Here is a 120,170-nt window from a genome sequence, read left to right on the forward strand (position 1 = left end):
AAAGAGCCTTATTCCCTTCTCGGTCGCGACTCCGTGATAAGACGCTTCATATTCTTAACGCCTACGGCGCAAGTCTACTGTTCGTAACAACCTTTTTGTCAAACCTAGCCGATAGTCTGTGTGAGTGAGCAGTTCTGACTGTGGTTGTACGAACTGGTAGCGAGTGCCCGTCAATATTCTTCTGTGGCTAGCTGCAAGTCAAGTTGTACGTTGTGTGTCCACAGGCAACCGATAGGAAAGACAAACGGCAAAACGCTTCAAGACAAACTGCAACAGATAAGCATTGTAAAACCCATTCGCTGAGGAGTCCGCAGTGAACGCATGCTCGTAAACGTTCCGATGGGAAACGCACCACACCACCGTTACGCACGTAGCACTGTAGAAAATGTATCACGCCCAGTTCTGGCTGCAGACTAGTCTCAGCAATAGCCTGCGAGTTTGTGATGGATTTACGGAGGATTCCGGTCCCCGCTGCGATTCCCCCTGGGAGGGCACAGCGTCACATATAGCGTTCGGAAGTCTTTTTTGTAGAAAGAAAGTGGTCCTGGATATGCATTCACGTTAGTGATATTCCCTGCTGCTTATGTTTTAAACGCACTTTATGGACCGCAATAGTCACTCGTCTTAGCGTTGAGAGAAGGCGACTACTAGGTGTCAATGAAATCATTGCCATCGCACTGAGAGTGGTGATCTTTGAGGCACGACACTCGCTGGCTAGATAAAAAGGGACATCTATTGGTGCGGACTTCCAGACGCGTTTTGAACCTCCCCACGGCAAGCCCTTCCTCTGTCGGAGGGAGTGGTCTTAGTCTTGAAGCTGTTTGTTTCCGGGGCCCAAGTTCGACTGTTAGCAGAGCATAGATAATGGGTTAGTTATTGCAGAAATAGCTCCAATTGACCACCGCGTGCCCTTCCCTCCTCTTTCATGGTAATCTGACGTCCTTGCTTACTCTGATGAAAGAGAAGGGATGCCAATAGTGTCTGCATCACTTCTTAGTCTGCTCTAAGCAATAATATGACTGCACCACTACTTAGTCTGCTTTAAGCAAGGGGACCCCCGATGGTGCCCGCGACGTTTCCCAGATGAATCACACGGTGACACCTCCATAACAGTGTCTGCTCTATATTGTGGATACGTGCGAGTCATGTTTGTCGGTTGCTCACCAGGACAGAGACGGGGAGGTCCTTTTTAAAGGAAAGTGTGCGATGTACGGCCACGAGAAGCACGGTACAAGTTTTAAGGTTCATCTAGCCAAGGAACCTACCCTATCCTCAGACACTTGCTTCGGTGCGACCACCATTCAGAGACCTCCCTCACCCCAGCTCGGTTGTAAGGTGCCAACTCAAAAACCAGGAAAATGAACCTCATTTCCGTACTGAACCACGCCATTTGTCCATTAACTCTGTTGCCAGTGCTTCTTCGCACATGCAGTACGCGTTGCATGCGAGGACGGCTTCGTCGCTTTCTTTCTTGTTTACTGCTGTCGAAAAGCGAACCGAAATCCTAAGGTGCAAAACCCTTTCAATTGACTTTTTCCGTTAGACGCAAGCCCCCTGCACTCTCTTTTTGCCAGCGGCAAGTCCCATTTCGTCGCACCTTGTGTGTTTCCGAGGCGACTCTCTCAACCAGCTGTCCTCATCGCGTCGATCGAGGTATACAAGCGAAGCATCTTGACGAGACACAGTCGCAGAATTCAGAGCCAAGAAGATTGCTCTGCTGTCCGACACACTTCTGGTGTGTACGAATCCTCTCGAGTCGGGGTGGACGTACACCTCAGCCAAGTGGTCCACATGAGGAGTCGAACCGCGTCTCTGCTTAAAAGAGTTGTTCTCCACGCCGCAAGTCCAGTTCACGGTTGTAGATCGCTCCCATTTTCTCGCGTCGCTTTTCCAGTAGAGTCTCCACCGAAATCACGGTTCTGGGCTTCTCTTTCTTTGTATGCGTAAGCAAGCAAACCCCGGCACTTTTTGTGACGGTATGATGGCATGGAGGTCGGCCCCTCCGTGCAGTCGCCGAGAACGCGGTGTTTCTCCGGTGTTGCCGAGCAACTCGACGCCGCCATGCCTGCACCCGTACAGGACGGCCAAGTGGATTCGATGTCCACCTCAGACTTCTCCTGTTCCTCGTCTTTGCTTGTTGAAGGCGCAGGTGCCAACAGGTCCGTTGACTGCCTCCGCGGTCAGCTGGACTCTCGAGGAAAGGCCGAGACACAAAACTTCTCGGAACAGTTAGAGGGCAATTCTCAGTACCTGACAACTGCAATTGGACTTATAGGGAAACAAGCAGACTCTTTCCATGGCCCTGCTTCACTTGCACATCCCGCGGACCGTTGTGAACACGCGGAAGGCGGAGTAAATTTCTCTGCAGAGCGACGTCCACGTGGTTTTATGGGGCTGGAGAGGGATCGCAAAGAGGCTGATGAACGGGAGGGAGAGAGAGCGAGGAAACGCTGGAGGGGCGCCGAACGAACACGACAGCAGGTGCATGTGGAAAGGAAAAGCTTCGCCGAGCTTCCGCAAGAAGTTCTCGAACTGATCTTCTCGCGCCTTGGCCTCGCCGACCTCTCCAGATGCCTCTGCGTTGCAAAGTAAGGCGGGAGAAAGAAAAGGAAGAAACACAAGACACGCGGACCAACGAAGTGCCGCATTTAGCCAGGGAAACGCGCAGTGGCTGCATGCAGAATGAAAAAACTTGAGAAGACCAAACGACGGACAGGCGAATCGAGCTTGGAGAGTACCGAGTTTCATGCAGACCCCGAGTGAGTCGACGCGACGACAGCGACCTTGATCCAGACGCTTTCGCGTCCGGCAAGGAGAAATGAAGCCCATGAAGGGGAGAGAAGCACACGCCGCCTTCGAAGCTGTTCTGTTCACTCCTTCTCCAGCGTTGCCGCTTTTCCGGTCGGGTTTCCTGGCGTTTTCTGCAGGTCCTGGCATCCCCCGCTGAATGCTGTCTTCGCCAAAACAATCGTTTCTCTCGGCACCTCCCGTAAGTGTCTGTTGTCGGCTCGGGTTCTGACGTTTTCGCATCCACGAACGTCGTCGCGTTTGCCCGCTTGCGAGGTCCGCACACCTTGGCTCGCTTCTTTTGGGCGTTCTCTGCCGAAGTCCGCCAGTGCTCTTCTTCCTCGTTACGCCCTCTCCACTCGGTATTCCGCATTGTTCACCTCCCGTCCTGAAGTGATTTTTGGGGCAGCTGCTGCTTATCTGGAGGAACGCGTTTGAGATCTACGACGTTGGAAGAAATCTCTTCCCGTCCCTAGTGTACCCGCTATCGCTGCGACTGTGTATTTTGTCCGGTGGTCTTTGGGGAGAGGATATTGACAGCTGGACAACTTGTTTGCCTCTTGAAAGTCTTGATTTACCGGATTCAAGTTTGCGTTTGGTGGCGCGAAGCAACCGGACTTCTCGTCCAACTCCGGGAACGAAGATGTTGCGAGAACGAATGTCACTCTCGACTCGACTTTGTCGCGTGTGTGAGCTTCCAGGTCGTCTGCTTCTCACCGATGCACAGCTGGAAGCGCTTTTGAAACGATGGTACGCTTCGCAAGAAGAAATGGCTCTCTGCCTTAACGGCCAGTGCAGGAAGCGACTTGCTTGCATCCATCAGTTATGGCTTCACCTGCATGCAGGCGGCTGAAAGAACAGCCGCGGCACTGCTCGTACACGTCGACGTCCACACTCATTGTTCTTTGGAGACACGCCCTTACGCTTAAGTACCTGCTTAGGAGTATTTTGCAGTGTCATTAATTCTCTTCATTAGTTGAACAGTGCGTCGAGATGTTCCTGTGTGTCATCACTTCCACGGAGTATTTGTTCCATTGCCTCCTGTGGTTCCTGCTGACGAAGGGGATGCTATCTACACACTGAAAAGTATCTGCAGGAGGGTGCCACATAAACGTCCCGTTCTGCTGCAATTGCGTGTGTGTATGCAACTGGCCCTTGCCGCTTTGTTCCCCAGCGCTTGCGCCTTGCTCAGGTTTTCAGACCTGATTTCTGTTTTGCGTTTTTCCTTCGCAGTCCCGCTGTCCATACAGTCGAGTTGGACTGCTTTCTGCTCACGCCCAGAGGCGCCGCTCTCCTCGGCAACGCCCCGAGTCTGGTGTCTCTTTCGCTGACTTCCGTTGACCACCAGACGGATGAATTCTTTTACGGTCCGTCTTCCCTCAACAGTTGAGACCGGATGGGGTCGTTCCCTCTTTCGAGGTTGGCATCACTCCGATCTTTCACTACATACATGGGTGGCCCTGTCTCTCGGTGTGCGTCTCTGTATCTATGTCTTTCTGTGTGTATCTGTCTGCGCACATGCATATTCGTCTATCTACGCCCATGTATGTTTACCAAACATCTTTCTATGCATTTCTGTATGCATCGACCCATCTATGTACAGACATATCTGCCTACGTCTATCTCTGTGTCGCCTGCCGACATGTCCTCACGCGTCTATATCTAAATGTCTGCAAGGGATTCTTTCTCAGGTGGTCTTCTGCTTCTGTGCAACGGTCGCCTGAGTTGTTCCACGCATCTCTCGTTTCCCCCATCTGTTTCCGTTTTCGCTCCTTGATCTTTCTCCATTTGCGTCTACACGCGGATGCAAGTCTCGTTCACGGATTCGACTTGTGCGTCACCATTGGATTCGATGAAAACGTAAAATCACTTGTGTCTCTGGAACGCTTGTTCGTTTTCTCCCGGGTTTTGGTTCGTCTTCGCACATATCTGTCTCGGCTTCGCAGAAAGCGAGGGAGATGCGTTTGTCCTTATTTCGTTCTCATCTACCGCTCTTTGCTTTGATGTTCACATTTCTGCGGCTGTAGATCTCGTAGTGTATGCGGCATCCTAAACTCCCAAAAAAAAGACGGAAAAACACGAAGCTCAAATCGAAGTTGCATTGCGAGTCACTTGGTTCTTTCGTAGCACTGTCGTATCCATCCGACGGAAGTCACCGTCGAAGTTTAGGCTGAAGAGACCGTTTCGCTGTGTTTTCTCTCTCTGCAGCCTTGGCGGACGTGATCTCTGGAATTGAGAGTTTCTCCGTCGCCATCTTTGACAGGAGCAAACACATCACAAATGCGTAGGTCTGAGACGACGACGGTCGTTGCTAAACGAGGAATGGCGACCACCCCATTAAAGGCTAGAGAATTTGCACGCCTCATTTCGTTTCATTCTCTCTCCACACGTTCGTCTCCTTTCCTTTTGAGAGGTGCCCTACGGCACTCCGCCTTGCTTCGTTTGCGTGGCTCGCCTGTACAAGCGTTTCTGCCTTTCCTGCCGAGCGACAGGCGCGGCGCGACCACATCGGGTGTATGTACACCCCGCGGTCTTTGTACCTCTGTTGAGCCGACTTGACATTTGGGTTTTGAGGCGTTTCTGTTTCTTCAGAGCCTTGGAGCACCTGGCGGGACGGCTGCAGAAACTCCAGGCGTTTTCTGTCGAGATTTCCTTTCGGGAAAATCTGGACTTCTTCGTCCTCGCCTTGACTCGAGCGTCTGCTGGAACTCTGCGCCAGTACGTCTCGGAAGGCGAGTGCTCGCTTCTGGTGTGGCGTCTCAGATAGACTGAGAAGAGTGTCAATCGGTCCGTACCACACTGTGCGTTAGACCGGACTTTGACTCGGCTGGTGAATAACGTCTTTCCGCCTTGTCACTGAAGGTCAGATACCGAATGTTTAGGGACTTGAAGCTCCAGAAATGCAACAGCAACGCGATTTATCCTTGCCCGTTCTTTGTTGAAATAAGGACTGTTCCGAAAGAAACAAGGGTCACGGAACTCGGCTTCGACCGAAGAGAAAGACGCCTTCTGCAGAAGCTGATGAGACGCGCAGATTCAAAGGACAGACTCAGCTGTCTGCATGCTCACGACTCGGCGTTTCCTATCTTCGTCTTCTTTTCCTCCACTTTCTGCGCCACTAGAGAGACTTTCTTTGTCTTTTCAAAAACGGAAAACAACGTTCTCTGCGGCACCACCAGCCCCGTGCGCTACAGAGAAGCTTCAGGGTGCAGGAATATCTTTCAAGCGGAGAAACTCGGCAAACATGAGGTGTCAGGCATTGGTCGCGGGACCCAGGCGAAATCGTGCTTCGCGTGCATGCATTTGAGGACATTTTTCTATCTCTGTAAATGTAGACATGCGCACCCATTTGCATTTGCATCTAACGTAAACAGAAGAAATGGAGAGGAGACAAGAAAACGGATGCTCTTCTATGCTAGTGTAGCGAGCGCACGCGCCTCATTATCAGCACGCATATATATATATATATATATATGTAATTAGATGTATGTGCGTATGTGTGTAAGTATGTATGTATGTATGTATGTCTATATACGTAGATGCATATACATTAATATACGTTTATATATACATATATTTATCTATGTACGTTTATAAATATAAGTATAAATATATATGCGTATGCATATACATGCATATATAATTGTGTACACGTATGCATAGCTATATACATGTATATATATATATATATGTATGTATATGTATATGTACATGCATGCAACTGTATATACACGTGCACATATAGATCGGTGATGCCTGCTTGAACTGTAGGGACGCATGCATGTGGAGGCCTGCGTCTGCATGCGCGTCGAAAGAGAGACAGGTGAATGACCGGAGACGCATCAAGGACAATGAAAACATCAGCTCATATACGGAAGTCCTAAGCCAGCCACTAAAAATGAATCGTTTTTTTTCTGTTGTCCTCTCCTCAGTGTCACTCTCTACGACGTGAGTGAAGAGTGCCTGGTGCAGCTGACCGCGGCCATAGGGAAGAATCTTCTTTCCTTCTCCTACACAAAGTGAGACTGGACTCTTTTTTTCTGTTTTCGTACACACTCTCTTGCCTTTGCGTATGAGCCGAAAGGCGTTCTGGTCGCGCCTTCTGCGGCCTTCCCTCGAGTGCGGCGGGTCGAGAGTTCGTTAGCCGCGCGTCCTCTTGTTTCGTCTTCTGAGCCGCGATGAGGGTGCCCTCCAGGTCGCTTCTTCTCGGAGACCCAGCACCGCATCTTCAGGCCTTTTTCGTCTCCAAACCGTTTTTTTCTTTTCAGGACTTCCTCTACGTCTCTGCCCATCTCGGACTGGCTTCTGCAGTATCTGCCGCTGCGCATGCCCCGCCTAACTTCTCTGCGCCTCGTGGACGCAGTGACGCCGGGCGTCCTCGCTCAGGTTTCTTCTCCTTTCTCGTCGCTGTTTGTTTCGGCGCGACGACGGAGAAGAAGGCGCAGAGAGACAGAACTCGACAGAGAACGAGTTAGAGAGAGAGGACGAGAGCGAGAAAGAGACCAAGAAAGAGAAAGAGAACAAGAAAGAGAGCGAGAAAGAGACCAAGAAAGAGAAAGAGAACAAGAAAGAGAGAGAGAAAGAGACCAAGAAAGAGAAAGAGAACAAGAAAGAGATCAAGATCACTCAGGCTCGGGGATAGACAGAGATGAGCCACGGGTCGCCCGCGAGAGAGGAGACAATCGAGAGAGAAACGGACGAGAAACTGAGCGTCTTTCCTCTACATCGGCAGCGCCGCTCTCGTCCGGGGGGGCGCCGCGTCGCCAGCGACAGGACAACTTGCGTGAAGCGTTGGAACAGCGAGGGAGAAGAGGCAACGGCGACCGAATCCAGGAGGAAGAAGAAGAACCTCCGGAAGAGCCTCGAGGGCATGCACGCCCTCACGGGATCTCCAGAAACTCGCAGCGCCTCTGCTTCGAGAAGGTCAGAGAGATAAAAGAAGACAATGTCTCTTGACTGCGAATCGCCCACCTGGAACTGTCCACCCTGGCTGAGCACTAGGAGAGACACTGACACATACAGATCTATACATACATGTTCTAAACATTTGTATCTCTATATGCAGTGTTCGCCATGTCTCTGTACATACATGTTTGTACGCGTGGTTCTCTCGTTATCTATATCTATATCTATATACATCTATACCGATCTATACATATATATATATATATATTTATGTAGACTGGTGCACATAAATGTATATGTGGACATATCTCTGCACACAAAGTCGTGTCTTCACTTGTGCATGCTAGTACATTTGTGGGTTTGAGCTACTTAAGACTTGGTTCAGTAAAGACGCCTCACGTTTTCGTTCGTCTTTGTAGTTTTACATTTGCAGTACCGAAGTGTCTCCAGGGACGCCTCGATGCATGCATGCCTTTGTGCGATATATTTCTTTGAAGCCGGCGGAAGTTCCGCTGTCGTAGTCTTTCTCACCCTTTTGACTTTGCGCTCTGCTTTGCTCGTTCGTGCTGTCCGGACTTTAAGGAAACGACACTGTCTCCTGCTGTTGCTTCTTTAAGTGGAGCGCCTGCCCCTCCTGGCTGCATGCGTTTGCAGATTTAGCACCTGCGATTTCTCGTCGTCTTTTGCGTCGTTTTCTGCTGCCCGTTTTCAGGTGCCTCCCCTCGTGTCGCCTGCGGGACTCAGCTGTCTGCGTCCACTCGCTGGTAATAAAAGTCGAAAAGCATGCCTCTACTCGTCCTCCTCCCTGCGTCCAACACTCGTGACTTCATTGCCCTCTCTCTATCTCAGTTTCTCTCTCTCTCTCGATCTCAGTTTCTCTCTCGATCTCAGTTTCTCTCTCTCGATCTCAGTCTCTCTCTCTCTCTCGATCTCAGTTTCTCTCTCTCTCGATCTCAGTTTCTCTCTCTCTATCTCAGTCTCTCTCTCGATCTCAGTCTCTCTCTCTCTCGATCTCAGTTTCTCTCTCTCTCGATCTCAGTTTCTCTCTCTCTCTTTGTCTCGCTCTCTGTCGGTCCTTGGTGCACTCATCCTCTCTGTTTTCTGTCGCTCTTGGCCATCTCTGGAGCGTCTCGTGTCACCCCTGCCCTGTGTTTCACTCCTCTCTCTGCGTGCTTGTCTCTTCCGTTCTCTTTCCGTATCTTGCTTTCTGGAACTTGCTCTCGAGCGTCGCTCTGCGTCTCGTCTCTGCCTCGGCGCGCCTCCACCTCGCTGCGCGTCCTTTTTTCTCAAAGCGTGAAAACCTGCATTCAGCGGCGTCGCGGTCTGTGCGCCTCTTCGTTTTTCCTCTCTTCCGTCTTCCTCTCTTCCATTTTCCTCTCTTCCGTTTTCCTCTCTTCCGTTTTCCTCTCTTCCGTTTTTCTCTTTTCCGTTTTTCTCTTTTCCGTTTTCCTCTCTTCCGTTTTCCTCTCTGTAGGGCACCTTGAAGTTCTCGCTCTCAGTCGGTCCTTCGGTCTCCCCTTCACACACGCCACCGACGTGGATTTGCTGCAGTTCTTTGCGGACTTCTCTCCTCGTCTCCGCGAGCTGGAATTAAACGGGTGAGAGATCTCGCGAAACCAGACAGAGAAACGCGGAGAGTGCTCGAGGACCCTCCGCAAACAGAGACAGCGGACGTCTCTTGGACGCCGGCGTTCGGCAGCCTCCCCTCTGCGTCCTCGATCCGCATTCCTCGCTTTCGCAGTCAACGGCCGTCAGCGCAGGCACAGACGCGGCTCATGATACGGCGACTGCGACCTGCGATCGCTCTTTTTCTCGTTTGCCGTGGACGGCAGAGACCGCCTGCTGTCGACGCCAGAGAGCGCTGGATCTCCAGACATCTTGTTTACGGATTCGGCCTTTCCCTTGCTTCGCTTTTTGGGCCTGCAGCTTCACCAAGATGTCCGACGGCTTTCTTCATGAGGTCCTCGTTGCATGCGCAGAAGCCCGCTTCTCTGCGGCTCCCTCCCACGATTCTTCCCCTTCGTCTCTCTCTTCTTGTTCCTCCACTTCTTCTCCTTGTCCTTCGCTTTCTTCTGTCTCTCGCGCTTCTCCATGCTCGCCGGCCTCGGCGGCGCCTCCGCTTCGAGGCCCAGGAGTCGCGTCGGGATTCAAACTGAAGAAACTCTCCTTGGAAGCTGCAGACATCAGCGACCTCGGACTGCATGCAATCGCCACTGCTCTCGTACGCATGCTCATACATACGCGCATTTCTCGAGAGTCGGAAATGCACAGATACCAGTTCGTACATCTGTCCCTCTATACAGGTTTTTGTGAGTCTATCTCTCTGTTGATCTCTGTATCTGTCTCTCTATTGATCTCTGTGTCTATGTCTATCCCTGCAATCATGCATCTGTGTGTAAGCTGTGTGCGTTGCATGCGTGAGAGGGATCGTCGCGTGAGGGATTTGTCGTTGGGGAGCACGGGGACAAGTTATTAGACAAGGGTGACACTGGCATTCGCTTCTGGAGGCGCTGGCTGCTCCGTTAGCATGTCGTTTTTCTTCGACTCAAGTCCAAGCCTACAGAGGAAAATGACCTTCCTGAGGCCTCTTTGGGTCTCAGAGAAACGACGAAAGAGCGGAGGTGCTCTGCTCGCAGAGCGACGCAAACAACGGTTCTCAAGAGAAAATGTCTGACAAAACTGGACGCGCACTGCGCTCTCTGTCCGACCCAGCTCGCCCATTTGTCGCATGCAGTTCCGCAAAACGGATGCATGCAGTTCCGGAGCGGCTGTCGGATTTCGCTGCGTTTGCGTTTTGTTCAGGGGAGCACGGCTGAGACGCTGTGTCTGAAGAGATGCGCGAATCTCTCAGAAGCTGGCCACTGCGCAGTCGCCGAGTACTGCCGGGTGCGGACATTTGTGGAGAAAGGAAGCAGAAAGAAAGTCGCCAGCACAAGACGCAAGGCAGGCAGGATCCGACGCGGTTAGAAAAGGAGCAGATGCGCTTTTTTGAACTGAGAAAAGAAGGACAGCTGCGCGCGAACTCGCACGAAGCAGCGCTGTAGACGAATGGCTTTTCTTCTGGGGTCGAAGGCTTTCACGGCTTTCGTTCCCCACACAGATCTCCCATCTCCAGTCTGCTGCAAAAAAGGAAGGACGCAGAAACCAAGGAGTCCGTTTGTCGGTCTTGGCAATTTTCACCGTTCCGTTTTCAATGTGCTTTTCCACTTTCGCTTTCAGTGTTATATTTCCCATTTTTTCTATTTTTTCCGTTTTTTTTACTTTTGTGGTACCCGCGTCTCCGCCTTGCCTTCTTCAGAATTTAACCTCGCTGAATCTCGGCTTCTGCTCGGGCGTCAACGACCTCAGCGTCTGCTCGCTGCTTCAGTCCTGTCCATCGCTGCGCACACTCGTTCTCAACGACGCGCGGTGGGCGCTACAGACAGTCGAGCGTTTCCGGAAGTCTCTTGTGTGAACTGGGCATGCGAGGCAATCGAAGGCTCCTCGACCTTCGTTCTTCAGGTTGCCATTTGGGGATGCATGCAGACACCCGACTCTGAGACAGTTTGGCGGAGGGAGGGCTGCGTCGCACTGAGTATCTGAAGCCTCTCGCCGTCTCTCCACAGATGATGCGCGTTTGACGAGGTCTCCCTTCCTTCGCTTTGCTTGGCTCTCTTTGTCTTCTTTGCTTTTTCGCGCTCCTCACTCTGTCGCGCCGGTTTTTCTCGCTTTCCTTTCCGACCCGTCATTCCTTTCCTGCTCTCTCTTCTTCTCTTTTCTTCTTCTCTCTTCTTCTCTTTTTTCTCTCTCTTCTACTCCGCCTCTCTCTTCGTCGCCCGTCTCCGTTCTCCTCTCTGTCTTTTCGTCTCTTCGCTCTCCACCTTCAACCTGCCGCCTTCTTGTTTCCTCAGGTCGAGAGCGTGTATCGTCTCGGCGCGTCTTTTCAGGATTTCGGATGTCGCTCTGGAGGCGATCGGCGCGTCCCTGGGCGAGAATTTGCTTGAACTCGCCTTGCACCGAAGCGACCTGATAACAGACGACGGCTTGAAAGCCTTGGCGCGAGCCTGCCCGAACCTCGTTCTTCTGTCTCTCTCTTCCTGCACACAAGTCACGGACGCCGGCGTCGTCGAGGTAGCGCATGCAGTGAAAACACGGTCTTCTCTGCCCACCTCGCCAGCCCCAAGACGCTCACCTTCTTCACCAAACCAACAAACAGCCAAAGGATATCTAAATATATATATATATATATGTATATATGTATATGTATATATATATGTATATATATATATATGTATATATATATATATATTTATGTATATATATGTATATATATATATATTTATGTATATATATGAATTCAGGTGTCTGTCTTAACATGTGTCTCGAATGCTATCTGCATATTTCCATCTCTGATGCTGGATGTCTCCCTTGCGTTCGATCCTTCTTTCTGTCTATCTTTCGATCTACTTATCACTATAAGCTTGTCTACCTGTATATCTATCTCCAACTCTCTGACTCTGTACATGAGTATATATGCATGCAAATATATGGAAATATATGCAGCTAAACAAGCAGACCTGCCGATAGATGCGTCGACAGTTCTGCAGATCGAAACAAGGGATATATGTGCATGTACATGAGGACTCATATATATATATATATATATATATATATATATATATATATATCTGTAGCTATATGTACACCCTCATACAACGGAGCTGCACTCAGCTCCCTAAATCTATCTTTGTATCTGCGTGAGCATGTGTGAGGAGCTACGAGGATGCCGGTTTTGCGTGTGAGCTCTATCAAGAACATACATAACTATATATATATATATATATATGTATATATATATATATGTATATATATGTATAACGTGTAAACAAATAGAGATGGATGTATAGCTGCAGGTCTGTATACTGTGTGTCTCGGTCTAAATAGGCATGTGCGTTTATGCTTGTCGAGTATTCTATTCGATCTGAGTCCAGACCAACTGGATGTCGTTCGGAAGAGACTCAGACATAAAAACTACAGGGGTCTCGTCTTGGAGAATCGTCTGCACCCCCATCTTTTTCAGAAGATTCGTTTTTCTTCAGATCGCACAGTCCTGTCGAAGACTCCTCAAGCTGCGTCTTGACGGCACGCGTGTGGTGAGATTTCCTTCTCGTTTCTTCGCTTCTCCACTGCATCTCTGCCACAGTGCTCAACTGTTCTTCTGCAGAGACGCTGAATCGCTCGCTCTTGTTCTCTTCAAGATTTGGAGTTGGCTTGGGTTCCTTCTGCCCTCCTGGCGATACGTTCGAGGTTCTCGGCGGTGGCTGCTGTTCTCTCATGTCCTTCTTCCGCCAGTGCTTCTCTCTCTTTGTTTGACTCGCTTTTCTGCCTCCTTTTTCGCCACTGTGTTCTGCGGCTGGTGGACAGCTGTCTGTCTGTCGTCTCCCTGTTTCTTCCCCGTGCGGCGTCTCGACGTTCTCTCCGTCTTCTCGCCTTGCGTCCTTCTCGGTCGTCTGGCCTCTGTGCCTCTGCATGTTCTCCGCCTGTGTTCTCGCTCGACTCGCCGCTATCGGCTGTCTCCCGTGTCTCCCCGAGGCGTCTGTTTCGAGGTTCGAAGCTGTTCTGTTCTCCCTGTTCTCTGTTTCTGTTCCAGACGGACGTCGCGATTCGCGCCGTGGGCAGATGTCTCCACCGTCTCCGCTATTTGCATCTTCAACGCTGTTCGCATGTGACCGGAGAAAGTCTGGCCTTTTTCTCGACTGAGACGCATCCGTGTCTCAAGTGTATCGAACTTTCGGATCCTCGAAGAAAAATCTCCAAAGAACAAATTCGAGCCTTCAGGTAACTCCACAGTTCACACGTCGCCTCTCTCCTTCGAACTGCCGTCTCTCTGTCCATCTGCCTGTCGATCACCACGGTTATTTGTCCAGCGTATCTCTTTGTCGACCTCCCAATCTCTCTGCGTCTCGCAAACTTTGTCTGTCTTTGGAGACCTTTGTACAGTGGCTTTTTCTCTGTGGATTTCGATCCATCTGCACGATCCTTGTTTCTCCACCTGTCTCTCATACACAATCTCTCTCCCTCTCTCTACATATATATGTATATATATATATATATATATATATACTGATATATATAAATATATTTGTATATCCAGCTTTGTGTACCAATCCCTAATTTCACGAGATTCACGTACACTTAAGGATGCATTTGTCTATGCGCACAGGACATGCGTACCTCTCCGAGTGTAGCTGAAATGTACATAGATATATGTATATATATATGTATATATATATATATATATATGTATATATATGTATGTATATATATATATATATATGTATATATATATATATGTATATATATATATATATATGTATATGTATATATATATATATATATATATACGTATATGTAGGATGGTAACATGCGTCTTTTTTTGTGGAAAGTGGAGAGCGAGGCGAAGCTCTGCAAAGGCAGAAAGGTGAGAAGCGAGAACGCAAAGGGGAAGACACAGAGACAAGTACCAGATGGACGGACGGGAGCTACAGCTGGATACTGGGGACTCGGTTTGGGGGAGGAAACGCGAAGGCAGAAAGACGAGTCTTCGAAGACTCCTCTTTCGCATGTGGAGACGAACCAGCGGGACTGTGTCAGAGACTCCGATCTTCAAGTGCTTTTGTTTTTGTTTCCTCGCTGTTCTTCGCCGGCCTCGCCTCTCTCTCGTCTCCGTTCGGCTGCATTGTCTTTGTTCGTTCCCTGTTTTGCCTTCCAGGGCGCGGAACCGGCCGGCGACGGCGCTGCAGCTCGGGGACGCCGCTCTGGACGACTGATAAAGATGACTCCGACGAGCGTCAGAAGCCGGAAGCAGAGGCGACGCGAGTCTCAGAAGACGAGTGAAGAAGGAACGAACACAGAGGGGAACAGGGAGGGAGCCGAAGAAGAGCGAGAACGGAAAGCAACAGGGAAGGAAGGAACGGCAGAACAGAGAAGCAGAAAAAGGGAGAGAAGAGAGCGAGAAGAACGCAGGAAGCGAGAAGGCGGAACACAGAGGGAGGAAGCCGTAGAGGTAAAAAGGAAAAGTAGCGCAGAAAGAGGTAGAAAGAGGAGCAGATGGAGAGATGCAGAGCAAGAGACATTGCGTATCTCATATCCGGAAAGAGGCGGACAGAGAAGCAGACGGAAAGAGAGATGCAGAGCAAGAGACATTGCATATCTCATATCCATGGAGAACGAAGACGCTGACTAGCTGAGGGTAAAACGGGTGAGGACCCACATCAGAAACCGAGACAAGGTTTTCTCGCCGGCTTCGGGTTTTCATTGCCTCGGATCCTCATAGCCCAGTTGCCGAAAAAGCAGGCTGATAAACGTCTCAGCGATATCATCCATTCCGTCGGATGATGTAGCTATTCGAATACATACATATATATACATATATATATATATATATATATACATACTTATATGCGTGTATGCCTCGAATTCCACCTACATGCCGACATATGTGTATGGACAAGGAGTGTAACTTGTGAAGAGTCCGAGGAGGTCGTCCAAGTGCGTACGTGGATGGGGAGGCAATGGACGAGACATCGATGAAGGGATGTTCGTTGTTAAGCCGACTTCTCGAACAGCTCGCGCCGTTCTTTCCCACATCGGGCGAGAGACCTGAACGCGGCTGCACTGCAGAGAAGTGGAGACCCTTTCCATGCATGCATGCTCCGTTGCATGCAGACAGAAATGCCCATATGTGCAGATGTCCATGCTTCTTTTGATGCGTGCTTCTATGTACAAGCATCTCTATGCATTCCTGTGTGGTGATACGCATGTTTCGCACCTTTCGATGCACAGAAAAAGATTCAAGCATTTATTTCTTCTACATATATATATATATAGATATAGATATATACAGTGCATGCGCGCGCATACCCTGTAGAAAGGAACTGCGCGCGAGTCCGACTCCACGGTGACTCGCTGACGCCCAGGTCGAGTCGAACGCGTTTTCCTTTCGGCGAGCGAACGTCACCAGGCGGCTCGCCTTGCGCTCGATTGAAACGTATGGGAGACAAGATAAAAAGCAGCAGCGAACGCGGATACACCAGTGGTTTGTCAGAAAAGAAAACGCTGCAAACAGGGACGGCGAGAGGTTGCCGAGGATCAAAGAAACCGCGGCGCTTTCGCAGGAGACAATGAACCTCGAAGACGTGCTCCACCTTTACACGCACTTACATCCTCCCAGTGCTTCTTATATCTGCCCATATATATATATATATATATATAATGACATAAATATATATATATATATACATATATATTTCATCAGCTGAGCAAATTGTATAGAGGTAGACGTACATGTATATATATATATATATATATATACATATATATATGTATATATTTTATAAACATTTGTGCACTCACACATATATATCTACATCTCTCTAGACATATGTATATCTATGTATACTGGCCGTAATTGTCTATCAACGTAAATGACTATTTACATCCGTAGACATATGCTCTATGAGGTGAGAGGTCTGTACCGAAGGGAGCGTGCTTCTGTGTAGGAGATCCCTGAGAGCCCGGGAGCGCCAGGTTTCTCTTCCGTAGACCACCGAACGACTGAGGCTTTCCATGCCAATCATGCGCAACGCGTTCACCGATGCGGACATCCATTATGTGAGAGAGCTAGACTGCACAAGCGCGAGAGACCGAGATGTGATTGCAGACGTTCTTCGTCTCTTTAGAAGGCGATCAGAGGATGTGTACAAGAGGAACAAAGGCCTTCCTGCAAAAAAGCAAACTCGAGTCTGCGGCCTGTGCACCCGCTGTGTCCTAAGCGTTTGAGGCTTTCTCGCGGAGCCTGGGACAAGAAGAGAACTGAATGTTCCTTTCGAGCAACGAAAAGGAAATGTCACTTTGTCGCCTTCGTGGAACTAACCACCGCCTTGGAGGCCTCCACCAGCTTTTCTTGTTCCTCCGGTTTGAGCGCGAGGAAGTCGGCCTCCGAGACGCGCGCTGAAACAGCAACGAGGAAAAAGGAGAGAAACGCGAAACTGCGAGTTCGACGCGAAATCGAGAACCTCACGCGACGCACAGACACACACACACACACGCGTCTGCAGCCGCCAGCGTGGGGAGTCGCCGACGCGGACAGGAGTTTCAAAACAGCGCAGGCATCGCTGAAAGACTCGTGCCGAGTCTTCGCAGACATGCGCCGACAGGCATACGCTGTCCCTCCGTGTGTGTCTGTGTGACTCCAGGACATGGAAAGGCATGCCGCGAACAGGGAACAATCATTCTCTACAGGCATTTGCGCATTTGCGTCACAGCACAAAAAAACGCTAGGAAATGTGAGAGGAGGGCGATGCACTAACGGCTCGTTGCCAGCGAGTCACGCCGCTTCATTGCCTGCGTTCGTTCGCGGGACTGAGACAGCATCCAGAGTTGTTCACCTCTCTCCTCAAAACAGTCATGTCGACGGGGAAGCCAAGCGTCGGGTGGCTTGCGCCTTTCTGAGTCTTGCGTCTTCGCATGTTTTCTCCAGAGAGCGTACTGGGTGCTTCACTTACTTTCCCCGTAGCGGTCGAGGAGATCTGGATTCGCGAAGAACGGCGGTCCGTCTTGAAGGCCGCGGTACAGCCCACAGTTGATGATTCTGAAGCAACAAGGTGAAAACAGAAATGTTCCAGAACGGACACCGCAACGATGCAGAATCCGAGAAGCGGCTGAAGCGCGGCAGAAACTCAGTACGAAGACGAAGGAGGACGCGGAGACACCCGAACCGATACACGAAGGGAAGGGAGAAGCAGCGACGTCTCTGCTGCTTCAAGAAGTCGAGAGACAAGCCTCAGAGAGACGCATGGGGACGGTGCAAAAGCTCGTGAGAACGTCGTTCCTTCTGTGCCCAGGCGAATTCATGGAAACATCGCGAGACAACGTGATCTCCAGTTGAATGCAGGTTCTCAGAAATCACGCATTGAGACGTCCTTCAGCTCCATTCCGTAGACTTCGTAGGCAGTCAAGGAGGCCTTTTTTTCAGAGAGAGTCACTCGCTCGCTGAGTCGAGAGGGAACAAACGTACGCCTTCTCACCAAACGCATACTGGTGCACTCAGTCGATGTTGAGTAACAGTGTGCAGCAACGTATAGGCCAACGACGAGCCGCGGAACTCCACCGCCGCCCAGAGAACGGCGTCTTGACTCTTGGTGTGGGTCCTCACCTGACCGGTTGCATCGGAGCTCCTGTTTTGCTTCCTGCTTCTTCCTCGATCTGCGACACCACGCGTTAAAAAGACAAGAAAGGAAAGATGAGAACCTCCGGCCAACCTGCAGAAGCCGAAGGCCTCAACCGGGAACTCAGGACCTAAGTCTCACCCTCTCTAAGCCGGAGCTCCGAAACACAGAATCTGGAACGCCCAAACTGAGGGCGGCAACCGGCGATTCAACACCCTGTACCCCAACTTCTCTCCCTCCGTAGCTGTGAAATGGGAAGACGCTCAAGCCTCGCTGTGAAGTTGTATGTTGTCTGCTGGCGGTCCGAGGACCGGCGGAGAGAGTGTGTGTCATTCTCGCTTGCCACTGTGGCCTGGACTCCTGCTTGGACCTTTGGGACTGGCAGAAGGAGCATCGAAATGCTGGGTGCTGGTCCCCTCGATGGAATCTCGCGAACGCCATCTACGCGCATCACCGTCTACTCTTGAGGTAAAGAGTCCAGTGTCCACAAACCAGGCGAAGAAGCGCGGATATCTGCCTCTCGCAGTTCCACTTCTTCTGGGCTCGGTTCGGCTCCTTCACTACCTCCAGAGAGCCGCAAGATGACCTGATTGACGCTGACGCTTCCCTGCATCTCACCTGCTTGATGACGCGCATCCCCTTGAGGACAGTCCCGATGACGACGTAGTTCCGGTTGAGCGGCGTGAGCGCATTGAACGTGATGATGAATTGAGAGTTGTTTGTGCTCGGGCCAGAATTCATGAGCGCAACATCCCCGTCCTGAATAAACTGCATGTCGAAATTCTCGTCGGGAAAGCTGCGCAGAAAGCAGACACGGCGGCAGTCCAGAAACCACAACAGGCTGCTGTCCGCCTTTTTGCCGTCACCAGAAAAGCCCTGTGCGCGCGCCCTGGTGAGGAGAAACGCCCAGAGAACACACTGGCCCACTCGTACAGAGTTCGCTTCATTTCTGCTTCTCTCTCCCATGCATCGCCAGTGCTCGTCTCCCTCTCCCTCTCTCTCTCACACATCTAGGCGTCTATGCAGGCAAAAAAAAACAAAGGGACTCTTTACGCTTCCGTCTGTCTCCGCCCATGTCGCTCTGTCTAGTGCTCCAAGCATGTGTCTCTACATATACACGAATGTGTACATATGCATATATATATATATATATGCATATGTACACATGCGTGTGTATGTATAGATGTAAGTATATATATCTATATATATATATATATATAGATATATATATGTATACGAGTAAAGCGTTTACGCAAGACCCTCTCTGTCTCACTGTCTCTCACGACTGTTGCAACGTGTATGCATTTTTTTTACATTGGTCGTGTGCTTTCTCTGCGTTTCGCTGTGGATCTGTGTTTTTATTTTTCGCTCGCTTCGCGTCTGTGCGGAGCGCCAATAGCGACTCGCAGTCCAGGACTGAGACGCGCCAGCTCAGGAGACAGCAGGCAGACGTCCCCGTCTCTCCCTCTCGCTCTCTCGGACTTTCCTCGCGCAGTTCCAAGGAACGGATCCTCTCTCCCTGCGCCTCGCCGTCGATTTGCCCTCACTCACGTAAGTCCGTAGATGGAGAGCTTCCCGACTCCGGTGCCTGAAAGGACGTCGCCAGCCGTCAAGTTGACGCCTCGCTTGACAAGGTGGACAGGAGTATTTCGGTAGCCGATGACCTTGTCTTGGACTCTGTAGCCTTCGCAGAGCTGGATGAAGTTCTCGACTGACAGCGGGACTCTGTCCGAGTAGAGGCCGATCAAGACGCGGCCAATGTATCGGCCGCCGAGCGCGAAGTCCATGAACACACGGTCGCGGATCGCCTGCTTGTGGACCGCGGAGACGGAACGGTCTCTCTGGAGGCGATACAGGAAAAAGAGAGGCGGCGCCGTGAGCGCAAACGCCAAGGCGCCCTTGACGCCCAGCGGCGACCGCCGCCACCAGTTGCGCGGTCTCTCAAGCCATTCCCAAAGCAGGCCTTCACGAGCAGAGGAGAAAGAAGACGAGGACGAGAAAGAAGATGAAGCAGGGGGAGCGTGAGAGAAAGGAGAGGAGAAGAAATGAAGACGAGACAAGAAATTCATGGCGAAAACAAGGGAACGAGCTACATGCGGGAGAAGACACAGACAGGAGAAAAAAGTCAAAGAGAAAGGACACAAAGAGACGGCACGAGAAACGATGAACGATAAGAAGAAGAAGAAGAAAGGGGAAAAGAAAAAGCAAAGGAGGAGGGAGAAGAGGAAGGAGAAGAGGAAGGAGAAGAGGAAGGAGAAGAGGAAGGAGAAGAGAAAGAGATGGCGACACAGAGAGACAGGAAGGAGAAGAGACTGAATTGCTTTGACGTAGTGCAGGTCTGCCTTTATTTCTGCAGAGAATAATTGATGAGCAGAAGAATCCAGCACTGGGTCGCGAATGCCCTAAAGAGGGCCAACACAGTGCAGGCCAGCAGCCATAGTGTGGCGAAGTCTTTGTGAAGGAGCGGAGAAGACGGAGAAGAAGAAAGACAAAGGTGAAGGACAGAGGCGAAGAAAAGAACGAGAAAGAGAAAAGAGTACAGTGGGAAAGATGGGTGACAAATTGAGCATTAAAGATAAAGGAGAGAAACGTCGCATCTGCGCATTTTACAGATGCACGAGTCTCTCTCTTGCGTCGGCGGACGCACAACAGCTGTGGCAGACGAGGAGGTCAGAAGACAAGGAAGAGGTTGGGAGGAGCGGCGCAGAAAAGAGAAAAAATGTAGAGAGAAAGAAAAACAGACAGAGAGAAGAGGAAGAGAAGAGAGAAAAGAGAGAAAAGGGCAGAAAGAAGGAGAAAAGAAGAAAGAGGATTGGAAAGACGGCCGGAGCGCAGCAGGGACAGGACGAACGATGCAGAGAGAGAAGCGTTTCCTTGACACAGAGAAGGCTCACGAAGCCGACAAAAGAACGGCGAATCAAACGAAACAGATTTCACGTACAGACGAATCCGGACCAAAATCGAAAAAGGAAAGAAGAAGCGTTATGCAACGGAAAAATACACACGGCACTCCGCATGCAAAAAAAAGAGAAAAGGAGACATGTGAACAGACCGTCTCGCGCTTGTCTTTTCCGAGTCCTCATTTTCACCTCGATTTCCCCCATCGATGCTTTCCATCGCTTCCAAAGAAAGAAAACAAAGCCTCCTCTGTCTCCTTGTCGCGCGCTACGAAGACGGCCTTCTCTCAGCTTCTTCTCTCTCAGCTTCTTCTCTCTCGGCTTCTTCTTTTCCTCTCTCTCTATGTCGGTCCTTTTCTCGCGATGTCTCCTCAGTCTCGAGCGCGAAAGGCCTTCGTGGAGGGAGGCCGTTGGTTTCTCTCTGTCGTTCCAAAGGCTCTTCGCTGACGCCAGGAGTCGCCTGTGATTTTTTATCGAATCCGTCTTGGATGCCCAAAAGAGCATGGTTTTTCTCCTGGGTCGACGCGGAGTCCTCGAGCTTATACAGGCTCGTTAATGGATGAGACACAAAATGAAACTCCATGGCCATCAAAGGATCCTCCACGCAAGAGACATCCTCGGAAGGCGAGAGAGAGAAGGAGACGCTGCAACAGCTGCGGTGAAAAGACTCCAGACAGCGAGCCTTTCGACAGATAAAAAAGGAAGATGTGAGGTTTCGCTGAGTTCTGCTGTCGCTCTTTTTGCGGCTCGGCGCGCTGCAAAGTTCTCGACTCTTTGATTTCTTTGTCCCATCCGAGAAATATGGGCGAACGTGTGGTGTCTCCTCGACATTTTGTGAAGTCCCTTCTCTGGCGTTTGCTTGGCTTTCGCGGCCCCCGCATGCAGTCAAATCGAAGAATGACAGGCGGCTCTCTACTTCTCTTGGCGCTCTTCTCTTGCAGTTTTATCTTTCCTTTTCCTGTCTCGTGCTTATCCTCTCCTGCCCTGTTTCCTCTGTCTTTGTCCCCCTCGCCTCTTTATTCTCTCTCGGGTGTCTCTTTCGAGAGTAAAGTTCGTTTTCTACATCTGCGGACTGGCACGGAGGTCTTCTCTCTTTGCCGACTTCTCCCTTCTGCCTTCTTCTCGTTCTCTTCCTCTCTTTGCCCTTTGTGTTGCTGCTTCTCTTCTGTCTCTCATATCCACGATGGTTTTCTCTCGCACAATGCACTCTCCGTTTCCGGACTCCCTGTGTCATTCTCTTTTCCTCGCGTCCAGACGTCCCCCTTTTCTCTCTGGCGATCCCCCGTCTCTTCTTCTTTCAACGCTGTAACTCCGTCTCCTTTTCTGTCCTCTACAACTCCTTTTTTGTCTTCTTCCAGACGCACTTCTCTCTCCGTGTCTTTATCTTCGCCTCTGTCTTCTTCTGTCTCGTCTTTTCTGTCTTCGTCACTATCGCCGTCTCGGTCTCCTTCTCAGCCGTCTCGGTCTCCTTCTCAGCCGTCTTCTTCGGTATCTTCTCGTCAGGCTCTCTCTGTGCTGAGAAGCCACAGCAGCCGACTGTCGCCAACGCATGCAATTGCGGGGCTTGCGTCTCCGGTACGAGTCGCGAAGAATGCTAAAAAGAAGTCGAAAAAACGTTCATCTTCAAGTCCGTCAAAACCCAGGAAGAACTCGAAACAAATAAGAAAACCGAATCCTCATCTGCCGCCTCCGCCTCCCGCAGTCCCGACCGCCCGTCGCTCATCTCCGTCTCCTCTCCGTCCTTCTTCCTCCACTCCTTCTTCTTCCTCTCCTTCTTCTTCCTCTCCTTCTTCTTCCCCTTCTTCTTCGTTTGTGTCTCGGTTGCCGCCACCATGGTTGCTGGCGGCGCTGCGGCGTTCTCCGGCTTCTGCGAAGAACCTGTTTTCAGATCTCGTTCCCTCTGCATGCGCTGCCGCGCCTCTGGGGCTGCCCATCCCCGCTGCGCTGAGCGTGCTGAAGGGGAGCGCCTTGGTGCGTCTGCCTGCGGGGCGTCTGCGGCCTTCGCTGGTCTCAGGCGTCCGCTTTCTCGGCTCGTTTGGGCTCCCGTCTTTACAGAGGAAAACGAGGGAGAAGCGCGAGAGCGCCAGGTGTGACGGCGAGGCCTGGACAGACGTAGGCGAGGCCTGGACAGGCCTAGGCGAGGTCGACGAGGAGCCCGGAAAACCGAGAAACGACGCCACCCGTTGTACCTCCAAGGGTGCAAGCAGTGGTGCATTTGGTAGCCACGGAGACACTTTGTCTCCACACGAAACGAGGCGGGAGAGAAAGGCCGCAAAACGCGCACAGGCGGAACAGTGCGAAGGGACCGAAGGCGATGACGAACGCCCCGAAGGCGTCCAAGTTGTTGACATCCTGCAGCCCTGTCTCTCGGAAGATGAAGAAGAGGAACGAGGAGAAAACGAAAACGGAGAAGGAGAAGGAGAAGGAGAAGGAGGAGAAGGAGAAGAAGGCGAAGAAGCGTCTGCGTCTACGGATTTGACTCGAGTGTCTCTGCGAGCTCGCCTTCTCCAGGAGTTGGCGCTGCCTTCGTTGGGGCTTCCCGAGGTAGCTTTCCTGGGCCGCAGCAACGTGGGCAAGTCCTCGCTGCTGAATGCGCTGTGTCTGTACACCCAGAAGAAGCATCGCGGTCGCACTCGCCTCGAGATGGCGCGCGTCTCTCGACGCCCGGGCAGCACCCGCAGCATCAACTTGTACGAGGCGTTTGGCGGTTGTGCATCGGAGGGGAGTCTCGAGAGAAAGGGAAAGCGCAGCCGAACGCGAAAGTCTACAGGGCACACAACGCGAGACAGACAGCTCCCCAGAAAGCAGCAGGGGAAGCACCCCAGTGGGGTGCCTCTGACGGCGACGGGGAACCGAGGGCTGCTGCTTTTTGCGGACTTGCCTGGCTACGGCTTCACGCAGGGCCTGTCTGGAGAAGAGTCGCAGCAGCTGAGCAAAAACGTGAGGCTGTACGTGGAGAAGAGAAACGAACTTCGCCTCTTCATGATTCTCGTCGACGGACGCCTTGGCCTTCAAGACCACGACGCTGAGATGCTCAGATGGCTCGCGACGCAGAGCGTCCCCACCCTCCTTGTCGTCACCAAAGCAGACTGCCTGGGCGCCAAAGACCTCGAGGTAAGAGGTAGAGAAAGGCGAAACAGACACTCTGTCGGAGAGTCTCTCCAGGTGCGTGCATACCTTTCGGAGGGTAGCAGCGTCGGAGTCTTCCGTCTCGCCAAGAGGGCGCGTTTCTCTCGGATGCTCGCGGCTTCTTCTTTCCCCTCTTTGTGTCCGTTTCTTGCTTCTTCCCCGGCTTCCCCCTCATTCTTCTCCTCGTCCTTCTGGCGTTCTTCTCCACCGCTGCTTTCTCGACTTCTTCCAGTCTTTGCTTCTTCCTGTGCTACTTCCAGTCTTTGCTGCTTCCTCTGTTGCTTGCTCTTTCGCCTGCGTCTTCCACCCACCTCCTTCTGTTTCTTCCAGGAGGCGAACCCCCGATGTTTGGCTTCGTTGCTGTGTGTGTCTCGCTTCCTTTTTTCAGAATCTGTTGAATCAGCTGTCCTTTTATCCGAAGCTGTTTAGTCTCCCGCCAATCCTCAAGCGGCTGCAAGGCACTCGCGGGGAACCAGAAGCTGTGCGGAGATTCAACTTTGTGTCTCCTGCTCTCCTCTCTGCGGCTCGCGTCTCCGATAAAGGAGACGCTGAGACTCCAGAGGGCGATGAGGAGCCTGGGAGCGAACGCCCGAAGGCGAAAGAAGAGAAGCCAGGGAAAGCGGGGCGCACAGCAGAGACAACGGAAGCGAACGGCACGGCCGCGGAGACAGCGTCTTTGCAGGACGAAAGGCTGAAGGAAGCGACGGGTGTGTTAGACGGCGGAGAGACGGCGGCGCCGCAGTCGATGGCAACGGAGAAACGCGTTGGCATCATGCATGGACTGGAAGGAGAAGAAGGACGAAGACTCCGAGAGCGAGAAGAAAGGGAGAAGAGGAAGGACGCGTTGCGGGCACTGCCTGCAATTGATGGATTTCGAGCGCCGGGAAAGCGCGACGTTGACTCTGAAGCCGAAGGGCCGATCCAAGTTCTCCTCACTTCGGCCGCTACAGGCCAAGGCATCGCCGAACTCTGGAGAAAAGTATGCGACGCCTGCAGCGGCGTCCGAACCTCCGATGAAGACAGCACACTCTCAGAAAGAGACGGAGAGCGAGAAGAAGAGAGAGCGCATGAGAGTGGGAAGCTTCTGGATGGCAAGGAAGGGCAGCAGAGGAAGATTCGGAAGAAAGAAACAAAGAAGGAGCCTTTCTGGGGATTCGGGATGTAGCCAGTTTTATCTCTGGCGTCAAAGGGCGAGAAGGCGCGAGACACTCTCGATTGACGTTGTTGAATTGTCGTGCGTCACGACGCCGACTTTGCGTTCTCTTCTTTTTTTCGAGTTTCGTAATTGCCAGTCCTTTTCAGCGTGGGCGCAAGTGCGGGGTGGGCGCGGCAATCGCACGTGTATTTTTTTTTTCAAGTTGTTAACGAGAAGAGACGACGAGGCTTGTCAAGCCAGGAAACGGCGCAACAGGGAAGAAATGGTGTGTGTCGAGAAGAGGAGGGTGGCTGGAAAGCAGAGAGAGCTGTTTGAGAGTTTTACAAAAACGGCGCGGCGACGAGGAAGCGGAGACGAAGAAGGGTGGAACACAGGAGGAGATAAGAAAGGGTGAGTTGATCTCCGTCGTTGTGTTGCTTTAAGGGCATTACAATTGAACAAAGGGAGTCCAGTGGACCGGGAGTGCAGAGAGACAGGCAGTGCTTTGCATCTGGTTTGAAACCAGGTCGGGACATTTTCCTCATTCTGCGAGACAACATTGTTTTTTCTGTCAAGCTTTGGTCACCAAAACACGCACCTGACTCGGTTTCAGTTTCGTCTGACCCTGCTCCCCTGCGAACTGGAACAGAAACGATGAAGCTCGCGAGTGTCTCCCTCCAAGTCGACGCTTTCTACAAGCGAGCGGAGCGCGAAAGGAAGTCCCAAGAGAAACGCACCACCGAAAGAGGGTTCGAGTGTGAGCAAGAGAGAAACTGTACGGAAGATACAAGGTGAAATAGAATGCGAGACAGAGAGAAGGACGGCAGAGAGCGAGAGTGAGTAAGGTGCCCCGTGAGAGTTACGTATGATGGGTAAGAAAGAAAACATGTGAGAAAGAGAAAGAGAAAGTGAAGTGAGAGAGAGGAAGAAGAGCGAGTGTGAGGAAGAAGAGTGAGTGCGAGGAACGCAGCGACCAAGAGAGTGGAAACAAGAGCTCGTTTCCGTTCCTGTATATCTCCCTTACATTGAGACACAACTGGCCGATTCTTGGACCAGGAAGTTCTGATCTTTTTGCACAAACCGGTGAGGAGATTCGACACGCAGGATCCTCTCGCTTTCTTACATGGAGGACCACAGCCGACTCACACGAGAGACAAAGAGCCTCCTCCGCCCTCCTTCTGCATTTCACACTTGTTAAAAGAGGGGTCACGACAGCTCATACGACGAAGTATCCCCCGACACACACGCAGGCGCATGCACCAACGCATAAACCGTCCCTTTAGGAAATCCCAGAGTGCCCATCAGCACTCAGTTGATGCATGCATGGCTCTCCCGCGTTCTTCCCCGCAGGCTGGAAAACGTCCAGATGTTTAGGTTCTCGCTCCAAGGCCGCATGCGTAGTTTCCGCTCTCCGCTGTGTCGAAGTGCGAGACACACAAGGTGCATGCCTTCTTCGCCAGCCGAAAGGCGTCTCCGCATCTTCGCGCGAGGCCGAAGGAGACACGACGTCTCCCAAGCCGCGAGACGAAACGCAGTTGTGCCCTGGAACTCCGCAACTCGCACCATGCGACAGAGCGCTTTCCAGGAAATCCATGCACGCGTCGGAGGCATGCAGTCGGAAGTCGAAGAACGAAAATGAGACGCGAACCCACCAGCGAGCCACGCAAGGCATTTCATATTCCCTGAACCTTTCAATAGTTTCTTCCCTTGGATCTCTTTCCACATTTTCCCTGTAGCCTGTGAGTCCGAGCCTGAGTCCCAGAAGAGAAGACCTCCTCTCGCGAGGAAAAAACGAGCGCATGCACGCATATCAAACTCGAACCTGTTTCGACAGTTCCTTTCTCTTGCCTCTCACTTCCGGAGTTTCCTCGCGACAGTGCGGCATGTCTTTGGCTTTCGCGCTGTCTCGCCCAATCTTGCCGCGCGACACTGTGCCCCTCCCTCCGTCTGACACACATCCGCCTCCTTCCTCAGCAGCAGTTTCTTCCTTTCTCTCTCTTCTCCCTCTCGCTCTTCCTTCTCTGCTTTCTAAGCTCTCTCCTCCCTCTCCCCATGCGCGTTTTGCTTTCCCTCTTACACTGACCGAGCACAATGGGAAGAGCATTTCTCACGACACGACCTCTCTCGCTCTGTCGCGCCTGCCTCAACACCCGATATCCCTCTCTAGACGAACTCTGCATGCGCCTATACTTCTACGTGTACTTCCTAGCTGTAGGTCTACGCATGTATGTTTGAACCCCCATCTGTTTCGGTCGACGTGAAGCTCCCTCATCATGTCCGCTTCACCGCGTGGGTGTGGCGAACGAGTCAGGCCTGAGGTGCAGACCGGATTCTCGGCGACGACGACCGCCCGCGAGGAAGTTTGATGGCACGCAGAGCTTCATCTGACGAGACGCGCCGTGGAACTGAGGGGACCTGAACGGACACCCGGGGTCTCTCGAGCTCGAACAAACTTGAGGAAGCGAGCGACATTTTCGTAGAAGGTTCGTCGACCCAAAAGCTCCAAGTTGTTGTGTCCACCGCCTTCAACCCAGTAGGGAGTTACGCTCAAGGGACAGCGATTGTACAGTTCCTGCAAAGAAGCAAATGCATGCGCATTTGAAACGATCGACGCAGAGGTGTCTCCCTGTAACGAAGAGAGACGGAGAAAGCCAGACGCACGAAGAGAACGATCCAAATAGACACAGCGAAGCCGATGCAGATCTACCGAGATTGGGACATAGATCTGCGGAGGAGGTACATTCGTGAATCGGCAGGTAGAGAGATGAGAAGAGAGACAGAGATCAAGGCATCTCAGTGGGTACTGGCCGGCCCGCGTCGACACTAAGACGAAGGGGCAAAGATCGATCTCGGTAGGTAGACCTCTAATAACGAGGTATCGATCTAGACAGGAAGATACACGTCGGTCTCGACGTACGTTTCCATACGTGGATAGATGCAGATGCAGGCCCAGAGAGATAGACGTCGTAGTTTTCCCAGACGTAGGTCTAGACATGTGAATGAAACGGGATGTATCGATCGACAGAGGAAGCGGCACACAGACGAAACGGGTTTGATTGATCGTGGAAACAGAAGTCCCTTCTTTTCAGCCTGTTTCGTCGACTGAAGCGAAGAAGCCGAGACGAGGTGCCAGCTGCTGAGGGGTTCTGTCTCTCAGCGCACCGCAACCGCCTCCTTACCATGCCATGGTGAACAGGAACAATTTCGTCTTTCGTTCCGTGAATGATGAAGACTGGACAGTCCACTCTCCCGATCTTGTCGATGTTGCAGAACATGTCTCCTGGCAGCGAAAAGCGCGTGTTCAGCCCCACTCGGTGGATGGACGTCAGTCCGCTCTGAAGAATCATCCCCGCCAGACGGTGGCGAGACGCCAAGTGGCAGGAGGCCCCGGTGCCTGAAAGAAGAACGCATGGCAGCACAATATCGAAGAAACTGTGGAAGCAGGTGAACGAAGGAAAACGAATGGGGAGCGAAACGGGTAACGCGTGGTGGATGTTTCCGGAAAAAGCAGGGAAGAATGGGACCGAGAGACTAAGGACGAAACGGAGAGCGAAACGAGGAACAAAGGCAGAAACGCGGAAGGAGAAGAACGAGGAAAAAAGACGAGGAGATGGATACCTCCGCCACCGCGCATAAGACGGTGGGTTGGTGCATACAGGACTTCCTTCGTGCCTGACACAAAAAACAAACACGGGCCTCTTTTCCTACCAAGGGAACGGCCATACACGACGATCGAACTCGCCGGCAAGCCAAGCTGAAGAGTCAGATACTCGAACGCCGCTTCCACTGAGTCATACACTCCCTGCTCTGACGGCTTCCCTGTGCTGTGCCCATATCCTGGAAAGATCAAACGAACAAGAGGCCAACGGAAACGTCGGACAAGAGAGAGGCAGGGAAAAGGAAGAAAGAAAAGAAGAGAGAACAGGAGACAGGGAGGGGAAGAAGGAAGGGTAGAGAGGAAAGGTGAGAAGAGAGAATCACAGACACAACAGAGGTGAGAAGGAAATCGAGGCGAGAGACACAACTGAGAGTCGAAGAAGGGAAAACGGAAAGGAACGGGAGACACACAGACCGAAATCCAGAGACTTGTGAGAAGGAAAAGAGATCGCGTCCCGGAGTACAGACACGGGAGACTGCGCTTGTTCACGAAGGACAAACGGTGGAGAAGGAAAGTTGCTGAGACGGACGGCCGATCGCCGCACTCACAAACACTGGCTGCGCTGCGAAGCAGGAGTGGAACGAGGATACGTAGAGGCTTTGGGTGTTTTCGCTCATCGAGACAAAACGGAGAAAAAGGACAGACAAATGAAGAAGAAGCAAGAGGTCCGGGGAACAGAGGAGCAGAGCAGGTGGCGAGGAAGCGCAAGGAACGAGTCGCTTCGGAAAGAAGCTCCTGAATCCAACAGAAACAGACAATGAGCGTCGAGAAGTACGCGGAGGAATGAAGGAAAAGAGCAAAGAGTTGGACGAGGAGGCAAGGAGCTAAGGACAAGAGTCCAGTCTGGCGGAGGAAAGCGGACAAGACAACTTGTAACAGGTGCAAACCTACCGACATAGTCGTAGACAAAGAAATTGCAGTTCCACAGGCGGGAGACCTCCTTGAAGTACTCGATGACCATGCCGATATCTTCTGCATTTCCGTGACTGAAGATGATGGTGAGGCTTGCCCCTCTGAAGAGCCACACAGCAAGAACTGGGGAAACCGAATATGAGATCTTTCAGACGGTGACGCGTCCTGATGCAGACTCCAGTGGCTCCCGCGTAGTTTGTAGTTGCACTCCAGCGGATGCCATGAGGAAGGCGAGGAGCGAGCGACGTGGATCCCGGAGGGGAGAGACAGAATGCGAGAGTCAGAAGCCAGCAGTGAAGAGGTCAGAACCAGGAGGGAACGACGAGGGCGAAAGACTCCGGAAAAACCCTTACATGTCGATGAAGAATGCCGGAATCCGCTGGCGTCTTCGAGTGGTGAGCCAGATGAAACTCGCGTCGCACTCGTACGTGGGCGGCGATGGCGGCTGGAAAACCATCCGCTTCAGAGCGTTCCCCATCTCGAAAAACACCGAGAAGTTTCGCAGTAGACTAGAGAAAACGATTCATTTCTTCGCGATCCTCTCAGTCTGCGCCTTTCCTCCTCTCAGTGTAGCTGCCTGTCGCGATTCAGCGGTCCGAAACAACCAGTAGAGACTTCTGGGGAAGAATTGCAAGGGGGGAGGGAGGGGCCTAACCAGGAGGAGGGAAGAACGCAGGACCAAGGGGACGAGAAGGGATTTTGAAAGGACGACGAGTAGACGCAAGTCAAGATGATGTTTCGACGGATCGTTCCACCGTGGAAGAGGTTCTTCCGTCAGAAGACGACATCCGGATGGTGCCTCCGAACTCGGCTGATTCAAAGACCGTTGAAATGGAGAAAGGAAAGGTCACTCTTAAAAGAACGTCGCGGGAGCACCTCGCGATCACAGAGGACGTTTCGTAAAGTTGACACCAGTCGCCGAGCTCACTCTTTACAGCACATGGTCACGGGGCAAAAAATCTGTACATGCGGTCGTGTTCCTAGGTTGAATCGGCGAACATCCAGTGTGTTTCACGCCCAGGTGTGACTGTCCAGGACCTGGGGACAATATTGGGAGAACCCCGTTGTGGAGGAATTCAGGAGAGATGCGCCGCTGATATCGTGCGGCCTTCCAGAAGAGACCCAACACGATGCACGGAGGAGGTGCGACTTCAAGCAGACCTAGTCAATCGGGCCAAGAATCTGCGGCAAAACACCCCGCACACGATTCGGGAAGTGAACCTTTTCAGCACACCTTCCCAGTCCGAAAAACGTCACAGGAAAGTCAAGCCAGAGGTCGCTGAGAAGGGTACCAAGTACATAGGCCAGCAGACCATATGGGAAGGCGAGGCCGACAACGCATGCGAGTCTCCGGTACAGCTGCGCTGTGGTAGCTTGAAAACATCTGAGGGGAAAAGCAAAGGAAGGAAGCTGATTTGCCAGTGTGTGTCAGTACGCAAAGCCGCCTACTGCTACAGAGGAGTTCGGGGAGGCGATTGCCGGCGGTGACGCCCGCCACGACTCCGTCCCGCTACGAGAGGATTCGTGAGGGTTTAGGGTGAAATCGGAAGTCAAAACTCAGGCGCTTGGAGATTCCAGACCCCTGCATTTTTATGGAGAGGGAAGAAAACGGAGGCACGCAGCCCCGGAAGAAAACGCGGTCCCCGATTACCGCGGCGACAAGCGGTGACGCGTACTTCTTCTCTCGATGTGGATATAACCAGATGTGCCGAGACAGCGAAGTTTCTACAGATCAGGAGCGAACTTGCCGTAGAAAGACCGCGAATATGGCAGCTACATCCCGAATAGCGAGACGAAGGCACGTGATAACCGCGTTCGAGGACGGCCCACCTACTCTCGACTCTACTCATGCGCGCAGTACAGCAGGAGTTCGCTAGTGCAGACGCGGCCGGCTGGCGGAGAACACCGAGAGTTCCACACCTGCTGAGTCTCCTTCCCGTTTTTTCCTCGCTCGTTGCAGCTGGTCCATCTCCTTGCAGCTAATGTGTCTCCTGGTGAAGGAGGCATTAGTGAAATGCAGTGTGCAGAAGGAAAGGGCGTTTCAGAGCGTCAGTCGTCAACGCTCTCACCGTGCCACCGGGAGGGTGATCAGGACACGGGTTTTCCGCGGTATGAGACCCGTAACACCGGGTCTTGTCCGTATATAGGCTCGGTTGCGGCGGATTCTTTATGACACGCGCTTTTTCACAAAACTGGATACGCGTCGAAAAGGAAAACTGCAGCATCTGTTCGTCCACGCACTTCTTCTCTCGGTGCTAGTGGCTACCTTAAGAGGCGCCGCTCTTTTAGGCTTAACACAGCAGTAGAGTGCCTCTAAAATGGTCCAGCACCAGTGCCTGACCTTTTAACCGTTGATTCTGGTACGACCTCCTTCGACAGCTAGATCTCCTGAGTTGTTATTTCCTTCACGGTTGTCTGAGCTGAAATATGTGACATTCGGCGATGTAGAAGCATGCCGTACCACCGTCCGTGATAGGGTGTTTTTCGGAACTCTGCTCCGTCGATAAAGGCTTGGCATTCCACGTCTTCGGTGCGAAAGTGCCTGGCTGCTCAATTTTCGATTTTGCCGGCCCTGAGGCGCTGTCGGGTGGACTCATGCCGGCGTATTTCGTGCAACGAGGCCTCCACAATAATTACGCAGAGCATGTTTGTCTCATGAGGTCTTCGCCTTCTCAACTGCCTGAGACCAGCTTCTGTGTTCTCTTAGACTCCGTGGCTACTTTGAGCTGCCGACTATAAGGTGACGGGATTCGTCCGAAGATGGTGAGCATCTCGTGGCGGCTGTAGAGGACCAGGGTAACTCTTGGTGCAACGCTGCGATTCTTGTTGGCACCGCTCGAGTGGAAGGACGAAATGGCTCTGACCAGCTCGGAGTTTCTTTCCTGTTTCTATGGGTGTAGGGTATTCAGCGCGAGGGTTCAATGCACGCGCGAACCTTCGTCAACTCTCATATCTGAGCGTTCCCTCCGGTGGTGCAAAAATGGTCTGAGTGTTTCGGCGTTTCTAACGTAGTTGGCACATGGATATTCAGCCTTTGCAACACCGCACAACGGATGCCTCACAGAGACTGTCATGGACAGTTGTGGACGAGGAAATCACTCAAGCACTGACTGGCCAGTTGGTCCTGCAGCGTGTATACCTGATTGAAAAAACGCGGCGAACTCAGTCCTTCATATGGGCGCTGTGTCGTCTGTGGAAAGAGTTCCCCTAGTGCAAGGCCACGCGAAGTTACTCGGTAGCTGCAGGCAACGATGATTAGTTCTCGTGGCCTTCTCACGGGTTCGTGTATCACGTGGTGATGCAAGTCGAGTGCCTCGGTGTTGCTACAGCGAACGGGTATTAGTTGCCTTGTGGCAGTATCTAATATTTTCTCAGCGAAATGACTGGCCGATTACTACTTACGCGATTCCACGTGTGAAATGAAATCATGTGATGTGTTTACAGTCAGAAGTCGAAGAGACATTGAATCGCATTAAGACGCACAAGGGCGTCTGTGGAATTGTAATCGTCAACAGCGATGGCGTACCGATCAGATCCACTCTGGATAGTCAAACTACTGCCCAGTACTCGGCACTGATTTCTCAGTTAGCCGCCAAGGCTCGGTCCGTCGTCAGAGATCTTGACCCGCAGGTGAGCCGTAGTGACACGTAACCCACGCCTGAACTGTTTGAAGCAGCACTACAGACTCGGCTGCCGTTTTTTCCGGTGTTCAAATTCGACTGTATCTTCTCGTGTGGTTTCGGATTGCTGCAGAATGATCTGACGTTTTTGCGGATAAGGTCCAAAAAGCATGAGATTCTGGTTGCACCAGACAAAGATTACGTTCTGATTGTTATCCAAGACCCGAACTCAGAGCAAGGAACGGCAAATTGACTTCTTGCGGAGATCGGTCCACTGTTGGATCGATCCGCTAATAAAAACTTTTTTCCTGTCTGCTTTCGCAACGCGTCCAAGCAACTGTCACCGAACCCTCTTGTTAATTTTTTCTCTGGAAGCAACGATGGTTACTGTCTCACCTCATCTGCGGTCGTCAACTGGGTTCCGCAGAAGCTCATGACTTCCCCCAATACTCGGAAGTGAAGGATCGAGGCGCAAGTAAAATTTGGGATCAATTCCAGACTCAGATATGTTTGCGATGACCTCATGGTTGCTTGAGTTCAAAGGCCCTTCTCTAATGACTAGGATCCGTAGAGTTAGAGTGCTTCTATCCAGTCCATCGCGGCAGTCGACCACAGAGCGCTACATGTCTGATGGCGCCAACTATGTCGCGAGCTGCACGAGAGTGGCGGGCGCGGAATGCAGAAGGCCGAACGAGACGACCGTCTTTGCGTAGACGTCACTGCATGTGACACTACAGAAGAATTACAGGATCAAGTTGCAGGTGCCTGCGGCAACTGTGTTACGGGCTCAACCAAGCGCACAATTAAGTGCACGCCTGGATAGGACACTTTTTGCGCACGATCGCACATTGTCTTTGCCCTTGGAAACAGATGACCTGCGGTTGCTTGACGACCCTTACTAAACCTTCGTGGGTAGCGAGTTTTTACATGGCCGAAAGCCTGCGGGTCAAAGAAGGCAGAGGCAGAAATGGAAGAAAATGGCAAATCTGGTTGTGCAGGACGTAACAAGTGATGGTCCTCTGCAGACGGACGACTACGTCAGCTTCGAGTCAGTGGTTACGTGGTCTGTCCTGTGAATGGTAGAGGCACCCTCAGCGCGAAGCGGATGGGAACACCTTCGGTTGACGACCCCCCTGCCACAGCATGCTCTAATTCCGTTTCTACTGCAGCTGAATAGGCCTTCGCTTGCCCACGAACTGTGTTGCACGCACCGTTGATACCTTCGTTAGTCTTTAAGGTTCACTGCGGAAGCTGTATCAGGAATACGTGCAACGTCTCTTGCATACGATTTTCGAACGGAGGCTCGACCCTCTCAAACGAAGTCGCTTCATTGCTGTGACGCTCAGGTGTACAGACACAATGACACCGCTATGCAACATTAGGGACGGCGCGTTCCACCACAGTCTGATGCTCAGTGTTTGAAAAGAGCTTTACGTGTCAGTAGGCAATCGATCTTCTGTATCTGGGTTGTCCATTTGCAACGCTTTGTAGATTTCTTGTTGCCTGATAGGATATTTGCAACAAAGTAGTACCTACCTTTCAGGTAGACACATTTGCCGAGAGGAGTTAAAATGGGTCGCACGATGAACTGTGTCATAGTTGCCGTAGCCTGCGTGGTTGCCACCACTGGAGTACGAGGTAAGGAGACTTAGAATATGATCAACGAAGGCTCAAATGAAACATTTTGAACATATCAGGGGCCGACGTGCCTGTAGAGGCAATGAATACCCCAACAGAATTCGAGATGAGCGCCCCAGATAGGCAAACAGGAAAGCTTTCCGATTTACCGCCATTTGCTGAGCTGCCACAGCTGGCAGAAATACCAAAGCTCTCCGAACTTCCGAAAATTGCGGACATGCCGAAGTTTTCGGATATGCCCAAGATGGCCGAGATGCCCAAGTTATCAGACATACCCAAGATGGCTGAGATGCCCAAGTTATCAGATATACCCAAGATGGCTGAGATGCCCAAGTTATCAGATATACCCAAGATGGCTGAGATGCCAAAGTTATCAGATATGCCCAGAATGGCTGACATTCCACAGTTTCCAGAGATGCCTAGGATGGTTGACATGCCTCAGTTTCCAGAAATCCCCAGGATGGCTGATACGCCGCAATTTCCGGAGATGCCCAAGATAGCTGACATGCCAAAGTTTCCAGACATGCCAAACGTCACTGAGATGCCAAAGCTTGCAGATTTGCCAAGGCTTGCTGACATGCCCAGTATTGCCGACATGCCCCGGCTCTCAGACATGCCCAGTATTGCAGACATGCCCCGGCTCTCAGACATGCCCAGTATTGCCGACATGCCCCGGCTCTCAGACATGCCCAGTATTGCCGACATGCCCCGGCTCTCAGACATGCCCAGTATTGCCGACATGCCGAAATTCTCTAGTAACGAGTTCATGGCAAAGTTACCATATTCTGGCGATATGGACACCGTCCTTTCCGGACTCAAGGAGTTTTTTACCCCGCTCTCTGACCTAATCAAGCCAGAAGCTGCTTCCCTGACAAGCCTGGTCAAGCCATCTGGAGTTTTCTGAGAACCCTGTTGGCTTGATGAGAAAATGTATATTGACAAATGGCTGTATCTCCATAGTTATAGTGAGAATGTATTGACTTATTCGAGGACTCTATACTGAACCGCGCATACGAGGGAACTGACAGTTGGTGATGTGCGTTTCTGACTTCCCCGATACGCATAAATATGACCGTCTTCTTTCTGCGGTACGAGCTGTTAACGTTGAGGTGGACCGTGTACTGCCGGCCGAAGGATGCTGCAGTCACGTAGTTGTCCTTCAACTTGACTTCTGATTACGCAGTAATTTTGTTGCCTTCGACGGCAAACATAAGCAAACATCTGAACAAAAAGTGTTTGCAAGTGGGTTAGTAGCACAATCAGTGATGGTCACTTGCGGAGTTCACCGACGTTTGCCTTGTGCGTGGCTTCGCTGGAGGATGTGGCTGCGGAGCCAGCGGGCCCGCCACACGAGACGGACTAAGAAACAGATAACACAATAGCAGATTTACTTCCTCCAAATTACATTCATCAGCTGCGTTAGTGAAATTGTAATCTTACATGTGGCAAGATACACAGTGTTACGTCGAGAAAACAAGACAATGACAACGGAGTAGTGTTTTGCAAGCAGGGTGCCCATGGAGACAAGCTGGACACGCTTCCCTGTTACGACCCCGTAAGCGCGAATGACAGACCAGTTACACACCTTTCAGGGAATTTGATACTCCAGTGGTGAATGTTTGGAGGTGCATGTGGGCAGAAAAGAAAGCGTCTGATAGAATATTTTCTTGCACAGCAAGGAGTTTCCTTGGGACCTCCCAAGGCTGGCCGCTCGAAAAGCCGCTGGTCAAAAAACTCGCATGCGGAAATAAACCCTTGCAAGCCCTTTTCGCGCACACCCAAGTTGTATTTTGGATCTCTATCCGAGTTTTGGTGGTTGGCAGAAGCTAGCCTTGCACACGTGCTCACGGGCACTGATCTATGATGAGCAAATGCTGTCTGTGGACGGAGCCTGATTATTTGCTTTCATGTCTTCTGGGTCGAGGAGGCAGTTGTGTTGGGCAGTTCGAAGTCTTCTTGTCTAACGGGACTTTGATGCTGCTTTAACTGTTTGGAACTCGAGCACAGATGACGTACAAACGCCAATGAAGGCAGCTGCTCCGTATGTTTTGCACCGTATAAACGGCCGTGGCTTGCCTGTCGTGTGTTGTTCTCTACGCCAAATGTGAAGAGACGCGATCTAAAGTGCGCAGCCCTCAGAAGATTTCTCGCTCTTGTCTCTTCGTTGCTGTTGTAATTTTAGGCTGAGAGCTATGTTGCTTATTCGAGCAGCATTCCCCTGCCCAGACGGGCACTGGCTACGAACCGTAGTTCCAGCGGTACTTCATCGGCACCGTGCCTCGTGATCCGTTCTGAGTTAGAGGTACCGCCTGTCATTGTGAGTAGTCTTTCAGCTTGCACGACAGTGCGCTAACGTCCCATGTTTTCTGTCGAGTATTCGCTCGGCGTTTCCTTGTGCCCGCTGTGCTGTGGCCCTCGACGGTGTTCTACTATTTTTGGGGGGCGCGAGTGTCTTTGAACAATTGAATCGCGGGTCCTTTGCCCGCTCTTCTTTTTGACCGTTCCAGAACCTCCGAGCGCAATGATGGGGCTGTACACGAGCCCCCTTGGCGAAGATGTCGCTGTTGAGGGCCCACGTACGCCTGAGACGTACGACTGCCTCTCGACAGATTCAACGACGGAGGAAGGCGACGTGTCTCCTGCGAGTCAGCCTATCCACGACGAAGCCCCGATTCCGTTCTCTGTGGCGATTCCGAGGGCGGAGGTGGTGAACACTGGAGCCTGGCTCACCCACGTCAGCTATCTGGTTCAGTTCTCCGACATGGGCGTCATCCGCACTGTTCGCCGTCGCTTTCGCGACTTCGAGCGTCTCGCTCAGGATCTTGACCGGCTTCTCTCTCATCCTCGCGCCCACGTTCTCTGCGCCACGAACCCTCGGCCTCCGCCATGCTCCCGAGAACCTCAGACACCCAGCGCTGAGCCCCAGGGCCCCAACGGGGCAAGGTGCGCCGGCGGAGACCGTTCGGGACCATGGGGGATGCGGGGTGCGACTGCTCCGGGGTTCTCTCTAGAAGATCCGGTTGGCAGAGGTGGAAACGATTGGCCGAAAGGAGTTCGTCTAGGAGACAACAGGCCACACTCGCGGTCTCCAGAGCGTCACTGTCACCGAGACAGACTGGAGGGTGGAGAAGCCGGTGTGTCTGTCCCTGCAAGCAACGGCGAAGACGAGGCGCGCGATACACACCGTTCTTTTCCGCCCTTTCCTTTCGTCGTTTCTGTCGGCGGGCAGTCTGTTCGCTTTCCTGCTGTCGAGGAAGAAAACGACTCCACTCCGAGCGTCGAGGAAAGTCCTGCAAATCCGTTCTTGGCTTCGCCATCTTGTTCTGGTCAACGTGCCCCCTGGCTCGGGCGCGGGGATGCTTGCGCCTACGCATGTCGGGGCGCATGCGCGACGAAGGAGTCGCTGGTGTCTGCGTTGCCCGCCAAGCGACTGTTTGGCAACATGGACCCTGCGTTTGTGGAGGAGCGACGACGAGAACTCGAGCGCTTTCTGCACCTTCTTCTTCTCCGCGAAGAGGTCTTTCTCCTGCCGCCGTTCTGGGCCTTCTTTGAGGCCAGCGCGGCCGCTGCGCTTCTCGCGCGCTTCTTCCTTCTTACCACCCCGGCGAGGAGACGCAGTGGCAGCTACGACGCCGCGGCTCTACGGGTCATGCAGGAGACACTGTGGGGCATCCGCGAGCTCGCGGCGGGCCTCAGAGAAGAAGGCAACCGGCATGGCAGAGACGGTGGAATGGATCCGCAACCCACACAGGCTCAGTGGCTCTGTGCGGACCCCGGAGATCGAGGCGCCTCCTTCGACTTCTCTGCGCTCCGGCTGTGCCTCTCATCGCCTGAAGGACATCAGCTTCGCTGCCCGGCGGGAGAGAAGGCAACTCGTTTGCCGGAGACTCTGAAATCTTGGCGTGCTTCTGCAGATCCGAGTTCGGCGGCGATATCCAACCCCGCGGGTGTTGAGGCCCGCCGCTGTGGACAAAGAGACTCGGAAGAGCCGAGAAATCGCGTGGAACTCTGGCGTCTTGGTCACCCTCAGTTCGTTCTTCGACTTCTCTGTATGATTGCCGATGGGCCTTTCCTCCCAGCCTGCGTTCAGCTGCAGGTCGTCGATCTCCTCTGTCTCCTTCTCTCTGTTTCCCCCTCCTGTCTCCTTCGGCCCCTCGTCCAGGCGCACGCCTTCGAGCTGGTCTTTCGCCTCCTGGAATACACAGCCGCGTCGGTCAATGCAGAACTCTATCGGGACCTTTCCAGATTGAATCTCCCGCGCATGCGGAGCTCCCAACCTTCGGCGTTTCCTCGCATTCCCGGCACCCGCGAAGCGCCAATCTTGAGAACGGCCTATTCTCCTCAGTCGGGGGATGCATGCGCTTCTGGAGTCTGTTCCTCATCCGACGAAGCCGAGGAGACCTGGCGAGGCGGTCGAGAGCCGAGAGAAGACATCCACGGCGTTTCTTGCACTCAAGAGGGGAAGCTCAGAGAGGCGGAGAGACGCGACAGAGGACTTGTGAGGAAGATCAAGCGGCAGGCATTGTCCGCGTCCACGACAGGTTCTCCAGGAGACGACCAAGAAGCGAACAGCCAGGACGTCGCCTGCAAGGCCCATGTGCGCGTGCTCGTCGAAGTCGCCGATGCATGCATGCGTCTCTGTGCCAGACTGATCGAGCTATGCCCGAACGAGTTCTTGGTCTTTCTGAAATCGAAGGAGGGCCTGCTGCGCATTCGAGACCTCCTGCGCATGCAGCACACGCGAAAAAGTCTTTCGGTCAACAGTCCCCACGAGGCAAAATCAAAGGACATCGGACCGCGTGGAGACAGACGGAGAGACCGCGGTTCGGCCGAGAGACGCCGGCCGTCCCAGAGCGGCTCCCGAGGCCCGCGGGAGAAGGCCGGTGCGCATGGGAGAGGGTCAGGGAGCGGTTGGGGCGAGGAAGGAGACACCTGGTTGGACAGAGACAGCGAAGAATCCGTGCGGAAACAGAGACAGAGACAGAGCGAGGCAGCCGTCGGTAGAGCCGACGAGAAGAAAAGCCACTCAAGGCAAACTCCAGACATGTCCGAAAATGAATCGGACGAGCCCGACACCGATGCCACTGAAGACTCTGCGAACGAATCGGAGACGAGCTCCAACTCAAGTTTCGAGAGCTTTCTCTCTGAAGAAGAAGGCACTTCGTCTTCTCTTTTGTCTGCGTTGCATCGTCGTGCAATGCGCCGCATGCTGCTTTGTATGTTGCCTCTGTCGGGTGTACCTGGCGACAGGACTCTGGAGGTCGCGGGCGCATGTGCGCGAGTTTTTGAAATGCGAAAACGGCGAGGCAGGAGGCGCGTTTTCCGCGGCTCCGTTCTGTCTTCCTCGGCCTCGTCTGTCTCCAGTGACTCTGCGGACCTTTCTGAGGAGGCGGCTTTCTCAGGTGCTGCCCGCCGTCGCTGGCACCGGAGGAGACGGGGAGAAGAGAAGAACGAAGAGCGAGGACTGTGTGTCAGCAGGGCCTCTCAGAGTCCGTTGCGTCACCGAAACATGCCCCGTCTGCATGCACGCGGGAGCTGTACCCCAGATCGTCAGGGGTCCGCAGGTTCTCACGGCTCTGCTTTCTCTTCTGTCTCTCATTCTGTCGCTTCCGGTCAGTCCAGCAGCGAAGCTTGCCTGCCTCTGCCAGGCGCTTCTGGAGAGTTCCCCAAGGGCGACGGCGGCGGCGCCCGAGGAGACAGTGGGGAAGGCGCCTTGCAGGGGGAGAGCTCGATACGCGAGAGTGACGTTCTCCCTCGGAGACAAGCTGCATGCGCTGCCCTCGCGATTCCAAACGAGGCGCTGCGCAGAGCTTTCAAGGGCCGCCTTCACTGCTTCGTGGCGCTTCTCCTCTGGATCGCTCTCCCCCTCGTGGGCGTCGGACGCGTAAGTCGCGCGACTGTGCGCGGGAGCTTCTCTCCACACGGCAAGACTCCGTCCCTCAAAGTTATCGCTGCGTCGTTATATTTCGATTCTCAAATTCTTCGAACACCAAGATCGACCCTTCGCAATCTCGTTGTACCAGTACCGTCCTTGGAAATCTCAATCTCGCCTCCCACTCCTCTGCTGTCGCGCGCCCTTTCATTTGCATACACATGTGCGCTTATATATATATATATATATATATATATTATTTATATAGATACAGAGATGCACGTACATATGAAAATATATATATATATATATATATACATATGAAAGCGGGAACATATATATATATATATTTACATTTGTCCACACCTATACGTGAATGTATTTTCTTTATGCTCATGTATAGAGCGATCTGTGTAAGTCTGCGGTACGGGCTCGTGGGACGATAGATCAAAGCGCGGGTGTGCCTGAGGGAAGGTCCATGGGGAAAGAAGGCGGGGGGCGCAGCGGACCTCAGATAATCTGCACACGAACGAAATCAACTCCAGTTCTGCACAGGTCGGATCGTGGTTTTCCTGTTCTGTTCATCTGACATTTTTTTTGGAAGGTTACGAGGCAGCTGGCGTCAACTCGCCGCGTCCATCTGGCTCTTCGATATGGTGTCTTTTTTTCTGCCGCCTGTGCCGCGCACACGCAGGCTCGCTTCTCTTCTTTTCTCTTTCTTCTCTCTTTCTTCTTCTTCTCCTCTCTTTCTTCTTCTTCTCCTCTCTTTCTTCTTCTTCTCCTCTCTTTCTTCTTCTTCTCCTCTCTTTCTTCTTCTCCTCTCTTTCTTCTTCTTCTCTCGTTTGATCCGTTGCGCAATGACATGTTATGCGCGTGTGGACAGGCTTTGACGAGTCCTCAGTCTCTCGGCCTGGAGACTTTGTCGCTGCTTTACAAGTGTCGCCACGATACGGCCTCACGCGTGCTCTGCGCGCTGCTGTTGTCGGCGCTTTTGCGTTCGACCTCCTCGAGTTTCTTCGCGGAAGACGGCCGGCACCGCGCCCGCCTCCGGCAGTTTCTCTCCCACAGTCTGTCGAAGAAATCCGCGTTCCCCTCCCTGGGGCTCTCAGGCCGCTCCGAAGCGCTGCACGAGGCCTCTCAGGCCGAAGCGACGACCCACCGAGAGGCGGCGAACGGAGACGAAGGAAGGGAGGACGTGCATGCGCGAGCGAGACAAGCCGCGGAGGCCATCGGCACTCTCCCGCTTCACCTGGTTATGCGCGCACTGAAGCAACCTGATGCAGCCGAGGTGTGGAAAAAAGAAACAGAAAACGACGAAAAGACAGCGAGACGAAGACAATGAGAAGCAAGCGAGAAGAAAAGAGACACCGCGTAGAAGCGGAGAGAGAACGAGGTCGGATGGAGGACAGAAGAGAGATTCGGAGGGAAAGAAGCCGCACATGCTAGGAGACAAGAAACAAAGACAGAATATACAGATTCGTGGCAGCCGGTGGGTTCAGCCTCTCGACGATTTATTCAAGCTTTTTGTCAACCTTGTGATCCATGGGAAGCTTCACGCTCAATCGCAGAGATGCGTCGACTCTCTATGTATCGAGAACAATATACACGCAACCACACATATCCACGTCGTGTTATTACAAGCTTACCTATACCCTAACATATATATATATATATATATGTATATATATGTATATATATATATATATATATATATTTGTATATATGTATATATTTGTATATATATATATGTATATATTTGTATATATATGTGTATATGTATATTTGTATATATGTATATGTATATATCTGTAGATGTGTTAAGGCTTCACGTTTTGAAGCTGTATCTTGCGTTTCACCTCTGCGGGTTTCACTTTGTTTTTCAGAGCTTCGAGCTCCGCGATTCGAGGAAAAATCGTGCTTCGTGCCTCTTTGATTTGTCTCTCAGCTGCCGAGCTGCGGCTTGAGCCGCGACCTCTTGTTCTACCTCCTCAGTCCACACGTAGTGCCTCGCTTGATTCCTCTTCTTTCTCTCTCTTCCTTTCCTTCGCACCGGGGGACGCCGTCTCTTCTCTCTCCTCCACTCTCGCCATCCTCAAAGGGAGAGCGCGCGTCGCCAGCTCCACCGTCTGTGCTCTCGCCTTCATGCAGCGGAGCGCGACAGGAAGAGACGTGCGAAGTCAGGGCTGCGTGTGAGATGGAGATTTGCTTTTTTGTTTGCTGGCTGCTCGGTCTCCTCGTCAGCCGAGCGAGTCCGCTGTTTGCCTGTCTGAGGCGCGAGGCAGACAGGGAAGGCGGCGGAGAGGACGGGAGTCACGTCCGCGACGTCGGCGCCTGCAAAGCCGCAGAACGGCCCTCTTTCCTGATTTGTCAACTTCCTGCTTCTGCGTCTGCTTCGCCTTCTGCCTTCACAAACGCGACGTCCTCTCCTATTCCTTCTTCGGTGCGACAGACGTTTGCAACGCTTCCGTTGGCAACAGACGGCGTCTGCGAAAGAGACCCGCTGTCTCCCGGCGACAGCTGCGCCGCGGCGGCCTCGCCCGGCGAGGTTTCGCGGATCCCTGAGGCGTCGCCAGACCTGCCACACACAGATCTCGGATTGCCTTTGTTTCCTGATCCACCGGGTGTGAGGGACGCGTCTGAGGCGAGGCCTGTGGGTGGAGATCGCGAGTCTCAGAAGTCGTCTTCCTTTTCTTCTCGCGGTGGCGCTCGCCGTCTCCGCTGTCTCTCGTCGCAGCCTCTGCTCGGACGCGGGGGTTTGCCTTTCCTTTCATCTCTCGTGCCGGCCCTCCTCCCGCCCGCATGTCCATCCGTTTCTGCTTTCCCCAGTGCAGGAGCTCCGCGCCGCACCGCGCCTGTCGCTGAGGACTCGCTCCCGCTAGGCAGCCTCCCCGAGAGCTACTTGGCGACGCTTCTCTCCTTCCGTCGCCTCCTCCCGCCGCTCTTTGGCCTTCTGCAGCAGAGCCCCAGCGTTCCTCTGCAGCGCCTCGCCGCCTTCGTGCTTCTGTGGCTCCCAGGCTGGCAGGCGCAGGTCTTCCCTCGCGAAGCGGCAGGTCCTAGAAGGCCTCTGAGTTCGGAAACAGGAGACAGCTGTGGGGTAGGCCTGGAACCCTCGCTCGGCTGCGCGGAGACGCCTGCAGGCTGCGAACGCGACGGCCGAGACCAGCGGGTCACAGGCCGGCTTCCCAACCTTGAGGACCGGCAGGCGCACGCAGTTGAAGAGAGCGGGAGACAGCGAAGAGAAGAGGGAAACCACGAGGAAAAACGAGAGCACTGGAGTGGAGAGAGAGCGGCCACAGAGCGCGTGAACGGAGACGGTGAAGGGCGAGAGGGGAGACAGAGGCCAAGCGAGGCTGAGGCTTCTCGCATGTCTGTCGGAGACACCTGGGGAGACCACGAGTGGGCGAGAAGAGACGAGAAGAAGGCCGGGCAACTCCAGGAACATCGAGCGACGTCTCGGTCGGCACGGGAGAGAAACCGAGATCCCGGTGAAATGCCGGTAGCAATCCCAGGGACAGATTCATCTTCTCTCTTCTCGTCTCCTTCGTGCTCTTCGTCGTCGTCTCAAGTGCGTCTCGAGACGCACAGTGAGAGGGTCGAGCAGAACGCAGAGGCGAGCTTTTCGCGCATCGCCTTTTCGTCTTTCGACATCGCGTTGCTCCAAGGCAGGATGACGGGGTGTCTGCTGCTGTTGCAGCAAGTCCAGGAAGAGGGCGACTCGCAGAAACAGCGACTGGAGGCGGAGAAGAAGAAATTCCAGTTTCTGGAGAAGCTCGTGGCTTGTCGGCGAAGCTCCCTCCGCATCTGGAGGCCGAGCGGCCCTCGCTGGGCAAGTCGGAGACCTCCCGCGAGTTTTGAGGCAAGCGGGGCGGAAGGACGCCGACGCTCGGCCGAGAAGACACCCAGTGAAGACTGGGGCGATGAGGAGCCTGCGCATGCACAGAGCTGCGATAGCCCGCTTGCTCTTCGCCTTTCTTCCGCTTCACTCGACTCCAGTTCGTCCTGCTCTCACCTGCCTCCGGGCTCGCCATCGTTGAGACCTGGGAGAGACGAGCCAGCGGACGCAACAGACCAGGAAGCTACGGACGAGAGCGAGGAGCGGAGACGACGAAGAAATCGGGGAGAGAGGCCAGTGGAACGGAGAGGAGAAGACGACATTTGGACGTTTCTCAAGCAGCTAGGGCGACTCAGGAGAACGCGAAGGGAGATGAAGAGACAGACGAATCATGCTGTCGCGTTTCTGACCAATACCCGCGGGAAACTCGAGAGTGTAGTAAGGCACATGCACACCCAGAGAGGAGCATAACTGCGGTGCGTCCAGTTATCTTCATCAATGGACTGCCTTCTGTCTCTCCGGCTCTGATGGGCGTCGATCATGTAGAGTGCCTCTACAGGTTCTCCAGCTTTGTGTCGCCGCTTCTTTCCTTCCTTTAACCTCTGCGTTTCTCTCCCTCTCTTTTTCGCTGTTTCTCCACCTCGCTCTTTTTCCCCTGTTCGCGCGGTCTCTGCATGCGCTTCGTCCACTGTGTTCTGTTTGTCTTTCGTTTTTCCGCTGTGTCTCCTCGCAGCACCTGTACGCGAGCTCTGTGGAGCATTTGTGCACTACAAAGGTTCTGCCTCTGTCTGCGGCACTGCCTGCCCTCGACGCGACCCACCGAAGGCTTTCTTCCTCGCTCGCAGAGAAGGCGCGGAAGGAGGACGAGGCGATGCATGCAGCGCAGAAACAAAACGAGCAAGAAGTCGCGGCGCACCAAGTTCTCCAAGCATGCACTGAGCAGAGCGCCGCTGCCAAACGAGAGGCGATGCGAACCCGCAACAAATGGATGGAAGTCGAACATGTACGCCTCTCCTCTTTCGCTGTCCAGAGCCAGTGCCTCTTACGTCCTTCTTCTGGAGTCCATCGACATTCGTTTCACCCTTCGTCTCTCTGTGCAGACATATCTGGGACAGTATCAATCTATCGATCTCTATCTATCGATCTATCTATCGATCTCTATCTATCGATCTATCTGTCGATGTTTGCGTTTGTCAAAGTCTATGTGTAAGCGTCGTCCTAAAATCGACTCGATGTCTCCCAGGCTGTCGCGCGGTGTGTGTACCTGTCTATATGTCCATCGGTATATCTCTATAATGGCTGACTCTATCTGTATCCGTCCATCCATCTTCCCCCTTCACCTGTCTCCATCTGTCTAATAGCCTGTGTCTCTATCTGTATCTACGTGTGTGTACGTTCGTACGTATCGCTCTTTGTCTACCGACCTCTACGCCTGTCGACGCGCGAGCCTGGGCATGTAGAAAAGTTGTCAAGAGGAGACCGAGAAGTAGACGGGAGAAGCAGGCACAGAGTCACAGAGAGGCCGAGAGGTCTGGATACCTCACGCCTAGGCGAATCAGTCTGACGCTTTATGACTTTACTCGTGATATGGGAGCTTTTTCCACATTTCGTTCTCTGCTCTGTGCAGCTCATTGCGGCAGCTCCGCAACGGCGCCAGCAGTTGGAGGAGCAGGTGGAGTACCGCATGCAGATTTTAAGTCGGATTCGCGAGCAGTGCGGCGAGGCAAAACTCCGGCTTGACCAGCTTCGCGGGGACATTCAGCGACGATCTCAGCAGAGGACGCAGGACGAGGCAGAGGTGCAGCAGCTCGCTGCGGCACTCGAGGTGAGAGAGAGCGAAAGGCTTGACTTTGAACGTTTATGAATTCTCCGTTGCATTTTGTAAATCTTTAAAAGGGACTTAGACACTAGAGGCTGCGCTCTTCTTCGTTTGCCTTTCGAAAACTCGAACTCGGCTCGAGCGTCTGCCTCCGTCTTCGCTCTTCCCTCAACCTATCTAGACATGAGAGGTTGAGGTGTAGCTGCAGAACTGCTTGCGTTTCGCTGCATGCCCGTGCGCCTTGTTCCTTGTCGCTCTTTCCTAGGCATACACAGCTGCGCTGAATAGCCGCCAAAAGTCCGCCACCGCCTCCCCGGAGCTGGATCTTTCTTCGCAGCAACAAACGGCGGTTCCCGCAGACCTGAGTGAGGAGAACAACTGGCCACTGCTCACGCCTTTTGTCCGTCTTCTGCCCTCTCGAGTGCAAGCGACTCCTGAAATTCTTCGTCTCGTCTCCGCCTCGGAACCGGACACAAACGCCGCACCCCCACCGCCTTCCTCCTCCGCTTCTTCAGGTTGGCCAGCGTCGCGAGGCGAGGTCTGTCTGCGCTTTCTTCGTCTGTTGGAGAGTCTGCTGGCGACGAGGAGAGACGCTCTGGGCGAAGGCGAGGACGAAGAAGAGGCGCGATACCATGAGGCAATGGTTTTAGAAGACCAGGTAGAATCTGCGACAAGAGAAGTGGAGATGCATGAGAGACAGCTCGAGCAACTGCGAGTCTCCATTTCTGAGCAGACCAATCGTACGAGTCTCCTCAAGAAGGCCGACGCGCTCCAGACCGATGTTCGCAAGTAGGTGGAAGAAGTCCTTTGGAACGCAGACTCCTGTCAGCGGACAGAAAAGGCAGACTTCGAGTTCAACTTCTCTCTGGCGAGATTCCGAAAAACTGCAAGCGCACCGAGTGTCGCTGAAAGAATCCTGTGAATGTGGGCGACTGCCTTCACAGAGAGGACAGAACAGATTCTCAGAAAGGACTTGGCAATGATCTTCATTGAGCCACGTATATTCAAACGCATACATACATACGTATTTATATATATATATATATATATATATATATATATGCACATATGCACCCCTCTGGACATAAAAAATATACACGTGTACATATACATATATATATATATATATACATACATATATATATATATATATACATATATATACATATATATATATACATATATGTATATATATACATATATATATATATATATGTACATATATAGATGTGTGTATGCATAGTGATTCATTTGCGATCTTTACGCAGATGTGGAGGCATGCGGAGACATGTGCATGCTGTTTGTTGGTGGAACGCTTGAGGGTGGCGACGCTCGATTGCTTCACGAACAACGCATTCCTTTGTTTCCTCTCGTTCGACTTAACCGTGGTTTACTTCTTTAGTCTTTGTTCTGTGCGGCTGTCCTTTGTCTGGTTCCTCCGTTTTCGTTCCTTCGCATGCTCGTTGTCGTTCCTCGGTCTGTCTTTGTCTTTTCTTGAGGCGTTCCGTGTCTTCCCTTCTTGACCTTTGCCTGTTTTTCGTTTTTCGCCTTTTTTTTGCGTTTTCTGACTTTGCGGCAGCCGCGTTTTTTCTCTTTTGTCAGATGTGACTCGGAAGTCTCGCTGTTGACGGAGCAGGAGCAAGCAGCGCGACGCCGGTATGCGAAGGAGAAGGAGGCGCATGCGGTGGTTCGCGATGCCCTGCGTGCAGCGACGGAGGCGAGACAGGCTGCTGCGGTCACTCTCGAGGATCACGAGAAGAAGAGCGCGGCTCAGCAAGAGAAAATGAATTCGTTTCTCTGTCGCGGCGAGAAGGAGTTGCGCCTGCTGTTCATTCTTCTGCAGAGAGTCGAAGAAAACCTCGACCTGATGAAGAAGGAAAGAAGGCGAATCAAGGCTGCGCTCGTAGCCGAACGCGAATGCCGGCGTAGCCTCGTAGTCAAAATCCGCAGAGCGACGCGGCAACTCACCGGCCTTCGCGCCCAACTGGACTACGCTGAAGGCGACGAGCACCTGAAGCTCATCTAGGTCAACGTGAGGCGAAGAACGAAGAGGAAGAACAAGAGAGAGAAGAAAGAGATTTCACTCGCAGGAACAGGAGAGGCAGCAACGGGGAACAGGGCAGCGAACACGATGGAGGAGAGGCGAAAGAAGAAAAGAGAGAACAATACCACGGTGACGCTGAAAACTCGAGAAGGGAAGGGAGTCAAGGAGGAGATACAAACCAAAGATGAGGAGAAGCGACAAAAAAGGCTTATGGAAGAAGAGTCACAGGGAAACGAAGGCAGAGCAAGTGCACAGTCGAATGCCTTGTTCAGCTCTTTCTTTTGGGTCGATTGTTCCTCTCGGACCATCCGGTACCCTTCAGTTTGTAAAAAAGAATCATATTTTTTCCGAGGTCAAACAGCTCTTCACAGCCTCTTTGCAGCGAGGCACTCGGAGGGCGCGTGCGTCCGTTTTGGATTCCAGTTCGATCTTGTCACCTCTTTCCAGAGGAAACGCATCTTTCTGCGTTGTTATACGCTCCGAGGTCGCCTGTAAATCTTTCGGACACTGGAGCGTCAGAGTCGCGTAGCTTTCCATTTACTCAAGGCTAAACATATTCCTGTCCAGCATGTAGCTTAAAAGCTATAAAATGATACATGGTCAAAGCATCCCAAGCGAGCACCCTAAACACACGGCTGAGAAAAAAGGGGGAAGAAAGTAAATCTACAAGGAACGAAGTCGCTCTGCTTCTTGAGAAAAACGTATCACCATCCAGTCCTACGCTCGGCTCCTTTCCACCGAACCGCGCCTTCAATGCTTCATACCGAGCTGCATGCACCCAGCGCCAGTGACCGAAAGGAAACGCGTCGCTACCTCAACGCTGGTGGCATCGCTACTGCCGCGCCCGACGGATGCAGAACTCGAGAGTTGCCCATGTGGATGCAGGCGACTCCGTATGTTTCTTCAGATACCTCTACGCGGCTCGATAGATATGCAAATCCACTCGAGCATCTACATCCATGTGCACACATACATATCTGTACTAACATGCATCTGTATATACAAATATATATATATATATATATATATAATTTATATGCATGTGAGCGTGTTTGTCTGTTTCGAGTTGTACTTTGATATGGAAATGCTCGTGCGCATAGAGGCATCTCTCCAGTGCAAGGTGAGTTGCTTCCGCATGCGCTGATGCATGGATAGGTCAGACCCATGGTTCGTCTGTCTCTCACGAGGACGAAGAGAAGAGTACGACTTCAGTCGAGTTTGCCGTTCCTTCAGTGAACAGCAGTTGTTCGATCCTCAAGGAGTGCGACTACGCAGCCCAAAAAGGACGACGATTTTCTCGAGGTGCACTCACCACTCTGCATGCACCTGGGACATCTCCCAGGGAACAGCGTTCCCTGCGTTGTCAATACACATATGTTGGCTTCCTGTACAGGAAAATGCACTGTCCAAACGCTGTATCCTATATATATATCCTATATATATCCTATATATATGCATAACTCATGCACACATATTTAGATATACATGGATCTACGAGTCGCACGTAAGAAGTTCGTGCTTGAGACAAGTGAAAGGACGAGAACAGGAACCTGGAGATCCCGAGAGCACTGCTCTTTGTTCTCTTTCCCCACTGCGCAGAAGTTTGCTTGTTTCTCGCGTCTCGTCTTTTCTACGAAATCCGTCTGTTGTTTTTTCTCCTCTTTATACGTTTGCCGCTGCCTTCTCGTTCCGTCCTCTCGTTGTCTTGCTGTCTCCAGATGTCTCCTTGCGCCTCAGGTCCGAGGGCCGACAGAGACAGGCCTGTCCCAGCAGACCGTGTCGGGCGTGAGGGCATCGATGGATCTCCAAATGATTGGCAGAAAGAAAGAAGAAGACCCCCAACTTTCAACGAAGTCCGGACGGCCGGGAGCTGCGCATGCAAGGTAACTCTGTGAACACACAAGAAGAAAGTCACACACCCGTGGTCCGTTTGTCTTACGAAATCAGGACAGCGTAGTGCAACGGTGCGTTCGATGACCTGTTGGTTTATATCCTTAACGTATCAGTGAAGGACCCGTGAAACTAAAGATGAAACAAATCAATATCGGCACAAAGGCGGAGGCGAAGCTGCACGACGCTTGCCCTTTACCGAGGCTACGTACTTCAAGAGACTCCGAACGGTGGCTGCCATTCAGGCGACAAGAGGTGATGCGATTTGTCGCCTTGCTCTGCATGTCTGCATGCACTCCCCCGAAAACCTACCTCTCTCAGTCTGTCTATCTGCCGCTTGCGTCCCCCTTCACCCTGTATGCACTCGTCTTCTCGACTGCTCGAGCTGGAGAGAAAACATGGGTGAGGCTGTCTGCCAGAGCAATGCGAGAAACTGTGGCCTGGCGGAGGAATCTTCGCAGCCAGTTGCTCAACCACACGGCGACTTGTTTCCCCCTGAAAAAGGAAATAGAAAACACGACCTTTTGAGCCGTTAGAGGCTCGAGAATATCTCAAAAAACAGGCACGATGCGGCCTTGAAGTACCCCAGAAATAGATGCAAGACCATCGACGCATATGGATAACATCCATGTGCTGAGTTCTGAGACGCTTCTGTTCCTTAAGAGACTCACATCTTCCTCGACTGCAGACCCCTGGCGAATCGCGTCGTCAATTGACGAGGAGAAAACCTCAACGAGATCGAGAAGCAGTTTCAACTCGGCTCCGATCAAGAACGCCACTCGCGCCACAGTCGCTGGAACCTCGAAGGACGCGTTGAAAGCATCACACTGATCTCCCTTCTCGTCCGTCTCTCCTTTGCACTGGCTTCGTCCCTCTCTCTCGTACTCTCTGTCCTCCTCACTGCCCACACCGTTCCGCTCTTCCCCACCGTGGCCAGCCGAGTTCAAAGGCAGAGAGGAAGCCACCGGAGAAGCGAGAGAGACTTGTTTCTCTTCCTCTGCAATGGAACTGCTTCTCTCGGCAGCGGTGCAAGCGACAGTGAAGTTCTCTAGAAGCGTTTTCGCTGTGCAGACTGGGAAGAGCCTCAGAAGGGCGTAGAGAAGAGACAGGTTCCGGTTGAGGAGAGGAGGCCTCAGAGCAATAGAGAGAAACTGAAGGACAGCTCTGCATGCAAGAATGGAAAATTCGAGTTGTTCAGCTTCCCGCTGTCGTCGCTGTCGCTCTCTCCGGTGCTGGCTCCTCAGAGCAGCGGAGGGAATCCTGTCGCTGTCTCCGTTCGTCTCCACTCTTTCTTCGCGATCTTCGGAGACCGCAAGTGTCTCTTCCTGACAAGATGAAAGACCGGCGAGACGACGCGCGAGCAGCCGCAACAGAGCTGCAGCGTAATCCACTAGACGGTCGGCAACATACCTGGGCAGGAAACGGAGCAGCGAGAGAAACTCATGACATGAATGAGAAGAACGGAAGCAAGCATGAGAGGGGAAAGGAAAACGGAGAGACAGGCATGAGCGAAGACGCGACAGAACGTAAAATGTGAATGCGAGGAAGAAGAGATGCAAGGAATTTGCTTAGAACCCACGAACCACAGATCCAAAAAGCGAAAAAAAAACTCGACACACGCCGTCCATCCTTGAGAGAGTCGCCAGGAAAAACAGAAACTCCAGCTTGACTTGTGTCGACCGAGAAACGCAAAAGAAAAAGTACAGCGAAGGGCGCTGGTGCGCGTGACCTAGACGAAGAGCAGCGTCCGAGAGCAGAAGACGAGCACGAGGAGCAATGCGGTTAACGGACTTTCTTTTTTTGAAGAGAGACCCTCACCAGTGCAGGTGCTCGACAGAGGCGGCGACGTTGAGCAGGGAAGAGGAGCACAAAAGAAGAAAGAAGCTGTCTCCACATCGGCGGATGTTCCACGACAGCAGGCGAAGGAGAACAAGGATCACGAGGCTCCCGAGTGAGGCGTCGGCGAGCTTCTTCTTCTCCTCCCAAGGGATGTCTGTGATTACTTTTCTCTGGAGCTCTGAACAGAACGACTTGTCTTTGCTCAAAGTTGCGAGGGAAATGGCACAAATCACTGCAATCGGAGGCGCAGCCGCGCGCGGGCGCTGTACCTCATCGCCCTCACTGTCGCCTGCCTTGGACGGCGACAGGCGAGGCAATGCGTTCAGCATTTGAAGAAGTGGGATGACAACGCGTTCCCCGTCGCTTCGCGAGAGACAGAAGAGACTGGCAAAGGAAAAGAAGAGACAGACATGGGGGAAAGAAACCATTCGGGAGGAGAAACAACCCCTAAAAGAGGCAAGGAAAGAATAAAAGAGACGTCAAAGGCACCTTGAAAGAAACAAAGGTTGCCCGGGAGTCCCCGCACACCCGAGACACACACTGAGAAGTGAGAAGTCACCGGAGACAGGAAAGGCGGAGTGAGACGCTCGTGATCAACCGCGGGAACGCGAGTTACTTCACGAAACATTCAAAGGGAACTAACCATGTCATGTGAAAGAACAAATACACACTTCAAAAACCCGAAAAAAAAGTCCACGCATGCACAACGGCGCAATTCATGCATCTGTCTCTGCACCTCTCTCTCAAACACACGTCCATCTCTCCCTCCTCCCTTTGTCTCTCTTTCTCTCTTCAAACGGAAACATTCGCATGCGAAGATCAATTCGGAAGTTGAGAGGGCCTTGCTTTGGTCTCACCGGAAGCATCGGTTGCGGCACAGCAGGAGGTAGAGAAGAAGAGACTTCAGCGGGTGACTCAGGGACGAAGGCGCGCACAGTTGGAGAAGAAGTCCCTCAAAGTTGACGGACGATGACGGCGGTAGAGACGGAGAAGATCCCCCCGAATCGTCAGGCGAAACCGAGTCTCCGTGACGCGGAGAGCTGCCTGCTGGCATTCTCTCTTGGTCCGCCCTAGACGGTTTGTTCACTGAAAAGTGAGACGCGTCGTAGAGACACGAAAACGCAATTGCGAAAACATTCGCCTCTGTGGGGGTCCGACGCGCGAGACTCACGTCGTCAGACGCCGCCGGAGATCCAGAAAAAGCCTTCCCGGTCGACGGCAAAGGTCGGCCGCCAAGCCCTGGCCACCCGTACGTCCCCGACGCCGAGCAACGTGGTGACGAAGACGAAGCAACACACGAAAGAGAGGCGGGAGAAGGAGAAGGAGAAGTAGAAGAGACAGAAGAGGAAAGTGTAAAACCCAATTTTTCGCGCTGGGGCTTCTGCATGCGAGAGTGTGGCGCTCGAGCCATCAGCAGAGACACGCGCGTCGACGGGTGCGGATAGAAAGCGAGAAGAAGAACGAGAGAAAGCGAACAGTGAGCAAGACCTGGAGGAATTGAAACGAACGCCGGAGACGACATCAAGAACGCAGACGAAGGCCAGACCATGCTCAGCAAGTACGCTGCGAATTCTGCAAAAAACAAAGAGACAGAAAGAAAAGAGATTCAACTCGAGTGCGAGAAGGATTCGACAGTTAAATGGACAACGATGGAGATGTATCCTCCAGGGCGCCCTCTCTCTGTGGGGCTTACAGAAAGAAGCGAAAGCGCCTGGTAGAGTGAACAGGGAAGGAGAGGTAGGCGCGAGATCGAGGAAACGGGAAGGCAGGCAAGCCTTGCACAAAGGCATGCCTTCGATCTCCAGCATTTCTGCGAATTCTGATGAAACAGACTAAAACTGAGGAAGAAAGAAGACGTTGGAGAAGGAAAAAAAAGACAGCACGGCTGCAGTCCCCATTTTAGCAGACTGAAATCTTGTCTTCCCCCAGCTGACCGATCTGCAATCACGTACATATGTATTCAGGCAAATGGAAGCAGAGAGACATACACCACGACATGCGGAGGACCACAGTGTCACCTGAGAATTGCACGAAGCTCGAAAGAAGTCTCAGGAAGAATCCTTTTGCTGTCCAAACTTCAGCGAGAAACAGAGGTGGTAAGACTGTTTCGCCAGGAACTCGAAAATGCCAAGTGCGCTTGCAGAACACAGAGACGAAAGAAGGAAAGAGTCGTGGAAAGATCTGGAAGAAGAGAATGAAACAGGGCCAGTAAGAGAGGACAAAAGAGAGACGAAAACCCCCAAAGCCTACCTTTGGCTCGATCTTCTCCTCTTTTGTCGCGGTCCCACCGACTCAGCAAGACCTCAATAAAATACAAGTCCGGGAGAAGAGCTGCGGCTGCGACTGGCGGGAAGTTGTTTCTTCTTCGCTCTTCTTTTCCATTCTGTCTCATGACTCGTTCTTCATGTTCCTCCCTCTCGCTGTCCTCCTCCCTCATCCGGGCAAATCGCTCCTGTTGCGCCTCCTGCTGCCACGCATAGAGTGCAGGCGCGAGCTTCGCGCAGGGCGACGAAAGGGGAGGAATCAACATGTTTTTGGGTTGTCTTCTTCCCGCCTTCTCCCCAAAAGACACGCTGTTCTCCCGCTCTACGAGTGCATGTCTGGACCCCATTCTCTGCATCTCACGACCGGCGCCTGCACCTGTTTCCACGACAGGCTGGAAGGTTTCTCCGTCCCTCCTGTTGCTCCAGTCTCGGCTCCGGACGCCTCCTTCCCCTGCGAAGCCCCCTGCGGTGTGATCGCCCTCGCCAGACACGCAGGCAGGCCGAGGGTGTGGGGTTTGCAGCGGCCTCTTTCTCCGAGAGGAGACAGGCGCCAGGCCTGAGCGAGGGACACACGAGGCTGTGAGCTGGGGGGGACAGACGACGGCAAATAGACAAAGCAGCAACTCTTGGAGGTGCTGGTGTGCGCGCAGGAGATTCGGCGAGCAACAAGGAGACGGCGGCTGAGCAATGGTGAGGAACCTCACAATGGCGTCTAGCACAGAACCAATGGTGGAGACAGACAAGGAATCCGAAGACAACGAACTCGACGAAGAGCAACTGGAAGAAGCGGACATATGTGCTGGCGAGAGAGGAATCCAAAGAGGCACGACAGTGAGAAAAGCAACGAGGATGGTAGAAGACCCGTACTGCGTGTCTAGGTCCTTGTTGGATCCGGTAGTACAGCGATCGGAAACAGCTACACATTCGAGCCGAGACCTTTCCACGTCTCCTGTTCCTTCCTCTGCATTTGCCTGCTCTCCATCCTCCTCGCCTTCTCCACTTCTGTCGCGACACTCTCCCTGGCCTTCTCCCTCCGCGCTGTCTCCACCTGTCTCCTGCTTCACATCCGCCTTCTCGCTCCGGATCCCGGTGTCCCCTTCTTCAGGCCCTGCTGTTCCCGTCGCCTGGTCTCCCAGGCGAACAGGCACCAGCACAGAACTCAGCGTGCGCACAGAAGCCAAATCATTGACAGAGAGAAAGACTTCTCGCGATTCCTCGACAGAGCCGTTTCTTCCTTCAGAAGAACCACGCGAAGACCCCGAACATGCTGGACGCAGAGTAGCTCTAAAGAGAAAGCCTCTCGCCTTGGCCGCGACGGCATCCTCCGGGAACATGAGTGAGAGCCAGGCGATCACGTCGTTTTGCAGCTGTTCAGGAGGCCTCAGGGGCGAAGCGGAGAAGAGCTTCGTCGCGCCCCTGTAACTCATCACAAAGGCACAAAAGGCTGGAGAAGAGAGCGAAGCCGAAGGCGCCCATTGCTTCTCCATGGAAGCTTCACGGTCCACGCAACTTGCGCGTTTGCTCGCCTCCGCGCCCCCGGCACTGTCGAGTGTCGCTGTTGTCGTTGGAGTTGTTGTGGGATCCGCGCCGACAAACGCGGGAGAAGCCAAAGGCGGGGACGAGATAGGAAACTGGGGGGCCTCGTCGGACTGCTTCATCTCTGAAGGCGAGCAACGGAGCCCAGACGCTTCGTGGAAATCCATTTGGCCATTTAACTCTTCTTTATCTTCTCCACGTCGTGCAGGGCGGCTTCTCGAGGGTGCAGACGCAGCGTCAGGGACTGGGGGAGAAGAGCTTTGAGATACCGCGTTCGGAGGAAGCCGTGAAAAAGAGAGAGACGCGTTTGAAGACGCAGACTCACTGGCGTTTATGGCCTGGAAAGAAATCGAAGACGACCGCTGTCGCTTGGACCCCAAAGAGGCGAAGAAGGCCTGCGAGAGGCCAAACAACTCGTCTCTCATGGCGGAAGACAGACACGCTGAATCCGCAGACGAGGAGACATACTCGAGATGGTACAGTAGCTGCGGTAGAGAGAGTTGGGTGCAGAGCGCCTTAGTAAGCAGCCGCAGAAGAAGCGCGAGCTCAGCGACAGATAAGTCGGTACAGGGGAAATGCACTGTATCAGGAACAAGTTCACCGACGCTCGAGACTGCGTCTTGGTCGCAGCCCGCCTCGTTTGGACTCTCACTCGACGCCATCTGGTTAGCAGCTTGAGTGCGATGGTCCTCTCGTCTTGGCTCCACTCCTTGAGAGGGGAAAGGCGAGCAGCTGTGTCTCCGGTGGAGTGCTTCGACAGCCTCTGCATAGCGGGAGATCGTGCGCGCGAAGAAGAGGTACAGCGCCTTCACCTGTCCATTCCTTGGGTTCCCCAGCAGAAGCGGCCGGAGCACCTCATTCCACAGAAAAGGCGTCGAGAGGGAAAAGGGCCGAACTGCGCTCTCGCCGAGAGAAAGCAGAAGGCTGTCCCATTGTAACACTGGACCCTTGCAACGCAGCAAGTTGGTGGAAGCTAGAGAGCTCGAGCACGTCACGTCATCTACACCTGGGGCTTCACCAGGCGCGGCGGCCATCGCCTCTGAAGGATTTGAAGAAGCCAGTCGGTGAACTGCAAACAGAAACGCCTCCATTTGTTTCGCTGCCTCACCCGGGCCGTGGTACGCGCCTCCTTCGGCCTCGCCAGGCCGAGACGACCCGGATCCCATTGCGCGGGGAAAAAAGCAAAAACCTCAAACCAAAGGACGCAAAAACGGTAAAGACAAAAGAGAAAAGGGACACACCACTGGCTTCTGTCAGACACAGTGAATGCTGTGTCAAATTCGGCCACGGTGGACACTGCACCGGGTGCCTCTGGAAAGGAGCGAGAGGTTCACAGGGCGTTTTCCGCGAGGCAAGTTAAAGGCATGAGACGATGAGGCGGCAAAACGGAAAAAACCGCGGCGAGAGAGGGAAAAGATTAGACAAAACGCTTGCGCAAAAGTGGCGCCTTGCTCAACGGCTCTGTCGTGCTGTGTGCAGAGTTCTTTCTTGAGAAACGGCTCAGTGTATGCGCAACAGAATAGGCGACCAAACGAAGAGTACGGACAAAAAAGATTTGGGCTCGACACAAGCATAATCTACGGATGCATAGCCGCACGATAGCAGCTTGCTCATTGCTTGCAAACGCTACTGGGCGGCGGAGGTTCGCAGGCAGGTTCTCAACTTCGTGAGGTGCCGCCGAACAAAGACGTCGAAATTGTGTTTTGGAACTCAGTAAAAAAACAGACAGTTTTGACGAGAACCTGAAAAAAAAGTAGACATCTCTGCTCGCGCGTGGTCACGTCACCAGCACCTTTTCGTCACCGTAGGATGTGCGGTACGCGCGGCAGCTTGTTCTTCCAGGCGGGTATATATGCGTGACAAATCCGTAACGAAAATCAGGGAGCGGGACCGGAAGGATTGAGAGGAGAATGCCTGTCTCCGTCCTTGTTTTTCCGGCTTTCTGGGTTCCTTCGACCTCTCGACACTGGAAAACGCCTGAGACATGGATATTTCCTGAGAAAAAACTAGTGAAATGGCGATGGACTCTCCACGGACTCATGTCACTACCAGAAGGGCCCGGGCACCGTGAGGTGTATAGACACTCAAAACTCCGGTTGACGGGAACCAACTGGCAACGGAAGTCTGCGTTTACGCTGTCCTTTGTCTTCAGGGCAAACTAAACAGTAAGTTCAGCTTCCACGGCATTTAAAAGAGGTGTCCCAGCGTGTGAGGCGTGGCCGTTTTCCCGATCATCGGACTTGAGGAAGCAGGAGGCGGTCTCATGTGCGATTGAGAAGAATGAGGAGGTAAACTCATGTCGGGATCGGCGCCGATGATGTCTCACGAAGGAAATAGACGCCCAGCCTCTGCTGAGTTTCCGTCTCGAAGAACACGTTTAAGAACATTTCTTCTGCAGAATTTGCAAATAACAGACACGGGGAAGTAAATCAGAACCGGCAGTGCCTTCTGATAGTCACTTGACTGGGTCTTCGTGTCAAGGGGGGCGAATGGCAGCGCGTAAAACATGTGAAGCGAGGGGGGAAGCAGCGTGTCTGGGCGCATGGCCGTTCATGTGACTGATGAGACGAAGAGGCGTTGACTTTAGGGTGTCTTGTGTCTTGCTCCATTTCCGGTAACCGAGTGCGTGGATTTTCAACGGGTTCTTCGGAGTGTTTAAACGCCGATGAAAGTCCGTCAATTCCTGTTTTGCAATTGACACGTGCGCCCGCCACTCGTCGTCTTTTGAGCGTGTCTTTTTTCTTGTCTACAGTTCACCCACTCCCCGCCAAAGGGGTAGTGTTTTGTGACAACTCGGGAGCACGAACCTTTTAGATTCTACAGGCCAATCCTCAGTTACAGTAGTCTTCCACAGACACTGGTATCACACGGCTTGATGTAGGCATGTCGAAATAGTGGGGGGAAATGCCATGTGAGCCGTTTTGTCCGACTGTCGTAAAAGAGGCTAATCGATGCCGCAGAGACACAGCGTCAGCCTTTAAAAAGTTAAAGAAGACCAGACACACAAGAACGGTATATATCTGTGGGGTTGCTCTTGTAATGACACACATTAAAAGGTCACTTGTTTGTTGTCAGGGACAAACCCTCACGGCAGACGGCTCGTACACCCCCGATTGTCTGGAGCTGCATACTGCGATCCACAGTTACATCGAAGCAGATGGGAGAACCTAGCTGCTGTGTGTTCGTCAGTTGTCCCCGCGCTCGACGATGTACTGCCGAAATGTTTTCAGGCTTTTTGTGCGTGCGGGCGGCAAGCCTCAGCAGCCGTTTTCTGTCAGTCAGATTTGTCTCTGTGCCGGAGTAAGACCGCAGTAACGCGGGTAGGGATTATTAGTTGGACTGCAAATAGTTTAAAGCCGAGGAAACAAACTTTCTCGTGTGTTGAAACCTGCACCAGAGAATGCCATGGGACAACCGTCACAACTGAGTTGAAAGGCCACAAGTGAGAAGGCGTGTTTTTGGCGCTCTGTCAAAATAGTCGATCTCTGTGTGGCATTTTTTTGACGGTGCGTCGGGGTAAAGTAGATCTGGCTAAGTTATACAAGAAACGGCTTGAGTAAGTTTAGGATAGACAGGGGTTAAAGCCTTTCAAAAGACGCAGGTTTCGCTGGAGACTCCTGATTAGATACTCGCCGCCAGCAGGCGTTGTCACCTTGCACATCGGTTCACTTCTGCGTGGAATATGCTTTCTGGATATTTCAATGGACATTGTGAGTACGGATATAAAGGAAACTGGATATAGACATTTTCCGACAAGACTGATGCTCTCTCGAACGGCTAGAAAGCAAAAAGTTTTGAAGAGACAGGTAACCCCGATTACATTATCGGCACAAGGACATCTCTAACATTCCTTGCAGCTTTCAAGACGGGAGGAATTGCGGAGCCATTGGAGGCGGCCAGTTCCTGCCTACAACATGCACCCGTGCTCGAATTTTCTCCTCCTCCGGTTTCGGATCCTCCCAGATACTTTGCTTTTCGCTTTTGTAGGTGATAGTGACGGGGGGGCACGGAGACTGCGTAGGGCGCAAGCGAATGTCACTAGGGTTAAAATTGTCACTTTCTTCCGAGGGATCTTGGAGCTTGTTGGGTGATCCTGGTGAGTGATGGTCCAGAGGCCGGGGCAGTGCTTCTGAGCAGTACGTAATTTGATCGTATGGTTTTTGGAAGTATGATGCCACCTGCCTAGCCGTTCTGCTAAAAAAGGGGGAAGCTTGACGCGCGTTAACTGTCAGATCGAAGTCTCCCCGAGAGGCGAGACTCGCAGTCTCCCCACCCATGTACGAAATCACAAGATCGTCTTTTTCATCGTTCGGGTGACAATAAGGTGAACGATTTCTGTCCCGGCCATACCCTCGTGAGCTCCATGATTCTCTGTCAGCTTTTTTGTCTCCGGCTTCAGGACCGCCGCTACCTCCGCAATTCTCGACAAAGCTGCTGTGCTCAGTCAAACTATTTAGCCGCCATGTGTGGCTATCAAAAGAAGACGAACTCGCCGCCGGAGAGGCACCGGTCGACAGTTCCCCTGTTTCTCTGAGGCCTGGACGCATAAAATGACGCCTTCTCCGGCTGCCCTCGGGCTCGCGAGTGTCTGAGTCACAACAGTGGCCATCCGACGGGGAACTTCCTTCTGGTAGATGTCCTCTGGAATATCGAGGCCGAGAGCACACCGGAGGAGTGCAGCAAGGCGCCTCTTCTGTTCGCGGCTCATAAATTCGTTGCCTAAGTGTATTTCGTAACCTGTCGGACACGTTTCTCCCCGGGGCCGTCCAGCAATCTGGCGGACGACCGCTGCTGTCAAGTGATGATAGCTCTGGCCCTAGTTGCGGGCGTCGAGGGGAACCACGAGGAGGAAGAAGAATCGTGCGATCTCTGCGAGGCGCTCTTACCGCCTGACCTTCATCACTGACGGAGGCTGAAGAGGGAACAATGGCCTGGCCGCTCGAATTACGGCGAATGAAAATTCCGCCATAGTCGTGAGCAGCCGAGGAACTAGTAACGGCACGTTTTGGAACCGTGAAGTTGTTATTCAATGAACTGGCAGGCGCGTCGAGCATACTAGCAGAGCAGCGTCGTTCACTGGTACCACACTCCTCGACTTGGGACATGCGCGGAACTCCACGCAGACGCAGAGGCAAGAAATTTGAGGAAAGATCATCGCCGGAAATGGTACCCGTGGACCGCCGCAGTTTCTCAGTTTGCTGAACGCGTTTGATGGTAGCTTCGCATGCAGCGGCCTCCTCCTCTACCGCACGCATACCCCAAGAATAATACCTAATTAGGGAGAAGGCGTCTGACTTCAATCGTCGGCTGTGACTTCGGATCAGACAGTGCAAAATCATCAGTCCGTTCTGCCTGTGGAGACAAGTTGGGCAAGATCAGTCTACTTGGCTGAGTGACACACAAGCTACTCTGCCACTGTACAGGAACGACTCAGATTTTTTTTGCATGCTCCATACAGATACGGCGATGCGTGGAACCCTACAAACTACCTCCATTGGTCCATAAACCTCTGGTGCACGCTGGTTATCCGGAGAACATGAGTGTTGTCCATGACACGAACACGAGGTCGGCGCGTCTTGAGAGAAAGTCTTATCCACGTGCGACTTCCAAGCTGACGCGACAACATCTGACCTCAACAGTTAATGCAGATCAAGACTCCAACCGCAGACCGAAAGGCGGAGAATCACAATGCCTCCAGGTACTGGGGAGGAATCAATCAAATATTGCATGCTCCGGAATGCGTGTATGGCTGGGTGAGAGGTGTCGAACTTACTTGTCGAATGATTCCTCGTAGAACGTTGCCACTCGTTTGGTGTGTTCTTCAATATTGAGTCGATGGAGACAGTACATATCACGCAAGTTCGTTAGATGCAACTTCGTCGGCTCAACCAGATGCAAATACTCATTCTTCAAAAGATGCGCTTGCCGGGCGGTATCTAGGTCTTTCCAAGCAATAGGAACGAATCTGAGAATCAATGAAAAAGGAAATTGAAGGCGGCGACCATCTCAGCTGTTCATGGCCCTGCGTTTTCTTTCTGGTAGCCGCCACGAACTAAAGAGTTTGCCGTGAGCTGCGGGGAATTGCCCCATGCAGGCGTGTTTGTCTTCCGTGAACGGGTTGGAATAAAGTCGATGTGGAAAGGAAATGGGCCTTTCCGTGTCTACGTGTTCCACTTCTCCTGAAACAGACAACTGCAGGGAAAGGTATTGACGAAATAGGGCATACTTGGGGAGCATTTTAATTGCGAGATGGAGAATATCGTTCTCAGACATCATGTTGCTCCTGATTGCAAGCATTGAGAATGTCTGCAGCTCGGTTTGTACGCGCTTAATTGCGTGTTCCAGGAGCAGGCACCCAAGGATTACCTGTACGCTAAGGCACATCATCAACGCCAGGTTCTCTTCGGGTCGCAACAAACACCGCGACCTCTTCCGCATCAGTGGAACAAGGCTAGGAAACACTCGTGCACTCGTAATAGCTTATGCATAACATAATCCTGTAATCTTGGGATCGTACATCCCAACTTTACGGCCACATCTCCCACTGAAAGATAGTGGTCCATGCTAATGATATTACATGAACAATTTAGCTGAGGTCTCCTCTCGCTGCACCAGGAACAGGTAGTTGTTTCAAGTTTGAGTGTTTCTCTGCGGTTGTCTCCGCTCTCTTATTTATCTGTTCAAATCATTGATCCTTTCTTGCGGTGGCGCATAGCTGTGCTGCTTCCTTGTTTGCTCCTACCTTAAACTGGTAGCCAAAGACACATGTATGCTAGATCAACGCAAGTGGAGCCTATGGTAGATCTTTTATCTCTCACTCCTCTTTTGGCCTTGCAGTGCCTTATCCGTTCTCTGTGTTCTTCAGTAGCCTCATGCTGTTCAGCGAGGGCGCTCGCCTGCTCGGCCGCCCGCTCGAGAAGTTCCTCGGAGTTCTCGGTGCTCTCGCGGTGATGGTCCTTCAGAAAAGCGAACAGGTTTGATAAAGAAACAGATGAAGCCTATTCGCTCATACGCTCACATTTTGGTGGTTTGAGGTAGAGACGTGGAGTCGGACTAGTGCTGAAAAGTTTTCCTGTGACTTTCTGTGCACGCAGAGAGCCTAAGAGACCGGCAGACATAGTTCCCTTCGCACCAGCTTCCGCATTTTACAGGAGCTGACCCCAACCACCCCCGAGCAGTTCTGCTTACAGTTCGTCTCCGCGACGTTTCTGCTGCGATGCACTCTCGAGTCTTCTCCTCTCGACTGAGCAACCGTTTTAGGTGCTGAGTTTCTTTGGCCACCTTCTTATCCCAGAGCTTCTTGGCAATCGGGTATCTGCAAAGACAGACGGCGGGGACGGTTGTGTCGCGTTTGAAAAAATATCCCGTATCCGCTAACATGTTTCGCAATATAGTGCAGCCGAGCACATATTCTGGCCTGCTGTACAGTTGTTGCTGCGTCTGTGCAGAATCGAGGGAAGTAAGGCATGTTCGCATCCGATTAACACGCTGTCTCCAGTTAGCTGCTGGTGTGTAGAAGAGGGGATATCATCTGCGCCGAGTAAAATACGCCTGGCGTGATCTCCACCTATCTTCGTGAAAGACAGTCGACTCCCATGAATGAATTCCGGCAGCATACTGCGGACACTTCGGCTCCTTTAACGGTAATCAGAACTGTTCAGAGACCGTGCCTCCTTATGTCTTGGATCTCGAAATATTGCCAAGAACGTCACCGTTATGTGCAAGCATTTGGGGGACACTTGCCTGTGACTTAAGACCCAGTGGGAGAAGGCTCGACTTTTCATGCCTTGAAGAATACGGTGACAAAACATCTCCAGACGCCTTGCACTGTCGAGGAAGTAGAGTTCAGTTAGGTAAAGAGTCGGGTCGAAGTTTGCAGGGCCTCTGGGATCGGGGATAGGCTGGGACCAGTTTCCAATTCGTACTAGACGGCTGCCTACTGGAAAGGCATTGACTGGCAAGGCCACAGTGGCAAGAGGAACGCCAGTCATTGGGCAATGACGAACGGCCGTGTTTAGGCGGCCAGGAACGGCAAGGGTCGCAGGTACGACGGGTACCCCTGGAACTGCACACCCACACCGACCATTCACACTCCGTGGTGGTCCCGTAGCGGATAACGGCCGATGGTACGGCGGGGGCCGGGATCGTGCATTGCCTGTGTTTCGCCGAGTTTCCAGCAGGGGTAACATCGCTTGCTGGAACATGGGCTGAGGTAACGTCCCTGTGCTGTGGCTTCGAGACAGGCAGGGCCGAAGCGGATTCCCGGCGACGGCTGATGGGTTCCCTAAAGGATCAGAACTTTGCATTGGCGAAGTGGAGGAGGGCTCAGGCATCCGCAGTGTCGTTTGCTGAGTGCTCGGTGGCCTGTGGTCTCCGCTCGGTTGACTCCTGCGTGGGTGACGTGGTGAAGGTGATGCCGACGGAGAACAACTGCGTGGCAGTCCAGGAGATACGAGGTCGTAGACAGAAGGGGATGTGGAGGATTCGTCCTCAAGGGATCGGGTGCGCAGAGGACTGGCTGTTCGGCTTTGTGATCGTCCGCGGATCTCACACTTGCCAGAGGACCCGTGGAGATGGTGGTGCTGTCCAAGAAGGGGAGTGCGTGGTATCGAGTCCGTAGGAGCCAGTTGTGTAGTCGCGGGAGGCGTCAAGCAACTCTTCGCGCAACCATCAAGGCTACTGTGGCGGTGAGAAAGATTCTGATTAGAACTGCGTGGCCGAGGAGAACGCCTGCTGACCAGGACGGAACCGAAGCTGTTGCAACGCCTACCGTAGCTATCAAAAGACCGAGATTGAAACGATGATCCAAGGTTCGACCGAAGCCTACTGCTACCCATGCGAGTGACGCGATAGCCAGGGAGGCCGCTAATCTCGGCCGTCAAACCATCGTGCGATACAGACTTCGGGGGACCAGCTGATGATAAACTGTGAACGCTCTGCAGTAAGCTTTCAAAACTGCTTCGACCTTTCTGTAAACCTGACATGGTGCACTGCGTGAGGTTACTGGACAACAAAATTCAGCGGACTGTCGCCCTTCACATGGATCCACAGGCATTATTTGAGGTGCTGGCGTACACCCGCGAAACAGAATAGATCGCAGAATGGGAGGCGACGGCAATGTCGACCAATTGGAAATCAGTATTCCTCCAAAGAAAGGTGAAAGAAAGGAGGCTTAGAGTGCAGTTCCTAACTTATCTGCACAGCTGAAAACAACATCAGAGGGTTACCAATTCGCTTTGGCGCCGTATCAACAGAGAATGGACCACATACGGGACTAGTCTGTTCGGGGCGACCGACCCTGGAGTCTGCTTGCGAAATTATATTGTCTCATGTGCTGTTCGCCGTTAACCGTCCTTATATGATAGTTTATGGCTTCCCCTGAAGCGACGGGTCTGCAGTTGAGGCAGAAATTGCTGCTTTGACAGCACATTGTGCCCTGCTTTCAAGTGGGGCCCAAGAACAAGTCGTGCAGACGAGGGGACCCACAGGTGACGGCAGTGGCTGTTGCCTCCTTAGCACCCCCCTCTGTTGGCTGGAATTCGCTGCGCATGAAAAACCCTGGAGACTGAGGCGTCACAGCTGGTATTCTCGCTTACATGATTGCTTATTAATGCTCATGGGTGTACAACGCCCATGCTTGGACTGCTGTCGCTTCCGCCGGTAGCTTGTGGTTCGTCACCTACAGTATCTGGTCCCTGCTGTCCCGCAGGACATCCTCATTGGCAAAGCTCGAGGTATGCAAAGGGACTAGTTTTTACCGTGTTACGTTCTGGCCAGAGTTGTTAAAATCTCTGCGTGTGTGTTGGCGGCCGCACCTTTCCACCAAGCACTATTCTGTTCCAGACTAGTTCTGTCGGAAGTAGTTGTGGATTCTAGGTAGCTAAGTGCCTTGAATGAATCGGTAGGTCGGTAGCCGCTAACTCTTGTCACTGCAAAAAGCCCGCATAGCCGATGCCGAGTCTTAAATCATACGAAGCAAGAACACGAAATCATATACGACACAATTCGCACGGTAGGTCATTGTGGATCAGCTTACCCGTACTTGGAAGCTGGAAGTGCCGGTCACAGGAAAGGGCCACCGTCACATGGTGCAAGCTCCAAAAGTCTTTCGATTGACAAAAAAACACACGAAATTAAAGGGATCTCCATGTAGAAAACTTACGTTTCCGAATTGCCACGTCAGTGTAGTTTCCACATCACGTTTTTGCCTCTACCTCCAAAGGATCTGCACACTGAAACTGTACACCCCTGCGCAGTTGTTTGTTGTGTGATCGCCTGTAGTGTGGCAAGCAGTTGCTTAGCCGTTTCATCTTATCAGCACGATAAGAGTGTTTTGTCACCTCGAGGGTCGTACATTTGAAGATGCGTTTTTCCGCAGTGGTGTCTAAGTGCTTCGGGTGTGCCACTGGCAGCGACCGTGCGAAGTGTATCAACCCTAAACCTTACCCTTTAAAAAAAATCGACTGTGCCCACAAACTTAGCGTTTCCGACACATTGTATATCACTTCTTACCCACAGAGACGAATGTGCCGAACTGGTGAGGACCGTGATCTTTCACCTTTGCCACACTCTAGTGTTACGCAGTGCAATTCAGAACTAAATTGTGTTCCCCTCTTCCGGGAGCATGCAGCGACTCCACAGTGTCTCCTGGAAGCTTGCCATCGGTAAGTCAATGTACAGAACCACCGCGGTCTGCCCCTCCAAGGCCGCTACTACGATTTCTTTCTGACGTACTACGAACCAGAGCTCAGCCTCGGTTATGCGGGCCGAGTTTCTTGGAACGACAGAGCAAATCATTGAACAAGCCGCAGCGCTGAGGAACCAACTTTATCACAGTTCGTCAGCCCCTTTTGTGAAGCGGCAACACTCGACTGGAGAAGGACCTATTTGCATTTTTATCGTCGTCACGAAGTCGACACTATACAGATTGCACGCCGTCTCATGCAGTGCTATTCAAGGCTGTTCGAACACGAGGTTATCCTGCAGTCATAGGCCGTTTCCGAACTGGAGGATACGCTCATCTCCACCTGGTGACAGATGGATCGAAGAAAGTTTCTCTTAAAGTAAAAGATTCATCACTTTGGCTATTTATCCTAAGACGGCTGGCACAGGCCAGTCCGCCAGGATGTACTTCCGTGTCCGGACGCCCTCGTGACGGAAAGCCACTGAAGCTTTGCTCTTATCTCCCTCTTCCTACCCTAAACGCGTACGACTGCTTTCAGACAAAACCGCATAGGGTGTCTTTCCCACTAGTGACCATCTGCCACAAGCCCCGAGTAGGCGTGCTGGCAGACGCTCATTGACAGGCAGTGGTCACTCGTGCAGCGCGACATCAGGCCCAGATTCATTCCCTCTTTTCTTCAATAGAAGACTTTTTGACAGAACACGAGCTCTGTCGGTCGAAGAACCCGATTAAAAATGGGAGCTTGGAATAAAATCGATCTGACTGAGGTTGCATTTCCTCGACACGCACTCACGTGTGTGCCTGTCTCGTCCGCGCATGCACACACGATCGACGAAACGGGGCCAGAAACGCGACGAGCGTCTAGGCAAGACATCGCGGACTGGTGACTGGATGATGTCGTCCAGTTGATGCAGCTGCTTGCTACCTGTTTCCCCATTGGTTCTTTTATTTGACACTGGCCAAATCCGAAAATTACCCAGCCCTCTCCTTGTGGACTTGGAGAAAGGCGCTGCCTTTCATTACTCCCCTCTACCCCCTTGCCACATCTCAACGCTCTGGCACGACTCCCGGACTCCAAGCACAGAAGCCGTGACAAAGACAGGCGAAAGCGACAGAAGTGTTTCTTCTCTTCCCATTTTCTTCTTTCGACGCATACTTCGCTGCAGATACCTTCTTCCCTCTTCAATCTTACCCCTTTGTGCAATCGAGACCATCGCGGCGAGTCCCGTCCTGAACCCGTATACCCTACCCCACGAACTCTCGTACACCGAGTCTTCATTTCCGTTGTTCCTTTTAACAAGAGCCATTCCGTCACTTCCATCTGCCAACAGACTTGTCGACCACGGGCAGAAGCGTCTTCCTTGGTCCCGCCCCGTTGGGTTGGGCCACGGATGCACGGGAACTCGCAGTGTGAGTTGGCATTTATTCACCGCTCTTGGGATCCTTTTCAGCCAGCTGGGAATCAGGTACTCTGTGAAGACAGCGAGTGTCTCTGCAGGAGTGTATCACGACGCGGTATGCCTATTTTTTCTCCCTTCTTTAGAGCGAACTGCGCGACGGTTAACCTCTGGCGCCTTCCTTTGGAAATTTAGCCTCCATAATGGCCTGATGCAAAATGGAGAGCTCCCGGGGTCGCCTTTCTGTTTCTTTGCACCCGAGAGCGCCAGTCAGGGGCGACCAGAGCCAAGCGTTCGTGGCACCACAACGGTTCCGGCAAGATGACAAGAAAGACATGTCCACTTCTTCGGCAATCCAGGACTCCTCATCACCCGGGCTTCTCGATGAATTTCGCCGACGACGGTCGCCCAGCTGCCTGAGAAATGTCAGGACTCTGGGGCGCGAAGGAATGGTCCGAAGAGGCGACGAACACAAAAACGTCGACGCAACCTCTCAGAGTCGATTGGCAAGCTGTGATGGCTCTTTCTCGAGTTTATTTTCTCGTAATCAGACATCTCTTGTGTCTCGAATCCGCGTGCTCTTACTTCTCACTGCTTGCGTTTTGTTCTTTGGCGGCCTGCCTTTTTTATGGTACGCGGCTGGAGGTTTTGCGTCACTTCAGTCTCTGTTGTTTCTCACTTCACTAAAGCAGTTTCAGATCCCTTCAAAGCGGTTTCCCTCGTTAGTCCACGCTTGCTGCTTCCTCGATCGATCTAAATTCCTGCTTCTTCTCCCTCTCCTCTTCTCGGCTTGGTCGTGCCAGCCCGTTCAAGCTGTTCACCTCAGGCCCTGTCGTGTGCTGTGGGGAGGCGATCGCTCACGCACTCCTCACGCTCTTTCCTCTGTTTCTTCATCCTTCTCTGACTCTCCGTCGTCTCCTCTTGTTTTCTTTCCGGCATCGCTGCATCCATCTGCGTCTCGTCGAGGTTATGGCTGGCGACGCTCGGATCGCCTGAAGGGGGATCTCGAATCCTCTCCTGCTCTCAACCGGAAGGAAAAAACGAAGACCATTACTCTGCACTCACAACACTTGGGATTTGCTCTCTCACCTGGGTCTTTTCTTGCAAAACCGAAGCCCCCTTTCCGTGCTACAACACAAAACGCTCCGCTTCCCCCGGTCGCTTCGTCTTCGACCTCTGTTTTCGCTTCCTCTCTCTGCGCTTCCGAGCCTGCCTCGTCGTCTTCCTACTGCGTCTCCGTCGCATCAACTCAACGCTTGCCAACGCGGACTGTTGTTGTAGGCCGAGGCGCGCATGCTGCACCTTACCATGACTTCTTCTCTTCGGCGTCTTCTGCGTCTTCTGCGTTGCCTCCTCCTGGAAGTTGGAGAGAAGGATATCCCGTTCTGATTGGCGGCGCGCACCCTCTCGTGGTGCAGACGATGACGAATTCCGACACCCGAGATGTCCAGGCCACCGTCGAACAGGCAAGTCAACAGCTCTTAGGTTTAGGTCTTGAGGTAGTAAAACGAACCTCGTATCCTTTATTGCCGTCACAAAACGTGAGCGTAGGTTTCTGTTTCCGAGTTTTCTTGTGTTTTGCTCTGTCTCTGTGTGGCTCTGCCTTGATGTTCCAGTAACTTTGAATGCATCTGTCTCTCTATTCACCTGTACACAAGGATGTTTGCCAGAGTGCGCGAACCTAACGCCTGGTAAATTTGCATGCAAACCGACTTGGAAGCAAATTTTAGAGGGACATCGTCCTTCAAGAAACTGCGCACAGGATGAACTCGCCACCACGTGTGTAAACATCGACGTGAAAACACTGAAAACGCCTTTGCTCAAATTTCCTCCCTCCCCAAGAATCGCCGGCATACTGGGTACATACATCCACACATGCACACACCCACCACGGACATATATATATATATATATATATATATGTTTAAATACGTGCAGATGTATGTGTAGTTGATTCGATACCGTTGCAAGTCCTGGGCAGAGAATCAAAGACTTCCTGGGGGATCCTTGTGGTTTCAACGCGGTTCCGGCTTGCATTTGGAGGTGTGTGGCTTCTACAGATTCGGAAGTGTGCGGAGGCGGGCGCATCTATGGTGCGAGTGACGGTTCAAGGAATGAAGGAGGTGGAGGCCTCAAAATTCATTAAGGAGAAACTCGACCAGGTACGGAAGGAGTGGGCGATGCTGTTTTTTCATGCCTGTTGCCACACGCATCTTACGCGTTTTCACAGGTTCTTTCTTCTCTCTGCACATGTCACTGTTCGTCTTTCAGAGGCATCACATTGGGAGAAAGGAGCCCAAAGTCGAAAACAGAACGCGTTTTTGCTGCGTTCTCTTCTTTTGTGTGCCCTCGTTTTCCTTCTCGTTGGGGACTCACTTGCCTTTTTTTTGTCTTCACACGACGTTTTTTGCTGCCGACTTCATCCACGCTTCAAGAGTGGGGCACCGATGCACCCTTGCTGCGGTTTCAGACATGTTCGCCATAGCGGTGTTACCGAGTGGCTTTGTCTAACATCCTTGGCCTTTGTTATGGCCTCTTTTTGGGCTCGTCTTTGCTTCCACTTGTTCTCGATTTGAAGTATCTTGTTCTCTGCCGTTTGTCTACCTACCTCCGCCTCGACGGCCTCTGCTTTCCGCTCATGCCTTTACTTCAATTTTTCAGGCAAATCTACCTATTCCCCTTGTGGCCGATGTTCATTTTCAACCGCGTGTGGGCCTAGCCGCGGCTGAGATCTTCGACAAAGTTCGCATCAATCCGGGCAACTTTGCAGACGGCGCGAAGAAATGGGAGGATGAAGAGACAGGGGGACAGACAGGCGACTCAGGCAGAGAGACAGAAGACGAACGGAAGCTAGGAGACGAAAGGAATCGCGAAGTTGAGAGCGACAGGCGCTTTGACGACGGCCACAAGCGCATAGAGGAGCTCCTCGTTCCGCTTGTCGAGAAATGCAAAGCCTTCAACACAGCCCTCAGAATTGGAACGAACCATGGGTGAGAGCGAACAACGAGTGACGGCCAAGGCGGTTGAATTCTAGAGAAGGCAGCGGGTGGCGGAAAGAAGAACGCTGAGGACGCAGGCGAGAGAATGATGGGTTTCCAAACCGCCGGATCGTCTTGGACTAGGATGACAAATCACATTCTATACAGTCAGTGAAAGCTCTTCTGGTTTTCTCCAGAAGAAGTGTAGACGATGTGATACGTAGCCCCAGACTTGCATGATACGATGAAGACCGTTTCTACATCGGACGCACAGCAAAAAAAAGGTGAATCTCTGAATACTCGAGTGTTGGTTCTTTGGACTTGTTTCTGCTTTCCAGCTCGCTCTCTGCTCGCATCCTTCGGCGGTACGGAGACACCCCGCGGGGCATGGTGGAGTCGGCGTTCGAATTTTCAGACATCTGCGTTCGCGAAAACTTCAGGAACTTTTGTTTTTCCATGAAATCGTCCAATCCGAAAGTCATGGTTCATGCCTACCGGTTGCTCGCCAGCGAAATGTTGAGGCGAAACGAACTTTTCCCCATTCACCTCGGCGTGACAGAGGCGGGAGAAGGTAAGGGCACACATGGTTAGGCCAGTGCACGCCGACCGTACAGGGGCTTCCAGGTTTTTCGGAAAACCTGCGACGGCCTGTAGACCTGTCTGAGTCATCAGAGTGTGATCTTATTTCGCTAATGCTGCGACCGAGGTCAAATGCCAGTCTCACGCTCGCTCGTTATTACCTCTCTTTTGTTTGTGTCAGACACGCGCTCGCTTATCTTGGCTTCCACGTGTGTCTGCCGCTTACTCACACCTTCTGTATGTCACTTCTGTATCGCTCGTCGCTCGCGTCTTCTTGCCTTGTTACGCGTCCTCTCCCGGCGTCTATCTCGACCTGGTTCTCTCGACATCTTGTCTCTTTTTGCGTCGTTGCGCGTCGTCCGGTGTGCGCGCTTCCGCCTGCCCTATTGTCTTTAATTCCTCCTCTCAGCAGTTGGTTTCTGTGTTTGTGCAGGCGAAGACGGGCGCCTGAAATCTGCCGTGGGGATCGGCTCGCTGCTACAGGACGGGATCGGCGACACGCTCCGCGTTTCGCTGACAGAGCCGCCTTGGGAGGAAATTCCTGTCGCGCTCTCCATCGCGCGCATGCAGGGACAGAAAATTCGCCGGTCGACTTCCGCAGAAACAGGCGGAGGCGTAGCGGGACGAAGACCGCCGGGCGTCTCAGGACCCGACCTGGGCGACGAGAGAGCGAAGGCAATAATAGGGACAGGCGAAGGAGACAAAGAAGACAATCACAGGCGTTCTGGACCTGGCGACGAGGAAGAAACCTTCGGTGTCTCGAAACGCAGACAGACGCAAAACAGGAAGTCAATGAGCGCCATCAGTCGCGCGTTACCGGACTTGGAGAGAGACGCTGTGTTCTTTTCATCAGACGTCCCGTCCGGGGCGCTGCGCGGATTCGAGGAGAAAATGCGAAACTTCGAGAATATCGAGAAACGGAAAATCCGCCCGCTCTTCCAGAAACAAAGTCTCGCCGGCGGGCAGACAGCCGCGGAGCGCACCGGCGACGGAGCGGAAACGCCGGAAAAGAGGCAAGAAGAACGCATTCTACACAGGGACGGCACACTCATGGTCCGCGTCAGTCCCGAGTGGCTCGAGATTCCGGTGAGGACAGCAAAGGAAACACACAAAGACCTACGCATTGAGTGCAGGGAACGGCATGGTGACAGAGCCGAGGATGCGATAAATGTATCCAACTCGCAAACGCCTTGCCCACATTCAGATCGTCCTCTATGCGTTTCTCTGCGTCGGTCGACTGTTAGTGTCTATCTAGCTATCTATCGCTTTTCATTTCTACATCTTGAAGGCTCTCCAGATACGTTCACACGTATCAGCGGATGCCAAGAGCACGATGAGAGTCGGAACAGACGCCCGTCACGACATATGCTGTGTGTAGATCATGGACTGTGATGTCGACTGCCCTGTTGCTCGTTTCCGTCTTCTCCAGGATGTGTGTTTGCGGTTGTTCTTGGGCGTTGCAGGAAGTTCTCTACAAAGCTCTCGGGTGCAGAGTCGTCGGTGGCAAACCATTCAGAACCGCCTCCTCCGTAGATTCGATTTACGTCTCTTCCCTGTCACTTCCTTCCTCGGACCACAACGACAGCCGTGACCTGATCTCGCGCGCTGCACACGCCCGAGAGACTCTGCACGCGCTCCAGGAGGCAGGCATCGGCGTGCTCGTCCCCTTCCAGGAGTTGGCGTATTTGCTCTCTCTTGAGCAGCAACAGAAAGTGACGAAGGCGTCGCACGCAGGACGAGGCGCTCAGGGGTCAGAGGCCGGCCTCACGCGAGACAACCACGCCGAAGAGGCGGAACGCGAGAGACTTCTTCTTCAAACTTCGCTCCTGCCTTCAGCGAGGAACGGCCTCGTGGGGATCTTGCGCCTCAGAGACGCAGCCGCCGTGAGAGGGCGGCTCTTGCCTTTCGTACGCGACAGACTCGATGGCGTCGCGCTGCTTGCAGACGGTGAAGAAACAGAAGAAGAAATCGACGCCGTGCTTGAAATGGAGGTAGGAAGAAGGAGGCGATAAGGCTTGCAGAAAGGAAGAGTCTGGTGTCAGGAAAAACACAGTTGCAGCTCCGCTACGGAAGACTTTGCGAGGAAGACGCTCGTGACGGGGGGGTGGAGCGAAGAAGAGAGAACAGGAAAGTACTGCCTTGGCGCACACACGAAGTCATTCGTGTTTGCGGTGTCTTTATAGTGCCACAATTCGGTTTCAGTTTGGCGCGCTCATGCCTCTCATGGATGCGCCTTGTTTTCATCTCGCTTCATCCCTCCCCCCGTCTCTGTCTTCGCTTCTTAGACAAGTGTGGAGAGTCAGGATCCACTGTCTGTTTCCGTAGCTCTCGTGCTCTGCCTCTGTCTTGGCCATGTGCCTTCGGACTTGGCTTCCCGTCTGGGCCTTTGTGGGGCATTCGATGCTACAGGGCGCTTGATTTCCTGTCCAGCTTCTTGGGTTGCTTTGCTCTTTCCTGCAGGCGCTTCTCTTCTTCCTTCTGCGTCCCCATGCGCGACCGGCACACGGCGTCGCCGCGACTAGGCGATTTCTCGACATTCTCAAACGACGCGAAGAGGCCGAGGCGAAGAAGACAGACGCGATGCGTGGCGGTGCACAGCCCAAGGAATGCCGAGAAGAAGGTCCAGGGGGCATTCCTGTCATCCACTGGCTCGAGCGCACTGCTTCGGCCGTCGCTGAAAACGACATCACAGGAGAAGAGAAAGAGAAGGCCGATCGTGTGGTAAGGATGTGATGAACACACTGGCTTGGCTTTTGTCTTATCGCAAACCGTGGAAGACAAGACGAATGGCGTACAGAGGCTTCGTTCGTGGATTGGGGGTCTGTCATATTTCGCGTTTCTCACACTCCTTCGCTTCATCTTTGTCGCCGCCTGTTTATGTCTCGTGTGCTCGCTGGCGCCTCGCTCGGGGCGGAGCCTCTGGCCACAGGGCGGCCCTGGCTACGTGGGGAAGATGGATTGGAGGTAGAGAGACTTTAGGTCTCGTTTTCCTCTCCTGGGGTTCGCGTCGGGATAGGCGCAACTGGATGAGGCAGCTCGGTGACGCCGGTCGTCGGTAGTTTCAGCAGTCTTTCTTCACCAACACTCTGAAGAGAACACAGTGAGGTTCTCGCCACCTTTCTGTCTCTGGATTGCTGCTTATCCCGAACTGATGATGCGTGCGTTTTCTTCGTTGTTTGTCGCTTTCGGACTCCTTCGTTCGTCTCTTGAGGACAAGGTCGAACAGAGGTTGACGCGTCCCGGGTCTGATGGGTCGCTGCTGGGTCGCCCTGCATCTTGAGAGACGACGAACGCACCGAGCTGTTTCGTCGGACCCTGGCTATATGGCTTTCTTTTAAAACATTGTCTGTCTTCCCAGACGCGCGAACAGAAAGAAGAACGGGAGAGCGCGACCTACGCTGGTTGGGAAGTCGGTAGTCTCCTCATGGATGCTTTGGGCGAGGGAGTCTTGGTGGACTTGCCAGCTCTTTCCCTACCGCGACAAATCCGCCTCGGATTCAATCTCCTTCAGGTGAGTGACTGGCGGCGGGGGAGGGCGAAGGTGTGCGGGGAGAGAAAGGAAGAGGGACAAAGGGCAAAGCGGAGTGTGAGATACTAGGAAGGCGTTTACGGTTCAGATGAATCTCGGGTCTGGTCCATGTTGCCTTTTGCTCGCATGCAGGCGTGCAGACTTAGAAACACGAAGACGGAGTTCATCTCATGTCCCTCATGTGGGCGCACGCTGTTCGACATTCAGGTGAGCTCGCCGCCCTTGTGTTGGGGTCTCTTTTCCTCTGTTGTTGCTGAGGTCACCGATCGTGTCTCCTGTTTCCTTCCGCCGTTCAAAGCTTCGTTCCCTTCTTCGCTCGAACCGATCCCCGGCCGTTTTCTGGCACTCTTTATATGGGCGTCGATTCCTGCTTTCTCGTCTCCCGAGGGTTTGTGTCCTTTCGATCCACGTCTCCGATGTCCGTCGCTGCATATGCCGAATCGCGCAAGCCTCCTTGTTTTTGTCTCTGGAGATTTTTACAGAGTCTCGCGAGAGGCACACAACTTGCATTTGATGCTTCGGCGAGGCGCCATCCAACGTTGCTGTTTGTGTCGAAAAGCAAAGCGTTGCCGTTCGACTTTGTGCATTTGTTTTTTAGAAAGTCTCGGCGGAAATCAGGAGGCGCACGGGGCACTTGCCGGGCGTGACGATTGCAGTCATGGGGTGCATCGTGAACGGCGTAGGCGAAATGGCAGACGCAGATTTCGGCTATGTTGGCGGCGCGCCAGGAAAGGTGAGGAGAGTGTGGGTTTCGGCACAGAGAACTCTTTGGGGTCAAAGAAGAAAATCGGAGGAAAGATACAGAGGAACGGAGTGCGTGAAAGGCGACGGAGGACAGGCGGGGAGAGCACGAGGCGCCGACACCGGCGAAGAAGGAACAGACACAGGAGGCGAAAAACCCGAAAAGGGTCCTCTATAGGCTTAGGAGCGACGACGAACACAACCCGTATACCAGCCAGACGGAGAGAAGATATTCGACAGCGGGAATCTAGACGAGGTGGCGATGAGCGAACGCAGAAGAGACGACAGAATCAACGGATCCAATCTGCTTCCTCTGTCACTTCAGATTCGTCTCCTTCACAGATTGCGTTGCACGTTTTTTCATCCCTGGTTCCCTACTTCTACGCTCTCTCCTCTTCTGGTGTGTGCCTGTCGCGCCCGCGATATCGGCCGCGCGTGACGCTCCGTAGCGTTCGGACCTTCTCTAGCAATCTGCCCCTTTGGGGTGTCTCTTGTGGCTCTTCGCGGGCTTGGTTTTCCAGGTGGATTTGTATGTGAAGAAGAAAGTGGTGAAGCGGGGCATTTCCAGTGCCGAGGCCTGCGACGCTCTCGTCGACCTCATCAAGCAGCATGGCAGGTGGGTCGACCCGCCGAAGGAGATGGCCGAGGGAACGTGAGGGGAGCCGTCTGGCTTTTCCCCTCTCTCCTTCTCTTTTTCGTCTCGCGCGTCCTCGCTTGCCTCGGATATGTTCTCTCCCTTGTTTCGCCTCTTGTTCTCTCTCTCCTGTTCCCTCTCGTGGTCTCTGGCACTGGCACCAACAGAGCCCACAGACGAGAGGCTTTGCAGAGGAGACAGGAAGGGAAAGGAAGCGAGAAGAACAGCCGGAAAGAAGGTGGATGCTGGTGAAGCGTAGATGGCACAGACGCGACCCAGAGCGAATGGTCAAGAAGGGGAATCCGGCCCACATGTGCGAGGGACAATGGCCATCATCGAGAGAACTGAGACAGAAACATTTCGGCAACAACGAAGAGCGAACAGACGAAAGACAGGACAAAAACGGCGGATACGAGGCATCGAAGGAGAGAGCGGGCCGAAGCGCATGTAGGCTGGCCGCGGCCGGAGTCGAGACGCAAGGCATTTGGGTTTCCACGCGTTACAGGTAACCTCGGCTCTTCAGCCTGTGGGTCGCGAAGTCGTGGAAAAACCGTGTCGTCTCACGAACTGAGGGAGACTCAGGAAGGCGCCACCCCGGGCGCAGATCTTGCAAACAGTGGAGTTCCTAAACTGCCAAAGCGACCAGTTTTCGGGAGACGGCCGCCGACACTTGGAGCCACGAGAGCGCCAAATTTATTCTGGAGTATGTTCAAGAGAGAAACAACAGGCGCGACGCGCACTTGGGGGTGTGTGTCTGCGAAACGTTCTGGAATCACTTCAAGACAGAGTCTATCAAGAACAACTGACAAACACGGTAGTCGGTGTCTCTCACCACCACAAGGAACCAGGCGTAGTCAAATGCCGTGCATGTTTAGTTGTGGGCATAGTATGGCGTGAAGAAATAGCCTCGTACATGGTCTGGCACTGCTCGTATTACTCTCGCTAGTGCTCATAGGGGAAGCGTTTTCCATGTTGCGTGCGACCCTGACCGGGGTGAATTCCGCCATTCACACGAAACGCTAAAAACACAAGACTGTCGGCGGACAAGAGACAAAGAACTGGAAGAATAAAACGAATGCGGCTTAACGAGACATGCCACTGTTCAGCTGTCTACAAGGTTTTACGGCACCAGGCCATGATTCACGAGTGCCACCGTGTCCGTGACTGCAATCGTGGCGTCTTCTTACGTTACGAACAGTGTGTTCAAGATTAGTTTCGTGCACTCATTTTGATGTCTAGCTTGTTGGAAGCAGGACAGTGGGATAGCTCTTAAGCACAATGCAGGCCTGGGTACTGAATCAAGGAGCGTGAACACTGTAGTTCTGTTGCATTACACCCTTTTGTGTATATTTGAGGAACCACCATTTGTACACAAGGTATACAAATATCACGACATTGACTTCGGAGACTGCTTCTTAATGTTGGTCGAAGTAAACGAAATCTACGGCTGCTGGACAGCTCCCTTTCTGAGTTTGGCCATTTTACTCAGCAGACCCAAAACGTCGACAGAACACTGGATTGTCTCTCTCGTTTCAAGGGTGCTATTCTGCAATTATACAAGAAGAGTTCACAAATGAGAGAATGATGTAAGATGCCGCGATAGGTCTTCGAGAAACACGTCGTGCTGACGTGGAGAGACGCGGGCGAATGAAGGCCCGTAGTTTCCTGCTCTTGTGTCTTGTTAAACGCGGCACTCGCGCGAGTGGGTGAGTTTGTGTCTCCGCCTGCTTGCATTCCTGGCAAGTAATGTTCAGAACAGCAACCATGTCGCGTTTAAAAAAACGTTAGACCCCTGTGTAGTGGACTTGCGCGGTGCGGTGGAGCATTCCCGTTTCGCTGTCTCGCTCAAATTCGCTCGTGGATTCTCAGGTCCCCTCGCGACCCAGTCAGCCAGAAGCGAATGACGAGAGACACGCACGCTTTTGGCACATTTTTTTTTACGATCTTCATGAAGGGTGGGTATGTCGATGCAAATAGATGTTAGCCTTTGTTGGCTGCATGCGTTGCCGGAATAAACGCTACTGTTGGTTGGTGCTTGCCAGCTCCTTCGTGTCGCTGGCCTGACCTTGTTATACAGACGGCGATGTCAACTGTTTAGGCGGTTTGGGCGAACATGTCAGTGAGAGTAGAAAAGATGATGCCCACTTGTGCATCTAGCCGGGTGTCGTATGACACATGTTAGACGTTCATGTTCCGGCTAAGCATCCATTTGCTTTGAAACAGACTTTCCTGATTGCTAAAAGGCAGGGGCGCCCGCGACCCGCGAGTGAACTGTACGCAAGAATCATGCTGAGAGTGCAGTGATAATGCTAACCAGACAGAGCAGATACGCCGAAACCGGTGAACGAAACAACCGGGGCACTGATGTTGGAGAGTCGAACACCCAAGAGGGAGCAAATTGAAAACTTCTTTAAAAAAACGAGTTGCCGGTTTTTGCATGCACTGCCGTTAGGTGTCAGAAAACCCCGGCGTGCAAAACTCCCCGCATGACGAAGTTCTGAAAATCATTTTGTGCCCCGTTACGTCGACACCACGTTATGCGTACATATGCATGTTTATTTACACCTATTATGTATATGTATACATCTATACACGCACGTTGGGGGTGTTGCCGCTCTGTTTCGTCGTCACATGAATCGAAACTTAAACACAGATGTATCCGCATGCGTGTATCTTTATAGAGGTAACAAATAAACGCGTAGACACAGGCCCCAGAATGGAGATTGACGACCAACTAGGTCGCGAGTGTCTCTCCCTTGGAAAGTTCTGCGGAGCTTCAAAGAACGCTTTCGATGGCAAAAGTCTTCGTCAGCCACCGTCTGCTCTCGCAGATGCCTTGAGCGAAGCATGTTGGGCTTGGCCGCAGAGCAGCGCTTACGGCTTACATGCGCTGATTCAACTCGTTCTGGTTTCACGTTGTCTTCAAGACTGCAAGCTTTCCTGTCTCACACAAAATACTGTCTCGCGATGCTTCGGGGACCAAAACGCACGTTCCTGCATGCACCCAAGGGTCGTGAGTCGCTTCCAGGAGTCTCTGCATCGTCACGTCTTGGACCGCGGCTCGGCCGCCTAGTATCCCTCCCTTCTTCGACGGTGGACTCCCCTCAGACGCTGTGGCTCTTTCCCCGCGCCCTGTTGCCTCTGTCCTCGCGCTTGGGCCTCTCCTGGCTCCGTCTTCACCCTGCAGCCGCCCGCTTTTCCCTTCCGTCGCGTTGCCCCTGGCTTAGCGCTCTGTTTCGTTTTCTTGTCCTGAAGCCGAGAGGAGAGGCGGCGCGGTGCAGGCAAATCCTTCGGAAACAGTTGTCTCTCGGCTCGTTGGATGTGCGTCCACGACGGCGACGTTCTCTCCCTTTCCTTCTTCCCGGTTCTCGTCGCATCTCGCTGCCTCCACGGTATCCGCTTCGCTTTCCACTGCTTGTCTTTCCTTATCTCTCTCCAGGCCACTGCTTTGATTCTGTAACTCTACATCGTCTCTCGCCCAACCGGCCTCTTCTTCTCGCGCTCCTTCAACTCCACACCTTGGACCGCCTGCCCACATGCGGTGTTGCCTTTGAGAAGCGTCGTTGTCGCTGATGTCCTCGGACGCATGCAACGACCCTGGACCCTGCACGAACGAGCTGGACGCTTCTCGCTCTGCAACGGGCGTCTCGGAGACACTTCGCTCCACCGCGCCTACTGAGGAACTCAGCAGAGCCCCAGTGGTCCTGCGTTGCCCCTCTGGTAAGGCCACTGTCTGCGCCGAAGACCCGCGCGGCCCTGCCGCTGCCGCGCGGTCTGTCGCCAAAGAAGCCTCACGGCTTCCACGGCATGCAGTGACCTTACGAGCTGCGGGAGAAGGCTCCAAAGAGTTGGCGCCCTCATCATCGTCGCTCCACGCGAGAGTCGGCTGGGCAGAGGAACCCTGTCCGTTTTTCTCTTCACCCGTCCCCACACTTCCACCCTGTCTCCTCTCGCCGTGGCCTCGCCCTGAAACGCCACTCTGTGCATGCGTGGAGCCTCCACCTCGACCGGGGAAGCCGCGAGGCTTGCCAGTAGCGTAAAGCGCCGGCGCAGGCAAAGTGGAAACGGAGGCACCGTTGCAAGAGGCGCCGCCGTTGCAGAAAGCCGCCTTGGCGTCATCGCGCTGGGCGCGAAACTGCCCCCCTGCGAGGTTGTTCGGTAATTCTCGATGCTTCACGCCTCCAGAGACCGGCGACAATCCAGTCGCCAGGAGCATCGCGCGACCATCGCCTCCATTTGCATGCGCGACGACAGTGGACGCTGCCATGGCCTTCCGCGCCACTCCAATCCCTGGCGACGGAGTCTCCTTTCCGGCGTGGGCGAGCGGGAGACGCCTGTGCATCTCAACTAGCGACGCTCCGACCGCGCTCGCACCTCCGCCGGTCCAGGGCCCCAGACCTCCGCAGGCGCCCCCGTTCCGCTCCAGGCGTAGACCATGCAGAGACTTTACAACGCAAGGACGCCCGTTCAGCAGGCGTTCGCGTCCTACTCCGGAAATGCCGGGGCTGGCCAAAGCAGACGTCACATGAAGAGACTGTCCCCCGAGTTGCAGGACACCGCGAGGAGCATTTTGGGCGTCTGCCAGGACTGGTTCGTCACCCACCTGTTGCTTTCCAGTGGAGGCGGAAGCTTGAATGAGTTCTTGACCTGGAGGGCTTCCCCGCAGCTGCAGAAGGCCGTCCGTCGCCCTCGAGCTACCTGCGTGTCTCGGGAGACCCGCCATAGGCGACGCAAAGACGACCTCAGAGTTGGCGCTGTTGAGTCCACCTTCGATGGTCAGCTGATGCGCCGCCGCCCGCGTCAAACTCGACAGGGCGCCGGCCCCGGCTTCGTTGCCTCCCTTGACAGCCGCCGGCACCGGAGAGGCGGCGCTCGGGAGCCGTCGCCCCGGCTTCTCTCGCCTGTCTTCTTCGTCTCGGACCTCGTCCTTCTTCGCACCTGTCGAGAACGACGCATTTTGCAAGCCGCCGGTGCCTTTGTTTTCGCCAGTAGTATTCGAGAGGCCCGCAAACGCGCTGGCCAAGTCGTTCGACGAAAAGGGTAGCGACGGCAGCTCGTCCTGGAGGGCCGCAAAAACTGAAGGAGCGGCTGTCTCCGCTGCCCGCACCTCCGCCACGAGGCCCCAGTCCCTGGCCTTTTCGGCCTCCTTGCGTCGGGCCTCGCAAGCCTGGAACCATGCACCTTCGAAGCCCAGCCGCTTGATGGAGAACGCCAAAGAACGGGTGGCGCCTTCTGTCTCTGGTCCCCCCGACGCCGGGATCCGCGTTGTGGGGGTTTCGCCTGAATTCTCTACGGAAACGGCGAGTGTGGCAGGGGGAACTCCCCCTTCACGAAAACTCTGGACGCTGTCGAAAGGGGACGCAGTGAAGACAGCAGGCCACTGGGCGACCCAGTGGTGGCTGACAGCGTCGTAGCGAACCCCTCGGACCCGCGGCACGAGTTTATGGAGGACAAACTCCTTCCATTTCTCTCTCTCTTCTTCTCGCTTTCCCTCTTGTGACAGAGTCGTCGGGACTGCTCTCTGCCTCTCCTGGCTGTCTGGCGGAACTCGCAGTCTCTCGTGTTTTCGCCTTTCCGCCAACGCCCCTCCGCCGCCCTCGCCCCCAGGCCCACACAGACCTGCCGACCCTGCAGGGAGTCCCGCAACAACCGAACGCAAAGACCCTGTGTTGGACAGGACACTGGGGCCTGAGGCGAACAGAGATTCACCCGAAGAGAAGGAGGCTTGAATCTTCGCTCCATCTATGCCCGTCTGCGCCTCCGCGTCGCTGCCCATTGTCCCTTCACCGGTCGCTTTCTTCATCCGCTCACCAGCGCCGCACGCTGCGTCGCCCTGCGAAGTCTCGCCGTCTTGTCTTTCTGAACGGTCGAGGCCCTGCCCAGTATGCAGAGGGTCTCCATCCGTCTCTAAGGAATTTGACGTATGCGCTAGAGAGTCGCCCGATGGCCACGCAGGGCGGCAACTCCCCATTTGGTTTTCTCTCTGGAAGAGACGAGAAGGTGCGGTGCTGGTTTCAATTCGGGTACCTCCGCCACTCGCAAGCATCCCGGGATGTCGTCGCCCAGGCCCCTGCGGGTCTCCTGCCCCCTGCGCCCCAGCCTCCGCGCCGAGGTCGCGGTGCCCTGGGTTCGGCTGGCTTAGGAAAGGCCCTGTCCCTCCTCCTTGTCTCGAAGGCGAGGCGCCCGGCTGAAGAAGACTGCTCTGGTAGGCGGTGAACGGCGACGGCAAGTTTAGCTGACCGTACCCTGAAGCTGCATGCATCGCTGCCCCGTTGCTTGGGTTACCGTAGTAAGACAGCGAAGACAGATATGGGTGACCGTTCCCCGCGAGATACGCAGGTGACATGTGCGACAGATTGGCGACGTTCTGATGAGCGGACGGAATCAGGAAATCGTGTCCGCCTCCGACACCGGCTCCACTACCAGTCGAAATGACGTTTCCAAGCAAAGCAGTCCCCGGCTGTTGTTGCCCCCAACCAAGGTGCGCTGTTGGCCTGCCTCCCCGACCTGCAGCGAGAAGGAAGCTCTGCAGCTGCTGCTGTTGCTGAAGCCTCTGGAGTACCGTATTCGCGGCCCTCAGGGACGGCGCCTGCGGCAAGAAGGGAACCCCGCTCGGTGTCCCGTAGTACGCTCTGGAGGCGTAGAATCCGTTCTGAGAGACGCCAGGTCCCAACGAGGCCCCCGCGCCGCAGAAGCCCGCAGGCGACAGCGCGTACCCGGAGGGACCTACGTCCACAGACGACCCGTTCGAGCGATAGGTCGAATAGGCAGCAGGATGAAAGGACTGGAGGCCGTTGCTACATGCGACCGTGTGCGAATACGCCGCGTTGGAATACGCGAAACTCGGGTGAGTGCCAGGAAGCGTCTGTCTGTGGAGATGCATGAAACTCTGAGGAAGGCTCGAAACAGGAGGCGAGGCGGAGTGCGCCGTCTGCCCTCGAGCGGCCTCTGGCCCCGACCGCGACGCGCCACCGTAAACTTGGGGACTGGGCGCGAGTGTCCCGGGGGAAGCGAAAGCGTCTGGCGTCCCGTGAAGCGAAGAGCCGCTGCGAGCAGTATAGGCAGACGGCGAGGGAGACGACATGAGACGAGAAGGGTTTTGCGAGGCCCCATACCCCGGGTGCAGGCTCTGTCTGTTTGGCTCATATGCATGCGTCTCGCTTTGCGGGAGGCCTTGAGCGGACGCGAGCTGCGCAGACCCGCCGGGAAGGGGAGGGCCGTCCCCCGGCGCCGAAGCACGAGACGTGGATGCCTCGCGGCCGCCAGCGAAGCGTTGAGAAGAAGCCTGAAGGGAGAAAAGATTGATGAGACGCATTTGGTGACACGACAACACCGAAGACTACGATGCATTACGTTTCAGCCTCCCCATGCACACGGTTGAAGGAGAAGCGGCAACTAGAGCGATATTGGCCAGAACCCCGAGAGCGAGGTAGCCGAGTGACGAGAACGAACAAGGCATCCCGCTGTTGTCCGTATTTGTTTTGTCTCGGAGTCGACAGCGTGAAAGAAGGCGCGCGCAGCCCACGGCACTTACTGCCTCTCCACCTAGCGTTCGCAGATCTGTCGCCTGGCCCGCGGCTGGAGGCACAGACGACGCAAACGAGACAGCGAAAGGAGACGGAGGAGAGCCCACGGTTTGGTTCCCAGGCGAAGAAAGGATGACCTTCGGAGAAGACGCATCTCTCAACATGCCGGCCTTCTGCTCCACATCCAGACGAACGTCGAAGTCCCACAGGCTCCCAACTGCGCGGAGACAGAACCGAGAAATCGAACCGAACTTGAGACGGCACCACAGAGTTGGCATGGTTTGCCCGCGAGTCCACCTCAGATCCGACGGGCCAATCAAGACTCCGATCACCGAAAAAACAACTGCAGTGGGAGCGTGCACACCTAAGATCAAAACAAAGCGACTGGCAGTCTCTCCCAGTCACAGTTAAGATCCCCAAAAGACGACTATTCTACGACATATCTATGGTGCTTCCACAGCGAATCACTTCGAGGTGAAATGCATGGCTTCCGGTCCCTGACATGCATTCCACTCCTCCACTTTCTCCCCTTCAGCGCATCCCTGTGTGCAGAGGCTGAGAAACTCAAAGTGAGGCTCCTCTCCGGTGGCCGCGCCTTGTCGGAACACTCACCCGACAAGAGCGGTAAAACGCAAGAGGTTCTCAAACAACAAAGAAAGACGAACAGCGGGATGTCTTGCGCTGTCGACAACCCCTTAATCTAGATCATGCAGAGAAGAGAAGACCGGTTTTTCGCTCTTCTCAGGTGTCCCCGCCTTTCGCCTTTCCTCTTTGGTTCTTTCCTCTTATACACTGTGGGGTCCTGACCCCGCAGAAATCCCGGTTTTTCCTTACTCGTGCTGATGCGCTTTCTCTTCTTCCTCAGCATGTCTTTTTCGACCGTGGGCAGCATCTGGGCTTGAGCCTTAAGTGCTTGAATAACAAGTTGGTACAGCACAGGAGGCAACTGTAGCGCCCTGCAGAGATCCACCTCAGATCGCTCGAGACCGTCCGCATGCGCCTGCCCCTCCGAAAGCTCTTCATCTCTTCCTCGCTTCTTCGCCTTCACACCTTCATCGAGTCCCTGCTCTCTCGCATCGGCCTCACTCTCCTCGTCGGGACCGCCGTCTTTCACCCTCGTCTCCGGTCCTCCCTGTCGACCGCCTTTGCGAGAGGTTCCCGACGCACTGTCGATTGCTGCACTCGGCGCGGAAGCGGAAGGAGGGGGAGAAGACGAGAGAGACGATTGCTTCTCCCTGGCCTCTCCCTTCTCGGCCTGTGTCTCAGTCAGAAGAGCGACGGGCGCCGCAGCCGACAGCGACGAAGGCCTCTCGGCTGAGGTCGAGGTGACGGCGGACTTCGGTGTCACTCTCACGAGCTCGCCCGCAGGCGCGTCGCTCAAAATACCAGCCGAGGTCGCCTTCAAAGAGTCGTCTGCTGACGGGGCACCGGAAACCGAAGGCGCATCGAACAAGGAGCGAAACGCTGCAGGCCGGCATGCTGCGCCTCGTTTCTGCTTCTCAGCCTCGTAGTCCTACCAGGGCAGACAGCACGGGGAAAAAGAAGAAGAGCTAGGAGGGACCGGCGCAACCAGTATGTCTCGAAATGCTACACCACGTTCGCCCATCGAAACCGAGTGCTTGCGGGAACATACACACACGCGTAGAAAAATATTAACATATATCTCTATATAAATATCTCTATATACATATCTGTAACCATATCTCTAACCATACCTATAAACATACATATATATATATATATATATATATAGAGAGAGAGAGAGAGAGTTATATGTATGAAGTCTGCGGTTCAGAGATGAAGTGTAGCTTTGTCGGAAAATGGAGTTGTGGAGAGAATTCAGCCACGTCGACTCTGTGAGTGGCGGCCGACTGTCGCCAGAAGCGGTCGGCAGAAAACCTGTTAGACAGGAGTGGAAATGGAAAAAGTCAAACAAAACTGCCAACGAAGTTTGCATCGAACCAATCAGCATCACCCTGATTCGGGGACCAGGACATCGCGTGAGGGGTCGGACTCAAACAGCCAGACACGAAGAGCGAGTCGCGAGTACGAGGAGGAGAGCCACCAGATGGAGACAGGCCCCACCGCACGAAGTCAGGCTGGAGAAACGGAGGACAGAGACGGCACTGCTGTGCCTCTGCAGACGAATCGAACGAAAGAAGTGGAAAAAGCGGCGACCAACGACGACTCGCGAGAGAAGCATACCACGACATGCTGGAGAGTGTGCAAGTCGAGACTTCTCCACTCTTTGAGGAGGCGACAACGCTCCATAGCCTCTGCGTAGGTGACCAGTGATCGAATCAGAGCAATGTGCTCGGAGTCGTTGTGGAAGCGCTGGACAGGCTTCAGCTGCTGCCAGTAGCGGCGTTCGAGGAGGGAGCCTGTTTTCTACAAAGAAAGAGCGAAAGGAACTTCCTTCAGAAGGCAAAGTATGCAGTCATGAAGGTGACCGAGTATGGGTGCACAAAGGAGATTCACATATATGCAGTTCCTGTGTGACTCGACTTCACCACGGAAGTTCCACCACCGGAACGTCACCCGCCCGCGCCTGCACCCGACCGCCCGACAGACGGCTCGAAAACCCCCAGAACGCAAGGCAAGAAAACAACGCGCAACGGCTCGGCAACAAGAGTAAGGAAGACAGAGACGCAACTTGAACTGAGGGGCATAGAGACACGCAAACGCAGACGACAAAAAACGTTTGGCAGGTCCGGACCAGCAGAGGCAACGGACGATGTGACTCACTTCCCTATTCGCGATCTTTGGGTCGTCCCAGTGTCTCCACAGAATCGTCCGCTTCCGGTAGATTCGCTCATCCAGCCGACAGTTGTACGCCTCCACGATGCTCAGCTTCAAGGCCTTTTCGGAGGGAGATTCGTGCGGCTCTATGGTCATGTCGGCCAGGAGCGCCTCCGCATGGTTGTCGTATTCCACGTCGAAGTCCCCGCGAAGCGGGAGGTACCTGGGCGAACGGAGACAACGCAGGGGCATACGAGGCAGAGCGCATCGAGACATGACATCTCGCGGGGACACAAAACAGGAGGCCGGCAGGTTCTACGTGAAACTCAGGGTCCGCAGCAAGTACGCCCATCTACGACAAAGACCAGCGCAGGCGCCAAACGCAGCCGCGGAAGAGGAGAGAAAACTCTTGTGAGAAGAAGGTTGACAAAGAAACTTCAGGATCGTAACATCGAGCGTGACAGAGAGCTGCTCGACGCGAGGGGGACAAACGGTCTGAAGGCGAATTCCGCTGACAATACATCCATCCGTTCTCAACGAGAAACAGAACCGACGCTCCTTGATTTACCACGACGGACCCTCTCCAGCTCTTCGTGCTGCCAAGCGCGGTCGTACCCTTGAAGGTTGTTGTGGTGCGGCTGCGGAGGCACAGGCTTCGCGATCCAGGGCGGGTGCCAGGAGTTGCTGTCCGCCTGGAGTTCTGCCAGTGTCCGCTGATTCGACTCTTCTTCATCTGATTCGGTGTCCGCCAACAACGTCCCAAACATCTTTTCCTCCTCGGTTCTCTCGTCCCTCTCGCTCCTGTTTTCGTTCTCGCCTCTCTGTGCTCTTTCGCGCCTCTGTTCGGCCTCGTCCCCGTGTCTTCTGTCACCCGTCTTGGCTGCGTTCTGGGGCATCGCGGCTTCGCCGTCGGGCGTGGTGGCGGAGGTGTCTCCGTTGGAGCCCAAAAGGCCCCCGTCTTCGCCGGCGCCGTCTCGCGGGCCGGCGCCGGCGGCCTTCTGGAGGGGTGAGGCGGCTTCGTCCTTGTCTGAGGAGGCGTCGCGGCGCGGCGAGAAGATGAGGGACGAAGGCGAGGCCTCGGGTGGGCTGTGAACTTTGGGGGCAGGAGTTTCCTGCTCCCAAAGGGCGGCTGGAATGCCTCCAGAGTCGATGTACACACTCATGTAATGTTGCTCGCACTGCTGCTTGGTCTTGGCGCGCAGCGCCACACGGTTCACCAGCGAGGCGACGTCGTTCCAGTTTCCGAGGCCGAAGCGACTGACGCCCTCAAGAAGCATCTGCTCTTCGTCAGCGGTCCAATTCGGCGCAAAAATCTCTTGCCGGTTCGGAGGCACCGGCCTGTACGCATGCGTATTCAAGTGCGTCCCCGTCTCGCGGCCGCGGGCGAAACAAAAGACGCACAAGTCGAAGTCGTCACACTCTGCACAGCGGACTCGCCACTGGCCGACGCTCACGTCCACACCACAGACGTTGCAGTGGAAGTCGACGCCCAGTGGGCCTGGATCAAGTTCCTTCAGACCCGTTTGTGCGTTGACACGCCTGAAAAAAAGGCGACAGGCGAGACCGTCTGGACACAGGGCTTCAGATGCAAACAGTTCGCGGGAGCCACAGAGAGACAGACGCCTCAAAGACAAGGAAGTGGAAGAATGAGGCACCGGGGAGACATTTGAGAGAAATGGAGCCAGACGGAGAGACCGGAAGGGAGAGGAAACCAGAGACAGAACGGCTGGGGTCGAGAATGGCGGCTGGAAAGAGACGGAGAGCGGGGAGGCGAAGACGAGAGCGAAACTTAGAACCAAGTAAACGCAAACGAATGCGAATATAAAAGAAAAGACAGAGGTAAGAGGTAATCTGCACAGACGAGGCCACGACTGAAAGGCGACTGACCAGAAGGGTGTGACGCCGCACAGTTTGGCCGTGCGGTGGAAACGAGAGATTGGTGAAGAAACGGCTTGTTCAGAACTCACCATCTCGCGCCGAAAAATCCATCGCGCGCTTGAAGGCCGTCTTTTTTCCGAGCTGGCGACGAGGGGGAGAAGGAGAGTATAGGCCGCATAGGGCTGCGTTCGTTCGGAGTCGATCCGACCAGGCGCTCTTCGTTTTGGCCGCACAACGCACGAGTGTCGTCGTCTTTCTCCGCCTCTGTCTTGGCTTTTTTCTGCCGCCCGCCGTCGCCGATCCCCCCGATCCCGTACCCTCGGCGCGTCCCGACCTTCTCGCGTTCCTCAGGCGTCATCGGCGAAGAGCGAGGAGACACGCCGCCAGGGCGAGGGGTCGGTGGCTCCTCGCCTGGCGCCAAGTGGCGCGGCCGGAGGCCTGGAAAGTCGGAGACAGGCCTCTCGCGGTCGCCTCGCCTCCTTTCAGGCTCCGTTCTGGGCGAGGCGGGAGGAGTCCCGCCGTCCTCAGACATCCCCGGAAAGCCTTGACTCCCAACGTATCCTTCTGAGGAAGACCCAGCAGCGGAGGAACGCGTGCTGACGCCTGCGCGCGCCGAAACCGGCAGCCGGCGGCGGGCGCCATGCAGCCTCTCGCGAGCGCCATCACCTTCTTCAGGGTCCTCGTCTGCGTCCCTGAGGACCGCGTCGGAGCTCGAAGCGACGGGAGACACTCCGCGTCGGCTTCGGCTTCCCTCTGCCCGCCTTTCACTTCTCAAGCCTGGGCGAGAGCCTGAGAGCGCGGAAGGCGTCGCTCTCTCACGCCGCGTGGTGAACGTTCCGAGTGGGCGCCGGAGGCTGCGCATGCGCGCGGCTCTCTGAGTCGACACCGGCGCCGGAGTCCTGGGCGCGACGCAGGTCCCCTTGCCCGACATGGGAGAGGATGCAGAAGACGCCGAGGGGGAGGAATCCCCGCGACAACGAGACTGTGAATCGCTCTCCACACGCTCTGTTTTGGGAGAGCTGCGGCCGGCGGATCGGAGGAGACGGTGCACCGCGGGCAGGTTCCGCCGCCCTGAGGTGCTTTCGCTGCGCCGGGAAGCTGCGGAGGACCACCGCGGCTTCTGGGAGCGCGTTACACTCGGAGAGGTTTCCTCCTTTCCTCTGTGGCGACACACAGAAACCGCGACCTTTTCTGACGTCGCAGGGGGAGGCGAGGCCGGAGACAAGGTCCCTCTCGCCTCGACTTCGCGAGACCTGGGAGCTGGGGAAGGAGAAACTCGGACGTAGGAGCGACCAGAAGCGCGCCGGGGTGACGAAGGAAAGAAGGGTGAAGGCGTGCCAGTAGAGAGGACAGAAGACCGCTGGGAAGACTGCTTCGGTGAAGAAGAAACATGCACTCTGCGGGCAATGACCCGCGTCCTCATGCGAGCAGCTTCTCCTCCGCCAGAGCCGCGGTCAGGTCTCTCTGTCTCAGGAGTAGGGAGACACATTGCGTTTTTCAGGCGAGACACAGAAAGGCGATTCGACAGCATCGCTTCCACTCCGCGCCGGGTCACTTTTTCGGTCTCGCTCGACTTTTTGAGAGCGTGCTTCGACGCACGAGATACTTTCAGTTTCCTCCATTTATCCCCAGGTTCATCTTCCAGCTTTTCGTTCACGTTTTCAGGCTCTCTCGCGTTCGTCCTGTCTTCCACAGGCTCTTCAAAACTCTCCTTCGCTGTCGCACCCTTCTTCTCAGACCGGCTGCTCCTCTCGTCGGCGTCTGGCATACTTGCTTGAGTCGAGGCCGATCCTTCCCCCTTTGTCCCCGCGTCTCTCTGAGAGGTTGACAGCGATGGAGACAGCCTGGCAGAGACGGAGGAGACAGTGGCATCAGCTGTGTCGCCAGCAGAGACAGCCGCCTGGCTCATGCTACGAGGAGATGTGAGAGAGAACGAAGAAGACGACGGCGGGGACTGTACAGAGGCGGAACCCAGAGGCGCTGGACGCGTTGGAGGATCCATGCCAATGCCTGAAAAGGCGTGGAAGCAGTAGGCCGCCTCGCAGCATAGTCCGCCCCCCTCAACAAAGGACAAGGAGATATCTATATATTTGGTCGAGCCGAATGGAGACCTACAATAAATGTGTATACATTTGAACTTGTTCCCGTAGATTTACACGCGTATGTGTTGGTTCATAGGTCTCGCGATGTGCGATACAGGGGACGCAGAGGCAGGGGAATACAAACCAGACGAGGCCGAGGAAAAAACTTTGGTTTTAATGTGCGTTCGAGACTGAATTGGAAAGACGAGAAAAAACAGTGAATGAGGACGTTGTATGACGCAGGAGAGGAGGCTCCAGGGCAAGCGACGGAGAAGCCAGGGGAGACAGAACAGGGGGCGAGAAAACAACGAGAGACAAAAGCGCGAGGAAGAGAGAAGAGAGAGATGCATGCAAACACGGAGAAGAATCTCGCCGTTTTGAGCTGAAGGCGTGAGGAGACACACTCCATCCGAGGACGACGAAGGCAATGGATTTAAGACTGAAGTAGAGATACAGCTTTGGCTGCCACAGACGCGGGTGCCGGCGTAACGAAAAGAAAAGGCGAAAGGGAGGAAATCCGGATGAGACAAGCGGAGATCCGGCTGTAGAATTCCAGAGAGTGAGGACGAGACATCACGAGACACAGCACCTGTCAGCAGGAGGACTTTTCGGTACTTCGCCACAGACAGCGGAAGCATATCATCTAACAGGCGCGAGAAAATTACGTGAGATATCTCACAGAACAGAGCACCTTTCAGGGAAGAAGGAAACCAGACCGTGGATGCCAGCCAAGACCTAGTCTTTCCCTTTTTTTCGCGCGGCGGACTAGGCTTCGCGGAGGAGGGTGGACAAAACCGGTAGAATCGCTACGCGCTCGTTCGACAGTTAGAATAAAAGGCGGGCATGAACGGACAGCGAAGTCTATACACAAGATTTCCGCGTTTCCCGGCGCATTCGCCGTAGGCGCACACCGAGCGACTCGCTGAGAAAGATGATGTAGAGAAGTCGTGCAGACAGGGAGGCAGGCAACGACGGGAGGTCCGGCTGGTGTTCTAGGACCGCGTTATTCGTTTCACTCGTGCGGCGCATTCTCCTATCTTTCGGCTTTGAAAGACCGAGGCGAACGCCCGGAGAACGCAAACGTAAAAAAGGAAGAAGGAGCCAGCCTTCAGCTCGATCGATATCTCCCTTTCTTGCGCAGCCGACGCCTGAAAGCCTGCCACTTCGCCGGTATAAACGTTGTGCACCCGCGCAAGCGCCGCGAATGCGCGGGAAACGTCGCGTGCTCGCGCGCTCCAAAAAAACGAGGAACTGCAGTCACCTCAATGAACAGCTCCCCCTTTAGCGTTCCGCATGCGTATCCAGATTAGGGAATTCAGTTAATTTGCTCGAGCGTCCCCCTCGAGCACTTCTATCCAACCAAATCGACAGAGCTCAGACCTCGGGAGTCCTACCCCCGGGAGTGTTTGTGAGCTCTTGCGCATACATTCACATCACCGCCTATAGATGCATATTTTCAGATGTATGAACAGAGATCTCTTGAGCATGCAGCCAGACCTCCATATAGCTCTGTCCATGCGTATATGCCTGTTCACACATTTCGCCATATCGGTCGATCCAAGGACAGAGCTGTAATGCTGTGCGTGGCAGGTGTGCTGGTGTGCCAGTGAGTCGTGAGGCATTGCTACGACGCAGACGCTGGAAACGCGATGCTTTTGGCTCACTTTATGCCGGCGCGTTACTTTGACAGAATCACGGAGGAATGGTCTGTCTTGACTTAGACAGCTTTTTCACAGGGAACGTGCATCCTAGCTGCCCGTTGCTTCGTGACACAGGGTCGGCTGTTCTCGTCTGCGGCACACAAGCGTACAGCTCAACAGTTTAGCAGATATCGCCGGGGGTGTGCAGATCCGCACCAGTGTGCAACATGTCCGACGATGTGTAGAAAACACCGTTCCCTCAAAGGCAGAGATGGTACAGAATGAGAAGAGAAGGCGCAGATCCTTGCGTGTCAATGAATCCGGTACGTCCCGGTTTATGTTGAGGTCGCTTTTTCGCGTTGTCCTTGTGATGGAATGTCCGATTGACACACCCCCGTCTGCCACGGGAAGAGGCCGCAACTGCCCGGCGCTTGTCGAAATCGCCGATCCCCAGAGCGTAACTCACCGTAAGTAAGGATGTGCTGGCGTTTCGGCCGTCTTCTGCCTTTTTTTCTGTGACTACAGCTAAGAGCAAGTCGGCATCTGTGCCCGAAAGGCCATGAAACTGTTCTCCGAAAACTGTGGTTCTGGGATCGTTGAGAGCAGGACAGCCGCGAGTCGCGATACTCGAGAGAAAAAGGGGGGTCGGACAAGCGTAGTTGACCCGGACGGAGTCTCTGCCTCGGCGGCTAATAGTCGGGTGCCTTGACAGAAAAAGAGGGATAAGGTGACTTCGACGGGGAGCGTTTTCGCTATTTCCGGCGACCTCGCGCCAAGACAAAATCCTGTCATCCTTCTGACTCTACCACCAGCGTTGCTCGCTGTGAGAGATGCCCCTGAAGACCCGGACCATCCTGCTGCCACGATTGGAGGCAAAAAAGTTGTAAACGACCGTGCGTATCTTTCCTCGCCGTCAACGTCTGAAAGCCGCGAGCACGCGTACCAGATCTACAGGTGAGACGACCGTAGCTGGGCTGCCTCTCTCTGTTGCCGATTTTGTGGATACAGACACGCGTGACGCATTTCTTCCCGGTGTGCTGGAAATCTTGGCAGTCCTGGAGGTTCAGAGGACCGGGGGAGAAGTCAAGTCTCTGGAAAGCAGGGACTCTTGGCACTTCACCGTTCTTCCAGATTGCACGTCTGCTGCGAAACAGCGCAGCATTCATCCCTTTTTGTGCGTGTCTTGCTTCCGTTTGACCATACTTGAAGAGGCGTCTCTGCTTCTTCGTTGCCGTGTGCTCCTCTCTTCGAGATGGCGGCACAGAAGAAGTGTGACTCTTGGTCAGGCAAGGCGCGTGAGGAAAAACGCAGACTTAACGGTGATGTTTGGAACGTCATAGACCATCAGAACTGCTGAAGACCGAGGAAAAAAATCCCGCGGAAAGTGTGCATGTTTCACCATATGTGCAATTTCCTTCTTCAGCCATTCCTCGTGTGGAACACACCAGCAAGTCCCTCCTCTATGCTGATTTTGCATCTCCTCTTCGTCGGATGGTTCCTCGCATTACTCGAGTCCGCTTTCCTGTCTTCTTCCTGTCGTGTCTTCCTCGCTTCTCATCTGCTCCGTGACTCCTCATGAATTGTGTTCCCCGCGCCTTTGGCTTCTCTCTGGCAACTCCTTTTCTCCGGTCTTTCTTCTCGTCTCTCTCCATCAGCTTCCTCCCATCACGCAAAGACCCGCTCCGGGGAGACTGAAACTTGGCCTTTCTTTTGTTGGAGGAAAGAAGCTTTCTCCCTCCTCATTGTCTTCCTGTTTTAGCCTCCTTGAGCAATCCACGCCTCTTCCTCATCGGCGGTCCTCCTTACCACACGAGAGCCGCGAGACTCTGTCGCTGCGCCGGCTGTCTTCTGCATGTAGTGGATCTCAAATTTTCGACGTTTTCTCACTTTTCTGTTTTCTCTGCCCTCTCAGCTTTCCCCACACGAGGGAAGCAGAGGAGCGGAGGGCCGCGACCGCCTGTACAGAGTGTCGGAGAGATAGCCAAGTCGCGAAAATGGAAAAGAACCTTTTGTCGCTGAGTCGCGACGCCAAGAAGCATGGCCGACTCAGCTCATTCTCCCGCCCCTCTCAGTCCGAAGCGTTTCTTTCTCGGCTTACCGACCGACGGAAGCTAGAAGGTAGCTGCAGAAGTTCACACCTGGTATCTCGTCTTCGCTGGCCTGAAATGATAACTGCGTTGGCCGAGGATTCAGTTGACAGCGGTGTGCCGCAGCGTCTCTCGTGTTTCTCTGTATATCGATTAGTCTTTGTACATCAGAAACACGCCGAGATACCTTTATATATATATATATACATATATATATATATATATATATCTGTTTATTTATATGCGGGTGCTCTGCATGTGCAGGTTTCATTGGCAAAGTCCTGCTTGAGGTAGTCGATGTGGGGTGAGGTGAGTTTTCGATTGTTTTCTCTTTTTAGGTCACGCAGGTTGTGTCAATCGGCTGGCATGGCACGAGGAAGGCCGCCTTCTCGCCTCTGTGAGCGACGACCGCCAGTGCCTCATTTGGGACCTTCACTCCGAAAAAGATTCCCCGACTACAATCATCAATTCTGGTAATCGTTGAGGAGCTTTTTCTCCTGTTCTGCAGGGGCTCTCGTTTCCTTGATTCTCTCTCGCTTTCCGTTCTTCTCCCCTTTTTAGCTGCGTCCTGGAACGCAGCCTGCCGTCCAGCGTCTCAGACTTGACTGATGCAGGTTTTTCAATTCTTTCCCGAAAGGCATGCATATCCGTGTGTAGATGCGAATAAATCGTCATCCATCACCGCCTATATCTATCTATCTATCAGTCTATATATATATATATATATATATATATATATATGCCTCTCTGTCTGTCGCTCCATCTCTCACTTTTACTACTTACAAATGTAAGTCGTTGCCATTTACAACAGTACTTCCTATATATATATAGGATATATATATATATATATATAGGATTTTGCTAATTTATGCATATAAGTCTTGACACAGAGATTGATATGGTTTGTCACACGTTATGGGGGGTTTACGACCTGTTATGAGAAACCACAGTGACGTTTCGCTGCTGGCATGAACCACGGTGTATGGACAGCGTTATCACTTCGCAGCCGTGCATATTCGTAAGTCTTTTTACTGAGTTTCCTCATTCCTCGAGGTGAGGAGATTGGCTGGGTGTTCGCAGGTCACTCGCTGAATATATTCGGCGTTGGTTTTCTGAGTGACACACATGTCGCCACGGGAGCGATGGACCGCGAGGTTCGCCTCTGTTCGATTCGCGAAGGAAATGCAAGGTAGGAAGCGGTTTCCTGCTTCCTCGTATCTTTAGAACTTCTCTTTCTTTTGCCCGTCCACACTCGCTTTGACTGCGCTCACGGCATAAACACCGTCTGAAGTTCCTTCATTGCCTCATCTTTTCTCATTTCCTTCTTCTCACGCGAACGGGTCGCTGTGTCGCCCATCTCTGCAAGACGCCCGCTCCCGTGACGTCGTTTACTTGCTGTCTCCACCTGCTTGGCTTCCACGCTCGCCAGCAGCTTGTGTACCTTCGCTAACCGTGTGCTGTGGATCCTGACGTCCTCCGGTCGACTCTCGAAGCGTTTCCGCGTTGCTTTTCTTTCCTTTGCAGCTTCGTTTGTTACTGCCATTCCGGCAGAGTGAAACATCTAGCGACGCTTCCTCACGGTTCCCAGAATCTCTGGTGGACCGCTTCCGAGGACGGTGAGCACAAAAAAAACGAAAACGCCAGCATGCTCGAGAGACGGACAACCCAGTTCTTTAAAATTGCTGTTCTCCGCCGCGTAGACTGAACCGTCTCGTCCTGCCCAGAAACGAAGGCAAGAAGAAAGATGCAAATACGAGAATGCAGGGAGCAGAAGGAGGAGGAGCACAGAGGTGCATCAACAAAACTTGACAACGGAGATATACGGGAACTCCTACAGGCAAACAACGTCCGTGCTCGGGGAGCGGGGGGAACTGCGACTCCAACAGGGACCTCCGACCGGACACACAGGTCCTTGAAAAGATGATGAGATCTTTTTATTTTCATGTCATATGGCGCATCTGTTGGGTGGACGCATCTCGCAGGGACCGTTCGCCAGTATGACAAGCGCGCTCTCCACTCCTGCACCCCTGGCGGAGTCCAAGCCTCCAATGTGAGTTGCGCACAGTTTGACCGTTCGTTGTTCGTCTTCAAGTTCGATCGTTCCTTCCAGGTTTCGCTTGCAATCGTGACATGTGACTCGTCAGTCTTCACGACTTTTTCTCTCCTTTTCAGCGACATTGTCTCCAGTTCCTGTGGTTCCGCCTCGCTCCTAGGGCTGTCCACTTTTTCTTCGACGACTGGCTGCGTTTTCGCCAGATGCTGGCATCTCTTGTTTTCCCCTCCGTCCATGCCTGCCGATAGTTTTCCGCTTGCCCATGTACAGATCCTCATCAGTCTGCATCCGCGCGAGCGCCCTCGGGATGCAAGGCCTTCCGTCCGGATGACCTTCACCCCTCCTCGAATCGCCTCTTCCTCTGCTTCATCGTCTTCCTCTGCTTCATCGTCTTCCTCTGCTTCATTGTCTTCCTCTGCTTCATTGTCTTCCTCTGCTTCTTCTGCCTCTTCTTCCTCTGCTTCATCGTCTTATTCTGCCTCTTCTGCCTCTTCTTCGTCTTTGTCTTCTTCCTCTCCCTCTTCAGTCGTTCTCGCATTTCCAGAAACGAGGGAGAGAGGCCGTTTGTCGTCCTCTGTGTCCGTCCGGTTGCGGTTCCCGCTCGCCAGGACTAGGCGCGAGAGCGCGTCGCCTTCCTCGGGATCCGACGCTTCGCCTGAAAGAGCGAGAAGATGCCGGAGACCGCGCGACAGCGAGATCCGCGCGAATGTGGTGTGTGGCGCGAACCGAGGGAGATATGAAGCCGGAGAGGACGGTGGCTGGGGACTGTCGTTGTTGGATAGAAGGATGGATCTTCGCGATCACAGATCCATTCTCACCAAGGACAGACGACTGTTGCGCGAGGCGTACTATGAGATGCAGTTCGCCCGGAAAGGCGGCCCCCGTGGTGCGCCTCAGGTGAGAAGAGACGGCCGTTCTCATGCTACGAAATCTGCGATATCTGTGAATTCGCTACTTCAGTACTTGAGGCTCCACCCAAGTTTGGAGGTCGATTCTGACCGAGGCGCACCAACAGTGGAGCTCCAGAGTTCGCCTGTGTCACTGGAGCCGTCGATGTCTTCTGGGCTGAACACCGGGAGGCGTTGTAGTTCTCTGTACTGAACGTTGGTTGTTCGCTTTGTCTGGCCGCGTTATGTCTCGGTGCGTCGTTTACCTGTGCCGTGTCACAGCTCCTCCATTGCTGTCTCTCGCGCCTTCAGATCAAGGCTGTTGCTATCAATCCGATGCAGCCGGAGTACATCGCTGTTGCGGCAAACGACCCTCTCATTCGCGTCTACGACCGGCGCATGCTGTCGTTGAGCAGTGACGGCCTAGGGAGGTCGGAGCCTGCCGAAGATGACTTTGAGGAAAGAAGACGAAGGAGACAGGATATCCGACATGTCATGCCTTGCGACGTTTATCTGCCTTCTACTCTCTGGGGGGTTCCGTTCGAGTTTGATCCGCACTGGGAAAGACGGTTTTCGAGGCTTCTCACCGTCACACATCTCAGGTGAGCAGCCGCGGGGAAGCCGGAAACGCGTGACTCAGAGCTCGAAGGCCTTCGCGCATATCGCAGCAACTGAGCCCGCAGCGGTTCGTGCATTTGCCCTTCCTCGTTCATGGTCGCCGTATGAAGTGCAGTTGGAACAGTGGGTGCGAACGTCGAGGCCGAACGCGCCATGCGACGGCTCGCGGGGACCGTCGGGAGAAAGGGAGACCAGCATGGAGGACGGAATACGAACAAAGCCTGAAACGAGGTCGAGAAGCGCGGGGGAGAGAGGGAGAAGGAGAGACAACGCCGGAGGACAGGGGGCTTGGAGTGCGAGGAGGGAGGCTGGCGTCAAGTCACAGAAGAAGCATTTTCAGAAGAAGGAAAAAGGAACAAAACATCAGAGGGGAAGGCGGCCGATTGCTGTTGTCGAGTCATGCATGTAAAAGAAGGTACAGAGCGAAAACGAACGGTCCGAGGAGAAACGATAGATCTTTGGGCGGAAGCGAGGCATATGTGAACGCTTGGGCATGGCACCGAAATCGTCTGGTTATTCAAAAAAAAGCGACGAATCTGTCCTCTGAAGTCACTGCCGTTGGGCGTATTTTATGACATCCTTTCCTTGCGCGTCGCTTCCGTCTGTCCTCGATGACGGAGGTGACAGCTCATGTCGTTTCTGCCTCCTCCCCGTTTTCCATTCTGCTGTCGCCGCTCTCGAGCGGCGCTGTGTCGCTCCCGACGCTCGTATTCTGTTTCCTGCCGCAAGCCGTAATCGCTTTGCTTGTTTGATACTGGTTTTTTTCCGGGTGTCTCCGCTTCTTCAGTTGGTCGCCTGACGGGCGCCTCCTCGGCGCAACATACAGCGGCGAGCAGGTTTATGTATTTCCTTTTCGTTCTTCCACCTCGACGCTCGCTTCTCGCTTACCGCCCTCCTACGAGTGGACCTGCGTACGAAGCGCCTCCGGCTCTCGCAGAAGAAGACGGAGACGAGAAGCGAGATGCAGCGACGATGCGAATCGGCAGTCCTCCTCTTCGTCTTCTGCGTCCTCTTCTCTTGCTTCTGGCTCCTCGCCTCCGTCTTCTTCGTCTTCGTCTCCGTCTTCTTCGGCTGCGTTCTCCGGAGGCTCACGCGGCACACGGGCGGCTTCTCTCGCCTCCGTCTCGGCGACTACTCGCGAGCCTCTTCAAGGGCAGTTAATCTCTGGCGACATCTCTCGCACTCTCGTGGGCGCTGCGTCTTCGTCTCCGTCTTCTCGAGAGCCCGGCATGCAAAGGGAGCGTCCTCCCGACAGAGGAGAGACACATCCCTCCGCCCTGTCGTTCAGTCGAGCCGAGGCAGAGAGTGAAGGCGTGAGCGACATGACTTCACCCGTTGGAGTCCCTGGGGCCTCTGTCGCAGGAGATGGAAAATACCAAGCTCGCGTCAAGTCTCGCTACGCCTCCGTCGGCTTCTTGCCGAAGGAGAACTGGGAGCAAGCTTCGCACTCTTCGACCCCCACTGAGAAGATCAAGGAGATGCAGGCACACGCCAACCAACTTCGTAAGTAGAGGAAGCATGCATGCAGGAAGGAAGGAAAAGTCGCGTGATACACTCAAACGCGGACGCGCTGCATGGGGGTGCTCGATTGGTGAAGGAAGTTGTTTCGGCCTCGGCTGAAGGAGTTGGCTTTCTGGGGCGGACGGGATCTCGACAGAAAAAGCTCCAAAGTGACTGTGGGTATGGCTGTGTCTGTCTTCAAACTTCGAATACTACGACCGCCTCCTTTTTGTGCTTCATGGTGATGTCCCCGCAAATACGCTCGCATCTCTGTACGAGTGCCGTCGGCGAGGAGTCCGGTGTCTCGCTTTCCTTTCCAACTATGGAAGTTCATTCAGTACGACGGCACAGTTCACGTTGAGGACTTCCGCGATGTGTACGGTGTCGGTGTGCCTCAGTGCCAGGCTTTTCTGGAGCGTTAAGCCGTTATTTCTATTCTCTTCTCAGTGCGGGATGCGAAGTACACACAAGCCATTGTGGTTCTGACTCAAGCGCTGAACGAAGCGACGCAGGCAGAGTTGCGAGTCCCCTTGTTGTGCAACCGGGCTCTGGGCTTCATCAAGAGGGCAGCCAGAGGCGACGGCCTCGCCGCAGAACTGGATGCAATCGAGGCTGCATGCTTGGCGTCGGAGAATCCGAAACCTCTCTACCGGTGAGTAGCCATGCTCATTTCTGCTCTTCGCTCTGTGTGGGTCTCTCGTTGTTTGGGGAGTTCGTGATTTGGATGTATTGCCAGTCTTGTGTGGGGTACTGGACTCCTGTTCTGGTCTTCTTGGCGTTCGACGCGTCTTCCCTCTGCTTGCCGAGGCGTCTCCGACGCTCGGTTCTCGCCGCGCGTCTCACGCTGCATCTCAGAGACTCTCGGTGCTTTCGCGTCTCCACTTCAAGGATGGCAACTTCTTTGCCGTCTTGTTAGCGTCGCGCCTCGCGTACCCGGTGCATTTCCGTCCTCCGGCAGTCCGGGTCCTTTCCCCCTTTGTGTGTGGCTGGTTTTTGCCTGATTCTTGACAAGCACTGGTAGATGTTTGTGAACGAGCGCAGGACCTCACGATAACAAGTGTATGGAGAAGCTGTACACTGTGAGCTTCGTCGTTTCCCTCCACCCGTCTTGAGACATCGTTCTTCTCCTTTGTGGTGTTCTCGTCTATTAGGCGAATCCAGGCGCTGCGCCTTTCCCGCCGACCCATTGCGGCCTTTCGGGTGGCTCGAAATTGCGCGCGACGGTTTCCAGAAATTCCTGATTTTGCACGAGTCATGAAAGAAATCAGCAAGGAGCTGTGGTAAGCGCACCGACGCACTCGAATCTCTCACCCCGTTTCTGGGATCGCAAAGCTCCTCCAGTTCTCGGCATGCGGTTTTCCTTCGATATACTTCTTTCCTTATATGTGTATGCATATATATATATATATATAATATGTATATGTATAGATGTATATATCTATGTATATATATATATATATATATGTATATTAATATGACCATATCCACAGGCATGCGAGGAATGTTTCTGGTGGCCGTGCGTATATGGAAGTGAATCGGCAGTTACTTTCACACGACCGGACAGGAAGCCGCTGTTGGGCAATAGGGCGGAGTCCGTAGGAAGAAATGGCTTTGAGTCGTTTTCTTCGAAGAGCTGCTGTCTCGAGCTCTATCAGGGAGTGTGTCTTGGATTTGTGCATCTGTTAATTCGAGAAATAACGTTCGCTGTCTGCATAGATCGCGGTGGCAGAGTGTGACTGTTCCGTCGCTGCATGCGCCTGATAACAGACCGACGATGTGGATCTCAGCAGACGAGCAGTCGCCACTGGGGAGACAGCCGTGGGCACCCGACCCCAGTCTCCGGAAAGCCGCGCGTCCGCGAGGCGTTCGAGCGGTAACCTGCATGCAGTCTTCGGATGTCCGCAAATGTTCGTAGTGTCTTGCTTTTATCCTCATTGTCGCACATCCGCTCTGTGTTGTTTTTCTCTTCTTAGCCGCAGCCGTCGCGTTTCGCAGCTCTATGGCGGCTCAGGGATTCGACCTTTCCCAGGGTGTCTTTGCCCTTCGCCGCTCAACAGTCCGCGGTACTTTCGTCGTTCGCCTTCCACTGAGCGAGACAGCCGTGCGGCTGAGGCAACGGGCGATGCGACGCAGAACCAGGAACGACGCGGCGATGAGAGGAACTCAGAAACACGGACAGGTCCCGATGAAGAGACGAGGGAAATCAGCGCCTTGCCACCCACAACGTCGTCGTCTTGGTCCGCCTCAGCCTCTTGTTCTTCTGCTCCCTCGTCATCCGCTCCTTCGTCGTTGCTGCACGATGCTGCGACAGCACCTGCCAGCGACGAGGGCCAGACTGGAGACGCACGATCGACTTCTTCAGCAGCTGTTGGCCGGATGGACGGTGCGGAGTCACAGGAGCGCAGCGGAGGCGAGGAAGGATCAAACTGCCGTTCTGGCGGAGATACAGACAAACCCAAAGCCCTGTATGAACCGTCACGTCCCAACCACGAAGAGAGGACTCAGGGTACATCCCTTGCCTCTCCAGTGTCAGAAACAACGAACGACGAAGACACAGATCGGATGAAAGCTCGCGGACTCGACACTCGCTTCTCCGAGACAACCGTGAAGAGACCGCCTCTCCAGTCTGGTCTCATGATCTGTCTCGGGAGCAACAATGGAGATGACGTCTCTTGCAAGGATCCTTCCATGCACCAGACCCTCCGTCACTCACCGCCTTCTTCCTCTTCTTCTCCCTGCGCTCTCTCTGCTTCTTCTTCTCCTTGTTCTACCTCTACATCTTCTCTTTGTTCCACCTCTGCCTCTACGTCTCCCTGCGCTACCTCAGCCTCGTCTTCTCCTTGTGGTACCTCCACCTCTTCTTCATCCGCGACCTCTTCTTCTCTTTGTTCTACCTCTGCCTCATCTTCATGTTCTACGTCTGCATCTGCTTCCTCTTCTTCTGCGTCGTCTTCTTCGCGTCCTTCCCCGACGCGCCCTTCGCCACCACCGTCCTCTTTGGAATCGTGTTCGAAGAGCGAAAAGCGAGATCTGCGGGTGAAGCAGTGCGAGAAGGACATGGAAAGTTTGCTGTCGTTGGCATTCGTTTATCTGGAGCATTCCGAGGAGGCGACGCGGCCTCTCTGGTTGCACCCAGCCGTCGGATTTTCCTATCGCTGTCGAATTCCACGATGGCAAGGCTGGCCGTCGCTTTCATTCTTGAGGAGGCTGATTCGCAGCAAATGCCGTGCGTGGCTGATGGAAAGGAAGGAGCATCCGAGACGTATCGAAGAAGGCGAGGAGGAAGAAGGCGACGAAGCGACAAGTGAGCTCGAGGCATGGAAGGGAGATGAAGAAAACAGAGATCTCGGCAGCACAGGCAGGCGCTCGACAGGGCATGGGGCAGGTCAGTTAGGTCGGAAGGAAGCCAGAGAGGCAAGCGGCGACTTCGAGAATGTCGAAGACGAGTGCCATGGAAACGAGAGGTCAGGAATTGACAAAGCAGACATGTTGAGGAGACAAGGACGAAACAAGCGCCAGGCGTCACGCTTCTCTCCTCAGGATTCGCCACTCTCGGCATCGTCCAACTGTGGAGCAACAGCGGGTGCAACCTCAACTGCAAGTGTCAACCTGAAGCAGCAAACGGCCGACAAAGATGTCAAGCGAGAGCCCAGACCAAGCTCACACCGGAAGTCGAAACGCCTACGCAGTGGCTCTTCATCTTCTTCTTTTTCGTCTTTCTCTTCTTCCACTTCTTCGTCTGCATCGTCCTTCTCCTCGACAGCTTCTTCTTCGTCTACTTCTTTTTCCTCCTTTTCCTCTTCTTCGTCTTCATCCTCTGCGTCTTCGTCGTCTGCGTCTTCATCTGCCGCCTTTGATAGAGGGTCATTTACAGTTGCGCAGAAGCGGAATGAAGGCGCTTCACACCCTGAAAACGCAGGGCCTGGCGGGGGCGTTCGCCGCCCCGCTGGAGCCTTCCTGGGACGGCGTTTCTCACGTTCCGCTCTGGACGCGCTTGACGAACCAGTGAGCTTCAGCGAGTCTTCGTCGGACGGCGAGAGCCGCTTCGACATCGACGCCTACAACTCAGATGTCGCCTTAGACGAGTACTGTCTCCTCTGCTCGACCGGCGAAGACGCGCAGAGCGGACCGGACGGTGGATCAGACTCTTCTGAAGACTCCGACGCGCAGGCAGCCAACGCGCCGCAGAGACGCGAAGCCGCTGAGCGACGGCCTGGCCAGTCAGAAGGCGCGGAACCTGAGGCGGCGCTCACCGTTGTCGGCAGGTCAAGCGGAGTCGCAGACGCCGCAGCTGGATCCCAAGCAGGGCGTTGCGGAGAGGAGCCAACCGCAGAAACAGAGCCTCGTGAGGAGACGCCAGAAACAGAGCCTCGTGAGGAGGAAACAAGGACAAGGGCTTGCGCGGAAGAGACAGCAGCGACAGGGCCTGGCGGAGAGGAGTTGAGTCCTGCAGATCCTGAGGGGGACATGAGAGCAGAACGCCGTGTCTCCATGTCACAGGCTATAAGAGAAAGACGGAGAGAACCAGGAAGAGATGGAGGTGGAAGTCGCAGCAGTGAATCAGACGGCAGCGCGGGAGGTGAAGCTGCAAGCTTGCGAGATGATGCACAGGACAGTCACGACAGCGATGATGATCTTGAGGAATTTGGATCTTCATCGTCAGACAGTTCGTGGCCGAGCTTTGGCGAAGAAGAAAACGTTTCCGACGCCCCGCGTCGTCGGTATTTCTGGGATGACAGCGACGATGACGTCTGGCCGGACGTCGACTCCATGCATGTGAGTCGGTTTCTTCGTCGCTCTCCGTTGTGGCCTTTCAGAGTCTCTTTCTCAGGTTGGTGCAGGCGGTTTCGACATGCAAGAGGTTTTGACATGCAAGCGGTTTTGACATTCATCTCTTTCTCGTTTTCCTTGTTTTTTTCCGGATCCTGGGAGACTATCGTGGCTTCTCGGAGTCAGGCCAGCATCGTCGCGGCAGCGCGTGTCACTTGCCATTGTCTTCTTTCTGCGACCAGCTCTTCAGTTCTTTCCCTCCTTCTTGCACTGCATATTTTTCTTCCTTGTCGTCAACATGCTTGTTGTCGTTTGGGTTAGCCTCACGCCTCTTCTACCACCACTGGCTTTTTCTGCATCGTCTTCTCTCGTTGCGGGCGTTCCTGCGACTCTCAGGATGTCGGCGCCGCTCCCGGACCCTGGCGCCTTCCTTTTCGGACTGCACGCCAGGCTGAGCAATATATCCTGAACGCCAACTGGATGCCGACGCCTCATATCGGCCGGTGCGAACAACACGCGGGAAACATCCAACAAGGTCTACCTGTAGCAAGCATTCCGGTTTATATATATATATATATATATATATATGTTTTATATGTATATTGAAGTAAAGGAGAACATTGCACGTGCATGCAGTAACGCTTTGAATCTAAGTCGTATTTGCGAATAAGAAAACAAGTAAAGGGTGTGATACTATCCGCCAGGCGTAGTTAATCAAGCCTTCAAACTTCAAACCCCTCTCCTCCCGTATTCGGTCTCGTTTAAGCAGTATGAGCATGTGCCTGCGTCCACAGCGACAAAGGTGAACAATCATTCAGACGCGCAAGGAAAGCGAGAGTGACGGCAAGCAGCATTCTGTGTTTTACCGCGCTCGCAGTGAAACCAAGTATAATCATGGCTTATCGAAATTGTCTGCTGTTTCTTTCCAGTGGCAGGGTCGAGTCGTGGACTTCTGCCTCGGTCGTGTGTAGGGGGGATGGCAGCTTCCGCTGGTGCTCTGTTGGAGCCCTCTTCCTTTGCCGTTTCTGTTCACCATTTGCTTCCTTGCGTTTGTGTCATTTTCTTCCTTGCCGTGTCAACGGCGTTCGCTTTCTTCCAGGTTCGTCGGTCACTGCAACGCCGCTACGGACATCAAGGAAGTTGCGTTTTGGGGGACCAACCACGTCCTGGCAGGCAGTGATGATGCCTCGGTTTTAGCATGGCGAATGTGTGATGGTACGGCGTTTTCATCTGCTGCTTTCCTTTCCCCAGATGTACCACTCATCTCGTTGCTTTTGTTTAAGCCTTCTCGCATTCTTGTCTCCACTGGTGTCGAGCATTTCGTGCAGGTGCTATTTGCCTAGACTTGCCGTCGTTCCTACTGTGTGCGTCGATTGCTCTCCTCTTTCACTGCGTCCACTCAGGTTTCGCGCATCTCTCCTCCCCGCTATCGTTTTTTTTGCGTTCGCGTTTTCTCTGTCTTCGTCTCGTCCCGAGTGTGCCTCTACTGTTCGAAGAGCACCTCCGCCTGTTCGCGAGCAGGCGACGACTGGAGGAACATCGGCAAAACGAGAAGCGGTGCCCAGTTGGCGTCGACCTTTTCACTGTGTAGGGATAGAGTAAAAAGCTGCCGGGCGCCGCGTTATCGAGTGCCAGCGATGCCCGAACGGACGTCTGGTGTCTGCGTTGATTTGCCGTTCAGGCGAGGTTGTCAACATTCTGCGAGGCCATGAGAGTCACGTCAACTGCGTGGCGGTGCATCCGCACGGCTCCTGCATCGCGACTAGCGGCATCGACGATTTTATCAAAATCTGGACTCCTGAGGGGGACTCGCCGTTTGTTCTGGTATGTCCTCGTCCCCACCTGTCCGTTTCACGCAGCGAAGAAGCGCTCGTTAGTCTCCAACAGAAACCTCCATGCACACTGAGACTTGCGACTCGGTGTTCGTCTTTCGGACCCAACGCCCTGTCGCAGGCTGTGACTCCCAACACCTCTGGGGAGGCAGAACGCGAGGCTCGTCCGACAGGAATCGAGGCTGATGCCCGCGCGTCCGTCGATCCAAAGACCGTTTTGAGATGTCAGGAAGTCAGTGCTTTTGATTGTTTCCAAGACGCCTCCACAGAAGCGCTGCGCCTGGCGCTTCCGTAAAATCGCTGCGCATGCATCTGTCTGCGATCGCAGCTCTGTCGTTTCAACAGATGGCATAGTTATGACCATGGTCTGGCGTGTGAGTCCAGGGTGTAGCTTGTCCTTTGCCAATCTGTTTCGTTTCGGCGTCGCCTGACTGCGGTCCGGAGGAGTCACTCGAGTTAAAAAGAGAGAATGAGAGAAATGAGAGACAGAAAGATACAGTGAAAGGGCTCGCGAGAGCGAGTGCCTGAGGGAGACAATCGATGGAGACAGGGACACTGAGTCATTGTGTGAGAGAGCGAATGAGAGGGAAACGTAACGACGGAGAAGGAGATAGGAAGGCCAGCACACTCAGACATCGAGGAAAAGGGGGCAACTGGCCACGGTGCTGCGTTTGACTGGCGTATGGTCGGAGACATTCACGGGTGTGCAGAGAGAGAAACGCGTTTTGACTATCAGCTGTGACGAGCTGTTTTCGGCGACGTTGAGTCGATGCCCAGTCTGTGAAAGCAAGGCGCATGTTCGACCATTTCTCTCCGCATGAGCCTGACGTCCTGACCGCATGTCGAACATTCACACCGAATGGATTTTGAGTATCTCAGAACCTATCTTTACTCTAGCAGAGAATCAACCACACATGGTATACAGCGGTAGTGCGCCGAGCGACTCATCTATGGAATTTCGTTTCTGTTTTTTTCAGGACGAGGCAGCGGAAAAGGTTCTGAGGTCGAATCAGGATTTGATGGACGAGGAAAATGCTGCGGCGCGAAGTCTCTTTACCACATTTCGTCCGGGAATCCTCCGGTGGGTTTTGTCTCGTGACCGTGTCTGATTAAACTCGCGCTGCCTCTCCTGCACCAACCGTTCTCCTTTCTTTCTCCTCGTTTTCATACTTGTTTTGAGGCTGGTCGCTGCGGGCGTTCGCTTGTGTATATGAACTGATCCTCCCCACTTGGGTACCTTTACCACACCATCAGAGAGAATCGAGGTAATCTGAATTCTCAGTTCCTGAGTGCAAGACCCTCGCGTATGGCTTTGCCCATGACAGCTTCACTCCACCTCGTCACTCCGTGAAGCGGAGGTTTGATCGGCGGTTTTGTTTTGAGCATTTTAGCATCTGTCTGGGTATTGCTGCTCCTTTCCTGGTGCCTGGTCTTTTTTTTGCTTTTGCTTGACGCGGGACTCGGTTCGTGTCGTTTTCTCTCTCTCTCTCTGCCACAGGCATTTGTTCGCATCCATGGATCGACCCGGGGAAGGCGACCGGGAACCCGCTTGCAACATCCAATGAGGATATTCGACAGCTTCCTTCTCTCTCCAGTTTGCCATTCTCGTCTCCCGCCCTCATTAGAAGACCCAAATGTACATGCATTTGCAAAGCACAAGGAGCAGCGGGAGCAAAGGGAAAGACGCATTCCAATATATATATATATATATATATATATATATATGTATGATATTCGTTCGGATGAATAAATAGGTTTACACGCTGGCTAATCTATATGTTTTTTATGGAAAAATGAATATGTACGTATGTATTATATATATATATATATATATATATATATATATATGCATATGGGGAGGAAGATCGGTAGTGTGGGCGGCTGAGTGGCTTGTGTAGAGTTCAAAAATTCGCGAATAAACGAGGAGTGGAAACGGAAGCGTCTGCCTGTCTGACTTCGCGTCTAGGTCCTGCGAAAAGACGAGGTACATCGTTTCCTCCCCTGGCTGTGCGTGTGGATGAACTTTTTCCATGTGCGACTGAGGAAAAACAAGGGAAGCAGTGTCCTCCCGTTCCTTGGTGTCTATATCAGTTCTTGTCGGTGCACATTTCCTTGCGCGAAGTTCGTCAAGTCCTTGCTTATGCATCTCACGTGAGCATAGCGCGCGTTTAACTTCCGGTACATGGATCTCGAAGCACACGATCCCAAAAGGTCTGTTCTCGTAAAAGATTTCATTTTCAAGTTTCAAAAACAGCAAACATAATGTGCCGCGTCGGCTGGACAACTCAGCTTTTTGGACGCTGTCTCTCCACGAACACGACACTCACACACGCAGCCTTTTTTACCGTTTGTCAATTAAATCTAAGTACCTGATTCACAAGAAAAACCGACTTCCTCAGACGTCTACACGGCGCAGTCCATGCGACCGTCGAGAAGCGCGCAGAAAGAAACGCATGAAAAACCAAAACGACGGAAATGGGCATTCACCGGCTGCGTGAAGCACCGAGCGCGCGACAGTTGACAGCCGCGAACCCGTGATCCGAAAGTCCGTCCACAGCGAAAACTGTCTCTGCGTTTCTTGCTGGACTCGTTTCCGTCGGCAAGCCTGGCAGGCCGCGCGCGGATGACAAACGACATACACAATTGACACACACTCGTGGAAAATACCTAAAGCAAAAAGTTTCCCTGTTCTGTCGCACCCTCTCTCCTGCTTTCTTGGTGTTCTTTCTACAGTGCTTGCGTGGTCCCCTCGTTCTGTCGCCTCTCGTGCTCGGCCACTGCGTTCTTTCTTGCGCCCCATATCACACACAAGAGGCGGAGAGACCGAGGCTCGCCACACTGCTCACTGTCACAGGACGCGATCGTATCCATATAGGCAAACAAGCACGCGGAGACACTACGATCCGCAAAAAGGAACCTAAACGCTGTGTGGCACATCAGATGCTACAGTGATGACTCTCTCTATAACGAAGACGATGCCGAGGACCATGTCTCTACAACGTTATTCTCGATACAGTGCGACTTGCCGTCGGGTATACAAGTGCTCGTGACAGGATACCACGGACCCACGCAGCTGTGTTGACTCCCCCTGTACAACAATGGGCATGTGCCTGCGTGCGCATGCCCATTCAGAACCTAGTCCATCTATGCGCGTGTATAGCCGATCAATGTACATGCGCAGCCATGTGTATCATGTGGGTTGACCGGCGGCGGAACGAGACGGTAGAGCTCCTTCGGCCTTCAGCCTCTTGCTCCCCCGTTCTGTCGCCATGTATATACCCACCACACAAGCGCCCGATGGTCTCGCACGCCATCTACTGCCGATCTGCATCATGTTCAGGAAGAGTCTTGTCGACGACCCGGCGCTTCTTCGGGGGTTCTTCTCCTTCGTCCGGCTCTCGAGAACGCTTCCGCAGACGCAAGGACCTGAGCAAACTGAGTCCTCTCGCCGCAGCAGAACTGCTCTTGGGTGGTTCAACTCCCGCGCCCATAAGCAGCAATCGGTGACCCTCCTGCAGGCCCCGCATTCCTTCTGGAGTATGCGATGGCACTGTCTGGACCTCCGGCGGCACCAGAGGGTAACCCAGAAAGCTTGCCCACCTGATCCATTCCAAACAGAAACGAGCAAGTCCACAGCGGTATGCAGAAAAACCAGAGACTGAGCATGTCAAGAAAGGGCATGCACCTCGCAGGCGAGAGCCACGTTCAGACGACTCGTATCCGTACATTAAGAACAACCGCGTGAAGACGAGAGTGAAAGCGAGTCCAACAAAGGAGCTGCTACGTAAATGCTCAACATATAATATATAGACAAATACGTAAATAGATTTGGTGGCAAAGAGTTCAACATAATGTTTCTCCTGACACCAACAACACTCGAGTGCTTCGGCGGTAAGGCCATGACAGAGGGAAGCACAGGGAAGTGAGCATAGGGGATATATGTGCCAGTTCATGCACCCATTTTTTTTCTCGTTTCATCTTTCCTACCCGATGTGCGGGTATCTCTGGCTGAGCAGCCCCAGCGACGCGGCGTATACGTGAGAATGGGTCAATGTAAAACTGAGTGTCGGATCGAGAAGAGGTCGGATCCCTAAAGTCGCGCTAATCAACCGGGTCTTCTTGTCTGTCTTTTTCCTGGGACTCTTCCATAACGACCCGTCGAACGGGAACGGGTGTCTGAACGACACCTTGTATAAGTCTTCGAGATTCAGCTGAAACAAAAAAGAAACAAACCGAAAAAGCCAAGCATTTTACTGAGCTTCAATAAATTCTAAAGAGCCCAGAGGTGTGTACGAACCTAGTGCTCTCTCGTATCTGCCTAAACATATACAGAGTTCATGAAAATGAATATATATATATATATATATATATCTGTATCCGCCTGAAGGGACAGACAAAATGGGTTCTGGCCCTCTTCGAAGAGATCACGAAAATTCTCTCTCAACAAAACTAGAGGTCTCTGCTGTAAACCGCATGCGTTTCCGACAGACAGAAGCCACGTGACCTCGTCTGTCTTTGTGTGAATGTGTTCTCGTTCAAAATCGAGACTTCGGCATTCTTCCGTCGATCCAAACTTAGGACTGGAAACCAACACAGGCATCTGAACTCTTTCTTCTTTGTGACGTCTGCACACAGGGGCGGTCATGCTTAGCTTTTTCCTGAAACAACGGGCACCTGGCGTTCCATAGCCACTGCCTGAAGTCGCTTACCGTCACCATCTTTCTGTCCGCAACAAAGCCAGTGGAGGTGAAGAGGAACGGGACTGGGTCGACACTCGAGGCTACTTCGTGAATCACGAGACCCGTCTCTCGGAATTCCTCGTACATTTTCTGTGTGCACCACTGCATGCAGAGGAGAAGCAAAAAGAAACAGCAACACTGCAGACGGCATCTCGCCGTTTCGAGGCCTATCCCGCGCTTCACTCCCGCCAAATTGCATGGTCGTATTCCTCACGCAAATGAATCCTTCGTTCCGAAACAGCCGCGCAAACACCGCCACACATGCCTGTCCGTCTAGTCTCTACGGGTGCATATTGGTCCACTTTCAACTGGGAAAAAGTCGGGAAACGCAGAGAGCGACATGTCCGCAATGATAGCGGTAGCTCGGCGCACACCCACGCGATGTGCCTGCCTTCGTCAACCGTCTCTTCGCCTGTGGACTTGCTTAGAAGCATCGAAGACACGGAAGCACTGAGCCGTTTTTGATGCTTACGCTAGGCGTTCCAAAAACAATAACGTAGACCCTGACTGTTCCGTTGTCGATCGCATCTTTCATGGCTTTCGCGACGAAGAACGCAGACATCTCTGCAGCAACTCCACCCTGCGAATGTCCCGCAAAAACGAGGGTGAAGGGATGAGCGCGCGATCGATGTTGATACGCCAGCCACATGGCGTCTCGACCACGGAGTGATGACGAAGGGAACAGCGGCGAAGACGGGCGCTGCGGCGAAGTGAGCTGAGAAATGAATTGCTCCATTCGAGGCCGATAGGAAGTCCGGAAGAGCAGCCCGTACCCTCGGTGGACGAGGGCCTCTGGGTGGTTGCTCAGGCTCAGCTCCGGCTCGAACGGTTTCGCCATGCGATTCGCCAGCCACATCTGGAGAAAAAGAAGGGTCAAACAGCTACACCGCAAACCGTAAGCAGCTCCTGCCTCACATAGTGAGGTGCGAATTCCTCACAGGCAAGCGAGGAGAAAACAAGAAGCTCCAGGGCGAGAAGCTTTCTGACTGCGCCAGTGTCCGCGCATCCCTCAATGGGCTCGTCCTTCCCTCGAGATCGGCACCGACCACAACAGCCGACAAGAAAAAGAGGCGCAGCATCTCAAAGCGAACGATGAGCGGAAGAAACGCAACATGGTTTGATTTCGTTACCTTCGGCATAGTAGTCGGTTTGAAGATCCATATGGCGTCCACGAGGTTTCCCTGAACGGTTTCGCGGCTCTTGCGTTGCCTGGAGGTTCTCGAGGCAGTTCTTCGAGGTTGACGCCACCGCGGGTGGTCGCTCTCTCGGCCATGCAGTCTCGTCCGGATGCGCTCGAGTAGATTCGAGGGTGTGAAAAGCATTGCAAAGGGTGCGTCGTAAAGGTACGAGAAAGTCGCGTCCTCTCCACACAAGTCAGGGTAGATCGACAGCGATTTCCCGCGATACGTAAACGTCTTAGGCTTAACGGCGTTGTCTTCGTCGTCCTGAACATGTGTATTCACCAACAGAAAAGAAGACGTTCGCTGTCCAAGCTTGCGCGTAAAGTCGCGCAACTCAAGGAAGAAAGCTCAAGAATGACGGCCAGCTGGTTCTACGCAGACAAAGAAGGCTTCCGGTGATAGCTACGGCTTCCTGGTTGCAGCAAGGCCAGGGAAATCGTGATGAGTGCATCCGTCTCTCATGCGTGACAGACATCCTCCTCCAGAAACCAGAACCGCATGTATTCATCAGTTTATGCATATATATATATATATATGGCTGGAGACATTGCTTCATCTAAACTACAAACGCATCCCCTTGCTTCCCTATCTCCCCCCTGTTCCCGTCCCCAAAAGCCCACCATAAACATCAGAGATCTTCCCACCTTCTCCGCCTGCGCAGGTTTGCTTCTGCGTTGATTCTGCCCGGAATGTCCCCTCCACAACTAACAAGGACCCGCAGGTGACCGACAAAAGGGATCCTGAAACGCTGCATTCCTGTCGCTCCTCAATTGTGTTTCTTTTTCTCAGTTCGACACCGTTTCCAACTCACCCGCGAGTTAGCAGATTGCTCCGCCGCAGCCATGTTGGCGTAGAGCCCCTCCGCAAGGAAGCCCCAGGGATTCTGGTCATCTCCTCCTGACGTCGCCAGGTTGTCCCCCGGCTGCATCTCGACCAAGTGACTCCGAGGTGGAGGCAGAACCTCAAATGGATTGCTCTCGCTTCCATCGGGCTGAGGGATCACCTCGAGAGTCTCTGGATCGATGTTCTTGAACCGCCACACTCCCGTGGCGTATCGGACCGGACCTGAGGCAACACGGAAGAACTCAAGCAGAACCAACGCCGATCGGGAAGTGGTGCGGAACAAATGCGCACCGACGAGAAGAGAGAACAGCAACAAGCCCCGAGAGCACGAGGCAGTCAAGTCGAAGTGGACGAAAGGTGACGCGACAGAGTGGCTCAACCGGCGACAGAAGCAGGCACAAAAGAGACGGCCCCTGGCCAAAATAACGGAGACACGACCGTCACTCAATTTTCTCACTCCACTTTGCTTTGAGAGAGGTCCGAGCGAACCCAGAAATCGCGAAATTCGAATCCCAAACCTTGTCTGAATTTCTCTTTTCCTCCATCTCCACCCCAGAAGAAATGAAACCTAGATTCCTGCTGCCGTTGACGTAATTATACACACTGCTTTCCGAAAAGCAAGAAGCACAGGTGCAACTCGTTCTCCACTCCCAAAGTTGGCTTGTGACTCACGGTGCTCTGTGACTCTGTGGAGTGCGACGGTGGTGACGGTCCACCACGGAAAGAATTGGTTGACGTCTTTGTGTTTGACCCAAGGCCAGACGTAGTCGGAACGCGAGACTTCAGCGATGAGAAACCAAATGGTGTGCCACATTTCGTAGAGACGGAGCCGCGATGCTTTGTCCTCCACGTCATCTGGCAAACGAGGAGAGACAGTGACCTGCACCCGCAGCAACAAGAGAAACGCGCGGTTGGTTCACGACAGGTGAAGACGTGAGACGGTGAGGGCCGAGCGCTCCGGAGATCGAGACCCGAGAAAAAACAGGTCTACGCAGAAGCTCCCCGCCGAGCCAGAACGTCAACACGGCAATCGTTTTCGAACATGGTGGCGGTAGACATGTACACATCCGATTCGTCACAGAAGCCGGACAGAGGAGTCTGCGCAGGAAGTCGGACGCGGACTATGCGGACTCACACACCTGACCGTAGCCCCTTAGCACGACATAGAGAAACGACCCCTGTGAGATGCTCGCGGAGTGGCACACAGCCGCATGAAAAGATCGAAACGACTAAGGCAGGCCTCTGCGAGGCAACATGGGCAGAACCTTGTAGGCGACTGCTGTGGCAAAAAGTACACGCACATATGCATGTTATTTGCTTCGACGCGGAGTCACCTAGAGACAGCCGCACAGGTCATCACACGCGAGAACATCTCGGTGGCACTTACAGTCAAATGGTGAGGAAGGTTCGATGGCAGCAGCATCTCGCCTCGGGCTCTGTCCTGGATGAGCCAAGCAAAGAAAGGGGAATCTGGCCAACTGGTGGGGTCCGTTGGCGAGACGTCGTATCCCTCCGTGTACAGTTCGCTGTAATGCAGGTGGCTCTTGCATCCGAGAGCTATACGCAACAGCAGAGAAACGTGGAGAAAAGAGAAAAAGATGAAAAAATCATGCGGCAAGACAGCACCAGTGTCGATGAAAGAGAAGCGATTTCTATTTCCCTCACCAACTGCGCTTCTTTCCGAGTATCTGAAAACCGGACTCTCAGTTTCTCCAACCCCTCCCCTCCCCCTGCTCGACGGCTACGACTGTCAATCATATCTAAAACATTTGGCTGTGTAGACGTTTCCTCCCCGTTCGCTCTTCTTCCCTTTTGTATATACACCTCGTTTACTGACGAACATCGTCTCCCTCTTGATTTTTCAGTCCCTGTCTCCTCCCCGCCGCTCTTGCATCCCGCTGCCCTCTAAAAAACCAAATGGCTGCTGCACACCTCGCACCCTCACGTCCTTCCACGTTCCTGCCTTCTTCGCTTTCAGTGTTCGCTTCAGCATTTGCTATGTTGTTTCCCGTCACATCGGCATCTTCACGTACGAGAACGGAAACGTTTCTCGCATGTAGTGCGGTGTGGAGGAAAAATTTCATCCAAAGCTGGGGATCTATGGAGGGTTGAATCACCCAGGATTCGCCTATGATAACTATCTGAGATTCGACCTTTAAATACCCGAACGGTCATTCATCTCTGACGCCTTACGAAGGAAAAGGGCGCTTTCGATGGCTCTCGTGTCTGTGACTCCCTCGCTCTCGAGCATCGAGTTGATGGCCTTGCCCAAGTTCATGAGTGCTCCCTCGCGCTGCTGGTTTTTCAGCACTGTGACGAGTCGCTGGACGAGGCCCCAGGTGAAGCTGGTGAGGCGCTTTGAAATCAGGCGGCTCGCCTTGCTGAGAAACGCGTGGCTTCGACCCAAAATGCCAGTCGGGCTCTCAGATCGCGTGGTTCGCCGCACCGCCTTTGCCTTTTCTGGCGTCGGCGTGTGGGGGCTTCCAGCAACCACCCCGGCGTCGCTCTCGTGCGACAAGCTCGACTCGGAACTGCTGTCACTTCTGTGTATGGTGCCGCGGCTGGACAAAGGCTCTAGGGTCTCTGCGTCCTGGTTTGGGCTCGAAGGACTGGCCTCGGCCTTCTCGCGGTGCTGCTCGCTCTTCACTTCCGGCACAGACGACGAGTTGATTCGGCTATACCACCGACTGACTGTGTCGACGGTTCTGTACGTGAAGCCGCCAGGACGAAAAGGCAAAGGCGTGCGAGGGGGAATTGTCCGCTCAAACGCATCTGCGAAGCGGTCCCAGACACAAGCGAGGTCCGAAGAGGAGCTGGCCTTCATCGGCCTCTTCCACTGAAACAGGCCCCCACACACCTCTTGGTGTCGCACAGCCTCTGCATCGAACAGTGGGTCTTCTCCGAGGCGCCGCAGGTCGCTGACCTCCGTCACAGCCGCCAGTGTCTGCGAGGAGTGGAAAACGACGGGGTAGAACGAAGAAACTGGCAACTGAACAGCCGGCACGGCCGCTGCAGGTGTTGAAGTCACACAGGAAGAGTTTCCTCCCGTACACTCGTCGCGGGAGTCCGACGCCACCACAGACTGGGACGCCAAGTCCGGAGAGCCGGGCTCCGACAGCGTTTTCGCGGGCCGTTCCGGAGAAGGTTCTGCAGAGGCAGAACGCGACTGACTCGAACGCGAGTCAACAACAGCCTTCCGCCCCAGACAGAGAGTCGGAGACTCGGCCTTGTCTCCAGCGTGTGACTCAGAAACCGCCGCGGGTAAGTCGCCTTGCACCTCGACAGGCCGGGGATGCGAAAGCGATGAAGAGTCAACAGGAGCCTGCATGTGGAGAGCTTGCGAGGCAGACGGGATGCGGGAAACGAGCGAAGAAGGCACCAAAGACGAATGTGCAGCAGCAGAGCTGCGCGACGTTCCCTGGCTCTCGAAGCGACTCTGGGAGCGGATCGAGCTCGAGGTTTTCTCAGCGCTTTGCGACAACCTGAGTTTCTTTTCACGCGCCCCGCCTTCCCTTTCTTCTAACGGCTCTAGCCATTCATCGTGGGAAGGTCTACGCGTCTCCGACGCCGGAACGGCGCCTGCGTGCTTGGCTGAAGAAGCCTTGGACTTCCGAGGACCTGCGCGAGAGGGCGACAAGAAGCGCGCACCCCAAACGAGCGGAGCCGAGGTTCTCTTGGAGGAGGTGGAACGCGAGTCTTCTTCTCTGAACGCTTCCGGAGGATAGAAATGGTACAGGGGGTGGAACCAGTGAAGCGGGAGAGAGGTCGGTGTTCCCGGCTCGTCGACAACATCTGGGAAGCTCCTTTCGATCGACATGTCCTCTCCACTGTTGGAAAGGTAGACGCCGTCGTAGCCACTCGAAAGTCCGCGCCCGTGAACAGTGGAAAAGGGATCCACGCCCATTTGAAAGGTTCCCTTGCCCGGTGCTACAGTTTCCTCTGACAAAGTCGAGGTCGTTTGAGAAGGCCCAGGCAACGTCAAGCCGTGTACGGTGTCCGCAGAGAACGGTGCCCTCGTCTTCTCCCCTGCGCAGTCTGCCTCTCCTTCGCAGTTGCCACCACTGCCACTATTTGGTCGGGAAATCCAAGTTGCGGCTTCCGAGACATCGGCGAGGTTGACGCCCGAAGGTAGAGCTTGCACACGTTGCAGGAGAGGCTGGAGGTCGGTCAAACCGACCCGGTAGTCTGAAACTGTGCAGGGTTGTCGACCATCTTCTTCACAACTCAAAGGCTTCCTGTCGCCTTCCCGCAACGCATCGCTCGCTTCCACGCCGGGACTGTTGTCAGGCGCCCTCCTTCGCTCCACCTCTTCAGCATCCTGGACTGTGGCTGCAGATGAATCGAGGAAACGCGGCGAGAAGAAAGAAAACAGGAAAAACACTGCGAGAGAAGTTAGCAGAAAGTGAACGGAGGGAGACCACGAAAAAGTCGGCGATCGCCAGTGCCGCACCATGGTGGCAAAGGCGCGCAGGAGAGGAGCAGGAGGTTCGAGGAAAAACCGAACGGGAAAAAACGGCGCGCTCAACGAGGTCGAGGCGAAACGACACCTGTCGCCGAGAACTCGCCTTCATGTGGGTTGTACTTTCATATTCCTGCTTGCTTGAGAAAGGAAACAACGGTACCATCGACTCGAACAGGGGCAACGGAGGCCCCCAACGCCGTCTCCGTTCAGAAGAAACCTGTGGTCGTGTTTTCGGGATGTTGCGCGCGTTCCGGCGCTTCTCTCGCTTCCTCTATGTGATTTCTGTCCTCTTATTGACCAGTTCACTGTGTGTTCAAATGGAGTAGGCGAAGGGGGCAGAAGACAAATCGAAAAACAGGGTCGGAGTTCGAGGAACCACCCGTCTTGGCGACGCGTGAAGCCACTAGGCCTCTTACAGGGAAAAAACGCCCCGAAGATCGTGAAACAAAGCGGTAAAGACCCTTGGACCGTGTCAGACGAGAAGAATGCTGAAGAACACACACAGGCGAGAAGGCCCAGCCGGCGGAGTCTTGTTCCTCTGAACCCTGGGACGATCCCGCACAGATTCGTCGCGACGGTCTCGACAGAGACAATGCGGGAGTCAAGCCGAGCTTCTCTGCCAGTTTTTTGTGTCACTCCCCTTCTCGACGTCGAGAAATCGCGGCCACAGAAACGCACAAACCGGTTCTGCCTATCAGCAAGGACACGAGTAAAATGCTCACTGTGCCCTACGTTTCAACCGGGAGCAGTGTGCCTCTCGACTGTGCGCCTTGTGCGCCGCCGGAAGGACAACCTGCGGCACGAAAGAGGTGGGGATCAGAGCAGAAAAGGGAAAGGCGCAACAAAGAGAGCCCTCTGCCTCCTGTGCCGCCGGTTCCACGTCATTTTTTCCAACTGCGATGGTTTGTTTCTTACTATCGATGATGAAAACGAAAAAGCGACGCACACCACGCAAAATAGTGTGGCGTCTCACAGTGCACGCGATATGCGACACGCAGACCGCGTCGACCATGTCGCTGACAGTTTAGAGCCTCAGATGGCGAGCGCGAGAATGGCGCGTCGGTCATCATTCCTCGACACAAAAGCGGCAGCACCGGTGGTTGTCGAACGGACAAAGGGGATCTTTCCAGGAGGAAAAGTAACGAAAACCGCCACTCTCCCGGACACCGCGGAAGAAAAGTCCACTGCCCTTTCCCGCATGCTCGTGATCGCGCCCCCTTATAGTGAGCCGCGAGACTGTCCACCCCGCTGTGCAGAAAGACACTAACGGCAACGGGATAGGTTGGGGCTGGAACGAAAGCCACCGGGAGCTTCTGTAGGCTCGTTTGCTGAGATGTACACGAGCGAGCTTTTTCAGGAACGCTGTCAACGAGCAGGGGCTTCGAATGACGTTTCAGAAGCACTCTGCATCCCTCACCGTGAGACACCGAACAGACGCGCTGACCCCGACGCGGGGGTTCGTCGTCTACATGGGCATCAAGTGCATATTCGTTGCAAATATGTGGAGATTGAGGTTCGTAGTTGTCGAAATCTTGCTGTGGTAGCGTGTACAAGGAGTCTTCTTCTAGTTTAATCCTGATAGAGCAACGGGATCTTTCTGGAGACGCCCTGTCGCATGGCTCCGCCCATGCCGTTACACATGAGTTGTTGCAAATGAGAGTAAATATATTGTGAATATTCATCTACTTGCTAATCTGTCACCGCATAAATATTTGCCGAGTGTAGGGGAGGCATCACGGCCTTTGAAACGACTGTGCCATTGTCACTGTCCTGTGGCACCTCGCTGCGAATTAACTCGAACTATTCCACATCAGCATAAAACACCAGAGCGATTTCCGCCCCGACAGGTCCGTACTTTTCTTTCATTCCTACTCATCAGCTGACACACAGTTCATACCTTCCTTTGAATAGGTATATTCATGCAAACGGACGCTTTCAGCTCCTGACATTCCCAATGGAACGAGATACGGGCGGTCCAACATCGGTATCGGTATGATAGTACCAGGTGGTTTCTCCCTAGCACGAGTGATGCATAGCATCTCTGCGGATCGGAAGGTAACGAAATGGCCTTCATGAAAAACCAGACAAGGCTTCTGCACTCTCGCTTCTCTGAGGGTTGTTCGCGGGTAAGCGTAGTTCTCTTCAATTCTACACTGAAGACCTCTCTGCTAAGCAGAGTTTGCAAGTTGTGAAAGGCACAAAATGTCTACCTCAAATCCCTTTGGCGTCGTTGGGAGGCTTGCCTGTTGGTATGCGGGCGCTCTGAAGCTGCAGTCGAGTATTTTCTTTTAGAGTGTCTCAGAACACGGCTCTGCACTGTTCACAGCGGCGCCCTTGTTTGCCATTTTCCATGTGACTCGTCCGCTGGTTCGACGTTTTCATTCACATTCTACAGAACTTCCACCTGACGAGTTTGTCAATCTGCATGTAGGCTCTTTCGAGTCTCGTTGTCTCGCACTTTTTTCGCAGTACCAAAGAAAGCAGAATCTGTTTTTGCCTTTTCCCGTCTCATATGCCTCTGGAGAACGGGCTCACTACGAACACTATCTAATTCTCGAAAGACAAAGTTGATTCTCTGTGGGTATACCGACGCTCTTTGACCCGCGTTGGTTCCCTCGTCCTGAGGACTCTGCAAGCTTCTTCGCAATTCTTGTGCGAAGAATAGAGGCCGTTTTACCCGCTAGTTGCTTTTTCTCTGTCTCGCTCGACTCCCCTCTGAAGACTGAAACAGATTCCCTTTGCTTCTTTGAGGCGATTCATCTTTGACACAGTCTTTGAACGGCGAGAGGGTGGCCTCGAGCGACGTG

General features: G+C 53.7%; 14 protein-coding genes across 14 annotated transcripts; 7 read left to right on the forward strand and 7 right to left on the reverse strand.

The window, feature by feature from the left end:
* Window positions 1-1,986: 1,986 nt before the first annotated feature.
* TGME49_262530 (leucine rich repeat-containing protein) lies at window positions 1,987-15,070 on the forward strand (the record flags this gene model as incomplete). Its single annotated transcript, XM_018781287.1, has 17 exons — window positions 1,987-2,588; window positions 2,928-2,989; window positions 3,489-3,537; window positions 4,021-4,154; window positions 4,996-5,071; window positions 5,380-5,505; window positions 6,720-6,806; window positions 7,056-7,710; window positions 8,405-8,456; window positions 9,167-9,290; window positions 9,619-9,913; window positions 10,495-10,578; window positions 10,991-11,100; window positions 11,619-11,802; window positions 12,771-12,824; window positions 13,322-13,509; window positions 14,444-15,070. 17 exons carry the CDS (start codon window positions 1,987-1,989, stop codon window positions 14,499-14,501), a joined length of 2,940 nt encoding a protein of 979 aa, XP_018637122.1. The 3' UTR covers window positions 14,502-15,070.
* A 1,336-nt stretch (window positions 15,071-16,406) lies between these two features.
* Window positions 16,407-19,969, reverse strand: TGME49_262520 (cyclophilin, putative; the record flags this gene model as incomplete). Its single annotated transcript, XM_002365313.1, has 5 exons — window positions 16,407-16,683; window positions 17,238-17,323; window positions 17,888-17,937; window positions 18,519-18,696; window positions 19,452-19,969. The coding sequence occupies 5 exons, from the start codon at window positions 19,967-19,969 to the stop codon at window positions 16,580-16,582; spliced, it is 936 nt and encodes a 311-aa protein (XP_002365354.1). The 3' UTR covers window positions 16,407-16,579.
* A 1,629-nt stretch (window positions 19,970-21,598) lies between these two features.
* Window positions 21,599-25,652, forward strand: TGME49_262510 (GTP-binding protein engB, putative; the record flags this gene model as incomplete). The annotated part of the gene is made up of 2 exons (XM_002365312.2): window positions 21,599-23,911; window positions 24,315-25,652. 2 exons carry the CDS (start codon window positions 21,599-21,601, stop codon window positions 25,089-25,091), a joined length of 3,090 nt encoding a protein of 1,029 aa, XP_002365353.2. The 3' UTR covers window positions 25,092-25,652.
* A 422-nt stretch (window positions 25,653-26,074) lies between these two features.
* On the reverse strand, window positions 26,075-27,079 carry TGME49_262500 (hypothetical protein). The gene has a single exon (XM_002365311.1). It carries the CDS (start codon window positions 26,860-26,862, stop codon window positions 26,341-26,343), a length of 522 nt encoding a protein of 173 aa, XP_002365352.1. The 5' UTR covers window positions 26,863-27,079; the 3' UTR covers window positions 26,075-26,340.
* A 91-nt stretch (window positions 27,080-27,170) lies between these two features.
* Window positions 27,171-30,803, reverse strand: TGME49_262490 (alpha/beta hydrolase, putative). Its single transcript, XM_002365310.1, has 5 exons — window positions 29,985-30,803; window positions 29,611-29,732; window positions 28,770-28,898; window positions 28,241-28,455; window positions 27,171-27,633 (listed from the first exon to the last, which is right to left on the reverse strand). The coding sequence occupies exons 1-5, from the start codon at window positions 30,107-30,109 to the stop codon at window positions 27,442-27,444; spliced, it is 783 nt and encodes a 260-aa protein (XP_002365351.1). The 5' UTR covers window positions 30,110-30,803; the 3' UTR covers window positions 27,171-27,441.
* Window positions 30,804-31,819: 1,016 nt separating this feature from the next.
* TGME49_262480 (dynein light chain roadblock-type 2, putative) lies at window positions 31,820-33,630 on the forward strand. Its single transcript, XM_018781286.1, has 3 exons — window positions 31,820-32,394; window positions 33,076-33,261; window positions 33,316-33,630. The coding sequence occupies exons 1-3, from the start codon at window positions 32,392-32,394 to the stop codon at window positions 33,502-33,504; spliced, it is 378 nt and encodes a 125-aa protein (XP_018637121.1). The 5' UTR covers window positions 31,820-32,391; the 3' UTR covers window positions 33,505-33,630.
* Window positions 33,631-34,660: 1,030 nt separating this feature from the next.
* Window positions 34,661-35,793, forward strand: TGME49_262470 (C protein immunoglobulin-A-binding beta antigen, putative; the record flags this gene model as incomplete). The annotated part of the gene is made up of 2 exons (XM_002365308.1): window positions 34,661-34,889; window positions 34,949-35,793. The coding sequence occupies exons 1-2, from the start codon at window positions 34,823-34,825 to the stop codon at window positions 35,791-35,793; spliced, it is 912 nt and encodes a 303-aa protein (XP_002365349.1). The 5' UTR covers window positions 34,661-34,822.
* A 1,617-nt stretch (window positions 35,794-37,410) lies between these two features.
* TGME49_262460 (hypothetical protein) lies at window positions 37,411-48,438 on the forward strand (the record flags this gene model as incomplete). Its single annotated transcript, XM_018781285.1, has 7 exons — window positions 37,411-40,773; window positions 41,645-42,049; window positions 42,707-45,031; window positions 45,327-45,596; window positions 46,221-46,418; window positions 46,678-47,201; window positions 48,015-48,438. 7 exons carry the CDS (start codon window positions 37,411-37,413, stop codon window positions 48,436-48,438), a joined length of 7,509 nt encoding a protein of 2,502 aa, XP_018637120.1.
* Window positions 48,439-49,910: 1,472 nt separating this feature from the next.
* On the reverse strand, window positions 49,911-57,151 carry TGME49_262450 (hypothetical protein; the record flags this gene model as incomplete). The annotated part of the gene is made up of 6 exons (XM_002365306.1): window positions 49,911-50,345; window positions 50,659-50,841; window positions 51,018-51,756; window positions 52,165-52,569; window positions 53,043-53,757; window positions 54,436-57,151. 6 exons carry the CDS (start codon window positions 57,149-57,151, stop codon window positions 50,190-50,192), a joined length of 4,914 nt encoding a protein of 1,637 aa, XP_002365347.1. The 3' UTR covers window positions 49,911-50,189.
* A 2,694-nt stretch (window positions 57,152-59,845) lies between these two features.
* On the reverse strand, window positions 59,846-61,324 carry TGME49_262440 (hypothetical protein; the record flags this gene model as incomplete). Its single annotated transcript, XM_002365305.2, has 1 exon — window positions 59,846-61,324. One exon carries the CDS (start codon window positions 61,322-61,324, stop codon window positions 59,846-59,848), a length of 1,479 nt encoding a protein of 492 aa, XP_002365346.2.
* Window positions 61,325-68,284: 6,960 nt separating this feature from the next.
* TGME49_262430 (4-hydroxy-3-methylbut-2-en-1-yl diphosphate synthase) lies at window positions 68,285-76,549 on the forward strand (the record flags this gene model as incomplete). The annotated part of the gene is made up of 11 exons (XM_002365304.1): window positions 68,285-69,532; window positions 70,127-70,228; window positions 70,728-71,056; window positions 71,383-71,615; window positions 72,057-72,709; window positions 73,087-73,614; window positions 74,084-74,344; window positions 74,982-75,134; window positions 75,285-75,359; window positions 75,751-75,885; window positions 76,415-76,549. The coding sequence occupies 11 exons, from the start codon at window positions 68,285-68,287 to the stop codon at window positions 76,547-76,549; spliced, it is 3,852 nt and encodes a 1,283-aa protein (XP_002365345.1).
* Window positions 76,550-79,750: 3,201 nt separating this feature from the next.
* APVIIB1 (AP2 domain transcription factor APVIIb-1/ADA2-B) lies at window positions 79,751-90,672 on the reverse strand (the record flags this gene model as incomplete). The annotated part of the gene is made up of 7 exons (XM_002365303.2): window positions 79,751-83,812; window positions 84,062-84,270; window positions 84,888-85,566; window positions 86,259-86,441; window positions 86,799-87,015; window positions 87,408-88,331; window positions 88,760-90,672. The coding sequence occupies 7 exons, from the start codon at window positions 90,670-90,672 to the stop codon at window positions 79,751-79,753; spliced, it is 8,187 nt and encodes a 2,728-aa protein (XP_002365344.2).
* A 2,621-nt stretch (window positions 90,673-93,293) lies between these two features.
* Window positions 93,294-107,703, forward strand: TGME49_262410 (WD domain, G-beta repeat-containing protein; the record flags this gene model as incomplete). The annotated part of the gene is made up of 17 exons (XM_018781284.1): window positions 93,294-93,345; window positions 94,304-94,509; window positions 94,817-94,951; window positions 95,559-95,667; window positions 96,003-96,094; window positions 96,461-96,528; window positions 96,802-97,428; window positions 97,731-98,020; window positions 98,824-99,539; window positions 99,984-100,188; window positions 100,688-100,816; window positions 101,510-104,312; window positions 104,703-104,809; window positions 105,406-105,521; window positions 105,988-106,130; window positions 107,116-107,219; window positions 107,637-107,703. The coding sequence occupies exons 2-17, from the start codon at window positions 94,386-94,388 to the stop codon at window positions 107,701-107,703; spliced, it is 5,835 nt and encodes a 1,944-aa protein (XP_018637119.1). The 5' UTR covers window positions 93,294-93,345; window positions 94,304-94,385.
* Window positions 107,704-108,350: 647 nt separating this feature from the next.
* On the reverse strand, window positions 108,351-117,354 carry TGME49_262400 (lipase; the record flags this gene model as incomplete). The annotated part of the gene is made up of 9 exons (XM_002365301.1): window positions 108,351-109,738; window positions 110,126-110,349; window positions 110,848-110,979; window positions 111,350-111,733; window positions 112,008-112,322; window positions 112,870-113,123; window positions 113,574-113,781; window positions 114,289-114,458; window positions 115,095-117,354. The coding sequence occupies 9 exons, from the start codon at window positions 117,352-117,354 to the stop codon at window positions 109,453-109,455; spliced, it is 4,233 nt and encodes a 1,410-aa protein (XP_002365342.1). The 3' UTR covers window positions 108,351-109,452.
* Between the last annotated feature and the right edge of the window lie 2,816 nt (window positions 117,355-120,170).

This window comes from Toxoplasma gondii, chromosome VIIb (genome assembly GCF_000006565.2).
Source record: "Toxoplasma gondii ME49 chromosome VIIb, whole genome shotgun sequence".
Taxonomy (NCBI): domain Eukaryota; phylum Apicomplexa; class Conoidasida; order Eucoccidiorida; family Sarcocystidae; genus Toxoplasma; species Toxoplasma gondii.

Excerpts from the sequence above, each read along its gene's own strand:
- TGME49_262500 (XM_002365311.1), bottom strand. The coding sequence starts at position 26,862 with ATGCGCTCGTTTTTTCCTCGCGAGAGGAGGTCTTCTCTTCTGGGACTC.
- TGME49_262490 (XM_002365310.1), bottom strand. The coding sequence starts at position 30,109 with ATGGGGAACGCTCTGAAGCGGATGGTTTTCCAGCCGCCATCGCCGCCC. Across the intron at positions 29,733-29,984 it reads CCGGCATTCTTCATCGACAT|AGGGGCAAGCCTCACCATCA; the intron begins GTAAGGGTTTTT and ends GTGGCTCTTCAG. Across the intron at positions 27,634-28,240 it reads TTCCTGTTCACCATGGCATG|GAACTGTACAATCGCTGTCC; the intron begins GTAAGGAGGCGG and ends GCTTCTTTGCAG.
- TGME49_262480 (XM_018781286.1), top strand. Across the intron at positions 33,262-33,315 it reads TCAGAGATCTTGACCCGCAG|ACTCGGCTGCCGTTTTTTCC; the intron begins GTGAGCCGTAGT and ends GCAGCACTACAG.